Source organism: Vigna umbellata, chromosome 3, assembly GCF_029865625.1.
Source record: "Vigna umbellata cultivar VRB3 chromosome 3, Vumbellata_1.0, whole genome shotgun sequence".
Classification (NCBI taxonomy): domain Eukaryota; kingdom Viridiplantae; phylum Streptophyta; class Magnoliopsida; order Fabales; family Fabaceae; genus Vigna; species Vigna umbellata.
The window spans coordinates 8,053,755-8,197,933 of NC_142167.1; the positions used below are offsets into that span (position 1 = coordinate 8,053,755).

Here is a 144,179-nt window from a genome sequence, read left to right on the forward strand (position 1 = left end):
ATCATGAAAGCAACTTCTCTATACATAAGGGTTTGCATGCATATATTTGAACCTCCTTATACCCAAAACTGGTGGGAGATTCATGCATGAAGTCACCCTTTTATATGCATGCAACTCTGATAGATCTCACAGTCAGTTTACTTTTGACTTGATTTATTTTAAAAACAAAGTAATGAAATCATTGGTGTGCCTAGAAAATTAGGACTAATTAATTGACAATGCCTTTTCCTAAATTTTTTTAATGCTGACTTGTGGTTTCTAGGTTTATCATGGACCTGATCAGTGGGTGAATGAATATGCAACTGAAGGACGACAGCATGATACAACTGATGATCAGTGGGTTAATGAATTTTCAAAGTTGAATGTTAATGATTGGGCAGATGAATTTGGTCAGCAGTTAGGTGAAGCAGCCTTAGGAGACAGCACTTCTGATAGTTGGGCACAAGCATATGATGAGTAAGTCAAACTTTTGAACAGACTGAACTAAAATTGTTTTTTTCAACAAAAATAAATTATTTACTGGATTGAGTGACAAACAACAGATTTTGTTTTAAGTAATAAGAATATATTGAAAGAATCATAACTATGCATCATCTTGTGTACTTTTAGTTGGGGGAACTTTTATGAATAGAATTGGAAGTTGCAATTTGAAAGCTGGTTTTGGCTAATGTGTCTCTACTCTAGTATTCTGAATTGATGTTTTAATCTGGTTTTCTACTTTTCTTTATTAAGAGAAATATGTTAACTACTCTTGATTCCCTTTTCTTTGAAGCAATAGAATGCCATACCTGCCCTTGAAAATTCATATACTAGGCAGGAATGTATTTTCCTTTGCCCTTATTCTAGACTGATGTGGCATTCAGATTTCAGACAACTAAAAAATCAGAAGTGGGAGGAAGTATGTTTTTAGTAACTGTAGTACAGTTGTATGGTATGTTGTAGCAGTTTGTGTATTTCTTAAATAGGATATGTGACATTTCTGATAAACTGTGTTATATTGTTGAAGTTTGTTTGAGGGAGGAGACTCCTTGTTTGAGCTTAGGCTACTATTAGTGTTTTGGATCACATATTATACATAAGTTCCAGAATTCTTTTAATAAACTTGCTATTTTTATGTTCAAACACTTGAGTCTAATTGAGAACTGTGAGACTTTTTTTTTTCTTTTAAATATTTGGAGTGCCCCTAAATATTGAAGATTAAGATTGAGAAAGAAACACCTTCTTTAGAGCCTAAGTAATCTGTTACTTTTCGGTTTTATTTTTATTTGAAGATTTGACTATGAACACTTGGATGGGATCTGGGAAATTATTTTGTAAAAATTATGCACCATTCAATGCTCATTTGAATCAGTGGGAACTGAATGTTGGTTTGACTTTTTGTTTTCAAAATATAGATGCTGACAAACAATATTTGTCAAACTAAATGCCCATTCTTATGGTCCATAATGAACAAAAGAATCTTGGATATTATTTAAGGTTAAGATTATTGATTGGTCTAATTTGGTTACTCAGGAGGATAACAATTCTCCTAAATGTACTTCACTTTTTTCATCAGTTAACTATTCTTTCACTAACATTAAAAAGTGGCTGTTCTTGTTCCTTTCCTATTGTGTTTTTCTCTTTTTGCTTCGGTTATGCCATATGTTTTCTCTTTAGCATAAAAGATATTACATGCCAGCGAGGGAGGTTATTGCTTTATTAATCACTATCTCTTTGGGGTTATATGAAGGTTCCTAAATGAGCAAGTTGCTTCCAAGCAGCAGTTAGACAGTTCGAGGGGTGTGTATGTCTTTTCAGATTTAAACCCTTATGTTGGCCATCCAAATCCCCTAAAAGAAGGCCAAGATCTATTCAGAAAAGGACTTTTAAGTGAAGCAGTTCTAGCATTGGAAGCGGAAGTCATAAAAAATCCTGAAAATGCTGAAGGATGGAGACTGCTTGGAATAGCACATGCAGAGAATGATGATGATCAACAGGTTCGGTTAAGCCTTATTGATGGTATCCCCATGTTTGGGTAGTCTGCAATCCCATGTATTATTGTGTAGTTGCAATTTTCTGGAGGCATACACCTGTGATACAAAACAAACAATTCTATTAATTAATTTGTTTGAATTTATATTTCAACAGTCTATGGCAGAGATGGTATTTCTGTTCAATGTATTATGCCATTCAAATTTGATTTTTTGCTGAAACCATCAGATGATTGTTCTAGATATATAGTTTTTGTGCTTCCAATTTCATTTTGCAAAATATTGTATAGTATATTTGTTGGCCATTTCATATATACAAAAAATAATAAATTACTATCTTCATAAGTTGTAGAATGCATTTAGGTGCAATTGAATACAAATCTTGTTATTCCATTACGTATTCTGAACTCTTTTTTGCTGTTCTGAGGTCTTGTTTTAACATGGAAACTTGCCAAATCTTCAATGTACATTTTATGCAGCCATTTCATGTGATTTTATATTAGACTACATGGTAAAAGACTAATAATTTATTCTCTACCTTGTCCGTTGTTACTCACTGTAATTTCTTTTTGTCAGCACTTATCACAATTTAACCATGTTTTCCTTTGAGCCCATCACTCTTATTTTCAAATGTTTACTTTAAAACTTAACTGTTTTAAAACTATTTAAACTTACACAGGCTATTGCAGCAATGATGCGTGCACAGGAGGCTGACCCGACAAACTTGGAGGTGCTTCTTGCTCTTGGTGTTAGTCATACAAATGGTTAGTAATGGCTTCTGATTTATTGCCTGGATGAATAACAATAATAGCGACCTAGATTAAAGATCATTTGTCACATTAATCCTTGATGCTTGAGTTAATTTTATATGCACATTCCTACGCAGCTTTGGAATCCTTCTTCGGTGAAAATTTTAAAAGTTGGATATTTATTTAAATGCGCAAATATATTTGCTTTATTTTGTAATTGCTTGCTTTGGAGGGATTCTTATACTTCATTGTGTACTTGTCTTCTCTTTTACTGAATTTGTAACTGAAAGCATTGATGCAAATGACTTGTAGGTTTTTCCATTGTATTCCTAGATATAAAATATTGAGCTATCTGCTGATATTTGCAGAACTAGAGCAAACATCTGCACTGAAGTATCTATATGGATGGTTGCGCCATCACCCAAAATATGGAACACTTGCCCCGCCTGAGATGTCTGATTCTTTGTACTATGCTGATGTAAGTGGATTGATTACCTTGTTTGGGAATTGTGTAAGGGATTATTAAATACAGCAGTGGGCTGTAAAAGCCTCATGCATACATTGTTCATGTATTTGAAACGCCTTGTGGGGATGTGTTGTCTTTGCATGTTTTTTGGGTGTTTTGTGTAGTAATAAAAATGCAATCGACTAAACAACAACCACAACAATAATAATATAAGGAACTATTTAAAGCATACCATATAGTATAATAAACTAAACAATAATAGTAATAACAAAATTTTAAAATAGCAGCCATCCCACAATGTGCTTAACCTGTACCACTAGCATTTTTTAAGCCTGCCATTCTAGGCCTCTATCTGGGATTTGAAGTTGTTGTGTCAAAATAAGTCAAAGGGATAAGAATAAATCAAATCTCTAAATTGTGGTGACCGCATCTATCATTTCTAGTGATTGCTATTTCTTTATTTAACATGTATTACCTCTAGACTCATAAGAAAAAATTGCCATGTTAAGTGAACTTAAATATGAGCAAACTCCAACTTCCAAAGTTCTATTTAATGTATTATTTTCGAAAATACCAATATATTAATTCTAGGAACCATCTCCAATAAACATGATCTTAGTGAGTTTATGTCTAATTCAAGCTTACAAAACCGGTTTGTAAGATAAAGATTGAATCTCTTATATATTATAATCTAACCTTACTCTTAGTTAATGTGAGATCTCCAACATAATTCCTCATGCTGAGGAATGAATATCTTAAACGTGAAATTAGATGTTTGTGGGTGGTCTAACAGGAGCCTAATAACAATATCATGGAACTTGATTAGGACAAACTCTATATGGCTCTAATGCCATCTTAGTAAATGTGTTTATGTCTAATTCAACTTTACAAAATCGGCTTATAAAATGAAGATTGCACCCAATTTATATATTATAATTTGAATTTATTCCTAGTTGATGTAGAATTTCCAACATGTGATTAAGGATAATTTAGAAAATGTACTCCCATATTATATGAAAACAAGAATACTGAATGAACCACCATTCTTAATAGGTGTGAAATTAGTTATTTTTGCTTATATATGAGATGAAAGGGAGTATTAAATGATATCTAAGAATAGCAAAGATTGATTTTCCTTTCTGCAGGTTGCTAGGTTATTCAATGAAGCTGCTGAACTGTCTCCGGATGATGCAGATGTCCACATAGTTCTTGGGGTCATGTATAACTTATCCAGAGAATATGACAAAGCTATTGCATCTTTTGAAAGAGCACTGAAACTAAAGCCACAGGATTACTCATTATGGAACAAACTGGGTGCTACACAAGCAAATAGTATTCAAAGTGCTGATGCAATAATGGCTTACCAACAGGTGTTGTGTATAGAATTTAATGCTGCTATTGCTGTAGCCTATAGCTTTAATGTAGTTGGGTCAATCAAATGTAATTTGTGTCAAGATTTTCGGAAATCAAATGTGTGAGCATGACGGGGACGTTTATTCGAACTATAAGTTAGGGAGTTTATTATGTGTCTTTCCAAATCCTTGATTTTGCTTATTTGACGGTATATCACTAGCTCTTTAGTTATTTTCATGTACTGATATTTCCAGCTGCAAATGTATGAGTGAGTATTATGTATTTCCTTTGCATGTAACCAAAAAAAAAAATAGTTGTCGCAATAATATGAAGAAGACAGTCAAATGGTCTTTTATCCATTCTGTGCAAGTTAACTGCCTTTTCTATAATTGTATTGTAAAGTTTTGTTTTTGGAGTGAACGTGCAATCTATTTCTTTTAGTCAAATCTATTCTTTGTCGGGTGCAGTTCTCCCTTTGACTAAAACAATAATCATTTCAGGCACTGGATTTAAAGCCTAACTATGTTCGTGCTTGGGCAAATATGGGTATCAGTTATGCAAATCAGGTCAGTTCCCGGCTGGGCATTTATCTTATATGTATCGTACATATCAAGTTAGAAGTCGAATTTTGCTTGTCATTTCAGTTTTCACTATCTTTATGGTAACTGTATTATGCCATGCAAATGTAAAACTGTAGTATATTTGTTGTATGACAGCTATATCAGTAAAAAAAACTCAACTTTGATATGAATTTTTATTCTGGATTTCAATATTTTCTCCAAAGCATGGGGCAGTACATTGTACTGTTGGTGGGTGTACATTTGGATGCCCATCTATGCAGTATGTTGGAACATGTTAGGGGCGATTCTTTTTATTGTGGAATAATGAAGCATGTCAAATATTTTGGATAAATTTAGTTTCTGTTGTGGAGATATTATGGTGCAGTTGTTTGCCTTAATGGTTGGAGAAAGGCACCATTTCCATTATACTTGTTTGGAGAAAGCGAGAGGAAGATAGGATGAAAATACCTAACTTTTACTGTTTGAGAGGATAAAAAGAGAATGATTTTTGGGTGGGGTCCATATAAAATTTCCCAAAAGTTGAGTTGCTCTCAATTCTATAACAGATGTCAAAGATGGAGGAATGAAAATGACAGTTATTTAACTCTACCAATTTCCACTTTTCTATTTTTTGTCTAATTTGCTAAGTATATGTTGTATCTTAATTGTCATGATAAAACTAATTTACTGTACCTACCTTCCTTTCACACTTCCGACAGGGTATGTATGACGAGTCCATTCGATATTATGTTCGAGCACTTGCCATGAATCCAAAAGCAGAGAATGCATGGCAATATTTGAGAATTTCATTAAGGTAATGATATTATAATACATTATTAACAGAGAGAAGTATTGCAGGATTTTACTGACTAGAATTGTTCTCGTGACTTACCTTCTGTCTCATCCTATTTTCCAGCTGTGCTTCTAGGAATGACATGTTGGAAGCTTGTGATAGTCGTAATTTGGACCTTCTCCAGAAGGAGTTTCCTCTACAGTAAGGGTGCGTTTGAGTAAACAGTTTAATCAAGCTCTTTTGTAGAAGTTATTTTTATAATTGAAAACCTTTTAAATAAAAGCTATTTTTGTGTTTATTGGAGAGCTTATTAAAATAAGTTGAAAACAACTTATGGACATGTAATAAGCTGATTCTATGAGTTTTGACGAACACCACGCAAATTCTATTATCATAAATTTAAATAAGCTTCGAGTTTTTCTGAGTGGGTGAATTACAGGAGGGACTCTTCTACTGTCGAGGTGGTTGCTTGAACATGAATCCCAATTTTCCTTAATACTTTTGGATGAGTAAATGGTACATTTTCTGACATTAAAGCTCGCAGTAGATGTCTGCTTCCGTAGATATTTCTAGAAGAATTGAGAGGCGATCAAGTGACTAAGCCTGCAGGTGAATACGATGCATTATTCTATCAATCTTTGAACATATGGTGTATATTATGAAATAGGCACAGTTACAGACTCCATTTCTTAATGTTAGAAAAGTTACTTGTCAGAGAACAGCTGCATTAAAGTTAAGGAATGCGACGTTCCATAATAAAGTTGAGCTTATCGTGTATGTAGATAAATACAAGTATACAAGATTAATCACATATTATGTATCTAATTTGTCAAAACTATAAATAACTTAATGACCATCCCACTTTTTAATTAGCCTTTTTGAGAATTATACTGTATTAATTATCTCTATGTATTCAGCACTCAAGGTTTAGAATTGTTTGGATAATCTTGTATATCAGTACTTGTACAACAAAAAAAGTTGTGTTCATCTGGTGATGTCAGCATGTGGATTACTCAAATGTCTTTTCGCTTAGTGAAAGACCAAAGCTGCACATACTCGATGTCTTTTGTCTTTGTTAAAGGCTAAATCTTCATACCAAATCTATCATGTAAGGTATGTTGATGTTCTTTAAGTTGGTTGTCACGAGTGTAAGACAACTCTTATTCTTTATTAAGGTTTGGAGGACCAACTACGATAACAATGGCGGAGTTAATGAAGAAGAAAATAATGAGGAATATCTATTAGGGGTCATGGATCATGGATGGGGTCTTAATTCTGTGCACTGTTCCTAAAAGTAATCGATATATGTTTTTAAGGAACCAATATTTGGTGGTTCACAAGACAGAACAATTCTTTGTTTTTTTTAGAACAAATTGATTTCTCTCTCTCTCTCTCTCTAAATATATATATGTGCATGTATGTAGAATACATATCTTTATCTATAAATGAAGCTTAGCATACTTCATCTTTATAAATGAAGCTTTTAACGTAGTCCATGTACTGGTGTTACGTATCTTCATCTTTTTAAAATCATTTAACTCGGAAGTTTTCAAGTAGTTATTTAACGTACTTATCTGTAATGAACTAGTTATTCAAACTGGCTACTTAAAAAATTCTTTATAGAGTTTTCGTCAGTATCATTAAAAAATTGCACTATGAACACAAGGACGGTAATTGCTATCCGATCACGACTTGTCCCGAGTGCTTTGGGAGATCCAATGAAAAAGTACCAACCCTTATAATTGGTCATGAAGTATGGTAGAGATGGAATCAAAGGTTCTAACTGAAGAAAGATATGGTATTTGAGGGTGTCCATATGTTACCGACTTTCTATTTTTTTTTTTTGGAAACTCATTTTTGGATATTGATTCACATGTGTTACTTCTCTAAATGGCCTGATAAAAAAAAACTTCTATATAAATGGTATTGTTGGTAGATAAAAATAAGGAAGAGGCAAATAAGGGAGAAAAAGCGAGGAAGTAACCCTTTCGTTTGAATAAATGCTAGTTTTATATTTCAAAGAATTACAAGCAAAAGTGAGGAATCTAAGATGATCCACCATTGCTTGAAGAACAATTTTGAATTCTCGGCTGTGTTTTTCCCAGTAATTATATCAACAAGTCGATATATGTTTTCATCTTTTATTTCTATCTTACGAAATTCACGTTAAAGGAGCTCATGGTTGGAAGCAGCACAGGCAAGTTGGAGAAGGTAAGATGTTAGATATAACACAACTATGTTTGCCATTTTTATCCAACAAAAAAAAATTGAACTTGTGTTGTCAATCTTTATTTTCCTTGTGCCGTTCCATTAACATTTTTTAATTCAAACATAAAACAATTGTATTTGCGTTGTCAACAGATCAATGGATCTTATGGTTAATAACTTTATTAACTTTCATATACACAATTATCGTAAGTTATACCAGCAATGATTTCTGATTGGTTGACAATGTGAAAAACATTCTAGTAACCCATACACATCTAATGAACTGTAGGGTAGATATGTACAAACAGTGGCATTCTGATTGTAAATTAATTATGTTGGTGGGTGGCTGTGTTGATCCCTGCATGCTGTGAAAGCAGAGTTCCTGCACTTTGTTTCTCTATCTGACGAAGGAGGGGTTCTCTCTCTGATGTCGAAAGACAACTAATAGCTTTGCACATAATTGTGTACTTACTAACTAAATCCTTATACTCACTTAATAGCACGTCCACATCTCCAGCTGTTAGCCCTTTGCTCTTTGCTTCCATGTAAGGATAATTTGATCCATGTTGTAAAACTTGAAACACTGCAAGGTTTTACAGTAAAGGCAACAAGTATTTATAGAAACAGAAAAAATAAATCGACAAAATTAGAGAGTTCAATCAAATAAATCAAACTTCTTCGGTCTTAAATAAGTTAAGTGGCGGGATTTTTCAGAAGTTAAGTTACAGATTTTTTAAAAGAAAACATAAATATTTATTCTTTGTTTGATCTCTTAACATAAGTTAATTTTAACTTAGATATGTATTCATTAAAAGTTTATCAAAAATGACCGTGCCTGATTGGTATGGATTATTTTGATTGATAAAATAATTGTTACTGAAAAGCTCTTTTTCAATCAGTTACACTAACAAACTAATTGTTTTTTTTTTTAAAATAAACTAAACAGTTTCACTTACACATACTAAAAGAGACATAATTAAGAAAACAAGTTATTCTAACCTCCGGTAGCATCAGGTTTGTGGGGCATTTTCTCTGAGCAACTGCACTCGTTGTTCTGTTGCTGGCTCATTTGACATGTAGAGGATGATTCATTTGTGACTTTATTGATCAACTTGGCTGCTTGCATGCTCTCCTCAAATTTGATTTCGTCCATTGAAAGTGATTTGGCATTTAAGTCAACTATAAATGACGTTGCTGACACTAGATTTGTGTAATAATATTCAGCTTCTGATACGAGTTTTGCTTGCCTTCTGAACAACTTTATGAATTTGAGGTTAGAATGCAACTTTGGAGGATTTGCCTGAAAGTGACAAACCAAAAGGAATAAATCAATCACTGTCAAAAAGGGTAGTGTAAAGTGAAGCCTATAGCGACCAAAACTCAATGAAAGGAAAGTTCAAATTTAATCAAAAACACAATTTATAGGATCAAGACAATGTTACCGAAATCATGATGAGGATTTACCAGTCATGGCTGTTACAACATATTCTTATCTTTTTTTATTAAAAAAATCATATGACTAAAGTTCTCTACATAGAACTAGTAAGTTGGACTGAAGCATTATGAGTTCTGTGTCTTCACATCTACTTTGACGTCAAATAATTTGCAAACAATTACTTCACTATTAGTGAAAACTCTTAGAATTTGATTTTTCCTATATCACTAGGTTATGTTGGATTTCCAACATACCATCATCTCACCATGGAAGATGTCAACAAACACCAAAAAAAGATTAAGATGTTATGTTAGAATTAGATACAAAGCATCTTCTACACTCTGTAATACTGTTATAATATAAGCGAAAAACTGTCTCGTTATTTTATCTTCAGGAATAAAATTTAAGTTTAATTCAATCTTAAAAAACCGTCTTGTAAGATAAATTCTACATCTATTTATATGTCAAGAGTTAGGTTTAAAGTCCACCCCTGGTATGAGAGTTTTTTAAAGTTTATTCTAATAAAACTTGTTGTTTGTTCAACCTATCGTACTACAGTTATCAAACCACTTATTAATATTTAGTTCCACATTGAAGATCATGTCTTTGTATGAGACAATATTAGAGATTCCACATCGATTAGAGATAGACAAATTTATAATATATAAATGAGTGTAAATTTCATCTTACAAATCGATTTTGTTGAGTTAGACTTAAATCTACCCTCTTAAGATCCTAAAATTATATTTGACACCCAGCAAAATGTCTTATTACCAAGAGGGCTTGCCTTGATCGTAACATATATGAGCATAGGAAGAAAGTCATCTGCCCCAGCTGGAACATGCTCCGACATTGCAACATTTAATAACACATTGTTGATGACCCTGCAACAATTCAAAATGCTCAAGAGTTTCTCATGGGGAGCTTTGAAGGCATTGATTTTCAGCAATTCTTTCTCTGCAAGCTAAGTGAAAAAGGAAAATGGTGTCAATACTTATAAATAGTTCTAATTTATAAGGCCTTTTATCTAAATTTTGGAATTGGCATTAACTCTTGCAATTTAAACTCCATTTCCTTCCAAAAATCCTCTGCTTGTCCTGTCACAGTTTCACATAATATGTTGCTAAGGATTTCTCAAATCAAGAAACAATTATTCTACAAGTTTAATTTATCAAATGAAAACACATGAACAACTTCATACCATATTTTAACATTCCCCAACTTAATAGTCCTCTAAAACGCAAAGCATACACAATGCACACACTCACTCACCTTGTGTTGAAATTCTATATTTCATTACAATGGGAATTCTACAAATCAGTTGATTCTTAGAACTGTCATACTATTCCAACTTGTTAGTAACATTCATTTACAATAATGATTCTATATGCTTAATGTTTTCAAATTTTACTAAAAATCACATAAAAGACTTTTACATATTTTGGTAGAATGAATTATAGTTCTTTGTAATTTTAGTAGAATAAAGCATACCAGCAATGAGGCTTCAATTTGATGAATTGGCGGTATATCCAAATGTTCAGGCTTCAGAAAGGTTTGGAGCAAGCTTATTTTCTCAGAGATTTCATAGTCAATCTTTGCATCCTCAGGAGTAGCAGAAAATGTTCGAGAGAACAATTTAATCATTATATATTTTTCTAAACCCTGCAGATAAAATACATAGTGTAGTTATATTCATATACTAAATCAAAAACATCCCCTCCATGATGTTACATAATGAATGGAGAAGCAAGTTGTTGTCATATGCAGTGTTTCTGTAAGGAAGGAGAGACGAGAAAAAAGAAGAGAGAATAGCAACTTTGAACAGGAAAAATTATACTTACTTCTTTGAACTTAGTCTGAAATATTCTAAATTCCTCTATCTTTGTAAAAAAAGTAATACTGTGTATCCTTCCATTAACACATTTGTAACATAGAGCTCTGTTGATTTGTTAATATATTAAATTGATGTTGTGTGCTATAAGATTATGATTGTTTGATGAACGAACCTCCATGGCGCAATCAATGTCTTCTTCAGAGGCAGTTGTCCAAAGTGGATGATCTCTCATTGCTGCTTCCATTGACAGAAAAAAATCTTGAGCTCTTTTCCCATCATTTTCAGGTTTCGGTGGGTAAAATGAAAATGATACTATAAAGCTGATAAAATTAATTTGCCATCAGGATTAATAGAAGCATAAATAAGACAAAAACAAAATTTAAACATAAAAGTTCATCACCAAAGCTTATTCAAGTGTACTGAATAATTTTTCTGATCGACCCAAAAGTATCTTACTGTACAACTGGAATATAAGGGATACAGTAACAAATTCCTTTTCATATAAATAAATTAAGTGATCGAACTTAACCACATTGTTAAAATGCAGTTATTTATTTGTGAATCCTAACACAGTCCGCGTGTAAGGTGTAAGGTAAGGTTTGCACTCACTTATATATTATAAATTGGTTTCATCTTTAATTGACGTGAGACTTTCAACACACCCAACAAATAAATATCGTTAGGATAGACTCTAACCATAACTCTAATACCATATTAAAGAAGGAACTTTAAGCCTCACTCAATCCCCAAAAGTGGTTTGGCTTGGCTTGGCTTGAGGTTTGTATCCACTTATATGTTATAAATTAGTCTTCTATCTTATATACGCAGAGTTCCAACAAATAATATTGAATAATTGAACTCATAAAATGGTAAATTGGATGCATTGTGTAAACGTTGTAGTGATGATAAAACTAACAATAAACGCACACTGGTTTCTCTTAAAACTTTTGAATGCATAAACAGAGTAGAAAAAATGTATAGCGAAAGCATTGCAATTGAAGAAAAGAAAATGAAAAAGGGAAAACAGAGTGAAAGGTGGTGATTACCTCTTGATGGATCGAACGAGGTCAAGGGAAGCAGGGTGATGCATGCGATTGAGAAAATCAGTGAAAGGCGTTGTTGATCCTGACTCTATGGTAGTTTCCGTGTTCATGTTGTTGATGTCAATGGAATAATCCAAATTCAAGAGAGATGGAAACTTAAACATAGGAAGAGGGAGCATGTTGCAGAATGAAACAAAGGAAAATAATTAGGTAAAGAGATACACGTGATTCACATTTTATGCAACCACCAGTATCAGATACTTACTCTACTTATTCGTCAACTCATCTATTGGATATTACACCAAGGTATAAATTATGATTTTTTTGTGAAATTAAGGTTTTCTTTTATCTATTTAGGCATCTATATTTTGATATCGAGGATATGTAAACACATATTAAAAATCACATTGTCATTTATATTTGATATCATCAATAAAGATATATGTTAAAAATATCACATTTACTAAATATATAACTTAATTATAATATATATATATATATATAACCTATTCCAGATATTCTATTTGTTCAATATGAGACTTGTCTTGTATTTCTCATTAGAGACAATAATGAGCTTGAGAACTTTAGATAACGCAGATTCTCTTATTTAGATTTTCTTTATAAGAATGTGAGACGGATTCGTATTATTTTTAAAAAGAACTTCTATGTTTGGCTTACCTTCAACGTTTTTTGTATTCTGTCTTTTGATTGATCTTTTTCAGATCTTCATCAATTTGATTTATGTATTTGGATGTTAGAAGGGAAGGACAGTTCAACTACAAGTAGTTCTGACCAAGACATTTGAAACTCATCGAAGGTTTGACTTAAAAGATTATCACAAAAAACAAAAGAAATTTAAAAATTGAAAGAGGGAAGGATGAGAGAATGTGACCTTTATATAAAGTTACTTATAATAAAAAGAAAATTTCAAAGTTAAGCCAACCTAGTCATTCATATGCATATTAATGGGTTTAATCTTACAACCACAATAATTAATGGGTATTCAATACGTTTTGACATATCTAGCAACATTATATTGATTACACCGTATATCTTATTTTTTATTATATTAATCAATCATCATTTAAACTACTAAATGAATTCATTTTTTATTTATATAATGAATTGAAGTGAAATTCTATAAGATAACACCGGATATCTTATTGATAGTGAAATTGTATTTTGAGAATTGTAAGAATCGGAATACTTAAAATTCAAAAATATGACTACTCTATTAAAAAATATATATTTATATCTGAGGCCCTTTTTGTTTAAGAAAAGATAAACATGCAGAGCATCGCAGTATAGCAAATTATTCCTACAAGGTTAACATCCTTTGTTATATCTATAGTATGCATTATGTCAAAACAGCACAAAAAAACAGAAAAAAGATAAATAAATACAAAGGAATGGAAAGACTAAACCAAAACCTAGTCTAGAAACAAACTTATAATAAAATAAACAACACCTTGTCACTAGTACAAAAACAATGTACAAATTTGAATATTTTAGACTTTTAACAATGAACTTGTGACCAACATTGTATCAGGAGATGCAAATTTGACGTCGAGTAGTGTAGGTCGACATTAATTGTTTATAGAAACGTTGAACAATATATTGTTTGATGTCCAATATGTGATTGAATAGTTGTATTTTAAAGGAAGATTTGTCATCTACTGTAAGGGGACGAGACGTAAAGTTGACGTCGAATAGAAAGAGGTTCGACGTAAAGTTGATGTCGAATATATTGTGAAACGACGTTATCCTCGCTGAGCCAGTAAGGAACTCACCCAGCGTTGCATTTCTATATAAACGGTTTGACGTCGAACTTAATTAGTGGCTTACGTTACCCTCGCTGAGTTAGAGAGAACCTCGTCCATCATTGCATTTTTGTGGTTATCCACTGTAAAAGGTTTAACGTTGTTCAATGTATAGATCGGCGTTAACATACATATATTTGTTACCAATAAGGAGTATTGGTAAATCTTGAAGAAATTTGTTTTGATGATGCTACAAGATGTTTAGTTGAAGAAGATATTAAAATTAGTTAAAAGCAATTTGTAGAAATTAAATGTAGTAGGAAATTCTTGTAAACCTTGTAAGCTTGCATTTTTATCTTCAATAATCGATTATAGAATAGCAATAATCGATTATCACAGAGTCATACAGGAATAATCGATTATCACTTCATATAATCGATTATCACTTTTTGAAAACCCTGTAACGGACTTGAATAATCGATTATCACTTACAATAATCGATTATTCATGGCAGTTGGGAGTTGACCTTTGGCATTCAGTGTACTTGGCTATATATTTTGTTTTGGTGAAATTAGAAAGACAACAGTTGAACAAAAAGCTTTTGAGAATACAGTGTGATCTGAGGAAGTTCCAAAAGCTTGTTCATTACATTGCCTGGTCTTGTGAAAAGGAGAAGCTCGCGCTTTGTGGGTCAAAGGTCGGAGCGGTTCTCTTCAAGTTGGCAAAGTTTCTGTTCTTCCGGTTCGTTCGTTCGAAGGAAGGTTTTATCTGTTTTCTGTTTCATTCACTCTATTGTAAAGTTGTGAAACTATTTTTAGTGAAAACGTTAATCACTTTTTATAGTGATTAACAACTGGACGTAGATTCTTTTGAATCGAACCAGGATAAAAATTCTGTGTTGAATTTTCTTGCTCTCTATACTCTTTACTGTTTTATACACATCAACTGTTTGGAAACTTGTCTCTAAGTAAATTAAATTTATAAAACTGACCATCTTATTAAGAGTTTGACTAAACACGCTTTCCGCTTTATAAGTTATTCCGCTGCGCGACTCTATAACGGTACCGATTGTTCCAACAATTGGTATCAGAGCTTGCTTTGATATTTTTTCAAATCTTTTCGAATATGGCCGGTCATCAAACTCAAGTATATGCCGAGGGTGCTTCCATCAACAGACCACCACTCTTTACTGGTGATAACTATGCATTCTGGAAAGTCAGAATGGAAATTTTTATGGGGTCTGTTGACAGAGGCATCTGGGAAGCTGTACTAAATGGTCCCTATATTCCAAAAAGAACTATTGATGGTGTAGAAGTAGAAAAACCATACTTTAACTGGACTCCAGAGGAAAATAGAAGAGCTCAATTTGATATTAAGGCTCGCAACATTATTTCATCTGCTGTTGTACTTGATGAGTTTTATAGAATTTCAGTTTGTAAGACAACACAAGAAATGTGGGAGGTTCTCAGAGTCACACATGAAGGAACAGAGGACGTGAAACGTGCAAGGAAGAACACTCTCATTCAGGAGTATGAGATGTTCAGAATGCAACCTGGAGAAACAATTTCTGATGTCCAAAAGCGATTCATTCACATAGTGAACCACTTGACAGGGTTGGGTAAGACTTTTGATACTGATGAATTAAATGTAAAAATCTTGAAATCATTGGACAGGTCTTGGCAACCAAAAGTGACTGCCATCTCTGAGTCTCAAAATCTTACTCAAATGTCTATGCCAATCTTGTTTGGGAAACTCCGTGAGCATGAACTTGACTTGAGAAGATTGACGGCTGAAGAAGATCAAGGCAAAAGAAAGACACTAGCCTTCAAGTCCGAGATCTCCAAAGGAAAGAACTCTAAAAGGATTGAAGATGATGACTCCGATGATGATGAAGAAAACATGAGTCTTATGATTAAGAAGTTTGCAAAATTTATGAAAGCAAAGGGAAAAGACAAATACCGTGAAGAAAGGAAAGAAAATCATGGATCTTCTTCAAGCATTAAATGTTATGGATGTGGAGAAAGAGGTCATGTGAAGACTGACTGTCCTAAAAATAAGAAAAGTGAAGAAAAGAAAGAAAGAAAGTTTCCAAAGAAGAAGAAAGCTTACATAGCTTGGGAAGAGAATGCTTCTAGTTCTTCAAGCTCAAGCGAATCAGATGAAGAAGCAAATTTGTGCTTAATGGCAGACCTAGAAGATGCAGGAAGCCAAGTAAGTGATTCTAGCTTAGAGTCAAGTAATGAGTTTGACTTACAAAAGGCATTTCTTGATTTGTTAAATGAATCTGAAAAACTTGATGTTGCTCATAAAAAGCTAAAGAAAGAGCATAATGAATTGAAATTGAGATATGAAAAAGTTCTAGATGACGAAGTTGTTTTAAGAAACAAAGTTAGTAATTTGGAAACTAAATTATCTGAATCTGATACTATTGTACATCCTATTGAATGTCTATCATGTAAAAGTCATTTATTTGATATTGACATTCTTGAGCACTTACTTGCAAAGGCAACTAAGTCTAAATCATATGCCAAAACAAACTTTGAGAAAAGCAATGCAAGAAGTGGAAACACACATCTACACAAAAAATCTAAAGTGATAAGAACCCGTAGAGTTTGGGTAGAAAAAGGGACTTTTGTGAAAAATAACGTGTATAAGGCTTGTTGTTTTTACTGCATGAAACTTGGTCACACCTCAAACAAATGCAGCATCAAACATTTTGGTGTTCCAAATGGTAAATATGCATGGGTTAAAACTGTAAAATGATGTATGTTGGCATAAACTAACCCCAAGGACCCATAATAAGATTGGGGACCTAAAGTCTTGCTCAAATTTGTTTTGTAGGAACTTATTAAGTCAAAGAAGTCACTGTGGTATCTTGACAGTGGTTGTTCAAGACACATGACCGGTGACAAGAAAAAGTTTATTTCTTTTGAGAAGAAAAAGCAAGGCTTTGTGACTTATGGAGATAACAACAAAGGTAGAATCATTGGAAATGGAGACATTGGAGGAGGAAACACATTGACTATAAAGGATGTATTATGTGTTGAAGGTCTCAAACATAATCTCCTAAGCATAAGTCAATTATGTGACAAGGGTCTCAAGGTAACTTTTGAACGTGATAGATGCACCGTATATTTTAAAGATTCTACTGAAATTGCTTTGCAAGGTGTTAGGCATAATAACATTTACTTGATTGATATTGAAAATGCATCTAGTCATAATATAACATGTTTAGTTGCTAAAGAGGAAAACCCTTGGCTATGGCATAAAAGAGCTGCACATATACATATGCAACATTTGAATAAATTGATTTCAAAAAATCTTGTGATTGGTTTGCCAAATTTAAAATTTGAGAAAAATAAACTTTGCTCTGCATGTCAAAAGGGAAAGCAAACCAAATCCTCATTCTCATCTAAAACTATGATTTCAACATCAAAACCTTTAGAACTTCTGCATATGGACTTGTTTGGTCCATCTAGAATTAAAAGTTTTGGTGGAAACTACTATGCTCTTGTGATTGTTGATGATTACACTAGATTTACTTGGACATTCTTCTTAACCCTTAAAAATGAAGCTTTTAAAGCATTCAAATCGTTTGCAAAACGTGTTCAAAATGAAAAGGAATTGAAAATCAAAACCTTGAGAAGTGATCACGGTGGTGAGTTTGAAAATGAATCTTTTGAAAAGTTTTGTGAAAAACATGGAATTGCTCATAATTTCTCTGCTCCAAGAACTCCCCAACAAAATGGTGTTGTTGAAAGGAAAAATAGGTCATTAGAAGAACTAGCTAGGACTCTTTTAAATGAATCAAATGTGCCAAAATACTTTTGGGCTGATGCAGTTAGTACTGCTTGTTACGTGTTGAACAGAATGCTAATTAGGCCTATTCTTAAGCTAACTCCCTATGAACTGTTTAACGGTAGAAAACCAAATGTATCTCACTTGAAAATCTTTGGATGTAAATGTTTTGTTTTGAATAATGGTAAAGATAATTTAGGCAAATTTGATGCTAAATCCGATGAGGCAATCTTCTTAGGATATTCTTTAACTAGCAAAGCATATAGGGTGTTTAATAGAAGAACCTTGACAATTGAAGAATCAATGCATGTTGTCTTTGATGAAATTGTGGACCTTGAGGTGAACCCTCTTGAGTCAAATAAATCAATTGCAGGTGATGAGGATTATTTGAGGGAAGCTCTTGAAGAGATGTATCTAAATGAAAACTATCCACCAGAAACTCAAAATGAACATCAAGTAGTTGATCCTAAAAGCTATCAACAACCAAGAGGACTTTCTCTGGACAACATCATCGGAGATATATTAAAAGGGGTAACTCCTAGACACAATCTTAATAATTTCTGCTTAACAGTAGCTTTTGTGTCTCAGGTAGAACCTAAGAACATAAAGGAAGCTCTTCAAGATGATAAATGGTGTGTTGCTATGCAAGAAGAACTTAATCAATTTGAAAGGAATGATGTTTGGCAACTCATTCCTAGACAAGATGATTTTCAAGTCATTGGAACAAAGTGGGTGTTTAGAAACAAGCTTGATGAAGATGGAAACATCACAAAGAACAAAGCCAGGTTAGTTGCAAAGGGCTACTGTCAAGAGGAAGGTATCGACTATGATGAAACTTACGCTCCAGTAGCCAGGTTAGAAGCAATTAGATTATTACTTGCTTATGCCTCTTTGATGAAGTTTAAATTGTACCAAATGGATGTGAAAAGCGCATTTTTGAATGGTTTTATTAAAGAAGAGGTATATGTTAGTCAACCTCCTGGTTTTGAGGATTTTAAACATCCTAATCATGTTTATAAGTTAAAAAAGGCCTTGTATGGTCTTAAACAAGCACCTAGATCTTGGTATGAAAGACTTAGTACCTTCTTGATTGAAAATGATTTCTCTAGAGGAAAGGTTGATTCCACCCTATTTATTAAGAAAGTAGGAAAACATATCTTGATTGTTCAAGTATACGTAGATGACATTATTTTTGGGTCTACAAATAATTCATTATGTGAAGGATTTGCACAAATAATGCAAGGTGAATTTGAGATGTCTATGATGGGTGAGCTTACCTTCTTCTTAGGGCTGCAAATAAAGCAAATAGATGGGGGGACTTTTGTCTCTCAAACTAAATATTGTAGAGAAGTACTTAAGAAGTTTGGTATGGATACTTGTAGAGAAGCCAACACACCTATGGCAACGTCTTGCTATTTAGATAAGGATAAATCTGGTGAAGGGGTAAATGAAACCATGTTTAGAGGAATGATAGGATCCTTACTGTATCTAACTGCTAGTAGACCAGACATTATGCAAAGTGTATGTATGTGTGCTAGGTACCAAGCTAATCCTAAAGAATCTCATCTAATTGCTGTCAAAAGGATTTTGAAATACCTTAAAGGAACCACTTCTTTTGGACTCTGGTATCCATCTGATGCTTCACTTAGTTTAATAGGTTATTCTGATGCAGACTATGGTGGCTGTAAAATTGATAGGAAAAGTACTAGTGGCACTTGTCATTTTCTGGGTTGTTCTTTAGTGTCTTGGCATTCAAAGAAACAGGCTTGTGTAGCTTTATCTACTACTGAAGCTGAATACATTGCTGCTGGCAATTGTTGTGCCCAAATCTTATGGATGAAACAGCAACTGGAGGATTTTGATATCTTCCTTGATCACATTCCTTTGAAATGTGATAATACTAGTGCTATCAACCTAACTAAGAACCCCATAATGCACTCAAGAACTAAGCACATTGAAATTAGACATCATTTCTTGAGAGATCACATTCAAAAGGGAGATTGCCAAATTGAATACATTGACACGATACATCAATTAGCTGATATCTTTACTAAAGCCCTGCCTAAAGATAGATTCTATGAGCTTAGAAGAGAGTTAGGGGTATTAGACATGTCTTAGACTCCACATTTATGGTTCTTTGCAAATTTTTGTAAGATCAGCGTTCATAATCGATTATCATCAGGTCATAATCGATTATTACAAACCTGGGATACATCCTCTACACTAAGATAATCGATTATCTTACTCCATAATCGATTATGAATTTTCAAACTCATACCTGGAAAATCATGAGCAAATAATCGATTATCTTCATGCATAATCGATTATCGTACAATTTCTGGAAAGTGACCAACGAGCAGATAATCGATTATCACTTACGATAATCGATTATCACGCTACCAGTTTCAAAAATAAAGCCGTTGGAGACTCCATAACGGCTCAAAACGGTCATAAACGGCTAGTTCTTCCCTTCTTCTTATAAATAGGCCTCTATAATCGATTGTTAGCCATCTCTTTGCACCTAGAAACTACTGAAATCGAAATCTTGAGCTTCAAATCCCTCCAATTTTACTCACTCTCTCAAACTATCAATCCCTCAACCTTTCTCCATGGCAGATTCAAGGAGACATCGCCGCAGAGCTGTTGGAGCATCCTCTTCCTCTCAACCACGTCCGGCAACGATTGATGGATGGATTTCAGATCAAGAAAGACATGCGGACTATGTTTCTTCCTGGCAAGAGAGACGAATCATGGCAGTAAAGTATATTCGCCTTGATTTTTTCCGTTTCTATGGATTTCAATTTCCAGCGCTGTTTAATGATCAAGGACTCTCAAATCTGGTGGAGCAAAACGGTTGCATTTATCCCGATCTCATCAGAGTGTTCTACTTCAACTTGCGATATCGAGATGGGATTATTTCCACCAAAGTCAAGGGTGTCCCTATAATTTTAGATGATGATGTGTGGACCAACGTTGCCCAACTACCCATCTGGGATGATGCTGTTAAAGTTCATCTCGGACTCCAAGATTTCGATCGATTATCGACCTTCAAATCCTTCCTACGTCACCCTGAACAACAGACTAATCGAAGGCAATTGCTTGTTGGAGGTTTCAAGGTTGAAGCAAGGATGATTCACTACTTACTTGTCTGGATCCTATGTCCTAGAGCAACCAATCATGCTCAATGTTCTGAACAGGATCTACTTCTTCTGTATGGGATCCTGAATCACATCCACATCGATTGGCCTGCTCTCATTGCTGACACTATGGTAAAAGCTAAGAAATCCCATTCTTATCACCTTCCTTATGCTCTTCTTATTTCTAGAATCTTGGAGTACAAAGGGGTCAATATTGAAGGAGAACTTGTCCAAGCCACTCAAGTTGTTGGCTCGGAAATTGGCGATACTACCTTTCGTCAGATGGGATTCATTACTAGAGGCAGGGTCCTTATTCACAAAGATGATGATCATCCTGATGTAGATGAAGATGATGACATGGACACTCATATGGCTGACCCCGTAAGTGCTGCTGCTCCGTCTGATGCTGGACCATCCAACATACCCTCCTCTTCCTCAATTTCTATGGAAGAACATTTTGCAAGATTATCTAAACAATTGGAGGATATGAGTCTTGCACAAAAGACTCACTTTGAGGCGATTTATGATTGGCAACGATCTGTTGATGAGCACATGGTTGATCAATTTCTTGATCTTGATGTTCGCCTATCTAACATCGAGAATCATCTCAACATTCAACCTCCCGCGAGATCTCCTAGTCCTGAGTTTTAGATATAGGTTCTCTGTTAGACTGTTTTGTTGTTTACTTGCCATTTCATCTATGTTAAAATTCAGTCTGTTATGTGTCTTCTTATAATGTACTTTTCTTTTCATAAATAAAATGATCTCTTGATTATATGCATCCTTTGATTAATTGAGGGGGAGATCATATTTAGGGGGAGCCTTTACCATTCGATCTTTTTGCTTCTGATCAAAAAAGGGGGAGAAGAATAATACAAAGGGAAAAGTATAAATTATTACAGGTATTGCTAACCTTGTTGCTGTTTGTTAGCTTATATGTTTTGCAGGTAAGCCAAACTTGCTTTTAAAATTGAATTTTTGATCATCATCAAAAAGGGGGAGATTGTTACCAATAGGGAGTATTGGTAAATCTTGAAGAAATTTGTTTTGATGATGCTACAAGATGTTTAGTTGAAGAAGATATTAAAATTAGTTAAAAGCAATTTGTAGAAATTAAATGTAGTAGGAAATTCTTGTAAACCTTGTAAGCTTGCATTTTTATCTTCAATAATCGATTATAGAATAGCAATAATCGATTATCACAGAGTCATACAGGAATAATCGATTATCACTTCATATAATCGATTATCACTTTTTGAAAACCCTGTAACGGACTTGAATAATCGATTATCACTTACAATAATCGATTATTCATGGCAGTTGGGAGTTGACCTTTGGCATTCAGTGTACTTGGCTATATATTTTGTTTTGGTGAAATTAGAAAGACAACAGTTGAACAAAAAGCTTTTGAGAATACAGTGTGATCTGAGGAAGTTCCAAAAGCTTGTTCATTACATTGCCTGGTCTTGTGAAAAGGAGAAGCTCGCGCTTTGTGGGTCAAAGGTCGGAGCGGTTCTCTTCAAGTTGGCAAAGTTTCTGTTCTTCCGGTTCGTTCGTTCGAAGGAAGGTTTTATCTGTTTTCTGTTTCATTCACTCTATTGTAAACTTGTGAAACTATTTTTAGTGAAAACGTTAATCACTTTTTATAGTGATTAACAACTGGACGTAGATTCTTTTGAATCGAACCAGGATAAAAATTCTGTGTTGAATTTTCTTGCTCTCTATACTCTTTACTGTTTTATACACATCAACTGTTTGGAAACTTGTCTCTAAGTAAATTAAATTTATAAAACTGACCATCTTATTAAGAGTTTGACTAAACACGCTTTCCGCTTTATAAGTTATTCCGCTGCGCGACTCTATAACGGTACCGATTGTTCCAACAATATTAACGTCGAGTGGTGTATAGTTCGACGTCACTTCCAGTGTTTTTGTTTTTAAGTTTGGTTTGTTTTTGTTCATTTAACCAAACCTAAAATACAAAAATCAGTTTTCCAATTCATATATTCACAGAATTCATTAATTCACAGTTTAAAGAGTGCTATCATCAATTCATCAAGTCCAATTCAAAAGTAAAACTAAAAGACTAAAGCAAATGTTATCATCACAACAAAAAGAACCCAGTTTTCCAATTCTATTCACAAAATTTATCAATTCACAATTTAAACCATGCAATCATTAATTCATCCTTTCAAAACATAGTGTTAAAAATGAACACCAAAAAAGAAATAATACATTATAACGAAATAAAGGAACTAAATAGAAAAAAACCCACCAAAACAATGGTAAATGCTTTTGAAATTTATAAGTATTAACATTTTTTTCTGGTTTTCCACCATGACTTCATCGTTAACAAAGAAATGTCTTCATTTAGTGGAGGAATTGATGGAAAACCAATGAAAAAAGTTAACATGAATTTGATTACGGAAGTTATGTAGTGTAGGTTTTCAAAGGGTACTACTTGAAATGAAATCCAATTCTTTTAACTTATTTCTTTGGATTTATATTGCTCCTTCATGCATCACACAAACTTTTGTGACTTTGAAAGAGCTAAGAGGAAACCAAAGACACAATGTTAACAGAGGAACCACTTACGAAAAATTTTATAAGTGGAGGTTTAGATGATTTCAACGATCAGAAACTCTATTTAAAGAAAATGAACTTGTACGTTGATGTCGAATTTGGACACTATCCGACGTCCAATTTAAATGGGAAAAAGGCAGTTTGTTGATCATGATAAATGTTGTTGTTATAAACGAAAATATTCACGTCAAATTTAAACAGTATTCGACGTTATTTGTGCATGGGAAAGACCATTTGGTCAGTCTTGATGAATCTTGTTGTTTCAAACTAAGAGATTCACATCAATTTACAATGGGGTTCGTCGTTGATGACCTATCTATAAATACAATGCTTAATTGTTTCTCTGTCATTCAATTTACACGTTAAAACTATTTTGATGATTCATTTTTTAAGTTTTGCTCTAGATGTTTTTTACATTTAGATTTCAGAGCAAACAGATTCATTATGAAAAACAACTTGAGCAAACTTAAAACAAGAATCATCAAAATATTCCATTGCATAGTTTGATCATTTTTGAATGATTCATTTATTAAGTTTTCCCCTAGTTGGACAGTATTGGACATTACATAACAATGCGACGTTGAATTCTATAAGAATTCGACGTAAATATCTTTAAGGATTTATAAAAGAAATCCATTTTTATAGAACGTAGCTTCATAAATGAAAACAAAACCAAAACAATACGTAATAACATTAAACATAGCGAAAACAGAGTTCAAACATAAAAGGCCTTATAACCATATTACATTAATTTGAGAAAAAGATACTAAAATAAGACTCTTATTCGTAATCTGAGTCAGATGTCTCCATAGACTCATCTTCTTTTAAGTAGTCTTCATCATCAGATTCACTTGCTGAGGGACCATTGTTTTCCAAAGCTTCATCTACTTTCTAGTGAATCCCAATCACAAATTTTTCAACTTTTGAAATTCTTGTTGAAAGCCTTTGAAATTGATCCACAACAAATCTTTCAAACTCAGTGTGTGAAGTGATGGTAGAAGGATTTTCATCAACACTTTCATCCTTGAAAACCTAGCCATCTTATGTTTTCTTTAGACCAATAAAGCTCAATGCGGCTTTACTTATTTCATTCGACTTGGTGCACCTTACTTTGTTTTCACCAATAAGATCAACTTGATGATGCTTCAATACATTGCTGATAAAAACACCATAGGGCATATTATTATCATGAAGTCTTGCAATTTCAATCATGTGATTACTCATAGGAGCAACCCAGTTGGTTGGTATCCCGATTTTTATGGCATGAAGCAAAAATAAATCTTCAGTAGTTACACGATGACGTACAACTGTTCCAGGTAATATTACCTAAGCAGGTACAAAGACACACCTTTTTTCTTCCCTTTTCATTCCATCATGTAGGAACAACTTGTATACCTTTTGCCTTTTGTATTTCTCAAACAATCCTTATAAATCTTCTTCTTGTTGGTCCATTTGTTGAGATCATAATTTCTTTCATAAGACCTGTAGCCTTCTTCTTTGAGACCAGTAAAAGATAGCCACATTTCATCATTAATTTTAATATCAACATCTTTTACCTGAGAGCATATAACACCATTGACAACCTTCAGATTGACGTAGAAGACTTCTACCAGGTCAGGATAACAATCACCTATTGTTTCATCGAATTTTGCAAGACCCTAATGTGCAAGCCATTCTTGAAAGAGAAACCCTTCATTTCTTAATGATTACAGATTCAAGAACTTGTGAGAGACCACCTCCATGAGTTTTCTATAACAAGAAAATTTGTATCATGTTTCTTCATCACCGATCTACCCTTTTGGACTAGCATTTCTTACAACTTGTGCAGCCTTCTTTCCACACTGTGAAGATGAAGAAACCATTTGAGAAAAAAGATTTTACAAAGAGTTAGGGTTTAAGAATATAGTTTCTGACGCAATGATACAGGAACAAATTTACAGCTTCTCTCTCTCTCTCTCTATATATATATATATATATATATATACACACACACACACACACACACACACACACTCAAATCTATTAAGGTCAAAAAGGCCCATTTGAAATCAAACTTTGCATGGGAAATCTAAATGATGTTATTTCAAACGAAGATATTCACGTCAATTTAGACCCTAGTTAACGTTATCTTTGCATGGGAAACAACATTTGGTTATTCTGGTATCCAAACGAAGATATTGACATTGAAGATTACCACTACTCGACGTCTACCTTATATGTTTGTTTGTCATGATAAATCCCATTTTCCTTTTTTCTTTTAAACAACCAATAGTATGTCGAATTCGATTGGGATTTGACGTATTATTTGTCCGTCAAAAGCCAAAGAGTTACTCCCTTTTAATTCTTTTATTCTTTTTTTCTTTTAAACCACCAATACTACATCGATTTCTTTTGGGGATCCGATGTAATATTTGTGAACTTGAAAGAGTTGATAAAAAAACAAAGAAAAAAATTAACAGATTGTTACGAGAAATTTTATGAATGAAAGTTGTAGCATTTTGAAAGGGTGCGGACTCCAAATGTATCAACCCTTTTCTTTGTGTTTCTATCATTCCTTCAAGCTTTTCAACATGACAAATAATCAAACCACAAAGAAATGACTCGTTTTTGTGACCTTGAAGGAGCTATTAGAAACACAGAAAAAAGTTAACACAGAAAAACCTTGAAGGAGTTGTTATGAGAAATTTCATAAATGGAGGTGTAAAGGTTATCCAACGCTCCGAAACTGTATTTATAGAAAATGGAGGTTTTATTGATTGGTTTAAAAGAAAAAATAAAAAAGAATAATTGCTGGCAAATAAAACGTCGAAGCCCCCAAAGGATTAGACATTTTGTGGTTGGTTTAAAAGAAAAAGAAAAATATAATAAAAAAGGATTAACCCTTTGGCTTCTGGCTGGTCAATAAAATGTGACGTTTACTTGGTTGATAAAAGAAAAAAAATTAATTGTTGGCTAGCATATAAAATGTCGAAGCCCCCCAAAGAATTCGACGTTTTGTGGTTGGTTTAAAAGAAAAAAGAAAAATATAATAAAAAAAGGATTGACTCTTTGGCTTTTGGCTAGTCAATAAAACGTCGAAGCCGTGATCAATGCGACATTTTCTTTGTTGATTTAAAAGAAAAAATAAAAAAATAACTGTTGGCTGGCATATAAAACGTCCAATTTATATTATGGTCGACATTAATTCATTTTAGACGTCGAGTTGGATTCCAAAACGACGTAGAGTGATTGAATTTATTTACAACAATTCCACCGGTCATTGTTAATGTTGGTTGTTCTGTTATGGGATGTTGAACGCGTGACATTATACACGATTTTTGTACTAGTGCTGATTACAACGTTCTCTAATATCATAACAAGCAAGTTAAACAACGAAGCATAAACGGTTGAGAATTGTCTTGTTAGTTACATGATTTTAGAAAGATTTCAAATTTGTTTTCAGTTTAAATTACTCAATGGATTTAGTGAATTATTTATTTCTTATTTTTCAGCTAAATCATTAGTATGATTACTAGAATCACAAGACATGATCTTTTAGTTAGTTATTTATGAATGTATTTAAATTAAGTTGCATTTAATAAGAAAACAACACTTCCAACCAATATATTCATCTGTTTTTATTCTCTAAACCAACAATTGGTATTTAGAGCCCTTGACTCTCAAGGGACCAATAGAATGGAAGGAGAGTCAACTTCGTTTCCAATAGCACTTCCGATGTTTAATGGGGAAGACTATGATATGTGGGCTGTAAAAATGCAATCTTATCTAGAGGGACTACTAGATTTATGGGAAGCTATGGAAGATGATTACTCTGTTCAGCCGCTGCCAGAGAATCCTACCATGGCCCAAATCAAAAGTCATAAGGAACGAAAAACAAAGAAGGCAAAGGCAAAGACGTCATTAATTGTTGGTGTTACAACATTGATCTTCACTAGAATTATAACTCTTAAATCACCCAAAAAAAATTGAAATTTTCTGAAGGAAGAATATGAAGGAGATGACAAAGTAAGAAGCATGCAAGTGTTGAACCTAAGGAGGGAATTTGAGTTGCAAAAGATCAAAGAGTCAGAGACAATCAAGGAGTATTCAAAAAGTTATTGGGCATTTCCAACAAAATAAAGTTGTTGGGTAGCAGTTTTGCGGACTCCAGAATTGTCGAGAAAATCGTTGTGACAAGGCCAGAAAGGTAAGAAGCGTCTATTACCTCATTGGAGAACACAAAATCTATCTAATATTACTTTGGCATAGGTGTTACACGCTTTGTAAGCCTAAGAACAACGAAGGCTAATGAGAGAAGATCGTGTGGTTGAAGGTGTATTCCCTATCAAGTATCGGGATATTGGAACCAATAAAAAGAAAGTTTCAAAAGGTTCCAACTAGCAAGCAGTCAAAATGGTGTATTTAATAAAAAACAAGGTAAGGGTGGGTAAAAAGACAAATTATTCACCTTGTCAACATTGTGGAAAAATAGGTCATCACCATTTCACTGCTGGAAAAGACAGGATGCAAAGTGTAGTAAATGCAATTGGATTGGTAATGAAACTGTAATTTGCAAAGCAAATGTCCAACAAGCTTAAGGTGTTGCACAAAACGCGCAAGAAAATGAAGACCAACTCTTTGCTTGATCGAAACCAATTTAGGGCATTCCATTCAAAGGAGTACCAACTTAAGCTAAGGCTAAGAAATGGAAGATGGAGAAGGACTTTTACAAGCTCTTTCTTGATTTTCTTTCTCTAAGTCTTAGAAGGATTCTTTTTAGTACATATATGGTTGTTTTGTAGGGTCTAATAAAGCTTGGAGATCATGGTTGAGCCACCCAAGAAGCATGGGAAGCCAAGGGAAGCAAAGGAGCTAAAAAAGGGAGAAAAAGAAGTCACTTTCGGATTGGAGATTTTTGCTTTCGGATTAGAAATGCAAAGGAAAATAACTTTCGGATTACAGAGATGCCCAGCCAAAAGCCTGCCTGGCCCAGCCACTGCGTATTAGACTTTTAAATTTCACATGTTTTCCTTGTGTGCTTGGAGTGGGAAGCGTGTCCCAGCTAACTTGGCGCCCAAGCTCAACTTGTATTTGATTTTTGGAGGGAAATTAGGCCAGAACTAAGGCCCCTCTTCACCTATAAATAAGAGGGCCTCTCCTTTGTAATTCTTTACTTTTGAGCTTTAGTGAAATGCTGCAGAATTTAATTCCAGCCCTATATACTCTTGAGTCACTCTTTCTCTTCACTTTCTCTACCATTTCCTCTAGCTTCCTTCCATAGTAGGAAGGCTTTCTGAGTTGTAAGGTCTCCACACACACTCCTTCCATTAAAAACACACAAAAACATCACTCATATTCATTCATTCCGCTGCACCATCATTGCTTATTGTTTGGAGTTGCTACTTGTGAGTTCCGACCCTAGGCATGCTTGCATCATTGATGCTACATGTTTCTCTAGCAGTAGTTCAAATGAATCTTGGTTGATTGATAACAACTGCACAAACCAATGACCTGTGACAAAGAATCATTCAAGTATTTGGACATGACTGAAGTCAAATGGGGCAGAATTTGAAACAATGAACAAATTCTAGTAAAAGGCAAGGGATCAATAGCTATAACAACTCACATAGGTACAAAAACCCTCTCTGATGTCTTATATGTACCTAAAATTAACCAAAACTTTCTTAGTGTCAAACAGTTAATAGAAAAAAGGTTCAAAGTTATCTTTGAAGATAAAGTCTACACAATTAAAGATCCAACAGGCCTTGAAATGTTTAAAGTCAAGATGAAGAACAAGAATTTCTCATTTAATCCAATGAAGGAGGAGCAAATTGCATTTCCAATAACAACAAGCTCAGTTAATGTTTGGCAAAAAGGGTTGGGTCATTTCCATAATTTAGGAATGAACTACATGCTAAAAAATCAATTAGTTCATGGAGTTCCTTCCTTGATAGAGAAACCGACTGAATGTGAGGCTTATAGATTCGAGAAGCAAACAAGGAAACTACTTCCTAAAAGTAGTTGGAAGGCTAGTAAAATATTATAGGTAGTTCACACTAATGTTGTTGGACCACAAAGAATTCCATCAATTAAAAGAAGTCTTCATTATATTATTTTTATTGATGACCTAACAAGAATGCGTTGGATTTTCTTTCTTAAATACAAAATAGAAGTAGTCGTAGTGTTCTAGAAATTCAAAGCATTTGTTAAAAATTAAAGCAATTGCTATATTCAGATCTTGAGGTCAAACAATGGAAAAGAGTATATAGCAAATCATTTTCAACAATTTTGTGATGACGTTGGGATTGAGTATCAATTAACAGCTCCTTGCACTCCTCAACAAAATGAAGTGAGTGAAAGGAAAAATAGAGCAATCATGGAGCATGCTTCATCAAAAGGAATTACCAAAGCAGTTTTGGGCCAAAGTTGCAAATATAGTCATGTTCATACAAAATAGGCTTCCGACACGAGTCTTGCAAAATCAAACTCCTTTTCAAGCTTGGTTTGGTTTTAAAACTATTTTGGACTTTCCTAAAATATTTGGTTTCTTGTGTTATTCACATATAACACAAGTTAAACATGATAAGCTTGATAAAAGGGCTAAAGTAGGAATATTTATTGGCCCCACAATTTCTAAAGCTTATAGGATTTTTCAACCTCAAACTGGAAAAATTCTAATGAGTAGAGATGTGTACTTCATGGAAGATGAAAACTGATGTTAGAGTGATTTAAAGAAAAATCGAAACACTGAATTGGAGGTTGAAGACACTAGAGATGATCCGAGGAACAAGATTACTTTCTAATATCTATAAAAAAAACAATCTGTAATATAGATATTTGTGAACCAGCCAATTTTGAAGAAGCTACGGAGGAAAAATGGTTAGCAACAATGCAAGAGGAGTTGTCTATGATTATTGCGAAAAATCTAGTAACTGGACTGAGAAAAATCTAGGAACTAGTTCCGAAACCTTATGACAAAAATGTCATTAGGATGAGATGTTTAGAACAAAATTCAACCCTGATGGTTCCATAAACAAGCACAAAGCAAGGCTTGATTGAAGTGAAATTGTATAAGATAACACCGGAGATCTTATTGATACTGAAATTGTATTTTGAGAATTGTAAGAATGGGAATACTTTATTTCAAAAATATGACTATTCTAATAAAAAATATATATTTATTTGAGGCCCTTTTTGTTTAAAAAAAGATAAACTTGCTGAGCATCGCAGTATAGCAAATGATTCCTACAAGGTTAACATCCTTTGTTATTTCTATAGTATGCATTATGTCAAACCAGCACAAAAAAACAGAAAAAATAAATAAATACAAAGGAATAGAAAGACTAAACCAAAACCAACTCAATAAAATAAATAACACCTTCAGAAAATTTAGAATACTCTCCCGCCACTGATTACAACGTTCTCTAATACCATAGCAAACAAGTTCAACAACGAAGCATAAGAAACATGTAACATCATATTAGGATATTTGTGAGGCTTAGAATCAATGGCAGACATTTTATAAGGACAATATACTCTTTACCGTTAATTTCTTTCATATTCCCTTTTAATTCATTTCTTATCTCTTAATGAGTTTATGATAGCTGTTAAAGCTACACAGTAGCGTTAATTATAAAAAAGGCCTGCTGTTCAACCTGTGTTTAGATGTAAGTGCATATGTAATTGACACTTGAAATTGTGCCTTACGTCAAAACTGGATCCTCTCACTTTACTTTTTTCATATGATAGGGTCGTGTAAAAAAAGATATTGAGACACCAAAAAAAATTGACACCATAGTTTGAATGGTACAACTGTTTGCTGTGTCGCTGAGGAAAATATGCTGAGTACTAGCTAGTTGATTCAGTCCTATTTCCTAAAAATCACTACAAATGGACCTCCATAGGATATTCCTCAACCAGCTTCATTTCATTACAAAGACATGAAATATCAGGCACTATCCCTCCATCATGATACCTGTATATTCCATCTCCCATTAGATCATTCAACAATGCATCTGGTTCTCTGGCACCTCCATGCTGTAAGAACTTTGTTCTTAAAGCAAATCCTGTAGTTGATGAAAGTGGATCCTCCTCGCACAGTTTTTTCCATATGGTTGCAGCAAAACACTTAGCATACAAATAGCTATAATAACCTGCCAATAAATATATTAAGTATCGACCGAAACTTCAAAATGTCAATAAATGAAGAGATTCAAGTTGAAGGCAAACACTTTTTGGTGGCATCCATTGGATAAATGTAACTTCTACCATCATGAGTATCAGGTTATTTAAAAATATAACATTGGATAATTATTCAAAATATACGAAGTGCAACAATAAAAACAATTCACCCAAAGGAAATCAGGCACCTGCTAATTCAAAACTAACGAGTTCTGTCATTCTCACACGACTGTTTATTGAGATTTTAGTATGCTAAACATCACTAATACAAGGAATTTTAAGAAAATTAAGACTTTGGACACACCTGCACCATAATTAAGCAGATGACTGAATCGGGTCTCCCAATGCGTGCCTTCCACATGTCCATAATTGGTGTGCTCTCTTTTTAGTTCGGCGACAACAGAACTAATGTCACCATGAGGGAGTGGCTGCTCTCCAAAAAGTGTCTGGTCAACAAGAGCATAGAAGATCTGACAAAATAAGGCAATTAAAGTGTTAAAACAATGTAAACTATTTGTTGTAATTAGAGAAAATATCATAAGAGGAATTAGATATATAATCTTTTATTTTATTTTGTTTTTCTAGTTTTCCTATTTCCTTTTTTAAGAGAATTAGATTATTACAAATACGGATATGAGAATGTATTTTTCATGATTGAGAATAATAAATCAGTCTTATTTTCAACTTGGTGTAAGAGCTCCCAATCTTGGGGCTCCATTCCGCTTCAACGCTGCTGTCCGACCACTGCCGCTGCCGCCGTCGCCGATTGGGGTCGTTGATAGGGAAGAAAGGTGCCCCCAACACCGGCAATCACAATGCCGAAAATCGCTCCGTGAGAGGAGCCATCTCGCGCCGCCACAGACAGGGTCGCCGACACCTCCTGAGTCTGTTCCTGGGGTCGGTGATCACTCGTTTGGCCTATATTTGAGCAGATCTGAGTTTGAAGGTTTTGCTCCTCTTCTCGGTGTGACCCACACGCTGTCGTCGTCTTGGAAAAGGTCATCGGAGACTCCTAGTTTCGTTCTACGGGATGTCTGAAGTAAAAATGATTCCTTTGGGAGTACCTAATGACCTACCAAATATAGGAGGTACTGATCGGTTGGATGGTCAAATTTTGATCACATAGATGGAGGAGAAATTATATGTTTCATTCTTCTGCAAAAGAAATATGGGATGATTTACAGAGTATTTTTTCTTTAAAAAAGGATCTTACTGCTTACTATGACATTGCGAACAGGATATTTAATACAAAACAGGGCTCCCTTTTCGTATCAGATATCACGGAATCTTGAGTGGTCTTTGGATAGAATTCGATCAGAACCAAACAATAAAGATGTGTAAAGCAGATGTCGCCACTCTTGCTGAATTCATTGAAAGGGGAAGAATCTTTAAATTTCTCCAGGGCCTCAATCATGAGTACGACCCAATCTGGGTTCAGATTTTTGGAAGAGAAAAATTACCATCCCTGTCAAAAGTTTTTTTTATGGTAAGAGGAGAAGAAACTCAGAGAACTGTCATGCTAAATGAAGGGATCTCCAACACAGGATCTGCCATGACAACTGGAAAGGAAGTCCAGAAGGGAACAAATGCTGGGGGAAAGACGTTTGAAAAAGGTACTCGTGAGGACTATTGTTCATACTGTAAAAGATCTGGACATACCAAGGAAACATGCTTCAAACTCTATGGAAGAAAGAATGTTCTCAAGCGCATGGGAAACAACAAAGGGTCTACTCAAAGATGGGTAATCATACCACCTTAGAATAGGAAGCCACCAATCAATTTAGTATTTCTCAGGCTAATCCACCACCACCACCACCATCACCAGATCTTGATATGAAGGAGAAACTCGAGCGCTTGGAAGCAATGGTTGAATCAATGAGTAAACCCTCTGGATCATGTACTCTATCCATAAAAGGTAAGATTTTTCTCAATACTGTTGGTCAAGTGTCTCAAGGTATTTGGATCCTTTATTCGGGTGCAACTGATCATATGACACCTTTTAGTGGGTCTTTCGACTCATATGGTAAAAGCAATAAAGCACAACTTATTACAATTGTGAATGGTCAGGATATACCTATATGCGGCTCTGGGAATATAATTTTGGACTCATCTATTATATTGAAGGATGTTTTACATGTTCCTCAATTAGCTAATAGTTTTATCTCTGTGAAAAAACTCAAAAAGGATTTAAATTGTTCAGTAACATTTTTTTCAACTTATTGTGTTTTTTAGGACCTTGTCACGGGGAAGACGATTTTAACTACTAAGGAGCAAAGTGGGTTGTATTTTTTAGAGTTTGATGACCAAAGCAACACATAAATTATGAGTCAACAAGCTACATGTGAGACGTGGGCAAATTCCCAAATATGGCTACATCATCAAAGGCTTGGGCATCATTCATTTAGTCTTATCAAGTCTTTGTTTCCCCATTTGTTTACAAAGTTTGTTGAGTCTTTTAGTTGTGATATTTGTCAATTGTCAAAACACCATCGTGCATCTTATCCTATTAGTAATAAAAAGAGTATTTCTCCATTTGATTTAATTCACTCTGATATTTGGAGTCCTATCATAGATTCTATTTTCGGAGCCAAATGGTTTGTTACCTTTATTTATGATTGTACCCATGTCACATGGACATACCTTATGAAAAATAAATCTAAAGTTTTTCAAATTTTTGTTAATTTTTTCCGTCTTGTCCAAAATCAATTTGGAAAAAATATCAAAAGAATTAGGTCTGATAATGGTTCTGAATATGTGAATCATGAATTTCTCTATTTTTTTCTCATAATGGTATTGTTCATGAACTAACTTGTGTTAACACCCCTCAACAAAATAGGGTTGCTGAAAGAAAGAATCGTCATCTTCTTGAAGTAACTAGAGCTCTTCTTTTTCAAATGTTTGTTCCAAAAAATTACTAGGGAGAAATTGTGTTAATTGTCACATATCTCATCAACAAGTTACCCACTCGTATCTTAAATGGCATTAGTCCTATAGAGTCTCTATTGTCTTTTGTTCATTCTTCTTCCCTAATAACGAGTCTACCTAGTCGAGTCTTTGGATGTGTTCTTTTTGTTCACTCTCATCATCCTAACCGTGGTAAATTAGATCCCAAAGCTCTTAAATTTGTCTTTATTGGGTATCCTTCTAATAAAAAAGGGTACAAATATTATCATCCTCAGAGTCGTCGCGTCTTTATCACCATGGATGTCACCTTTAATGAAACACAATCCTTTTATGTCAATCCACCACTTCAGGGGTAGAAAGCACTTGAAGTGGATGAACTCTCCTTGTCATTACCATGTTTGTCTTTGTAGGATGCCCAAGACCTGAGCAATGAAGCTACCATAGTCCACAGTGAGGAAGAAGACGGAATTTTTGGGAACAAATATGAAAGAAGAAAACAACCCACTTTGACTATCGAGCAAGAAAAATTAACTAATTCGGAGGTAAGGATCCCTGAAGATATCAATGAGGAGGAGGTAAGTATTACTAAGGATTTATCCATTGCATTGAGAAAGGGAAAAAGATCATGTGCTAAATATCCTAGTTCTCAGTATGTTTGCATTAACAATCTCTCTGATAAGCACCAAAGTTTTATTGTTGCCATTGATGCCATAAAAATTCCTACCTCAATCCAGGAGGCCATGAAAATTGAACATTGGAATCAAGCCATGAAAGAAGAGATGAATGCATTAGAAAGAAATTCAACTTGGGAGATTGTTGATAAGCCAAGAGTCAAGAAGGTAGTAGGGTGTAGATGGATATTCATAGTGAAACATAAGGTAGATGGGACAATAGAATGATATAAAGCTAGATTAGTGGCAAAAGGATATACCCAAACATATGAGATTGACTATGAGGAGACATTTGCCCCAGTGGCAAAGATGAATATAGTTTGAGTTATTCTCTCTTTGGCTGGCCATTTTGGATGGGACTTACACTAGCTAGATGTGAAGAATGCCTTTCTTCATGGAAATCTAGATGAGAAAGTCTACATGGAGATTCCCCCAGGTTTTGAAGTGAAAAATGAAAGAAACAAGGTATGCCTCCTATAGAGAGCATTGTATGGTCTTAAGCAATTCCCTAAAGCATGGTTTGGAAGATTTACAAAAGCAACAGTTTCCTAGGGATACAGACAAAGCCAAGGAGATCATACTCTATTCATAAAGCACTCTTCTACAGGTAAACTCATTCTATTACTTGTCTATGGGGATGATATGATTATTGCAGGAGATGATGAAAAAGAAAAATTAGCATTAAAAGATAAATTGACAGCTCAGTTTGAAATGAAAGACTTAGAAAAACTCAAATATTTTCTTGGAATAGAGGTTGCCTACTCCAAGAACGGAATTTTTATCTTCCAAAGGAAATATGTACTTGATCTCCTCAAAGAAACAGGAAAGTTGGGATGTAGAACCTCAACAGTTCCTTTAGAACAGAATCACAGAATTGGAAGTGAAGAAAGTGCTCTTATAGAGAAGGTCCAATATCAGAGATTGGTAGGAAAATTGATTTATCTATCACACACAAGACCAGACATTGCTTATGCTGTGAGTGTAGTGAGCCAATTTGTGCATGATCCAAGAGAGAGACACATGCAAGTAGTTGACCAAATTCTCCAATACTTGAAGTCAAGTCCAGGAAAGGGGTTATTATTCAAAAGGGAAGTTGAAAAATAAGACTGATTTATTATTATCAATCATAAAAAATACATTTGGATACACTCTATTTGTAATAATCTACTTCTCCTAAAACAGAAAATAAGAAAACTAGGAAAGTAAAATAAAATAACAAATTATATATCTATTTCCTCTAATTAGAAAGATTCTAAAGATATTATCTCAAATTGCAATACTCCCCTCAAGCTGGATCATACAAGATTGTATGAACCAAGCTTGGAATAGTCAAACTCAATTGTAGAGAATGTCAATAAACCAAATTTGACAGCAATGGACAAAAGCGAACTAGCACAATGAAACTTCAACTTCAACAGCAATGGACGAGGGCGAACTAGCACCATGAAACTTCAACTTAGACAACAATGGACGAGGGTGAACTAGCACCATGAAACTTCAACTTGGACAACAATGGACGGAGAGATTTCCATAAAAAATGGATGATGACTTGCAGTAGCAAACAACAACAAACTAGAAGAACAGTTGAAGGGCCTCCAGTGGCGAACAACAACAAACTGCAGGGACTGGATTGCCGTCAATAGTGGCGAACAACAACAAAACTTCAAGAACATAATTTCCATGAGTAACATATGGGAGGCCTTCAAAGGCTGCAAACCTGTAGGGACTTAACCACCTTGAACAACAATGAACCTTTAGGGACTTAATTGCCCTAACAACATCGAACCTTTAGGGACTTAACTGCCCTAACAACAACAAACCTTCAAGAACTTCATTGTCCTAACCTTTAGGGACTTAACTGCCCTAACAACAACAAACCTTCAAGGACTTCATTGTCCTAACCTTTAGGGACTTAACTGCCTTAACAACAACAAACCTTCAAGGACTTCACTGTCCTAACCTTTAGGGACTTAACTGCCCTAATAACAACGAGCCTTCAAGGACTTTACTGTCCTGAACAGCAACAAACCTGCAGGAACTGAACTACCTTGCAACGGCTAACAACAACAAACCTTTAGGGACTTAACCACCCTATAGCGGCTGAAACTTTTCTTCCCCTCACGACTGAACATTTGCACGTCAATGACAGAACGTGAAGGTGGAAGAACTAGTGAGAAACGATCCGTACTTGGGGACAAATCTGAAACCCCTAACATCGAACGAGCCAAATCAGCGGGCGGTCTCATAGAACAACTCTCAGTGAGCTGTTACAACAAGGCATTAGAACAACTCTCAGTGAGCTGTTACAACAAGGCATTAGAACAACTCTCAGTGAGCTGTTACAACAAGGCATTGGCGGTGACAAGATCCTTTCACATGGCAGAAACCAAAACACCAAATATTGGGACTTATGATGGTATCAAAAGACCCAAAGAAGTGACGCACTAAACTTGAGCCCAAGAAGAAAGTCAGCAATCCAAGAAAGAGGTGATGCAATGGCGTCGAGAAAAGGGTGGAGACAGGTCAGTGGCTCACAAGTTGAATCAACGGAGCAACAAGGAAAGGAAGAGCGCTCGTTTGGTCCCAAGAAGATGCGTGCATGGATTCCAACTCCTCCAAGTTGGATTGGAGGTAGAACACCCGAAGATAAAAAGAAAGACTGTTCAAGGGTTGTAGAGAGATTGACAGTAGCTCGCAAAGCGGCGAGACTCCTGTATGTGGCAGCAGCGACTAACTGTAGCGGCATCAAAGCAGCAGAGACGACAGCAAGAAGCATCAATCAGTGTTGTACAAGAAAGGGGAGAAAAGGCAAGAACAACACAGCACGAGGCGAGAGAGCCTTTCACAATGGAGAAGAAAGAAGTGATGTAGTGGCGTCGAAAGGGGTCTCCCTGAAATGTGAGGCGAACAGTAGCTCCCAAAGCGGAAGTTGCGGAGAGAACACGAAGATGCTGTGAAGACAACGAAGATGGCAGCCATGGTTGCTATGGACGGTCAGAACAGAGATATGGAGGTCCGACGACACGACCGGAAGCGACGCGATGTGATTCCAACACAAGGACGGCGGCGCGTGATAAACACGCGTCCGAGATCTACCGGAGAGAGGAGGCACGTGACGGCGCATGCGGACGAGACAGAGACGTCGACCACCAGGGTTAGGTCGTGCTTAAAGAGACGATCCAGATCCGATGGTCACTGGTCGAAACTATGACGGTGGTCGGCGACGATCGGAACCGACGTGGTTGGTCGTCGCTTAAGGATGCGGTCCAGATCCGCTGGTCACCCGAAGAAAGTGCAACGGTGGCCGGCGGTGGACAGTGGCCAGCGGCATACGGAGCACGATGGTGGTCGATGGCAAAGAGCACGGTGCATGGCAGAATAAACAGTGAAGGCAGAGTGGCCTTTCATGGGTTCTTCGAAGAAGAGACTTTTAGTCTCATTGATTCAACTGGCAATCAATAAGAATGCCAAAAAGAGCCAAGATTGATTGGGCATCAACAAATCTAAAGCACCAGTTTCAGCTCAGAAAAGGAATGGGTTCGAATCCCATTCTGATCATACTCAAATAAACTATGTATTTGGTAATACTGGAAAAAAGGCCAGAATTCTAAGGCAGAACTTGACTAGGGCAATTGGAACCCATTAAAAACACATGTTAAAGAAGAGACTTTTAAGAGCCGCAAACAACCGTGGTGATCGGCCGCCGGCAGACAGCAAAGACAACTAAAGCGGATCAGAAAAACTCTGATACCAAGTTGAAAAATAAGACTGATTTATTATTCTCAATCATAAAAAATACATTCGGATACTCTCTATTTGTAATAATCTAATTCTTGTAAAAAGGGAAATAGGAAAGCTAAGAAAGTAAAATAAAATAAAACATTATATATCTATTTCCTCTAATTAAGAAGATTCTAAAGATATTATCTCAAATTACAACAGGAAGACACATTGACTATGAAGATATATATTGATGCTGACTATGCAGGTTCTATTACTAACAGAAAATACATTCGGATACTCTCTATTTGTAATAATCTAATTCTTGTAAAAAGGGAAATAGGAAAGCTAAGAAAGTAAAATAAAATAAAACATTATATATCTATTTCCTCTAATTAAGAAGATTATAAAGATATTATCTCAAATTACAACAGGAAGACACATGGACTATGAAGATATATATTGATGCTGACTATGCAGGTTATATTACTAACAGAAAATCTACTTCTGGGTATTGTATATTTCTTGGAGATAGTCCAATAACATGGAGAAGCAAAAAGCAAGATAGAGTATCTCGTTCTAGTGCAGAAGCTAAATTTCGAGCCCTTGCTCAAGGAATGTGTGAAGTATTCTAGATGATTTTAAAGTCAAAGTGGAAAACCCGGTGCAACTACACTGTAACAATAAGTCTGCTATGAGCATAGCCCATAATCCAGAGAACCAAACATATTGAAATTGACAGACATTTCATCAAAGATAATCTTAACAGAGGATTTGTGATTACAACTCATGTTCCTACAGAACTTCAAATAGCAGATATTTTTACAAAAGGGCGTCCTCCGAGTAGATTTCAAGATCTTGTAGACAAGTTGGGAATGATTGATATTCATTTACCAACTTGAGGGGGAGTGTTGTAATTAGAGAAAATATCTTTAGAATCTTCCTAATTAGAGGAAATAGATATATAATCTTTTATTTTATTTTGTTTTCCTAGTTTCTCTATTTTCCTTTTTAGAAGAATTAGATTATTACAAATAGAGGATATGAGAATGTATTTTTCATGATTGAGAATAATAAATCAGTCTTATTTCCAACTCTATTTATCCTTCATAGACAGAAGAATTAAAGTTATGCTTAAGCAGTGACAACCAACGTGTCTCTTAAGATTGAAACTGTAAAATAATTCTAAAGGGCTTAATTGATCCCTCTCACAATCTTCTATTTATAAGAATAAATTGATACACAAGTACATGATAAATAGGGTAACCCTAGACACAATATAATATAATCATGATAAATAGGGTAACTCTTGACACACTATAATGATGATAAAATAGGATAAATATCCTAACATTCCCTTCAAGCTGGAGCATACAAATTGTATGTACCAAGCTTGGAACAAATAAACTCAATCCGAGGACCCCTTAATGACTTGGTCAATACATCTGCGAGTTGATCGTTTGACCCAATAAAATCAGTACATATTTCTTTGGTCAACAACTTTTCACGAACAAAATGACAATCAATTTCTATATGTTTAGTCCTCTCGTGAAACACTTGATTTGATGCAATGTGGAGAGTGGCTTGATTGTCGCAATACATCTTCATAGTATGGATGTCACAAAATTTAACCTCTTGAAGGAATTGTTTCACCCATATAAGTTCACATGTTAGTGATGCCATTGCCCTATACTCGGCTTCCGCGGTTGATCGAGCTACTACATTTTGTTTCTTACTTTTCCATGAAATAATGTTTCCTCCCAGAAAAACACAATATCCTGTAGTAGACCGTCTATCAATAGGTGAACCTGCCCAATCTGCATCACAATACCCAGAGACCTGAATGCTTCCTTTATCTTCATATAACAATCCTTGCCCGGGAGCCTTCTTTACATACCTTAGAATGCGAATGAGAGCATTCCAATGGTCAACACATGGAGCCTACATGAACTGACTAACCACTCCAACTGCAAAGGATAGATCTGGCCTTGTAACAATGAGATAAATCAGTTTTCCAACCAGCCTCCTATACCTCTCTGGATCGAAGAATAATTCACCTTCTTCTGTCCTTAATTTCAGGTTTGGGTCCATGGGACTGTCTACCGGTCTTCAATCAATCATGCCTGTTTCTTGTAATATATCAAGAGCATACTTCCTTTGGGAGATTACAACTCCATCTTTCGATTGCGCTACTTCAATGCCTAAGAAGTATTTAAGACTACCAAGATCCTTGGTTTGAAAATGTCTACACAAGTACTCTTTTAGTTGAGATATTCCAACAGCATCATTTCCTATAATAACAATATCATCAACATATACTATTAAGTAAACACATTTCCCGAGAGAAGAATGACAATAAAAAACTGAATGGTCTGCTTCAATACGTTTTAGCCCAAATTTTTGAACAATGGAGCTAAACTTTCCAAACCAAGCACGTGGGGATTGCTTGAGGCCATATAGAGATCAATGCAATTTGCATACCATACCAGACTCCCCCTGAGCAACAAACCCAAGAGGTTCCATATCAACTTCTTCCTCAAGATCACCATGTAGGAAGGCATTCTTGATATCCAATTGATGAAATGGCCAATGACGAATGGCTGCCATGGCAAAGAAGAGACGAATAGTAGTCATCTTGGCTACAGGAGAGAGTGTCACAATAATCAATACCATAAACCTGAGTGTAACCTTTTGCAACAAGTCGAGCTTTGAGCCAATCAATTTCACCATCAGGGCCAACTTTAACTGCATACACCCATCGACAGCCAACCGTCTTTTTTCCTGGGGAAGGGGCATCAGCTCCCAAGTATTACTGTGGTCAAGAGCCTACATTTTTGCAATCATAGCTTGTCGCCATCCAGGATGATCAAGTGCTTCTTTCACATTCTTGGGTATAACAACAGAGGACACTGAGGATAAAAGAGAAAAATAAGAAGGCGATAATCGATGATAGCTTAGAAAATTATATATGGGATGAGGGTTTCGAGTGGAACGAGTACTTTATCTGAGGGCAATAGGCCATGCTGAATCATTTGCACCAAAAGGAGTGGGAGGACGTGACGAGGGAGAAGAATCTGAAGTAGGAGATTCACTGTCTTGGGGAGGTGGACTATCCATTGGGGCCCTGTGTGGGATGATCTCAGTATGTGTAGAAACATGTGTAGAAGGATTGTGATCAAGACTTGGAATCACAGAGACAGTGGAGCTATTTGACTCAGCCATTGGAATAGGAAGGACCTACTGGAGGATAGAAACATCCTGAACAGATGGAGAGAAGTAAGGAGTCTGTTCAAAGAATGTGACATTGGTAGACATGTAATACTTCTTAGTTTCAGGAGAGTGACACCGATATCCTTTTTAAAGTCGAGAATAACCTAAGAAGACACATTTGAGAGCGCGAGCGGAGAGTTTGTGTAGACCTGGAGACATGTCATGAACAAAACATACACAACCAAACACTCGGGGAGATGTATGAAAGAGAGGATCATTAGGAAACAAAATGGAGAAAGGGACTTTATTATCAAGAGAGGAGGAGGGCATCCTATTAATAAGATAACATGCAGTTAAGATGGCATCCCCGAGTCATGTACAAGAATATGGGCACCAAGCAAAAGGGTACGAGCAGTTTCAACCAAGTGTCTATTTTTTCGTTCTGCTATGCCATTTTGTTTTGGTGTATGAGGACAAGTAGACTGATGTAAGATACCATGGGAACTCAAGATGGCAGAAAAGGAAGATGAGAAATACTCTTTTGCATTATCACTTCTTAATATTTTGATTACTTGACCAAATTGATTCTTGATTTCATTCAAAAAGGATGTAAAGATAGCTAACAATTCAGAACGATTTTTCATAAGATAAACCCAAGTACATCTTGAATATTCATCAATAAAGGTAACAAAATATCTAAAACCAAAGGAGGGGATACGACTAGATCCCCATATATCAGAATGGATGATGGAAAAAACTAGAATTACATATTGATTGAGACCTTTTAGGAAAGAAAGATCTAACATGTTTTTCTAATTGACATGACTCACATTCTAAGGTTTGGAGACCACTAAGTTCAGGACACATCTTTTTTAATTTGGACAAATGAGGATGTCCAAGTCGATCATGTAGCACTTTTGGATTAGGAGCAGCAATACAGGACACCCTTGGACGAGATCCAAAATGGTATAATCCGCCCGCTTCATATCCTTCTCCAATTTGTCTCCCCGAACCACGCTCCTGTATAACAAAAGATTTATGATAAAAGGTTATTGAACAATTTAACATTTTAGTCAACTGGCTTAAGGAAATTAAATTAAAAGGATAATTAGGGACAAAAAGGACTGAGTTGAGATTGAGGGAGGGAGACAAAGAAAAATGACCGACTCCTTTGGAAGAAGTTTTAGGTCCATTTGCAAGGGTTATGAAATGAGATTTTTCTCGAAAGGAAATAGATGAACAAAGAGGTATTACCAGAAATGTGATCAGAAGCACCTGAGTCAATTACCCATGAATTTTGACCTTCGTAGGCTGTTGATGTATTGGGAGATTGAAATGGTTGTGCCAAGCTGTTAGACTTTAACCTTAAATACTTTTGATATTCATCCTTAGAAAACATAGAAGTGGAATTTTCAGTCTTCGAAGTGAAAGTTTTAGTCTTCGAAATATCGGCGGCTTTGGAAGGAAAACCATGTAAGGAGTAGCAATTCTCTTGAGTATGACCCATCCTTTTACAGTATATGCATTGAGAACGTCCCCGACCTCCTCGTCCTCCTCCTTTAATGTCACGTCCTCCTCTTCCTCGTGTGGCAACCATGACAGATGGTTCCACTAGTTCATGCGCTTCTTGAGTTTGAGGTATTGGGACACGCAGAAGGCGAGTGGTCAATGTTTCCATAGAGGGGACCTCATGACTAGTTAGAAGTTGATCTCTGAGATGATCAAAATCGGGATGTAGGACATGAAGGATCAACACCATGTAAAATTTGTCTAGTTTCTTTTTGATATCCTCTAATGAATCTACTTCCAAAAACATCCTAAGTTCTTCGACAACAGATTGGGCTTCAGCCATGAAGGACACCATATCATGGTCTTCCATTTTAAGAGATGCAAGCTTGTTCGTAGTGTCATAGAGACGTTGAATATCGTTGGCATAAATGCTTTGGGCTTTCTTCCAAAAGGAGTGACAAGTTTTGAAAGCCCTCAAAGATACAAGAAGTTTGGGTTCCACTAATTGCCATAACAGGGCCCACAACTGGAAATCTGCTTGTTTCCACTGATCAGCTTTTTCAGTAGGCACATGGCTTCCATCTCGCTCAAGGTGGTCATAATGCCCTTGGCCAAGGAACCACATTTCAACGGCAGCAGACCATGATAGATAATTTTTTCCATTTAGCTTCTCGAAGGTAATTGATGGACTTTCGGAGAAGGAAAGAGTACTAGCAGACGCCATTTCTGAAGAAAACGAATAGTACTAGTGAGGAACAAGAAAACCATAAGGGTTTAGACGAAGGAAACTGTGACAGTGATGGACGACGGTGGCCGACGGCGGGCAGTGACGGACGGTGGCGGGCGATGAAGAACTGTGGCGTTGGACAGATATATATTACGAGACAGAAACCAGAGCGGGATCGACCCGCTCTGATACCAACTTAAGATTGAAACTGTAAAATAATTCTAGGGAGCTTAATTGATCGCTCTCACAATCTTCTATTTATAAAAATAAATTGATACACAAGTACATGATAAATAGGGTAACCCTAGACACAGTATAATCATGATAAATAGGGTAACCCTTGACACACTATAATGATGATAAAATAGGATAAATATCCTAACAGTGTCCTCTACACAGGCATGAAAAGAAAAAGAAAATATAAAAAACCTGACGTTGCAGTTCAGTTGCAGCAAACATATCTCTGGCACCCTGCATTGACTCAACCAACTTCTGAGGAATTTCTTCGCCAGTTGAATAGTGTCTAGCAAATTTTCTCAAAACTCGATAATCCCATGCATAGTACCTGTCATGAAAAGTAATACCTATATCAGCAGTGACAAGTAACCAAATTTGTTTAGAAGCAACTCTCGCCTTCTAAATTGTCAAATGATGATACCCCAAATATCTGCAATATCAACATTACCCTCAAGTTAGTAAATGTATATCAATCATTCCTAACTTGCCAATACATTCTTGAAGTCTAGCAATGGGGAGCTGATGAAGACATGGATGAAGAGGAGATCACTCAAGAGCTTGAAGAGAGTCATTACCAGAAACAGGAGCTAAAGAATGAAAAAAAGAAAGACTCCCAAAAGTAAACAACAATTATCAAGGAAGAATCATCACTAGGGGATGACAACAGACCTTGGAGAGAACATCAAACTCTATGCCCCATCGAACTTATCTTTAGTGAAGTGCCCATCAAACTCTATGCTTTGTTTTGTCCCAAAAAGGGTCTCATAAGTCCCTCATTTTTTTGTTGGACATCAAGAATCATCTTCATCTATAATCCTTCACATTGTCATGCATCACAGATTGAAATTATGCTTCTGCACTAAACCAAACTAAATTTTTCTTTTTTCTCCTCCATTACTATATTCATTCAGAGAAACACTCGGTATTTGGAGGTGAATCTCCTACAATCTACAGCTCACTTGCCATAATCCACGGACAATTTACCTTCTCTCCAGAATACCATTCCTTCACTTGTACTTACCTTCAAATATTGGTAAATCTTATCACGTGCCTAAAGGCACCTTCACATGGGACCATGACAAATTGATTGACCACACTAACATCAAGGCCATGCAGTCATAGAATAATACCATGAACCATCACTCATGGAATTTAAACTTTCGACAACTAAATCGCACAAAACCAAATTATATGATAAGAATTAACCAAGCTTTGTATCTAAACCCTATCTCTAGACAATGTAGAACTAAACCACCAACTAAGGTTGCCATTAAGGCATCCTCAAAAGACGTTGAAGCTAAGGTGGGTTAGGAGGACCACAATTAAGGTCATTTTCCAACGTTAAAAACAACTTATTTAAGTTTGTCTATGTGTTTAGCTACAAACAAAATTATAGCAAATTTCAATGTCAGTTGAGAGTTAGAAACGTAGAGTTGACACTTGTAAGTGAAAAATATTCACCATTACCCCAGTGCCCTGCAGGGTATAATATGCCACATGACGTTTCTAAAGACATCTTTCTCATCTTGTACAGGTGAGTATCTTGTACAGGTGAATGTTGACATTCCAATTGCAGATCCCAATTGAAGATCAAAGAGTATCTGAATGTCATGGTTAAACTTGGACAATCGAACTTTCAGGGGCACACTTGAAGATGATGGTGAATGCCAACGACAAAATCAGGGTTTTATTAAAAAATTCAAGAGGCCAACGTAATATAGCTTTACAAGGCTGAGATTATATTAGCTTAATTCTGAAAAATCAAACCAAAGTACATGTATCATAGAAAATTAGGCACCCACACAGCGAGTATCATTCAATTAAACAATTCATCCAAAACTTTTATATTTTATTTACCACCCGTATTTAAGGGTTAAGACTTAAAGAATATAGTTCTTGATGCATTCTACTCACTCAAACAGGTTGGATGGTATTTCAGCAAAATCCAAAACCGCTCTGGTGCCTGAAAAGTGCTGGTAGTCCTACAATGAGAACATGGAATCATCTCATTACAAAAATGACAGCAGTAACCACTTTTCAAAGATTTTTATTATGACTAAATGCTTGCTAAGGTATTTTAGCTCAGTAAACAAGATGGTAAGAGAGTTCATATAATTCAAACTTCAAAATGATTTTAAAACAAATGTTACGTTAGTCAAGATTAACTCAATTTGCTAAATTCATGTTCACACTCAACCCCACAAAACTAGCTTGTAAGGTGAGGTTTACACCCACTTATATATTGTAAATTGATTTTATCTCTAGTCGAGGTAGGACTTCCAACACACTTTCCTCAGGTTGAAGTATATACATCTCAAACATGAGACTAGACATTAATGAGTGGTCCGATAGGGGCCAATAACAGGTGGAACTATATGTCCAACAAACACAAATCTGGTTAGGATATGCTTTAAACTATGCCTCTGATACCATGTTAAAAAGTGGACTTTAAACCTAACTCAGTCCCACAAAACCAACTTGAAGGAGAGGTTTGCATCCACTTATATATTGTAAATTGGTCTTATTTCTAGTCGATGTGGAACTTCCAACAAAATAAATGACTTCAAATATTAGTACTAAATTTTGAGAGGGAGAAAAATATTTTTATATTATTGATCTAACTGAAATGAAATGATACAAAGATGATGATTCTTTGTTACACAAGTTCTATATAAAGGTCAAAGAATCATCAAGGCCTACAGTATGTCAGTTAAAAATGCCTATTACTGCAATATGTCAGCTTGTGAATGAAGGGTAGGGGTAGATCTTATATATTACGTATATTTCTGTTATTTACATGATAAGATGAAATTTCTCATATATTGTAATTATTTATAATAGTGTTAAAAAGTGGATTTTAAGTCAAACTCAACTCTACAAAATCGACTTGTACGGTAAGGTTTGTATCCACTTATATACTGTAAATTAGCCTTATCATTAATCAATGTGAGACTTCCAACAAATAGTAACCAAATAGGTAATATCTTATATAAGTTATGTAAACACAGTATTACTCCCAATGGTTTTGCAAATCCCTAAAATTGGGGGATTGGTTTTACAACATTATCACATGTTGAAGGGATTGGACATCCTTACAGCTTAACTATAACACAATTATCGTTGAGATATACAAAAGTAAAAGTAGTTAACTTTGAAAACTGATAATTTATTTATATTATCAACAATTGATTTGTATGGTGAATCAAACTTGCACAAATGTTTATCTTTGATTCTAACACATCATACAGCTTTGTCCTTATCGTGTAATGCTGCTATTTTTTCACAAGTTCAAGAAGATACCGTTCTTGAAAGCAAAGAATGAAGAGCATGTCCAAACTCATGAAATAGTGTTTCTACTTCCCAATGATTGAGTCTTACGGCTGATGGATTTTGAGATCCCGGAAAGTTACAAACGAGAGCTACAATCTGCAAAATCATCATAATCAAGCATAAATAAGAAGAATAAGAAGTCTGCCTCCTCCAAGGAGAATACAGCAAAATTGTGTTTAAAATGACCACTGTGCATTGATATTTGTCTAAAAAAGGAAAATGTCTTTACGCAAAAACTGATTGAATACAGTGACTTAGTCAGAAAAATATGTTTAAAATGAGCATTGCACATTTATATTTGTCTAAAAGAGGAAAATTTCTTCCTGAAAAAAACTCATTGAACAATAACACAAAGGTCTAGGAAAACCTATACAGTTCATTCTTAAATTTACTACCTAAGTACCCTTAAACACTTTAGTGACGCTAGGTGACAAGATAAAAATATGGTAGCTTTTTCTTGAAATTCAAAATAACTGTTATGTCCAACTCTAGAAAAGTACAGTTCGAAAATATTATAAATACACCACAAATTTGGTAAATAAAAGTTTATGGTGCATAGATAGGCAAGAATTGCTGAAAGGGCACTGAGATTCAATTACTCACGTAGAAAATGAAAATGATGCCAATAAAGAATGGCATTTATGTTCACTTAAACATGAGTTTATTGGTAACAAAAGCTTACATTTGTTTTCACCATCATTTCTACAAATATACACTTGAGAACAAAATTTAATAAACATAAGGAGAGTTTTCTATGAATTACATGAGTTGTTTTTGACATGCCACGCCGATATTGGGTCATATAGCAAAACACAATTTGTCACAAGAATTATAAAGAATTGAACTATAACCTAAAACATTCTAATGTTTCCTATGTTTCATAAATTCCTATTGTTTCTCATAGAATGGGATAAAAAAATGATAGGAACATCTGCCTCAACCTGTATGTTTGTGATACAATAACAGAGATAAGAAAAGAAAGAGACCAGGGCTCTCACTCCTAATTCAATCCAAAATCAAAAATTCCTTTTATTCTCTGTTCTCCAGGTTATAACCTCATCCTTTCAGTTACATCTCAAACACATAAAGTTGATAGTGTCAGATAAATGAACTGCAGATGTCTAATCATAGCAGGCTACCAAGTTATGCTTTTAAATAATTGAAGTCCACTTAAGTATCTAACAGTTTGCAATAAAATAATAACTATATTGTGATCATTTCAAATATATGCCAATAACAAGGCTAAATAGTAACATTCCTTTAAATTTCATTCCAAACGGAACCTAAATGATAAGAAAAATAAGATTCAGTTCTGTTATGATTTAGGCTGACTTCTTCATATTTTTATTTCAATCAAGGCAGGAAAATTTAGATCATTTAGTCTTTTTCAGAGTGTTTTCTTACAACTCAAGTGTTAGGCCCCTTATAAGTAAATATTATAAGGGCAGAGCCAGGATTCAGGCTTTTTAGTAGGAGTGAATTGTTTTAGCAGTTACTAGTAAGGGCAGGCGTAACTGCAGGCAGTTATCATCAGAATAAAAAATAGGAGCAGAAGGAGGGGGGAAACAGTTTTAGGTAAGTGGTTTTCGGGAAGGGAGAGGCCAAGCTCTCAACATCTTGTGAGGAATAAAAAATTCAGTCCTTATTCTTATACCTGTTGGTGTCTATAATCATATTTCTAGTTTCTTAACTCGCTTATTCAGTGGTTTTCTTGTAAAGTCATCAAAACATTTAATGGTCAATGTTCTTTTTGGAGGCCAGTAAACAATAAAGATAATAGATGACACGTTATAGGTCCACCTGCCTTACTAAATTTCAGCAGTAAGAGAGTGGTCACTGAGTTTGTATATGAGATGATTATGCTAGTTTAATAACTTGAATGTGGGTTTAAATGTGCATTCAGGGCAACAGTCCTTGGAGATTGTTCATGTTTTGTAATTCAGGAAAACAACTACTGCCTCAGTTCTTTGGTTGAAATGATTTTTATCTAATCCGTTTTCATTGTTTTTGTTGACAGGTTTGCTAGGACCATTCAAGCATATAGTATAGTATTAGGTAATTCATATTGGCAATGGGATACATCATTAGTTAACTTATGCATCCCAAGTAAAGGGTATTTTTGCCTTCAATTAGTAACAACAGAAACTAAACAAGTTTTGCAAAATCTTTACATATACCAAGTCACCTCATCTTTGACGACTATGTGTAGTTTCCTCTCCACTTAAACGGCAGTTATATTTTCTTTATTTATTATTATTTAATGTATTTTTGTGCAGCCTATATAAAGACATTATCATGCCTTCTATAATGACAACAATAATGACTTATTGAATAAAAGCTTTAAAGAAATTTTCTTCTATGCTCCAAGCTTCTTTGAGCATGAATTTTATTTAGTTGCTATAATATCCCATTGATATTGATGAAACATTATAACAACTAAACGATCCTTATGCTCATAAAAGCATGGAATAAGAGAATTTCTTAAAACTTTCATTCAATAATTCATCCAAGTTATTAAAAAATGCATACATTAAATAACAACAATAAATAAATAAAATATAATTACCACTTAAATGGTGAGCAAACCCACAAACAATAGAAAATAACAAGGTTAGTTGACAGCCACTCTTAATCAAGCTTAAATTCTTATTCAATTTATAAAATAACTTAACTTTTAGAGGTTTAACCAATATATCTACATTTTGTTCTTCAGTTGGACAATATTAAATTCCAATCTCTTCTATTCTCAGATATTGTGAAATAAAATATTGATGTGTTTAGACCATCCATGAAATACAAGATTTTTGCATATTGCAATTGTAGACTTGTTCCAAAATATCTCCAAATGAGAATCTTGCTTCTAATGTGTTACATCCAAAATTCCTCTCAATCACACTATTTGAGTAGCACAAATAGCTGCTATGATGTATTGTGCTTTGACTAATGGGATGACAACAATTGGTTTTTTATTCAAGACCATTGCCAAGGTGATTTTCATATCCTGCTATGCTCTCCTCGTTTCTACATGTCTTGCCCAATCACTATTGATATAGCCAACAAGTTTTACTTCACAATTACTAGCAGGCAAAACTCCCACAGTTGTATATAGTGGAATTCTTTTAGCTCCTTTCAAATGACACATACATGGATCTTTCATAAATCTGCTAAGCAGTCCATAAAATACCATATCCAGCCTAGTTGCGAACAAATATGAGTCTTCCAATCAAACTCTTGTCATAACTCTCTTCACCTGGAATGAAGACTAACTTTGAATTCTCCATCTTAAACTTCTTTAGAATATCAACAACATATTTCTTTTAAGATATGAAAATCCCATTGTCCTGATGAATGACCTCAATGCCTAGAATATAGGTCATTAGGCCCAAATTTGTCATTTCAAAATGCCTTGCCATAGCTACCCTAGCCTTTTTCAGTACCCACAACATATGGGTTGTTGTCAGTACCCACAACATAATCCTCCAATTTGCCACATTATCTTTGCTGCCTCTGCGATCTTCTAGATATCTCTGGCTTGTCAAGAGTTGATTTTGTTTGCTCTTTTTGATCTACATTAACATTTGGAAACACCAGCAGCTGTTTTGGGACACAGAGTCCAATCCCATATTCCTTCTTCGTCAAATGTCCCATATCAACTAATTATCACTCTCTTGTCTTTAGATAGTGTAGTTTGTATGCCTTTGAATTTTTTCAATATCCAACGAACACTTCTTGTTCTGACAGTGCAAACAGGTCCTTGCTTTGATTTTCTTCATTAGTTCTGTCAGGTAACTCAGGTAAATGAAGCTCCAAATATTGTGAGCTTTTTAAATGGTTAGTCATCAACAACTCCAAATCATTATAATTAAGGTTTCTATCTAGCTCACTTTCTTAATATATATACTCTCTCTCTCACACACACACACACGCACTGTATTTTTGTTCATTTTCTTATATTTACACACCCGTTGTCTCAAGTTCACAATAGCGATGTTGGATTTAACCTTTGATACTATTTAATTTGACATTGGGGCATTATAAAAACTAAATAAAGCTCACACTCACATAAGCATGGAACAAGGAAGATAATTTCTTAAAACTTTCATTCAGTAGCTCATCATTGTCATTCCAGAATGCATGGCAATGCCTTTTATATATATAGAGTTTGCAAACATAGAATAAATAACTAACAAATAAAGAAAACATAACCACCACATAAATAGAGAGGAAACCTACAAACAGTGGAGGGAAAATGTGGCGTCAAAACAGTGGAGAAAAAATGAGGTTACTTTGTATGCAAAACTTGACTAATTTCTATCATGTAGCATAAATATAGGGCTATGAAAGTCCTAGGTGTTGAACAGTTCCTGTTAATTGGTGAAATAGTGTTCCCTTAGTCTCACGTCACATCACCAAGCATCACATTTTTCCACCAGAAGATGACGCATCTCTTCTCTTTTCACTAATATTAGACCTCGTTAAAAATGGAATAGAAAACCTTCACATAAAAGGAACTACACGTGTGACATAAAGAGAAAACTATATTTCTAGCTAGCTACCTTAATTAGAGTAAGAAACTGGGTATAAGAAAATTTTCACATACTGGAAGTTGGTATTCTGTCTGAGAAATTCTGCGACCCCCTTTTATTGCAAAGTGAGCACAACCAGGATATTTTCCCTTTCTCGAGTATAAATCGAGGTATAAATATCCCAAGTCACCCTGAAATGAGTTTGAGTATCAGTGTCTTTGGCAATACATAAATTTAGTAAAGTCCAAAAAATATAATATCTTGGTAGAAAAAAAAAATAATAGGACAGCAGAAATATTTCATTAGGAAAGCAAGAAAACTAAAGGAGCTCAAAGAGAGAATGGGTGAAAGTAATAAAAAATGACATTATGAATTACCACTCCTCCCAACTATACTTTGATGCAGAAGGCCAAACATCAATTTACTTTAGAGTGTGACAAAATTGAGTTTTGACTGAGAAAGAAGAAATGAAAGAAAAGGTTTAATCATTTTCGAGGTCTTTATTTATACAGAAACGTCTCAAATAAGTCTTTCAATTATTTTTTAACTCAATTAGGGTCCCTATTCATGTAAAATTGATTCAATTGCATCATTGCCGTTAATTTAAGTAAACGGTGTTAAGAATGCACTCATGTGGCATGCTGACTTTGCAAATTTGAACCATGTGGCACATTGAGGGTGTTAGAGACGTGGGTTTTGTGATTTTTAAATGAAAAAAATTTGGGATTTTATTAAATCCCTAATTTGAGAAAATCCCTAATTAAAGGGTGTTTGTAAAAACTACGAAGAATGGAAACAATTTTGGGGTTGGGATCTCTGCATCGAATCTCTTCAAACAAAGTTTTGGCCTCTTCCATTTTATGTTGTTTACAAAACCAATTAATCATAGTGGTCCTCGCCACATCATTCTTTTGCAGCATTCTCCCGAACACTTCTCGTGCTTCTTCATACAACCCATTCTCCAGCAACCCCCCATTGATCATCACATTCCACAATACCACGTTTCTATGAGGCGTAGCTTTGAATAACGCCCTCGCGCGCCAAATCGCACCCTCTACCCTGGCGTACGCATCCACCATGGCAATTTACGCACGACATTCGGATGCGGCATCTCTTCGAAGAGCCTTTGCGCGTTCCTCACACATCTGAACCTTGCTAGTCCCGAGATCACGGCGTTGTACGAGGCATTCTTCCCCGACGCCACTGCGAAGTAGCGAAATGCGTCATCGAGGTCATCATTTTGGACGCACGCGACAATGATGGAGTTCCAGGAAACGACATTTCGCAACGGCATGGAGTGAAAAACTGATTTTGTAAACAACTTCGAAAAACTCAAGCACCTTTAATTAGGGATTTTGGCAAATTAGGGATTTGGATTTTGACAAATTAGGGATTGAATGAAATTCAAAATTTTTTAAACTTAAAAATTACAAAATCCACGTCACTATCATTCTCAATGTGCCACATGTTCAGATTTGCAAAGTCAGCATGCTACTAGAGTGCATTCTTAACGCCGTTCACTCAAATTAACGACAAAGGTGTAATTGAATCAATTTTATACAAATAGAACCTAATTGAGTTAAAAAATAATTGAAGGATCTAATTGAGACTTTTCTGCATAAATAGGGACCTAAAAAATGATTAAACCTAAAAGAAAATGATGGAAAGTGTAAGAAGCATGAGAGTATTTCTGTAATTTGTGAAAGTCCTGTTTTTGCTAAATTAATAAATAGATTTCTCCTTTTATATTTTCAGATGAGAAATAGAAGCTAGGGTATATGATCCTATGTCAGTAGTAACAATTCTGATAACACAATTGACTATTGTTAGTTGTCTGATTGTGCACTTAAACATGAGATATGCTCTCCCATTTAGTATAAGCAAAAAGAAGGTAATGGCAATGGTCGGAGAGCTGACATTCTTTTTTCAAACAAAGGTAGAGAATGTGATAACTGAACCCTTGATTTTTAAGATTATAGACAAACATTACTGAAATTTGGCCCAAAAATCAATATAGAATTCATATTCAAAAGTACAAATTAATACAAAAGTTAAAACTCCAGCAATATAATGTATGACATAAAAATTTCTTTGCACAAAATACCTCTTCGGGATGATGTAGAGATAGTTTAAGCACATGTGGATCCCAAGACTCATTAGGTGCTAGAGGTATGCTATGAAAGGTTGCACCAAACAATGACTGCACTAGCATCTTCAAACCCTCAATACAGTTTGAGAGAGAAAAATATGAACCTACAACCTGCATACATGATTTTTGGATTTATATGAAAAATACTAACATGGATATGTAGAAGTATTGATGACAAACAAAACATGTCACATTTTACCGAAGCATCCAATTTATAAGCAGAGGACTTCATCATTGTCATGTAATAGGTCTCATCCCATGGCCTTAAATCTCCATCACTTTGACCACATTTTTCTCTCTTGAATTTCGTGAGTAACCTATGCTCCTAAGATCATAAGATAAGTAAAAGAGAATAATTCTCAGTTACAGGCACAAGCAACTTTAGCTATTACACCCTCAAGCCCAAGAAAGTATGCCTTGAAGGAATCTATACCTCTCTAGTCTTAGGCTTGACCATCTTGCTCATTTCGAGTAAAAATGACATTACAACTTTTGGTGATAAAGCCATGTTAGGCTTAATAGAAAATTCAGTATAAGAACTACACCCCATTATCTACATCAAATGATCACACAGAAAAATCATTCTTATAAAGTCAAAATAGAAAAAAAAAATAGCTGTCATTAAATACCTACAAAAATCATCAAGCAAAGTAAAGACAAATAAACATCCTACAGTTTTTTATTGAAAAATAAAATTTTGACCTAAGAGAGTTCAAACCTTTCTCAATTGTTGGAGCATACCATAGATTTCATTATTTCAGTTTCCATTAGTGCAGATTTATTACCCTATAATTTATTTTTCTTTTTTAATAGTAATTATGACATGTAGCATTTAAATAATATGATTTGTAACCAAATATAATTATATCCACCAAGCACTCACTATCAGAAAGTAATATTCAGCTCTTAACCTCCTTTTTCCAAGTATAATTCATAAAACAGAAATACAACATTCTATTAGCAGTGGGCAAAAGTCTTGTACGCTTTTACTATAATCTGTTCATTTTGCTTCTGATATTGATAAAGAATGTGGATGCTTGTCTCCTCAGGTGTATTTATTTGTAAATCCAATTTTCAGCTCATTGCCCATTATCCTATTAGAGATACCTTTGAATTGTTCAACTCTAGAGAAGACAGAAACACTCAGGTGAGTGTGTTTCTTAATCAGCACAAGTGCTTTATTTATATTAAGAAAAAGGAATCATACTATTGAAAATCTCACATCGATTAGTGATAAGACCAGTTTAAAATATATAAGGGAGAGCAAACTTCACCTTAAAAGTCAATTTTGTGAGCGCAAGAATAGACACCTTATTGAAACAACTCGTATCCTTCTCATTCATGGTCAAGTACCCTCACGTTTTTGGGGTGATGCTGTTCTCACGGCATGTTATCTTATCAACCGCATGCCATCTTCCGTCCTAGATAACAAAATCCCTCATTCTATCTTATTTCCTCAAGACCTTCTACATCCATTACCTCTTAGAGTTTTTGGGTCTACATGTTTTGTTCATGATTTTAGTCCTGGTCTTGATAAGTTATCTCCTAGGTCTCACAAATGTGTCTTCTTAGGATTTCCACGGTCACAAAAGGGCTATAAGTGTTTTTCCCCTTCCCTCAATCGTCATTTTATCTCTGCTGATGTCACTTTTGATGAATCTTCTTTTTACTTTACACATCTGTCTTCTAATTCTGTACCTCTCCCTGTTACTGTTGATATTCCTCTTATCTGTGATCCTCCTGGTGATGCTCCACCCATTTTGTCTCCTCCTTCTTTAGACTCTCATTCACCACAGGATCGTCCTTCACCACCACCCCTTCAGGTTTATAGTAGCCGCAATTGTCTCCCTCATGACTCACTTCCAGTGTCGCCTCCTGTGTCTCCTCCGGCTCCAGCAAATGAGTCTGACTTGCCTATTGCCCTCCGTAAAGGTATACACTCTACCCGTAACCCTTCCCCCCATTATACTGTTCATAATTACCACAGATTATCTCCATCTTTTTACACTTGTCTCTCATCCATTTCTTCTGTGTCACTTCCTAAATCTGTGGGTGATGCCTTAACTCATCCTGGCTGGCGTCAAGCTATGCTGGATGAATTAAGTACTTTACAGAAAAGTGGAACTTGGGAGCTTGTCCAATTACCATCTGAAAAGTCTATTGTTGGTTGCAGGTGGGTGTATGCTGTCAAGGTTGGCCTTGATGGCACAATTGATCGTCTGAAAGCTCGACTGGTTGCCAAAGGCTACACACAGATTTTTGGTTTGGATTATGATGATACTTTTTCTCCAGTGGCAAAAATGACCTGTGTTCGCCTATTCATTGCCATGGCCGCTCTTCGACAATGGCCTCTTTACCAACTTGATGTCAAAAATGCTTTCCTTAATGGTGATTTGAATGAAGAAATTTATATGGAGCAACCGCCTGGCTTTGTTGCTCAGGGGGAGTCATGTGGATTGGTATGTCGTCTTCGCAAATCCTTATATGGCTTAAAACAGTCTCCTCGGGCCTGGTTTGGTAAATTCAGTTGTGTTGTTCAACAATTTGGTATGTCTCGCAATGAAGCGGATCATTCAGTGTTCTATCGTCACTCAAGTGCTGGATGTATCTACTTAATGGAGTATGTCGATGATATTGTTCTCACAGGAAGTGACTATCTCGAAATCTCTAAGATGAAACAACACCTTTGTCATCATTTTCAAACCACAGATCTTGGCAAACTCCGGTACTTTTTGGGTATTGAAGTAGCACAATCCAATGATGGTATTGTCATATCTCAGAGGAAGTATGCATTAGACATCTTGGAGGAAACAGGGTTAATGAACTGTAAATCTGTTGAGACACCTATGGATCCTAACATCAAACTCCTACCAAATCAGGGGGAGCCTTTCTCAGATCCTGAACGATACAGAAGATTAGTTGGTAAATTAAACTATCTTACTGTTACGCGTACTGAAGTATATTAAAGGATCACCTGGAAGACCTGGAAAAGGTTTGCTATATGGCCCTAACAACGATACAAAAATTGTTTGCTATTCAGATGCTGATTGGGCTGGTTCCCCTTCTGATAGGAGGTCTACTTTTGGATATTGTGTCTCTATTGGTGGCAACCTGATATCTTGGAAAAGTATGAAGCAAAGTGTTGTGGCAAGGTCCAGCGCAGAAGCAGAATATAGAGCTATGGCATCTGCTACTTGCGAGCTTGTGTGGCTTAAACAATTACTTAGTGAATTGAATTTTGGAAATGTCACTCGCATGACACTTATATGTGATAATCAAGCTGCTCTCCATATTAGCTCTAACCCTGTCTTCCATGAGAGAACCAAGCACATTGAAGTTGATTGTCATTTTATTAGAGAAAAAATCATATCCGGAGATATCAAGACTGAGTTCATTAACTCAAGCAACCAGTTGGCAGACATATTCACCAAATCCTTACGAGGACCTAGAATTGACTATCTTTGTAACAAGCTTGGAACATATGATTTATATGCTCCAACTTGAGGGGGAGTGTTAAATGTTAAGTTGTGTGTTTATGTTAATTGGGCTCAGCCCATTCTGTATTTAGGGTTTAACCCTTATCTTACATTATAAATAAACTACCCTATGTGTATGCTAAACACATAAGGGAGATTTCTCCTAATCTTCTCTACTATTTCATAAAACCTAACACAATGTTACACATTCCAAATTCCAATCTCTTATGTTTTAGTCTCCCAATTTGTATTCTTTTCTTGAGATTCTCTTTCTACAAACTATTCTCTTCCTCCTAAATAAAATTCATCTCTACCCAAAAACAGAAAGTAACAGCTGATTCAAATATTTACAGAAGCATACAAATGCATGATGGGGATCCAGAAAACATGTTGCATCAAACAGTAACATAGAATAAGAGAGAGAAAACTTATGCTATGGCACAAATCAAAACTGCTTAAAATGAGTCGGTGTGCCTCATGATGATAAAGACCTGAGCTAGCTCATGTCGTGCAGATATAAGCCTTTTGAGGACATCAACATTTGCCTGTGGAACAGAATTTCCTCGTATATATACCATTTTCCTAACCTTAAAATACAAAGATAAATTGACAGATGTCCATTAGTTAATTACAGTATTAAGCAAGTTAGCTTGAAGAAATAAAGCACGTTGCCGATAAATAAGAGGGGAAGTTGAGAACAATATTTTTAAAATTGAATTTATTATTGAACAGGTTAAAGTACTACTTAAAGGTTCAATGGTCAAACTACTAGAAATAAAATAATGGTTTTACAAAAACTATAATGTGGGAATAAAAAATATATAACAACTCCATATTAAGCATTCCAAGTCTTAATGTTTCACACTAGTTAAGGCCTCAAATGTTTGAAAATGCAATAATGTTAAGTCTATTCAACTATCACGTTTTTTAAGTTGAGACTATTAAAATAAAATAATTTTTATTGACTTGGCTTTTTGACTAGATTTGCCAGTTTTTGACAGGTCATTTCTGAGGTTCAAATGGATTAACATGACCAGTTCCCTGATTATTTTATTTATTTGGCCAATCTAGTCCAATTTTAAAACGTAGGTTAAGAGAGACATTATCCTCTCAATTGAGAGGAAACGAGAGCCTTTGGGCATTAAAAGGCCAGCCCCTTTGAGTTCTGCAGAATTTTATCTGTGCAATTGAGTTTTATACCCATTAACTTTTTTTTATAAAAAGTGGGTGAGAATACCAACAGATCGCGAGTACACTAGAGTATTAATACTAGATTGCTTAGAAGATGAGATGTGATTACAAATGCTTTATGTTCAAATGAATTTATTGCACAGTCCTTAATAGGACTTGTGAGTAATTCTTACTACTAGTACCAATATACTAAACGTAACTTAAAAATCACCGAATAGAAACTACCTCATCATCAGATGAAAATTGTAGTACAGAAGAAACAGTTTGTGGGTCTGTTGTAATCCGAAATCCTTTCTCTTTGAGGATGCCCCTAGACCCTGATAAATCCTTGGTTATTAATGATACCGACCGATGTATAGGCTTTACAAGATAATGCAAATTCCTGGGGATGCGAGAAGAAGGATATATATCAACAGTTCCTGGGTCCATGACAATATTCTCATTGTACCTAACCAAACCAATAAATTGTGGAGAATATTAATTGCAGCATAAAATAAGTAAGCCTGATGATTTAAACATGCAACAGATTACCTTTGAGGAGAATATTAATTGCAGCATAAATCTAGGGATTCTGACATCATGGCACAAGTTTACCAAAATAAAAAAAAAATAAGGGGAAAAGACAGTAGAAATATAAATTCATGTCCAGGGAACAAACTGCTTTCACTATAAAAGAAAATTATTCAGTTTTCATAACAAGCAACAGAATACTCAGTTATAAACATACTCTCTGCATAGCTGAGAAATTTCAATATTTAGCGTGTTCACTTGATCTAATTTCCCTGCAAAGAAAGTGCAACGCATAAGAAACAATTTAGAGATAAAAGGTTCCCTACATCTTTATTGTGAGTAAAAGATGAAATTCAGACTAAAATAATTACCGGAGCAGAGATTAATTCCACCCCTTTCAAAGTCAGCACGTAAGTTTCTAACTCCCCTCTTAGCTTCCTCAGAAAGCATGTGACATTCTTGCTCAGCTTTCTTAATTGCGTCATATAGATCATGATTCGTGTTCAGATACTACATAGCAAAAAGAGAAAATAATGAGCACAGGTGTTGGAGTTATAGCTGTGTAAGCTGAGTTTTCTCATTTGTTGATATAATGTCTGCATCTTATTTATAGAACTACAGTGAAGACCAGATCTTCAAAGATTAAGTTTCCCACATTATTTTTTTCTCAAATCGTGATTGATTAGCAAGTTTAATCAAATACTATACTTTTTGGTTTAGTGGGTTGTGTGATGTCAAATTGGTTGCTAATCAACTCTGAAGTCTACACTCATTTCTGTCTTGATTAAAGATTTACATGCACTCATCTTCAATTTAAAGTGCTTCTTCAGGCTTTAAGGCCAGACATAACAAATCTGTATTACTTCAGCATTTCCAACCAGCTATAATTTTGTCCTTAATGCCATTATATTGCTTACATATAGTGTTAGGATCTAGGATGTTAGGATAAATTGGGTTGAGGACTGAGCAGTTAAGGGTGTGAGGGTGTTGGTTGTAAAGGGGGAGCGGGTCAAAGCTGCTATAAATAGAGCTCTTGTAATGTAGAGGGCATCGAGTATATTTTGTAAAGTCAGGTCTTTAGCCTGTAGAGGGAGGTTATACTCTCAACCAGGAGGTTATGCTCCCAACCCATCCTTTGTAGAGTGACGATTCTACAGTGTGAATAAGAGAATTCTTTCTTTCATCTCTTTTATCTGCATCAAGTGAGTGTTATTGTTAGGTTCCAAACCCAAGTACCTAACATATAGACTTCACAGCAAATAAGCATTTGATCCAATTCAATTCAGATAATAATCCCTCCAACAACCTAACCAAATGCCATAGAGATCATATTTCCTTCCTCTATTAAATCAAACTTGTTGTCCACAACAATAAAAACATGGACAATGATAGATAAATTAAAAAGTAATATCATAGTTACCCCGTACTGTTATTCTATTTCCTCAATAATGCTACTTAACGTCAACAACAAAAAATAATTAAAATGTGATCTTTGCCTTCAGAATTGTGGGACTATAAAAAGTTCAAGAGATGTTTCTTTCCCATTCTGGCAAATATAAAGAAAATATCTTACAGAGAAAAGATAGCAATACACTTTCAAACATATCCTTTAGAACACAATCCCATTGATTGAAATTCACTCGAAATCACAAAATTGTGAGTCCACTCCTGTCATCTGACTAGGTTCACTAATTATCTGCAGTTTTGAGTAAATTTTCACTAATAGTAGAGTGAGTTTCTGAACATAGAAGGAACATGTAACCAAAGTACATGGCTATGCTCATGCACACACTCAAACTTTAAACACTTTATGCAACAGAACAACCACAGCACATAATTTTTCATTTTTCTTAGGCTACGCTTTTGTTAAGTTAATTAACAACAAATATAAGGAAAAACAAGCAGTGAGCATCACCGGTCACCTCACATGTAGATATTCATTAATTCTCATCGATGCCTTGCTGGCCTCCTCAACAAACTCTCTGATTTACCCAAAAAAAAACAGAAACATAACTTCAATCATGATAGAAGCATTACAAAATACGATGTCCAAAGATTTCATCAGTCATTTACAATAGAAAAAACAACAATGTGCATTAATTAGAAACAGAAGCCAATTACTACAACCACTAATAATAATAATAATAACAAAAATTTACTCTATTTTATAAATTGGAGTTCACAACTTTTAGTGTAGGACTCTCATTCTCTATAACAGAGTTTCTCAATATATTTTGCTCTCTTTCAGAGGTGCATTAACCAAAAAGTTTCTTTCTCAAACTATTATCCTTGTATAGTCAATTCTATTTGCCTGTCTCTTTTAATCTATCTTCCTTTATCTCCATCTTTGAATTCAATAATATTTTTTAAAGAAACTGACAATAGTTAAAAGAAACTTATATCAGAGTTTCAATTGTTTATTGTAAATCTAAAATATAATTTAAATAACAAACATATCTTATTTATAACGAATTATAAATGTTAAGTATCAACACTATCCTGACAGGGAAGAAGCTAAAATAATAATAATAATAATGGTAATGAGAAGAGAACCTGTCAGGGTGGGTATGCCTACACAATTCAGCAGAGTCAACAACAGAGCATACCTGCGAAATGAAGCATGCAAATTGCAATACATGCATACGATAGAGTAAAAGAGTGAATAAAACAAGTAAAGTACTTATTCTCAAGATAGTTGAATCAGGATACCAGGTGTGAAATAAAAAGCCTAGTTTTGAATCACAAAACCATATTGTGAATATTAAGATTCATGATCAATAATAAAAATAGCACACATATACATGCAAGAATGTGTTTGTATAAAACCAGAAATTCATCAAATAAAGAAAGCACAAACCCATGACCAATAACTTAAAAAACATAACTATATAGCATCACTCTAACAAAAAGAAACACAAGAGATGAAAAAAATAAGCATGCATATTAACAAAACTCCATGCCTAACTGTTGGGATTTCTTGCGTAAAATTGCAGACCAGTGTACATAGCCTAAACAAAATAAAAAATAACAAACAGAGGAGTAGTTTTAAAATCTCCCATGACACCACTTAATCATCTAAACATGAGTTTTAAAAAAAGGCAATGTAAATTTTGAAAACATCCAATTCATAGCACCAAGCTTCCAAATCTACAAAATTGGTGGGAGTTTATCAACCACCATGCTCGGTTATTCTCATTAGAATAACTTACAGTGTCAGAAATCTCATCCATTGCCCGCATTACTTCACCAGCGGGCTGTTTCTTGCAAATGTAACTGATGAGTTCTCCAGACCTAGCAATCCACAAAAATAAAAATCAACCATGTGGTTATGGCACCATTAATAGTAACAGTCATCATGAGCAAGTGCAACTGTTTAACACTTTGGTTGTTAACCAACAAAACAATTGTGCATTTATCATTACAACCAGATAGAAATGTGTGCAGCAATTGACCGTTACAGAAAATTATCAACAATTTCACAGACGTCAGTGCATAATGAGAGAAATTGTTTCAATACACTCGCTCTGTATCAAATCTAGGAAAGTTTTTTTTTTTTTATATTCACTTGTCATTTTCAAAAGTCAAGACACAGTTAATTACTCTTATGACAATTACATCCTTCCTCTTCACCTAATTTTTAACTAATTTACATACATAATAAAAAAAATTTCAATTCTTCGTTTGTACAACATAACCTTAAACAACATATACAAAAGAACGGAGTGATCGTATATCAAATTTATAGCAGTAGCAATAGTAATTAAGTGTAGACTACTTTACCTTATATAGATTAAACAATGAAACAAATGCCCATTTATAAAGTACATACGCTCGACAATTAGGCGGTACAATGAATTATAACAATTTAACACAGTTACATGCATAATAAACTTATATCAAACCTGGCACAATACAAACGCTGAAACACACACATGCATAAGTATCAGTTTAAACAGTAGCAATACATTAATTGCGTGAGGAAGATAGATACCTTTGAATGGCTTCATCGACGAAGGATTGAAAGCCTTTTGCGGTCTTCAAATGAGGCAAGCCATAGAGACCGGTGGGAGCGGAAAACGCACGAGCAGTGACGGAGAGAGCATTCCGTTTTTTCGAATGGAAAATCAACGAACTGCCTCTGCTCACCACCCTCCACATCGCACCGTTCATGCTGCTTGCTCACTGAACTCGTTCAAAGCGCTGCGCACGCACCTGCTTAAATATGCCGACTGTAACCCACGCACTAAACCCAAAACATTTGACCCGAACCGAACCCGGACCCGGACCGAAAGTCTGCCAAACTAAAAGAATAAATTATAAATATTATCTTACTTAACATTGGATTGGATCCCATACTGCTACCAACTTGAAAATTCTGAGCACAAAATACGGTAACTACTCCATTTAATTTGGTTTATTCCTTTAACCTTCTGTTGTCATAATTAGTGATATGTTAATTTTTTTTATTAATTTTAAATTACTATATTAATAAAATTGATGATAATGAAATTTGAAATTATATATTTGAAAATAAAAATTTGTGCTATTATTTGTTGTCATCTTATCCACTTTGAAACTTTGATTTCCGTGATGGTTTTGTTTTTAAAAATTACTGGAGTATTTAAATTATCATCAAATTGACATATTTACTTAATCATCATTCATCAGAAGCATTGTCTATTTTAAAGCATGAAATTTGGTTTTATTTTTAAAAGACATATTAGTAATCTCTATAAATTTCACACTTTGACTTCATTATGTTTTATCACACTAAATTGATTATTATTAGATATGATTATCTAACCCTATAGTAAGAAATGCTCTTTTGGTTCATAATTTTATCTATTATTTTAAGTATTTAGTTAAGTTTGGGTCATTCAATTAATATGGTGTAACGGTATATTGCAACTTTAAACTATACTGAAATTTATGTTCAATATAAACATAAAAATATGGCATAAAGAATAGAATTAGACATTAAATTATGCAGGAATCTAGACTTAGAAGCAAAAAAACTTTTTCTATACTTTAAGAGAGAGATTTTTAAGATATATTTTCTTTTCATAGAGCAATATTTTATAGTAATTCATATTTGGTAATAAAAAAACTATCACATTGAAAGAACAAAATCTCAGATAAAATTTAAACAAATAAAAATAATTCAATTTAATTTTTAAACTTAAGTACAACATCAAAGCTGAATGTTTCCCCTTCTACAAAAGTACTTTCAAGATCTTCAAAGCTTTGCTCAACTCTTAGGTCCTTGCTAACTGTCAAACGCTCCTGCAATTATTTTTTCAAGAAAATTTGGTATTAACAGATAAATAAAAAGGTTTGAAGTTCCTATCTAACAAAAAAGATATTAGAAAGAGAACAAGGTATATAGTTTACAAATTATAAATTTTAAAATCAAGGTGGTGTAAATTTGACATTGGTAGTTTTCATAAACCAAAAATTGTTTTGATGTTATACACTATGGCATCAACTCCTCCTTAATTAAAGAAAAAAGGAATTAAACCATGAAGAATATGTTTTGGCAAATTTCTAAGTAAGAACTTCTAAAAACACAAACAAGAAAAAAATTAAATAAGTTTTTTTCGTACGTTAAATTAACTCATCTACAAACTAAATAAAAATGTTAAAAAAATACAACTTTTACAAATTATTTATGTATAAACTAATTTTGGTTTAAGAGGAAAATCATTTAATCGTTTTTTCTTTTCTTTTGGAGTGCGTAGGAAGAAACTTGTCCAAAGCTAACATAGTAAAACAATAAGAAAATTGTGAATGTGTAAACACCTACATTATCAACTACAAAATTGAATCCATTAGAACTACTTAGATTACATATATTGTTTTGGAGTTTTGGGGTTTTAGGATTTTGGGGTTTCAAGATTTCAGGGTTTAAAGTTTAAAGTTTCGAGGTTTCTGTGTTTCAGGGTTTCAAGGTTTTAGGATTGTAGGATTTCGGGGTTTCTGAGTTTCATAGTATAACGGTTTCAGGGTCTCAATGTCTCAGGATTTCAGGGTTTTAGGAATTTAGGGTTGTAAGGTTTCAAGGTTTCAGGATTTCAGAGTCTCAAGTTTTCAAGATTATGTGGTTTCAGGGTTTCGAAGTTTCAAGGTTCTAGGGTTTAGGGGTTTCAGGGTTTCGAGGTTTCAGGGTCATAGGGTTTTAGCTTTTCAGGGTTTTAGGGTTTTAGGGATGTAGGGTTTCACGGTCTCAAGTTTTTAGGATTCCAAGGTTTTAGGGTTTCGGGGTTTCAAAGTTTCAAGGTTTCAAGGTTTCAAGGTTTCAAAATTTCAGGGTGTCGGGGTTTAGGGGTTTTCCAGGTTTCACGATTTCAATGTTTTAGGGTCTCAAGGTCTCATGGTATCAGGACTTCGCGGTTTTGGGGTTTAAGATTTAAGGGTTTGAAGGTTTCGGGGTTTCTCAGTTTCGGAGTTTATAGGTTTTAGAATTTCAAGATTTTAAGGTCTTAGAGTTTCGATATTATGGCTTTTAGTGTTTCGGTGCTTCAAGGTTTCAAGGTTTCAAGGTTTTACGGTTTCAAGATTTTTGGATTTCAGGATTTCAAGATTTAAAGATTTCAAGGTTTGAATGATTCGAGGTTCCAAGGTTTCGTGGTTTCATGGTTTAATGGTTTCTAGGGTTTTGGATTTTAGGGTTGTAGGGTTTGGATGGTTCAAGGGATCGAGGTTTAAGGGTTCAAGATTTCAGAATTACAAGGTCTCAAGGTGTCAAGGTTTCAATTTTTCAAGGTTTCAGGGTTTAAGAGTTTCAAGGTTTAAGAGTTTCAAAATTTCTGGTTTCAGGATTTCAGGATTTCGGGTTTTCAGGGTTTTAGTGTTTCAAGGTCTCAAGCTTTCAGGCTTTTAGAGTTTCAGGGTTTCATGGTTTCAATGTTTCAGAGTTTAAGAATATCAAAATTTCTAGGTTTTAGAGCTTCAAGATTTCAAGGTTCCAAGATTTTAGGGTTTCAGAGTTTCACTAGTTGAAGCTTTCAGAATTTTGGAGTTTCTATGTTTCAGAGTTTCAAGGTTTTCAGATTTCATGGTTTCAAGGTTTCAAAGTTTCGGGATTTCACAGTTTCAGGATTTTAAGGTTTCAAGATTTCAAGATTTCACGGTTTTAGGGTTTCAAGGTATCAGGATTAAGGGTTTCACGGTTTCAGTGTTTCAGGATATCAAGGTCTCAGAATCTCAAGGTTTCAAGTTTTAAGAGTTTCAGACTTTCAAGGTTATAGGGTTCAAAGTTTCAGAGTTTCAAGATTTGAAGGTTTCAAGGTTTCAAGGTTTCAAGGTTTTAGGGTTTCAAAGTTTTTGGGTTTTAGAGTCTTGAAGTTTCTGGATTTCAAGGTCTCAAGGTTTCGAAATTTCATGGTTTCTGGGTTTTTGAGCTTCAAAAATTTTGGGGTTTCAGGGATTTAATGTTTCAGGATTTCAAGGTTTCAGAGTTTCAGGATTTTAGAATCCTAGATTTTAAGGATTCCAGGGTTTCAAGTATTTAGAATTTCGAGGGTTTTAAGGTTTTAGAGTTTTAGGGTTTCGAGGTTTCATGGTTTCAAGATTTCAATATTTCAGGTTTGTTGGGTTTCAGAGTTTATAGGTTTCAGGGTTTTAGGGTAATAGGGTCTTAGTGTTTGAAGGTTTCAAGGTTTCAACTTTTATGGCTTTTCGTGTTTCGATGTTTCATGGTTTCAAGATTTCATCATTTCTGGGTTTCGTGGTTTGAGTGTTTTAGTTTTTCAAGGTTTCAGAGTTTCAGGGTTTTAGGGTTTCAAACTTTAAGGGTTTCAGGGTTTCAAAGTTTCTGGGTTTCAGAGTCTCAGAGTTTTGAAGTTTCATGGTTTCATAGTTTTAGGGTTTCACAGTTTTAGGGTTTCACAATTCCAGGGACTAAGGATTTAAGGATTTTGGGGTTTCAGAGATGCTGTGTTTTGTGGTTTTGAAGTTTTAGAGTTTTGGGCTTTCAGGGTTTCAGGTTTCATGGTTCTAGAGCTTCAGAGTTTCAGGCTTTCAGGATTTCAAGATTTCGGGTTCTAGGGTTTCAAAGTTTCAGTGTTTCAGGATTTTAGGTTTACAGGATTTTAGGATTTCAGGGTTTCGGAGATTCGGGGTTTAGTTGTTTCTGGGTTCAACGTTTCTTGGTTTTAGGGTTTAAGGGTTTGAAGGTTTTAGGGGTTTAGGGTTTCGATGGTCCAAGGTCTCGAGGATTATAGGTTTAAGGGTTTCAAGGCCTTAGGATTTCCGTTTTCCAAGGATTTTAGGGTTTAAGGGCTTCAATGTTTCAAAGTTTTAGGGTTTTGAGCTTTCACGGTTTCATGGTTTTGGGGTTTCAGGGTTTCAGTGTTTCAAAGTCTCAAGGTCTCAAGGTTTCAAGGTTATAGAGTTTCACGGTTTCGTGATTTCAGGGTTTCAATGTTTTAAGGTTTCAAATTTTTAGGATTTCACGATTTTTAGGTTTCAAGGTCTGAAAGTTTGAGGGTTTTGGGTTTCGGGGTCTCCTGGTTTCAGACTGTCGGGGTTTCGTGGTTTCGGAGTTTCCTGGTTTCCAAGTTCCGGGGTTTCAGGATTTTATGGTTTCAAAATTTCGGGGTTTTAGGGTTTTAAGATCTCAAATTTTAAGGATTCTAGGGTTTCGGGTATTTAGGATTTCAAGGTTTCAGGGTTTTAGGTTTTCAGGATTTTAGGATTTTGGGGTTTCGAGGTTTAAGGTTTTCAAGGTTCAAAATTTCGAGATCTCAGGGTTTTTGGGTTCTGGAGTTTAGAAGTTTCAAGGTTTCAGAGTCATAGGATCTCAATGTTTGAAGGTTTCAAGTTGTATGGCTTTTAGTGTTTCGGTGTTTCATTGTTTTAGGGTTTCAAGATTTCGGGGTTTCATGGTTTGAGTGTTTCACTGTTTCAGGATTTTAGGGTTTCAGGGTTTTAGGATTTCAGGGTTTTATGGTTACAGTGTTTCAGGGTTTAAGGGTTTAATGGTTTCGGGGTTAATGGTTTTGGGGTTAATGATTTCGGGGTTTCAGAGAATCAAGGTCTCAAGGTTTTGGGGTTTCTGGATTTCAAGGTTTCGGGTTTCAGATTTCTGGGTTTCAAGGTTTATGGGTTTCAGGGTTTCATGGTTTCAGGGTGTAGGTTTCTGGGTATGAAACCTAACTGTCTCACAACACACACTCACACAATAGCACCCAAATGGTAAGAAAAGAATGAAAATATGTATTCACATCAACCAATGTCATGTACAACCAGTAACTGGGAGCATAATCCCCCTCCCCAGGATCAAGGTTCCTGTCTATACAATTGATATCAAAAACTCCCCCCTCTACCAGACCCCCCTTGCCTTCTTATAAAGGCAACCCACTTCTAACTACCCAACAACAATTAATTCCTAAACTGAACAATTAATTCTTCAACTGTTTTCTCTCTCCTGCACACCTATTACCCATTATAACCTATCATATTATATCCTATCATTACACCTTGCTGCAAAACAACCTTGTCCTCAAGGTTGGTACAGTAGTGCTTGTTCCCATGGCTAATCATCATAGGAAGGGAACCCACTGGCTGCTGCCTCCAATTCAGGTCTGGAGGTTTGGGTGGTGGTCTATATGAAAAAATTGTTGACTCCTTTAACAGTTGCTTTTTTTCCAGAATTCCCATGGACCCTATGATTGTTCTATATTGCCTTCTGACCTGGTGACCACTTACATGGGCCTGGATTTTAACTCTTTTCTGATGAATGATCAAGAATTCTTTTCTCTTCTTCCACCCCCAAAACCTTTTTTGTATTTTTATAGCAGCAGTACTGGCGAAGCCCTCTCCTTGCCCAAATTTGTTCATCCTAGAAGCTAAAAAGGAAAGAACTGGTTGATCTGACCATCCAATTCCTTCATCATCATCATGTTGAGCTAACTGTTTCCTCTGAATGTTAAATTGCAGCCCTGCAAAGAAATATCTCTGCCATTGGTCTTCTAGTGTTTTGTATGTTTGTGACAACCATATTTTTTCCCCACTCAAGACAGCTGCATCTTCTACTTTATTTCCAGCCATCATAGTCACCCTGTTCCCACCATATTCTGCTTTCTTTCCTCTGTCTTCACCCTTCTTCTCTGTTTTATCATACACATCACAACCTACCCCACTATCTCTCCTAGAAACGGCAGCTTCTGCCACTTCCTGGGCAGCAACACAAACAATGCCTCCATCACATTTTTTGTCTTCTGCACTGATATCTCTTTCTCTTTCCTTCCCAGAAACAGCAGCTTTTGCCACTTCCTGAGCAGCAACACAAACAATGCCTCCATCACATTTTTTGTCTTCTACACTGATATCTCTTTCTCTTTCCTTCCCAGAAACAGCAGCTTCTGCCACTTCCTGGGCAGCAACACCAACAACTTTTGCTACTTTCCCAATAGTAGTAAAAACAACAGCTTTTGCAACTTTTCCAGCAGCAGTCACACCAATGTTTCCATCACAGTTTTCATCATTGCCTTCCTCTCCACATATATTTTCTTCTCTCCTATTATGTCCTCTAATTCTTGCAAAACCATCAACACTCAAAACTGCAGCTTCCGTTTCTCTTTTCTTCTCAAAAACAGAACCTCTAACTCTTCCTCCGAACCCCCTTATCAATGCCTCTTTCAGCCCTTTCCAAGAATGGTTCTTGGTTTTATTTTCCCAGGCCCTGAACCAATAGATTGCACCTCCCTCCATGCTAGCATAGGCCAATCTTAATTTTTCCCCCGCTGCCACGTTTTGGATCTCAAAAACTTTCTCTGCTCTGGATATCCATCCCTCTGGATCAATCCCCTCAAAAGTAGGCAATTCTATCTGCTTCCTCCACTTCTGCTGCCCTTTGCCCTCGTCTTCCTCTAGCTCTTCCTCTGAACCATCTTTCTTTCCTTTCATGGCAGATTCATCACTTCTTGTTGAGCCCTTTATCTGAATCTTGATATTCTGCATCATTTCTTTTATTTCTTGGATATTTCTTCTCCATTCTGCTAGCACTATTTTCTGTCCGCTGGCCCACCTTTCCACATTATCGATTCTTCCTTCCATCACGTTCTCCTCTCCAAAGGATCCAGCAGCTTCTTGATCCGTCACCCCCACTTTGATCCGGCAGGTCGGACCAAATTGTTAGGTTTCTGGGTATGAAACCAAACTGTCTCACAACACACACTCACACAATAGCACCCAAATGGTAAGAAAAGAATGAAAATATGTATTCACATCAACCAATGTCATGTACAACCAGTAACTGGGAGCATAATCCCCCTCCCCAGGATCAAGGTTCCTGTCTATACAATTGATATCAAAAACTCCCCCCTTTACCAGACCCCCCTTGCCTTCTTATAAAGGCAACCCACTTCTAACTACCCAACAACAATTAATTCCTAAACTGAACAATTAATTCTTCAACTGTTTTCTCTCTCCTGCACACCTATTACCCATTATAACCTATCATATTATATCCTATCACAGGGTTTCAAGGTTTAAGGGTTTCAGGGTCTCAAGGTCTTAGGGTCTCAGAGTTTTAAGGTTTCAGGGTTTCAAGCTTTTACGATTTCAAGGTTTAAGGGTTTCTTGGTTTCGGGGTTTCAGGCTTTTAGGGTTTCAGGTTTCAGAGTTCTAGGGTTTTAGAGTTCTAGGGTTTCAAGGTTTTGGGGTTTCAATGTTTTAGGATTTCAGGGTTTCAAAGTTTTAGGGTTTTGAATATTCGAGGTTTCAGTGTTTCTGGGTTTCAAGGTTTTGAGGTTTTGAGGTTTTAGGGTTTTAAGGTTTCAGGGTTTTAGGATTTCATGGTTTTAAGATTTCAGGGTTTTAGGGTTTCACAATTTTAGGGTTTTAGGGTTTCACAGTTTTAGGGTTTCACAGTTCTAGGGTTTCAGGGTTTTGGGGTTTCAGTGGTCCAGAGTCTCGAGGGTTTAAGGGGTTATGGGTTCTAGGGATTATGGGTTTCAAGGTCTAAGGGTTTCAGTTTTTCAGGGTTTCAAGGTTTTGGGGTTTCAGGGTTTTCGAGTTTCAGGGTTTCGTTCGGGGTTTAAGGTTTTCAGGGTTTATAGGTTTCAGGATTTTAGGATTTAGTGTCTCAGGTTTTGAGTTTTTCAGGGTTTCAAGGTCTAAGGGTTTCAAGGTTTCGGGGTTTCAAGGTCTCATGGTCTCAGATTTGAAGGTTTCAGGGTTTCAGTTTCAGGATTCCAGAGTTTCAAGATCTCAAGGTTTTAGGGTTAGGGGTTTGAGACATGAATTATTAAATTTGCACAATCACAATCACTCCCAAACAAACTATTCCCTTGTGTACATTGTCTCCTTTGGAAGAATGTGAACAAGTTTATTCGAAGTGGCTGAGGATTCCATAGATGGATCTTCCCACTAGCTATCATACTAAATTATACTTAATTTTCCCCTTTTGTATTTTAGTAGCTATATAATATCCTTGAAAGACAAAATTAAGAAAAACTAGATTTCACATATGACAAAATACCTTCTCTACATATTCAGCTACATATATAATATCCTTGAATGACAAAATTAAGAAAAACTTGATTTCACATATGACAAAATACCTTCTGTACATATTCAGCTACATATATAATATCCTTGAAAGACAAAATTAAGAAAAACTAGATTTCACATATGACAAAATACCTTCTCTACATATCCAGCTACAGTTGAGTTGATTATCTTCTTGATAACTTCCTTGAAAACTTTGGAAGGTCCAAGCACCTCTAATAAAATGTGTTTTGGTATCTGTTAAACAGAAAACATAATACAACCATACATTGAATTGATATCCTTTATATCAAAGACTTCAGCATTTCAATTTGCATATATGTAGTTGAACTAAATTTGCATACATGTATGATCCTTTACACGATGCTACCGGATAATAAATAATCACAGGAGCAAACTTTTCACCCTTTGAGCAATCACAATGAGAGAATAAAATAATAACATCCATTAAAAATATAATAGGAATACACTAATAACAAATAATCTCAAAAATATTGTGGTTAATGATGTAAATTGTCTTGTCTTTGTGTAGAGAATATATGTGACGATTTGAATTGTTCTTTTAATATATCAAAATTTAACTTTCTCTACTTTGCTTAGTGATTGTTTCTGAACCTCCCATGATCGTATTTTGACATGAGAGCAGATGACTATATTGTTATAGAGGTTCTAGAAGACTCTAGTGGTACAGAGGTTCGGGAAGGAAAGCTTAGGAATGTCCTTGAACCATTTATACTTTGATGTTTGTAAATATAATAAAATATATTTTGGGGATGTTACAACTTCAGAAAAAAAAAAAAAAAGACATAATATAAGTCTCATTTGTTTCAACCTACCTATATACAGACCTAGAGTGGCACTATATATACCTCTAGTGGTAAAGGAGACAGGAAAAACTAGAGTATTTATGAGTATCAAAAAATTACATGACAAAAGATTGTGAATAAGATAGATATCAGAAACTTACATCTGGTGTTTTCCCTGGTAGTCATCAAGTTGTTAGTGCAGCAGTTGGCCATCAAAAAAGCACAGGAAAATGTCAATTTATTGAAATAGAAGTTACATACAAAGTACTCTCATCTCAGTACAAATAAATACTCTACCTCCTTTTACTCTTCGAAATCCTGGGATTGGTTGTGCAGCTGCAACCATTCTCTTAAAAACATCATCAAATATCCTTTGAGTTTTGTTTCCAGATACCTCTACGCTTAGCTGGACAGAAAAGTTAAAAGAGGGTTCAAATTTTATAAGAAAATCTCAACCATGAGTGTTCCAAAAATTTTGAAAAGAAATCAACAGAAAAATTATACATGCTCCATCTTTGTCAAAACACTTGGCTCCAAATGAAAACATATTTATGTTTCAGAAAATTCAAGATACTGTCCACATTTATTGTTGATGTATATACCATATGTACACAACTAAACTATAATTTTACCACAACTGTATTCTCTGTGCAAGTAGAGCCAATAAAGCTGTTCAACTCACTTATGTATTCCAGTTCTAGAAGTTTTCTCTCATATCATTCATTTAATGCATCCTCCGGCATTTTTGGTTAAGCATGTTTTCAACATCACAAGATAAACCCAGCCAGTTTATTGTTCTCTCAACTTTCAAAAAAAGGCACCTATCTTTTTCACCAGACACCAATCAACAGTTTTCATTTCAATTCTGAAAATGCTACTTTCATTGACATTATCCTATTTTACACTACTACTGCAAACTGTTTTTATCTGCTGATGACCTCCTATTCCTCAATATGAAATTATTACTACTGGGTTAGGATCAGGATGATATCATTCTGCCCCCCTCTAGTTTCTACAAGCGTTCCTGCTGACTGACCCTTCTGCTTTAGTGCCTCTACCTACCCACTTTGAATCTATTCCAATCCTATAATACAATAGCTCCCAGCAAAGGTATTGATTTGATCCATAATACCACCCCATCATCATTTTCTGAGCTATCATTGTGTATCTCCTCCATGTTACACCTTTGCCTCTCCTTTTTTTCTATTCTCTATGGATGTTTTCACTTTTTTTTTTTATTATTTCAATTAAATATTTTGTGATACCTTTAGTTCTCTGGTATCATCCTTCTCGGCAACAGAGACAGAAAAGTCCTCAAACTGATTGGAAGAAATTTCGGCACCTACAAAAATGAAATCAAATTCCTAGACAAATTACTTATTTATAAACCATGATTTATGATTGAAATAATCATGCAGCCAGAAAAGAAAAAACAGCACCTGATAATACACCAGCAGCTGGAAGGCATTTAATATCTTGCCTGTAAAAAGCAGATGATGTTTTGAAATCAATTTGAGTCATTTAAATAAATTCAGTCAAAAAATCATAAGGACAACTGCTAGAAAACTAGCAGCACTGAGGCAATAGACAATAACAACTACCGAAGCCTTATCCCACTGGGTAAGGTCAGCCACAAGAATTGCATGACACCATTGAACATGGTTAAAGACCAAATTTTCAGGAACATTATTCACTATGAGACCCTTTTCAACTATTCACCAAGACTGGACCATAATCGTTGAACAAATTCTACACCAAACTCTATCAAGTAAACAGAGCAACAGATACTATAATTAAGGAAAAATGTCATGATGCCCCCAAGCTTTGCAGTGTAATCATCATTTAAGGAATTTAAATGCTTGTTGTATAATAAAGTATAGACTCAAATAACCTATGCAATTTGAAATATAATTCAGAAAGCAGAAGTGCCTTTTTAAAATATTTCTTGCACCAACTTTGAGTTTCCATGAAAGACCAAAATGTTCATAATTCAGGATAGGCACAACATACTGGCCTACTCTCTGCTTGCACCTGATCACCTGAAAACAAAAATTTGTGTTACCAAAGAACAGGCAACAAACTACCATTACTGACTTAGCTTCTTTCAAAAAAGAAAAAAACAAGACAAAGGGAAAAAACCAAAAAAATCAAATGAAAATGGGAAATGGATTAACCTGTGGAGTGAGATTTAAGATGAAAGTTTGAGATGCGGCATGCATTCTTTCTTTCAATTGAGACCACAGTACTCTGATTAGAATCCAGTCTTTTTCTTTGTCCAAGTGGGAAGCCTCTTTTGGTTTCTACATACGACAACCACTCCCAAAAGAGAGGGTGTACCGGAAAGAATAATAAATATGCCCCACAGTTCTTGGAACCTGTAAGATTTATTTTCCCTCTCCAAGGATAAAAAATGCACACAGTAAGAATAAAATGTCAGGTACTCATACTGATACTGCTCCTACAAAATCATCCATTAAAAAATCTGACAACTCTATATTCACATAATGATCCCTTTTAAAACATCAGGAAACCTGAAACCTGATGGAACCATTATCTTCTACTTGAAACATCAAAATAAACTAAACGAAAAAAAAAATGTTTATAGTCCCCATACATTTTGTCAAACAAAGTCATAGTTTTTGTACTTTCAAATGATGAATTAGTTTTTAAAACTTCAAAAAAAATACGTTAATTTAGTCTTTTCTTCAACTTTGTGACAATCAAGATTTACAACAAAATCTTAAGTGTAAGCATGAAATATGACTAAAGTCTCTTATTTTCAAAAGCCGGAGGACTAATTAATCAATTCAAAAGTACACGAACCAAACCCATGTTTAACAAAGGAAGCATACATAAGATTACATAAGGAAGCTTTAACTATTACTAGATTATCTTTTGAACACATTTCTCTTCTTGTTGGGCAAAATTTTTTCAGAATTCTCACTAATAAAAAGTGAACCCAAATGATGATTTAGTGAAGCCCGTAAAAAGTTTAACCAAACAACAACAATTGTTGAAACAATGTCTTGTCTCTCTTCCTTAAAACATAATTTAAATCTCAATACAGAGTATGCAAAGATAAAATCCATGAACAGAACCCATGATAGTTCTTTGTTTGTTCTTTGAAACCAAATTGAAATTTCACACCGACGTGTTGTAACAGTGAAACCCATTAACATAGTTTCGGTTTCATTAAATGTGAAAGACAGAAGTTATCACCTGCGAAGGGTTGCGAGACTCTGCTGATGCAGCTATAGCACTGCCTTATCTCTTTTTAGCTTTCGGAAGTTCCAATTTTAAATTTTTTTTTTATAACTTAACTGCAGAAAGAAAGAAAACGTACTTTTGTTAGAATAGTTTTCTTTAAAAAAAAATATTATATCTTTTGAATTTTTTATTAAAACACTTTAAATATTTTTTAATATACTCGTTATATAATTAATTTTAATTTATATTAAATAATATATACAGCATAAACAGATAATTTTAGTTTATATTATACAATACTAGCATAAATACACGCGTATAAATTTTTTATGATAATAAAAAAATATAATGAAATAATTAAATATTATAATAACTATTAAAATAAAAATAATAGTAAAATTAATATTGAAATAAATAAGAATTTAAAAGATTAAAATGTGTATGAAAACGGTTAAAAAGTTGTTATTACTAATAGTTAGGTGAATATTTTATAAATAATAAAATAGATAAAATTGGTTGTATTTATAAGAGTAGTGTGTAAAACAAAATAATGGTGACAACAATTTTGATTAATAGTTATAGAACTGGCCTAATAAATGTGTCCGCATTTGTGCTCACTGTCCACACTTTTTTCACTAAATCTAATGTATTTTAAACTTGTCTTATTATATTTAAAAGGTATTTACTTTTTAAAAAAAACTGAGTGAATATTTAATAATTAAACATATTGATAAAAATATCGTTCAGCATTGTTACTTCACATTAATACCTAGTTTAAGCATTAGCTATTTTAAATAAATTATATATATATATATATATATATATATATATATAATTATTAAGTATGAACTCTATTCATTATTTTGAAAGGCAAAAAAAGTTAAACTCTGCATTTAAACAGGACAATATTTAAATAATAGCATTCGATTTGAACGTGAAAACTAGTTTGAATATGAAATTACAATTTTAAAGCATTCAATTGTCATATACAAATACAAATATTATACATTATAATCATATCACAGTAAAACTTATAATAAATTAATATTTCAAATTAGATAAAAATAGAGAGAAACTGGTTGTTTAACAATCATGGACTTAAAGGTGGTGAAAATTAATGGGAAATGAGAATAAGTTAATAACTATAGTTTGAAGAAAAACAAATGCAAGAACACTACAAGGTCAAATTTAAATAGAATCTCTAGTTACTTCAGTTTTGTCTCCATTTTTTTTCCTCTCTATCAGTGTAACTCTCTGATGTATGGAAGTTGAAAAATAATTAAAGGCTAAACACATAAAAAGAAAAATGAGTACACTCCTTATGTAGTGATAGGCAAAATGAGTGTGTAGAGATTATTAACAAAGAGATGAAGAAGCATTCTTGGAAGGATTTTTAACTTATTGGCAGCCGTAAATCATGGCTTAGCATACGAACAATTCAAGTAAATGAACCTCAAAGGTAAAAAAGATGATACTTCCTCATAATTCTACACTTACCTAACAACTTTCACATTGTGAGACCAGTCACTGTTTTATACAGCAAGTTTGTTATAATTTTATAATTCTGAACACTGGTGAAATAAAAAAGATATTGTCCTTAATTATTTGAAAGTTTATTAGCATGTTTTAAGGAGAAAATGTTTCAATTCATTGTTTCACTCCCCTTCTCTCTCCTACACCTTTCACTCTGTTCATCTTTTCTTCCCACTCATCAGAGAACACACATGGTGTGACGGTTTACTAACCTAACCTAAGTGGGTTGTTTTCTAAAACCACATTCCTGGCTTACACACACATCCTTTATCTGATGACTACAACCTGCAATCGAATGTTAACCATATATATAAAATAATAGTCTATAGGAAGTGTTCAGCTAAACCTTTTTTTGCAAATTACAGCATCCACCAGTTGACTGAATTTCTCAAATATTGAGTAAAATACCCTTATGATTTGTTTGAGGGGCAAGATTTAATTGCACCCAATTTGATTTGCATATGGGGTTAAATGTATGGATGAATAAAAAAGCTACAAGGAATCAATAACAATAATAATATCCCACTAGGAGAGTATGCTACATGAAGTCATTGTCCCTAATTCCCAAGGAAGATTTCAACTTGTTGGCAAGATGTGGCAGAGTCTCGATACTCTCCTGGATTGCTTTATCAGCACAGGAAAGCAAATCATGCTTAGCTTCAGTACGCTGGAGCTTAGCTGCCTCATACTTATCTTGGCACACCATCAGAGATCTATTCAACCTTTCCTGCACCATGTTGAAAACACTGTCAGGCCAAAGAGAAAGGTACTATATGTCAAAATGCTTTCAGGAAATAGAACATGGTGCGGATATCAGATAATGAATTCATATAAACAATTCGGAGCAACGACTAGCACAGCAGATAACCTAATCGGGTGTGTGGATAACACCAGAATCCATTCTACCGCACAAAAATCACAGTAATACCATGAAAAAGTAGAAGCAAATATTTTTTGCACTACCTTTACCATGAAAGAACAATCGATTATTTGTCATCATGAAGATACTCAATAACACTATAAGCAGCTTGAATTCACAACTAGTTAAGGATAAAGCCTACATGTTGATGCAATGGACAATTTTGAAATGAAATAAGGATAAGAGAGTCCTTATTCAATAAAAAAATGTGTAAATGCCACTGGCAGGAAGTCTTGTCTTTCCTATGCATATGGCCCAAGATCTTGAGGCTATCATTCTCCAATTTCATAAGACATTCCTCAACAATTTTATACATACTAAGGAAGTTTAAATAATAAATTACAGATAATAAAACCCACATACATAGAGTAAGATAACAAAAATATGGGGTAGCTCACCTGAAACCTTCCCATCTCAGCATCAAATGTCTGTTGAGCATTATTAAGAGGTATGTTGCAATTTTCGACACAATTGCTTATCTCCTCCTGCCTTTTGCTTCTATCAAAGCACTCGTGCGCACATTTAAAATAGGCTTTCTACAACAATTCAACCAAACAATGAACTACATGGAATTGAAAGTATGCTTTATCACAGAAACCAATTACCACATACACCGATTGTCTGCAAAACTATATCAATCTGGTAGAAAGAAAAATATAGGACTCAAGGTACAAAAAGTCAAATTCTGTTACCAAAAATCCATGTCAATTAATGTTTTGCATTTATGACTCATTAGACCAGAAGAATATCATGGCATAATAATTTGAACTAAAACCAGAAATGAAGATACAATGTGAAACAAAAACCAGCTAATAATACAATTTGTGTTATCAAGACATAAAACCTTTTTCAAATCTTCTGATGAAATATTCAGTAATGCCATCAAATAGTAAAAATAAATACTGAATTACTTGTTACAGAAAAGGAACAGAAAGAACCTGAAGACTAAAATTGACATGGTCTTGCACAGGGGCGAGATTAGTTTGAGCAGCCACATTTACTTCTTCAAGCTTTTGCCTCATTCTCTGGGAAGCAAGTTGCTCTTCGTGTGCTGCAAAGGGATCCATCTGCTATTCACTGTCAAGGTCAGCACCCTTAGTTTGGGGATGACAAACTACTAAATTTGGTTTGATTTGCATTTTAAAAGGGATGTCTACCATAGGTAAACAGAAATTCCTAAAGCTAGGCTTCGTAATACGGAATGTAGAATCATGTCATACACCACAGTTTTGCACAACGTAAAGACATACTTACTCCGATAAACTTCTCTGTAAGCTCTATACAATAAGAAAAATAATTAAATTAAAAACAAAAAGAAAAACTTTTTTCTTCTTATTTTCTCTAAAAGTCCAATTCTGTTTGGTCCTATTTTCTCGTAATGATATTATCCAACTGTGTATACTCTAAGAAAAGAAACAGTATTTTAAGACCTACAAATATAGTTACACGAATCTCAAACGTCCCTGTAATCTGTCTTCTCTGTGCATTTACTTTTTTCCAATCACCTAGTCAGTAACAACATGCAATTATAGAAAAAAAAAACACAAAGCATGATTGCAAGAACATGGTCTCACTTTCAGCAAACAAGGTTTCAGTAAATGATCGGACGAGGAAAAAAACGAGAGAGGATGAAAAAATTAGGGGCAAGGAAGAAATCAACAAATCCAGCATCACAGACCATGGATATAATTGAAGCTCTTGCAATCATCAAAAAAATTTAAAAAAAAAATGAAATGGAGAAAAGAAAATGGTTTTAGTGTAATGAAGAAGAGAATAGAAGAACGAAACAGGGAGCGATGATAGTCACCTGAAAACGTGGATGGCGTTGGTTGTTGCAAATGCTTGAAATCAATGTTATTTATTTATTTTGGCGAAATCTCTGAATCTATCTATGGTGACTATCGAAACTGTTTTACAATTCCATTTGACAGGGTAGGGCTATTTAGGGTTTATGGTTCTTTAGGGTTTATCCTCACGAAAATACCCTTAAAATATAACAAAAAATAATAGTAAAATTATTAAATAATAGTAAATTATGAAATTAATGATAAAATATAATGCAATATTTAATTAAATTTATTTATATTAATAAAGATAATTTAATCATTTTATAAATATTTTTTTATATTTTTAAAATTTATTATATTAATAAAATGCTTACAATTTTTTATATTTCTAGTTACCTTTTAGTCTATTCCTCTTCCTTTAAAACATCTCCATTAAAGTAATAACGGGAAATGTAAACTTTTGTATTTCTTTTTTCCAAATAGGACACGGGACTTTTTTGCTTTAATTTTAAAAATTTATTAAAATTATTTTTGTCTTTGGTGAAGTAAAATTTATGAAAAGAAACACATTATTTTAGTATAAATTGCACCGAATTTTATAATATTAATAATTTTATATAGGGTTAAATATATTTTTAGTTCTTAAACTATCAAGCGAATTTGGTTTTAGTCTCTCTTTCAAAGTAAGGTACATTTTAGTCCTCCTCTTAAAAGTTGATGTGGCTAATGATGGCCACGTGTGTTCACAATTTTCCTTCCTAACTTTTGCCACGTGTGTGTGATTGACGCTTGTTGCCGCCGCGGGGAAGCCACCAGAGTTTCCCTTCCTTTCTCAATCTCTGCAACGCTCATCAAGAATGATAGAGGCACCATCACGGTCCACTCCAACCAGATTCACCGGGGGTGGCATATGGAGCCAGCGGGGGTGTCGCCAATGTCAGCGTCTCCTTGGTTTCCAAAACCTAATCCTCTTGTTCCAGTCCGACCGTTGCATCTCCTCCTCCTCGAACCTAATCCTCTTGTTCCTTTCCTCAATTTCCTTGGTTTCCAGAACTCCAATCTTCCTCTCCAAATCCTTAATCCTAACCTCACCCTCTACCTTCACCTTTTTTAAAGACGTCAGTTCCTTCTCCAAAGACTCAACCAACGACTCTTCTCCCCTAAATTCTTCATCAATTCAGAAGCATTCGCCCTCGCCTCCTCCGCCGCAGCCATCTTTGATATCAAATCGTGTAATAGCCTCGCCACATCCGTCTCCAGGTCCGTTGCCCTCGCCGCGATAACCTCGGCCGCCTTCGCCGCGTCGCGCGACTGCGCCACCTCTCGCTGCATCTCCTCGATCTTCTCATTATTCGTCGCGTCTTCTCTTTGCAAAATGTCGAGCTCTGCCGTCAGCTTCTTGATCTCCTCCTTCCTTGTGGCGTTCTCGTTCACCAATTCATCGCGTTCGCGTTGCAACACTTCGATCTTCGTCGTCGATTCCTCACCGTACTGATCATCTACGCCGTCGTTGGCAACACCGTCATCCGCCATGACTGATTCTGCAAAGCAAACAAAAATAACACGCGATTAGTTCATCAACTAAGAAAACAGTAATCAAAATCGTTCACCAATTCATCGCCAGGCCGAACGGCGCCTCCGGTGAGTTCCCTTCCTTCCTCCGCCACCAAGGCAGCTTCTGTCTCTGCCACTAACATCTTCTTTATCGAGATCGACGATCATCCCAAACGTGTCCTTAATCCTCCCCAAAACACAACCACTTTGCCCAATGCCCTTGTTCCCAAAGATGTTGTCTTCACCAATTACTTATGCACCTATTTTGGATTTAATAGGTTTTGGAGGATCAGTTGATGCTGCAGCAATTTTGGATTTTGTTGATTTAGGTCATGATTTGATTTTTTCTGTTGATAAGGAAGGGAATCCAAAATGAAATTAAGAAGAAATTTTCTAAGTTTATGGGTTTGATTTGGGGTTTTTTTGGGTTGTTGTGTTTTCTGGTTTGAGGATCTGGGTTTTCTAGGTTTTGAACTGCTGCGTTTTCTTGGAGGATGATGGCGGCCTCGTGATGATGAAGGGAGAGTGGTGGCAGAGAGATTGAACTTGTAATGGCACTGCTCGCGTTGGGTGGTGGCGTGATGAGGTTGCTCGCGTGATGAGCACTAGTGCAAAAACAACGTATTACGTCATTTATTTTTTGCTTTTAACGACAAATTCGAGACCGACGTCATAGTGGGCGACGTAACTTTTACGTCGAAGATTACGAAGTGACATTAATAGGACAATTTCACGTCAATTATATTGATATTTGACGTAAACCTAACGTCGACATTGTGCAATGACGTCAGGTTACGTTCTTTAGCAAAGAGATTGACGTTCAATATTTAAATAAATATTTATATTTATAGTAAGATTTGTCATTTAATGTAGTAGGGAATATACGTAAACTTAACATCCATGCGGCTGATAAAGGACATAATTTTTACGTCGAAGTTTAGGGAAGACGTCAATTTTTGAGTAATATTTGAATAAATATATATATTTAAAGGAATATTTGACGTCAAGCATAAGGGGATGGACGTAAGGTTAACGTCGAAGTTTTCTATATATGACGTTACTGTTGATGTTTGAAGGTCAAATAGTGTATACTCGACGCTACCTTCGGTGTTTTTTTTTTGGATTTGATTCGGTTTAGCTCATTCAACCAATCCTGAAATACAGAAACCAGTTTTCCAATTCATATATATTCACAGAATTAATTAATTTAAACCATGTTATCATCAATTCATCAATTCCAATTAAATAGTAAAACTAAAAGACGTTGATGCTAACATCAAAACTTTAAAGAACCCAGTTTTTCATTCATTCATTCGCAGTATTCATCTATTCACAATAATCTATTAACATTTTAAAAGCTGCACAAGTAAGCAAATGCTACTATCATGAAAGGAAAAACCTAAAGCTATATAGGTATTTAAAATGTTTATTCAAATATCGTGCCCAATCCTCTCTTATCGTCGTTATTACTGAAGTGGACAATGGAGAGGTAGTGTTGAACTGCTGCATAATCAAGGAAACTTTACTATATTATATTCATATTAATGTCAAAAGTTTATTGATATTTCTAAATTTTCAAATGTAAACTTTTACCTCAGTCCATTCTCCTCTGATTTATGTTCGAATGATTGCCTTCATCCATGACATGATATAGTAGCCACATGCCCAGGAAAATGTTTATTACACTAAACATGTGAAAGAACTTAGTCAAATGTAATGGTTTAAATTTGACTACGAAAATTAAAGGTTAAAGATAAACGAATTCCAACCTTAGGATATATAATTTCAAGTTGTTGTCCTCTGGTCCTAGTCACAACTCTAAACAAATTTGAAACATTAGAAACATAAGTTAATATATTAATATCATAATGAATTGATAAGAATGAATGTAATACTTACGTTTGTATCAAGGACTTCAACTCCTCTTTAATCTTCTTATGAAGAGAACAAAACCATACAACGTGTGCTTTTTTTGGAATGATCACCATGAGTTGCCAATGGCCCCTGTCATGTACCAACAACTAGTGAGTTAATTTATCGATTAAAATTCGATAAAAGTTGACAATATTGGGAAACACATACGCATCAATGTATGACACGATATATATCTCTCTGTTAGACTCAGTTATCCATGTTTGAATATATGATTTTCTGGAATCTAATGTGTTTCCTGATGGTTGAATGGTTTGAGGTTCAAAAAAACCATAAACTGACGCCCGACCTGATTCAACTACGACGGTGTCCATGTACCTGTAAGAATAAAGTTAAGTATATTTATTAAAAATTAATAATACTAATATACAAATTGGAAAATAACCAATAAAAAAATTACATGCACCATAGTTGTATGCATGAAATGTTGAGCATTTTTTCTCCACCAATGATCTCATATGCATCATCGAAATTAATATACAATGGAACATGGCACTCGAGGCCAAATGTTCTTAACTCCCACAACATCTCTACCGGTCATTTTCTCAACGTATTTAATCTAGAGGTCAATATGGATATAACATCATGGTCTTCTGATTCCTCGGGAGCCTCGTTCACAGGTTGAGCAATTGGTTGTTTCTTAGGACGGTAGACCTACAACTCACATTTACAAAAGTTAGGAATTGTTTAATTATAACTTGAAGATTTAAGATAATAAAAAGAAGAATATAATACCGCTAGTGGGCCAAAATATGGCATGATCATAGCCTTAGGCCAAGCTATAAATGTGCCTAAGGCCTCCCCCACGAATTGGATTTCAGATGTAGGCACCGACACTCGAGCCTGGGGGTCTCTTGGATCATCAATCATTACCCGCGCGTGAGTGGGCAATAAAGGAGCACCATGAATGTTCTGGCCTCCTGCAATCTATCGTCCCACGACCACTACGCGCGAAAGATCCTCATCAACCAAAAACTCATACTGAATACTGTAATCAATACAATCTGTAGTAGAGCATGAGCCTTTGGTGCTTGCACGAGGTGTAGTAGGATCATCTATAGGGGCCTCCTCCTGTTGTGACTGTTGTTCTTGCTCTTGTTGTTGTTGCTGTTGATATTGTTGGGTGATTATCGCAAGTTTTTCTTTGAGCATTCTGAAGCGTTCACCCATGCTTTCCTCTAATTCGACTTGAACCTGTTGCTTGATGCTACTAACCATTTCTTGAGTCACAGCTTCTGTGCTTCTTGGTTTAGGGTCAAAGTAGTCCCTCAATCCAATAGCTCCTCCAACAGCACGCACACGACCTGAACGGTTTAGCCGACCTGTGGCTGGTACTAGGAGGTCCTCCCTACCTTGTGCCACAAATGTGCCTTGACTCTGTTGTTCAACCAAGTCATCCTCCAGACACATTAAAAAGTTTGTTACATAATTATTTTATGAACTATGGTAATTAATGCTGCATAATTCAAGTTTTGTGTAAAAACAGGTTACCATTTTTTCTGTTATTGTACTGTGTGCATGTATACAAACCTTACGTCTCTGTGAATAAAGTTAGTGATGTTATGTTTTTTCATTTTCAGTCTTCGTTATTCTGCTAAGAATAAACTCTTCCTTAAACTTCATTGCTTCCAGTTTCAATAGTGGTATCCAGAGCCAGGTTACAGAAACCCAGGGTGTGTGCGTTTTTGTATCAATACCAATTGTTACCAAAAGCCTCCAACCCGGTCCGTTGATGATTGATTCCACCTGTTCACAATGACAAACATGAAAGCAATGGATCAAACAAGAACAATTAAAAGTAAAACAAATTGAGGACTTTCATAATTTGTTGATTTGTATTTCAATTTTATCGTTGTTGTCATTTTCGAATATTGTGCGTGGTTACACGGCTTTGTTATGTAGTACAATTAGTGAAGTACTAAAGTTAGCTTCATGAATGTGTTGTTGCATTAAGTGGTAATGTAATGTATGTTATGTTCTGAGTTTTATATGATGTTGTGATATAAAAAAAATGAGAAATTGTTACAGTAACTGGTTAAAGTGGTTATATATTAAAGTGGTTTTGTACAACTGATGAAATGATTATTAACGAAATAAATTGTCACCCAATGTTGCAGTTGAATAACTCTTAAACCATAGCACAACGAAGTACAATGATTAAAGCTAATAATTATGAACACCCTGCAAAAATTAAAGATAGATGGCATAAGTGAGTGAAAAACTGATTTCACAAGCATTGGTCCAGTAAGTGGTTATGTCATAAGTGTTATGTGGTTATTTGTTAAGATAGTTATGTACAAATAAAAATAATGGCGTTCAACAATAAAAGTGGTGAACTTTAATACCAATTATCACATTCATTGGTGTAGTAAGTACTTATGTACTCATGCTTAAGTGGTATTTTACTTAATTGCTTACGAATAACATATGTTTGTGTTTTTTAGGATACATTTTATCAAATTTATTGGTGCAATAACAATGAAAGTGGTTAAATTCAATAACAATAATCACATTTCTTTGGTGCAGTAAATTGTTATATATTAGGTCTTATGTAGTTTTATACTCAATTGCTTATGAACAACAAATGTTATGGTTTAAGGTTAGATTTCATCAAATATATTGGTGCAGTATATGGTTATCTACTCAATTCTATGTGGTTATTTTTGAAAGAGGTAAGTGGTTATATAGTGGGTGTTATGTGGTTTTATACTCAATTTCTTATGAACAACAAATGTTGTGGTTTTTGAGGTTAGATTTCATCAAATATATTGGTGCAGTAAGTAGTTATCTACTTCGTCCTATGTGAATATTTCTGAAAGAGGTTATGTACAACAATATAAGTGATTAAATTCAATATCAATGATCACATTTCTTTGGTGCAAACATTCTCCCACCATCCTTATTTCATCATATCTGTCGAATATGACCAAGATGAAATTCATTACCATGAATCATCACCTTCTCTTGTAAATGTAAGGACTACTATATGGTTGACATCCAAACTTTTATATATAACCAAACTTATATTTTAAACCATAAAACATTTTATATTGAATCATTAGATTCACAAACATTAAACAATACAACATATTCTTCATTACACAAACTAAACAACCTGAAAACCAATAACATAAATTGTATCCTAATAAATCATATTTCATGGACATTGTGTTGAATATGTATATCAATCAAGTCATGTTGAACTTCTATTACAACTTCTTCCCCTTCTTTAGTGTATTCAACTTGTTCATGTTTTCTTACTTCATGACTTCATCATTGCCTATAACATCCCACATTTCTTCATTACCCTACTTCGAATAACATTTTCTTCGTGTCTGACAAACCATCTGTTGTCGCAAAAGTCGTAATTGTTCCTGCAATAACATTACTCTCGTTAAATATTACAGTTAAAAGCCTCTTATCATAAATCATACTCAAATAAACATATATATAAATAATACAAATCGTTGTGTAATCAAATAAAAATTATTAATTAACATACCGTGTAATGTTCCTATATTTGGATGTTACCAAATTGCGGCAAAAATTAAAAAGTTTGCATCAATATGTAAAATCTGTCATGTCTCAAATATGTAAATCAATTAATATTTTAAGCAATATGATCATTTTGACTATTTTAGCATAACATTTAAAGTTTGTCAGTAATTCTATTATACACTAATCAACATAGAACATCACAATTATACCATATAACTCCGTAAAACCATAGTAGCATAGCATATAATAACATCATGATCTATTCTCACATAATAACCTTTAATTTCTAGCATTTCATTTAATAGATGCATTCTTTTGGTGCTGCTATGTTGGTCTTATTTATTATGGTCGTTACTAATGGAGCTAGTGCTAGTTTGTAGGTCCGCTAGTTTGGATGGAGATGCTAATCGGTTAGTTTATTTTATTGTGCCACCTGAAAGCAGTGGTAGGATTGATCTTGTTGATGGGGACAACATGCTATCCCTGTTTACCGTATTTATTAGGGAGCAACTGAGCTTTCTTAATGAGAATGAAGGCATAAAAAATTCCCACCAGGCCCGTCTTGGTGTTGTACAAACTGCCTATGCAAATGGGGCATCTACTAATCATCTAAAACACTTAGGACTAGAAGTTAAGTTTACTCCAACTGGCGTTAAATACCTACATGAAAAAGCTGCTGAATTTGATATTGGTATCTAATTTGATATTGGTAAAATAGTTGAATTATCAACATTATTAAAAAAACCTATACCAACATATGTCACTTATTACTACTGTTGTTGGGTTGCGATGTCATTATATTATATAAAGAACGACACAAATTCATACTTATGAGGCTATACAAAGAGTCTACTTTCAGGCATACCAACATAGGTTCTAGGGAATTACCAAAAATATAACGTTGGACCCACTAAAGTAAAACCGAGAAAAGTGAAGACAAATGTCCTCTTCAAGTCCAGTGACTGCACCTGATATATTGCAAGCTGTAGAAAATAAGATTAAATTTATTAAAAAAAATTAACATATATGAATGAAAGCATAGGCACGCAATGCTACAAAAGTAAATTAAGGATTGACCCAAAAAGTAATCCTTTTAGAATCCATATAAAGGTAATGAAAAATAAAGCTTGATACCATTAGCAATGAGAATAGACCCAAAATGCCTCGAAAGGCAAGAGATAAATTTCAGAAACAAAATTGAAAATAATCTTCCTGCAAGAGATAAAAATATAATCTAATTGTCCTGCAAGGTCATTCCATCTTCAGAAACCGACAAATAATCTGGGATTCTAGCAAGCATACCTAGTATCTATACAACACACAACACTTGTTGCTTATTTGAAGGGAGAAGCTCAAATTCAATTTGTACAGAAGCATATATAAATTACTTTTTCCACACATCCAACATTTATATATCAACTATTTTCATTTTCATAATGGATTTGATTCATCGTTACTTGAAGTGCCTTTTCTCTAACCAATTTGTTGAAAGGCCAATGAGTAAGAAGTGGTTCGGCCAATACATACAAACCATCCCATATTAAATCTTGTATCAGAGGACGAGGAAAATAAAGATCTTCCTGTAGTGTGTAATATGAACAATTATCTTCTATACGCACAATATAATGAAATTATGTATATAAATATATAGATCTAAGAACATTTGTGATATTTTACCTTTGCACATTTGTGTCGTGCTTTCTTCCAATTGTTTTGTCATAAGGTTGAATAAAGAGTTATTCTCTCAAACATATCACGGCCAGATGTGGATGCATGGTCCAGCTTGTATTACCTTTCAATCTGCAAGAGCCTTTTAATTGCCAAAGTTCTAATCAATTCTTAAGTTTTTTTTATTATAAATGGCATCATTGTATTTTAACATCTTAGTTAGGTCGGCACCTTAAAATACATCTATCATTTGTCATCACATGACAAATATTATTAAAAGAAAATGAGAAAAAAAAATAAAAAACATTGGCGGTCAAACCAAACCCATGACAAAAAATACAAGATTAAAGTTGAGATATATGAACTAATTTTAATTTTTTTCAAAATTTTTCTTTATTTTACTTTCTTTATAGAGCTTGGTAAGAAGTTTAGTCAAATTAACCTATCTGCAACATATAAACATTAGTTTAATACGAACCTGGTGTAGCACATTGGAGGAGAATTCACAAGCTCCCTTCCAAGAATGATTCCAGAAGAAACATCTGCTGCAAATTTAAGTTTCTTCTCCAAAAGAAATGAAGGCATAATTAATAGACCACAATAGCTTTTGCCAGCCTTAGCAAAACCTTACCATGGATCTTCGTGTAGAAGAAAAGATAAAACATGGTTGGTAGGAGGACACAGTCTATAAAAAATAGTCAAATCTTACAAACCAAGTAAAATCATTAACAATAACTGTTATGCTTATAATCATATTAACAAAAACCCAATTACAGTACCAATATTCTCCAAAACTTTAATGATGACATTTGAAATTCTAGATCCCATAAACTACACTAAAACCCAGAAAAAAGGGCAACGTAGGCTTGCAATTCTAATGAGCACATCCACTACAAGCAACTAATCAGACTCATTATATAATAGAGACCAACAAAGTAATTTTTTTTTCATGGCCATGTGTCAACATTTTGCTTTTGTAACATAAAAAGACAATCGTGGAATATTTCAAGACATGAAGAATGAAAGAACCATATAACAGTGGAGCTTTCTCAGTCATTCTATCCGCATCCAAAACTTTATTCAAATTCACAGTACATTACAACAACAATAAACTGAAGAACTCGATTAAATACGTGTGCAACTAATAATCAAAGTAAATATTAAGCACGATGAAACTGGGGCGAAAAAAAAAAACTAACCTTTTCCTCCAGAAGAGTGTTGACCCTCGCACGCGGGGCTATCATCGAAATTCTTCGATGGATACTTCGCCGTGACCATGCCGACCTCGAAGACGATATCGTCGCCGGAGGAGCGGATTCCGGTGATCGACCACCACTTGAAGAATGTGCGAACCCTAATTCCGTCAAGTTCCGCAATTTACCCCTGCACGATTTTCCAAGAGATGGTGTCGGAGTAGGTGGCAACGTAGTTGTCCGGAGGGAGCTTGATTTTGCACGCGCCACCGAGCTTGACGGTAAACTCACCGCTGGTCCGGTTCACGGCATATCACAGGACGGTGGTGGCGGGAAGAAGACCGGAGGGTAAGCCGTAGCTGACGAGCTCCACGTGAGCCTGCGAAAGCGTTGATTTTTGGCGTTTTAGGGTTAGGTTTTTGGAACGAATTGGCCACGAGATTAAGAAGCAGAGCGAGTACACACAAGATTTTGGGAGCGGCACAATGATGCTAAATCTTCACACCTATCAAAAACCTTCACAATCGCCGATTGAACAAGCTTTTTAAATGGAAATCGAAGGCGCCAATGAAAAATGATGGAAAACAGTACGCCAGAGAAAGCAAACCTAAATGGCCTAAATGGATGTTCGAACGAACCCCTAATGAAAACTTACCCAAATTTTGGTCTTTTCCCTTTTACCCTCACTCAGTCTGCATGTTTTTTTCAAAAACGCTGACGTGGAGCGTGTCCAATGAATGTAAGCTCCACGTCCTCTTGTAATGTCTTATTGTAATCGGAATCTTCCAACTTTTTGTGTAACCAATCCCTCGAAGATGCTCCTAGTTCCTTTTCAATATTATACAAACAAAAGCATATGTTGAACTGATAAGCAACGCTGCTCTCGTCATTCTTTTTATATATTATTTTAAGGAACCATATATGGGTTGCTACTTCTTGGTCTTCCTTCATAGCAAGCCATTGTTTGGAGAAAAGAGTAACAAAAAAATAAAAGAGATGTTGAATCTGTTGATGAGAGAAGAGGTACTATTGGTAGTGCAGAACTGTTACCACATAATCTTGGTCGCATTATTCACTATAGGAGTAACATATTTCGCTTCAAAAGCATGGAAGAGAGCTACAACAAACCACAGAGAAGAGATTCCTGGAAGATTGGGACTGCCTTTTCTCGGGGAAACTCTTGCTTTTCTTTCAGCCACTAATAGCACAAGGGGATGCTATGATTTTGTCAGACTTAGGCGATTATGGTATGTCACTACTTACTTTTCTCTTCCTATATATACTTGTAAATTCTAAGTGCTTTTCTTTCCAACCAGAATCTGGTCTTATAACATCTCTTTTATTTTTTTGTTACTCTTTTCTCCAAACAATACATAGACTCAAGTTTAATTTTTGGAAAACAATACAAAGACACGTGAATGGAAGTTTTTAAGTTTCGAGGAACTTGATAAAGCATACTGTAAGCTATATTAAAGGCGGAAAATGTTTTTTTCATATAATCCACTTTTAAGGATAAAATAGATATTAAAAAAAGTAAATTTTGGTACTTGTAAAGAAAAAGAGAGATTGAAGGATAAAAAATGTAAATGTCAAGTGCTTAAAAAATTTTTAGGTATCAAAATAAGATGTTGCATTAAAGTTGGTATGTATTGAAATAGGAATGGGAGATGGTTTAAGACAAGGCTGTTTGGGAAGATCCACGTATTTGTTCCTAATCCTGAAGGAGCAAGGACCATATTTGCCAATGACTTTGTACTGTTCAACAAGGGTTACGTGAAATCAATGGCAGATGCCGTGGGAGAGAAAAGCTTATTATGTGTACCCGTTGAGAGTCACAAAAGAATAAGGCGTCTTCTATCAGAACCATTTTCCATGACTTCCCTATCCGCATTTGTCACCAAATTTGACAAACTATTGTGTGGAAGGCTACAAAAGCTAGAAGAAAGCGGGAAAAGTTTCAAAGTGTTGAACTTTTGTATGAAGGTAAAAACAATTTTTACGACTTTATCTTCAATACCTAATATAGATTTTATATTGTAAGCTTATCAGAAATAATGATAGATATTTACAATAATGACAATTTATTATTAAACGATAACGTATTTCTTTTTTATATTATCAACATATAATGTGCTCCGAGTCCTAACTCCCATGAACTGTTTGCATATAAAGATGACATTCGATGCAATGTGTGATATGCTGATGAGCATCACGGAGGATTCATTACTACGACAGATCGAAGAAGACTGCAACGCCGCCTCTGACGCCATGTTATCCATTCCCATCATGATTCCTGGTACCAGATACTATAAAGGCATCACGGTTAGTGATATCTTTTAAAAAGTATATAAATATATACACACACATACATTACAACTTCTTCAATATAAATATTTGTTCTTTTAAAAAAAATTACCATAATAGACGTACCTAAATTTCCATGGTCTACTTGTTAATTTGAGTAAAAAAATAATAATCAAACTTCTTACTTTTTTTTTCTTTTATTGTTTTTTTTCGTCTGAAGTTTAATGGGTAAAATAATTAAGTTTAGTGGTTGATGAAAAAAATCAACTGTTGATATCACGGCACAACTTCGTAATAAAAGAAATTGTTGAAATATCAATTTTTTTTCTCATAAAAAATTAAAATCAATTTCTTTATTTATTCAATCTTGAACCAGTGAAATCCAAAAAATTGAATAAAATATCAATTCAGTCTTTAAAGTAATCACCCTCTCTCCTAAGCAATCTGTAACCTAATTAAATTATACAAATAATTACGAGGTTTAATCTGTTTAAGGACTCCTCAGGAGAGAAGATGATACTTAAAAACTAAATTGAAAAATGATTCCTAAGGTTTTATTATGGTTAAGCAGGCTCGTAAAAGGCTCATGGAGACCTTCAGAGAGATCATTGCCAGACGTAGGAGGGGAGAAGAAACTCGAGAGGACTTTCTTCAGTCCATGTTGCAGCGAGACTCACTCCCACCCAGTGAAAAACTTGATGACTCGGAGATAATGGATAACCTGCTGACATTGATAATTGCTGGACAAACGACCACGGCAGCGGGAATGATGTGGAGTGTAAAGTTTCTACATGACAACAGAGAAGCACAGGACATACTCAGGATGAGATGCTGCACATATTCTAGTCAACTAAGATTAATTACCAACCATAAGTATTAGCATTATATTTAACCGAATCAACAGTTGAATTTTCTGTCATATCCGGTATTGTTGTAAGTGTCATTTTGATGCTATTTGGAAGGGATAACCCCGTTTTTCTTTCTCAAGGTGGTATTAGGTACGAGAAGGAAGTTCATTGTAGAAAACTATGTGCTCACTTGCACAAGAAAAAATGACCAGAGTTTCATCTTGACTTATAGGAAGAACAGTTATCTATAACCAATATGAAACCAGACGGAGCTTCACTTAACCATGAAGATCTAAACAACATACGTTATGGTTTGAAGGTTAGAATTATACTTTAGAAATGATGCACATGCTATGAAATGATTGCTTGTCTATCTAAACTGGAAGCTCATACGATAAAAGTTCAAAGTTAAGAATCAATTCGTGTTCTATCCAGGTAGTCAAGGAAACATTGAGAATGTCCAATGTCCTGCGATGGTTTCCTCGTGTCGCACTTCAAGACTGCACGATCGAAGGTGAGTTTACTCAACTCCTTTGAAGATATCAAGACAATTATGTTCATTATGGTTTGCTTAATTATAGGAGGGCGTCATTAGTTTTTCTGGCCTTCTATGACTATGTTACTAACCATACAGGGTATGACATAAAGAAAGGTTGGCATGTTAACATCGATGCAACTCACATACATCACGACTCTGATTTGTACAATGATCCGTTGAAATTCAACCCACAAAGATTTGATGTAATTAGCTTTCTCTCTACTTATTTTGGCTCTTTCTCTGATTGCTTTTTGCCACGTCCTTGTGTCAAGAAATTACTTTTCGTCTCATATCTGCAGGAACATCAAAAGCCATACAGTTTCATACCTTTCGGATCAGGGCCTAGGACATGCCTTGGGATCAATATGGCAAAAGTGACAATGTTAGTCTTTTTACACAGGCTTGCTGGTGGTTATACGTGAGTATTTTATGTCATACCACGATTCCTATTTTTCTTTTTTGCTTCTATAAACGACAATTAAAAGATACTCCTTCGTAGGTGGACCCTTGATGATTTAGACACTTGCTTAGAAAAGAAGGCACACATACCCAGGCTAAGGAGCGGTTGCCCAATAACTTTGAAGTCCTTGAGCAAAACTATGCTAGAGTCATAAAAGAAGGTCATGGAGAATCACAAGAAAGGGAAGGCTTGATAAGAACAAAGCAGCAGAGAGTAGTCTATATCTGCAGATTTAACATCACATGAAATAAATCCGTGGAAGAATTATATATGCGTATCAATTCAATTACCACACTACTTCTAAGAAATGGTAATCCGAATCTATTATCTGCATACTATTAATGAATAGAGTTACGAATTGCATGTAAGATTACCTGGTGGTAGATGATGTGTGTCCTGTTCAAACTTTGGGAGAAATCACAAGAATAACTAGCAGCTGCTTGTTGGAACAATGCGTGGGAAGAAACCAACCGCTTTACCTCTAACAAATTTCGCGTATGGTTTTATATGAAACAACCACAGTATATATAGGTGGAGGGTAGGTAGTCTTGTGTCTTTTTTAGTGGCCCACTACAATTATCGTGCAGAGCATCCAAACACTTTGAAAATTAAAACACATCTAAACTTCGAGTCCAATCTTTCTTTGCTTACAGATCAAAGCCTTTTCCATTCCTTTTTACTGAAACCCTCCTTGACCGTACCATTTTTTCTTTTCTTTTCTTTTGGTTTAACTTTGTCACTCTTTTGGGTTGACCATACACAAATTAAGCCAAATAGAAGTTTTTCAATATGAACAGGAAACATGAAAAGATTCAATACATGGCTCCAACATAAGATATAGGAAGATGCTTTTCAGTTATCTGTTAATAAGCATTCTACACTTCTGGTCTAGGCCCAAATAATAATAATTGACCAGTGAACACTTAATTTAATATTTAATCTTCAAATAGTGCATCCATAAAACTTCAAATATACATTCATAAAACTTTTGAGGTGACTTGCATACCTCCATGGCACAACACGATGACATTGGGATTGATGCTGTGTGCTGCTTCTGCAATAGCTTGTACACGAATTACACTTTCGTCAAGTGAAACAGCTGTTTTTGCACCTATGGAGCCTGTTGTAGTTAGACCCATATGGGCAACTATAATATCAGCACCGACTTTAGCCATTTCAATTGCTTCATGTTGATTGAATGCATATGGAGTTGTCAAGGGACCCATTTTATGGGCTTTCTGGATCATCTGAACTTCCAAGCTGATAATTTAATAGGAAAATGAAATAAAGTTGGGAGAGATGTAACACTCTAACTAATATGATATGAGAAATTGTTTTCCAAATACCCACCTATATCCCATTCCCGTTTCTTCAAGATTTTGTCGAAAATTCCCATCAAATAACCCTACTGTAGGAAAGTTTTGTACCCCAGAGAATCCAGTGGACTCCACCTGTCTAAGAAAGTAATCCATTCTGCGGAAGGGATCAGTTGCACATACACCAGCAAGAACTGGAACCTTCTTTACCACCTGAAAACAAAATATAAGTCAAACATAATGGAAAAGAAAGAGATATAGTACTAGCATGGCAAGGGGATTTCATAATTACATTAAGTTACCAATTTTTATTCAAGATGGGTATAGAGGGTTAATACTTTATTGCTAGTTAATCTGACCTCAAGAATTAGTATTTTCAGTTTCTTTAGGCCATGTTCTTTTGAGTGGATTTGAGAGGATGGATTTGAGGGGATTTGAGAGGATTTGAAGATAATTTTTTTTATCGTTTATTTGAGTTAATTTGGAGGTAAATGATAGTGAATTTGAAAATAAATTTTGTGAGAATTAGTATAGAATTGTATTGACATGACAAATTAAAAAAAATTATTTCCAAATTCACTCTCATTTACCTTCAAATTCACTCAAATAAACGACAAAAAAAATTATCTTCAAATCCTCTCAAATCCCCTCAAATCCATCCTCTCAAATCCACTCAAAAGAACAGGGCCTTAATGTCGAAAAGCTTAAGTTATTAGTTGAAAGTGCATGACCAACCTTTTTACTCTCGTAATCGATTACAAGATAAAAAATGTCATTTGTACAGAAACTTCAACTGTACTCTCTAGTTATATGAACAACACTCCCCAGGGTCATTTTTTTGTCCCGGGTGATTTATTTATATTTTTTTCTATTTCTGTCCCTGTAATCGATTACCAGAGACTGATTGCTGCTTTGTACGAAAAGTTACATGTTACTCTCCAGCTCGAAGAACTTGACTCCCAAGGTCATTTTTGTGTCCTATCGATGATTTTTTCTATTTTTTTGCATGGATGTCTCACGTTGCTCATCATTGATGGTGTCAAGTGTATCAAAACACAGTTTGTCCCACTCAACTGTGGAGGAAAAAGCTTTTATAGGTGTTTGAACCAAGGTGGTTCAACTGGACTCCCCAGGATGGTTTTGCCTGTGGCTTTAGTGACTTTTTTTCAATTTTTGAGATGGATGAGTGAGTTTAATGGTCATGTGTATCAAATCCATTAACATTCCATGATGAAAACATATTTTGGTTCAATCCATGAATATTAACATTGAAAAAACATGTTGTTAATTGGAAATGTTCGATAAATCCATTACAATAATTTTTTAAAATATTAACGTCAGCATGATTGGAAAGTGGACATTCCATAATTTTATCAAGTAGACATTCCATAATTTTATCATGTAGACATTCCTCTCCTCATGAGTCAATCTTCCATACAAAACATCAACAAACTTGGTTTTGAAAGAATGTTGCACACACAACTGCATAAAAAAAAATTCACGTTAGAACAATCCAAAAAATAATTAACACAACAAGAAACACAAATTGGCAAAGAGGAAAGGGGAAAGGCTAAATGGAAAATGGGAAAGAGGAAGTCGAAAAGGGGAAAGGGAAAGCGCGAAAGGGGAAAGGGAATAATGGAGATATCTTGCTCTCATCGCCGAAATCAATGTAAAGGAGAACATGTTTCTCACCGGGTTGCTTCGCCGAAGAAGATGAAGCTAAAATAAAGAGAAACGAGAGATAAAAGAGAAAGCTTGAAGGGAGAAAGGAGCGAGCTTGAAGAGAGAAAGGAGAAGGCTTGAAGAGAGAAATGAGTGAGCTTTAAGAAAGAAAGGAGAAAGCTTGAAGAGAGAAAGGAGAGAGCTTGGAGAGAGAAAGGAGAGAGAACGATGAAAGAGGTTAGAGAGAGGACGATAATGGAGTAAGGGAAAAGGGAAAAAGGGGAAAGGGGAAATGGGAAATGAGAAACGGAAAATGAAAAAGGAAAAGAAAATATCTTGTTACCGGAGCTTTCCATTGCTTCACCGGAGTCTCGCCGGAGAAGATGAACCTTGCTTCGTGAGAGAGAAAGAGAGAAAGGAGAGAAAACACACACAAAATGAAAACCAAAATGCACAGTGGAGAGAGAATGAAAACAAAAATGAGAGGGACATTTTCGGAAGCCAAATTCATTGTCAACTTTAACGAAAAAAAATATATTTTAAATGACCTAATAGCCTTTTGACACGTAGGGTTGTCAAATTTGCGTTGTTAAAATATCGCGATCCTTTGAGAAACCCTAGATGTGAACTTCTTGCTTATGCTTTCCTAGTCATCAATATCGTAATGTTGCTGAACTCAGTTGTACACTTAGTCATATGATCAGTCAGAATTTTCTGGCTTTTGCACCAAACTAGGCATATTTGCCTATAATATTACGTAAATGGGCAATTTTTGACCAAATATGAAGTCGTGGGGGGCCAAAACGACTTCAAATGAAGAAGTCGTGCCCCCTGCACGACTTCACACTGTTCATTTGACTAGTGATGAAGTCGTGCACCCCAAAAACGACTTCTGGGTCCTGTAATCGATTACAAGATCCTGTAATCGATTACACAATGTTGAAATCGTGACCCCCCTGCACGACTTCAGTGTAGTAGGCAAAAATGATACTGGTAATCGATTACGACACTTCTGTAATCGATTACCAGTGTTTTAAGTGTGCAAGAACCACCCTGGTAAGCGATTGCAAGCTTGTTGTAATCGATTACCAGTGTGTTGTGGTTGGTTTATGAAAATTTCTATTGTGTTGTAAAACATTATTTGAAGTTAATTATGTGTAATGATTTGAATATTTGTAAGCACACACTATTGTTGATGACATTGTGATGTATTGTTATGTATAGGAAGAATAATTAATTTAATGTAAATAGAACAAAGAAAGTAAAATATAAGACAAAATCATAAATGAAATTTGTAGTCTTTTATTGAATTCAAAATGCATTACAAAAGGAAGAAGCTTAAATTAAAAAAGAAACGACAGTACACATTGAAAGGTATCTAGGAAGATGATCCACCATGTGGACCAAAATGACGACGCAGATAGTCAATATCGTGCTCCACATGCTCAACTCGAGCATCAATAGTATCAAAGTGGTCACCCATGTTCAGCTCCAATTGTTCAAATCTTGCATTCATGCTTTCATTCAGTGTATTGAAGTTGTCCCCAACAAATGTTCGGAGATCGTTGATCCCCCTCATGACATCATCAAATGAAGTAGTTTGTTGTTGAACAAGTGGTGGTGGTGGTTGTAGTTGAGGAGGTGCTTGATTTTGACGTTGAGGTGGAGGAGGAGAATTTCTGTGAACCCATCTGTTGTCAGCGTTTCTGGTCAATCCAAATGATTGTATCACTCCTCCTGATATTGTGGTATGCCTACTAGGTGGGACAGATATTTCATCCTCCAATTGAATTTGAAAATGTTATAGGATCCGGGTGACCAAAATTGGATATGGTAAAGGAGCACTTGGCCTCAAAGCCTTCTTCATCCTATGTCGGATGAGATGGGTCCAGTTTATCTGTTTTGTCATCATTATTATCCACATTAACAGAATATCTTCCTCGGTTACCTGTGCAAAGTTAGAAACACGTGGAAACAAAACACGACATATAACATAATGTAATATTCTAGCCTCAGCTGTTATATTACCAGCTAGAATTCTACTCGTAGGAGGATTGTGTGGCAAACAAATCAATTGTCTTGCTACGTCGATATTGTATTGATCGGCCCAATCCTCCAATAATTTACCTTCAAAGTTCAACCCAACAAAGGAGAGGTTGGCTATGGAAGCAAAAATGCTGGGTTTGATAATCATTTTGACATTGTTGACCTCAGTTTTCATTGTTCCATTATCAGAAAATTTGAGGTTACTATAAAAGACACGTACCAAATTAGGATAATAAGGCGCAACATCGCAGACAAAATCATCCAATCCCATATTTTTTAGCATGCCAAAAAATTCAAAACTGTGATCTTCGAAATATTGGTCATCTAGGTGTTTTGGGTCAATGATTTGACGGTCATTAAAAAGTGAGAAATACCTTTCAGCTAGTGCAGGAGTGGAAAATTGAAGATTTTGGTGTGCTGGAGTCGGTGACGGTGGTGGTGAGGGTGAGGGTGAGCTTTCAGGGGGTGAAGGTTGACGGCAGCGACGTCCCGCAGCTGTAGAAGATGAGCCCCTAACTCTTTGCCTCTTTGAAGATTCCGCCATTTGACATTTCAATCGGTGCAAATTGAAGAGAATTGAAAGGAGAGTGGAAAAATGTTGTTTAGAAGTGAAACTAGTGAAAGAGGAAGTGATTTTTGAGGTTGGAGAGCTGCTGAAACCGTGGGGAGGAGCTGCAGATCGAGTGGGAATGGGTGTGTGTTCGTGAGGAGAGAGAAAAAGTTGAATTTATAAGGTAGGGTTTGGCTGGTAATCGATTACAGAAACCCTGTAATCGATTACAAGCCACTCTGGTAATGGATTACAGCAAAACCTGTAATCGTTTACAGGGTGTATCTATAAACTGTAATCGATTACCAGTGTCTTTTGGTTGAAAATTTGATTTATTTGTTGCTTTAGTTTTATTCAATGCATTATATATTAAAATTGATTTATATATATATATATATATATATATATATATATATATATATATATTTTTTTTTTTTTACATGATGTGCAATAAGAAATGAAAAGGATAAAAGTTGTTAATGACATAAATATTTGTGATTAATTAAGAAAATATAGACAAAGTACATAATAATAAATAAATTGAATTGGAATCTATCTATGTCCTCCAGTCCCACATGTTGGTCTTCGTCGTTGTCGTTGGCCTCGCCTTTGTTGTTGTGTTGGTGTGGGACTATGCGTGTGTTGGTCTTCATCACTGGGATGACTTTCAATGGATTGTTGAAGGTATTGGAAATCAAGGGTCGGTCGATACACGTTTTGTGACGAAGAAGCGTGTTGGTATGAAGATGGTGGAGTGATTGTCGAGGTTCCAAAATAATTGGAAGCACCTCCACTAAAAGATGATGCACAAAGTAACCTTCACACTTGAAATTTCATTATATATATGAATCTTTCAGCAATCCATCTTCTCATCCAAATTCCACTACCAACAAATATCATTCTACTCCAATCTTATTTTTTCTCCCACACATCTATTTCCTAATGGCATCGGGGAACTTTGCACCATCTTCATCATCGCAAATCATTGACGAACAACCTTTGATATTAGATAATGTTGATGAATTCAGCACCGATGATGAATTAGATAACATACTTCAAGATGACAACAATGACGACGACCACATCACACAATCATCTAAACATGTCATTCCAGAGTTGAATGAACGTATGAAGTTCCAGTCAAATGAGGAAACTATTGCTGCAATCAAACATTATCACATCACCAACGGTTACAAATACACCGTTTTTGAATCGAAGCCCAACATTTATGTTATTCGTTGTGTGGAATACCACAACGGTTGTCAATGACGTTTGAGGGTAGCTTATAGCAAAGTCCGTAAATATTGGGAAATCAAGAATATCGACAGACAACATTCGTGTTTCTCAACCATACTATCTCAAGATCATACAAATCTTGATAGTAGTCACATTGCCGCAATCATATCAAATTCAGTCCGGACAAAATCATCCATTCCAATCAAGAGTTTGATTGCAGATATTAAAGCTCGATTCGGATATTCTGTGTCATACAGAAAAGCTTGGATTGCTAAACAAAAGGCTCTTGCTATGGAGTTTGGAGACTGGGAAGACTCTTATAACCATATGCCGAGGTGGTTGCATGCCGTGAAGGATGCAAATCCAGGTACAATTTTACAATGCACTGGTTCTCCAGTGCAGATTGATGGACAAACCGACAATAATTGCTATATTATGGAAAGAGTTTTCTGGTCTCAGGCTTTTGATGGAGGGAGAAGATATGGACATATGACCACTAATCTTGCTGAGTGCACCAACTCCATTTTAAAGGGAGCACATTCATTACCAATATGTGCTCTCATCAGAACAACATTTGAGAGGACACAATCATGGTTTGTTGAACGAGGATTAAAGGCGAACTATATGCTACAAGCATGCCACCAATTTCCTAAACAAATCGCCGACATCATTAGGAAAAATCAACAACAATCCGCATTTTGTCATGTTCATCGCTACAACCGTGAAAATTCTGAATTTGATGTTCAAGAAATTTCAACACCTCACCAATACCGCCCTGTTCCACTTTCCTGTAAGGTCAGCCTAAATGAATGGTGGTGTGATTGTGGTCACTTCCAGGCTACTCGTCTCCCATGTCATCATGTCATTGTTGTTTGTGCATTTTCGCATATCCCACTAACCCAAGTAATTGATCCAGTGTACAGTCTTAACAACATTTTCAAGGCATATGAAGTACAATTTCACCCAATCCAAAATCAAGATTATTATTGGTCTGCGTATACAGGTCCAAACTTCATACCAGATCCTAAAATACGACGCAAGGCATCCGGAAGACCATCTACAAATAGGATTCATAATGAAATGGATCAATCCAATCCAGATAAGCCAAAAAATGCTCTTATTGCCGCAACGAAGGTCATCATAGGGGAAATTGTCCATTTCGTCATTAGTTATTTCTTAATGTTACCCAATTATAATCAAATTGATTATTAATATATTACTGTTAATATTTCTTATTAATATTTTTTTTCTTTTTTCTTCAAATTTGTCTCCATTCATTAAATAATAACCCCAATTTCTTTTTTCGTATAACACAAACAATACATAAAATATGTAAACTGCCAAATAATTTTCATAAACCAACCAAAACACATTGGTAATCGATTACAACAAGCTTGTAATCGCTTACCAGGGTGGTTCTTGCACACTTAAAACACTGGTAATCGATTACAGAAGTGTCGTAATCGATTACCAGTATCATTTTTGCCTACTACACTGAAGTCGGGCAGGGGGGTCACGATTTCAACATTGTGTAATCGATTACCAGTACCTTGTAATCGATTAGAGGACCCAGAAGTCGTTTTTGGGGTGCACGACTTCACCATTGGTCAAATGCACAGTGTGAAGTCGTGCAGGGGGGTACGATTTCTTCATTTGAAGTCGTTTTGACCCCCCACGACTTCCTCATTTTGGTATTTTGAATTGAATTTGCCTATTCTTGTAATATATGATCTATTTTTGCCTATTTTGGTAACAAAGCCAAATTTTGATGTTCTTTGGAACGAAAAACATCGGGACTCAAAATGTGCTTGATACAGATACAATAATGTTCGAAAGGTTTCCGTAATTGGATGATCTGTGTCACTAGTGGAAGATAAGGCAGTGTTTCCTTTGTCTTATAAGTTTCCTTCTTCTTGGTGGCTCTGGGAAGAGATGTACCTGGCTTTCTGACATGCATGATTTTTCTTCCTATGATTGGTGACTGTGGCTGTAAGAGATACCAACTTCAAAAAGTTAATGTGCTTGCAATTTTCGGCATTGGAGTATTTCTTTCGTAACCTTGAGTATGATAAAAATGGGGTGATCTTGCAGTATTTGTTGTTGGTCACTCCGGAACCTTATTTTCACTAACAAACTCGATAAAGATCAAAATTTTGGAAACGTTTGTCAACACTCAATTTTGTCCGGGTTGAAAAAATGTGTTTTTATTAGTTTTTTTTATTTTTATTTTTTTATTTTACTTTATTCTACCTTTTTGTTTTATTCTATTTTTATGTATTTAGATTTTTGCTTTTAATTCAATTTCTATTTTTCTTATCTTCAATTTGTTTTAATAGAGTTAATTAATCAAAATAATTAAAAAAATTGAAAAATAAAATTAAAAAATAATAATAATAAAATTTAAAAATAAAATAAAAATTAAAAAAAAGGGAAATAAAAAACGTGGAAAAGGGGGAGAGGATGTATGGGATGCGTGTCTGGAGTGAGGGGGACAAGGTGGTTAGCAGAGAAGATTTTCCAAAGATTTTTGGGCAGGATTTTGTTGGGTCAGAGAGAGAAAAAGGAGAAAAGAGGGCACACGAGGAACGATCTTTTGGAATCATCATCCAGAGTCAGCATTGGCATCGGCACCGGCGAGAAGAGATCACCGGCTATACAGCTAGCAATAGCAGCAGCCATAGCAGCAGGTAAGTCTTTTATTCACCTGTGCATCCAGATTCATCATGTATGCTTACTGCTTAAATTCCATTCACCCCTATCTCGCCAACCCATACACCATTATCACAGAATCATCTATCCCACTCATGCTCATATGCACACTACACACTCATCGTTTCCAGTACCGAATAGGCAGGAATCAATCAAAAAAATCAATCAATAAACGATAAAATTAGGGGAAGCAGAGAGGGAAAAGTGGGGTTGCGGGATCATTTGGCATTCGAGAAAATCCTCGAATGGGGAAGGAGAAGAGTGGCGCCAGTGGCACCGGTGAGGTTAATGGCGCGATGGCGTTGAGTCCCGGTGGCCTGGGGCTGTTGAGAGGGAATCCGGTGGCCGTGGAGGTGACCGAGGAGGTAGACGAGGATAGGCACGGGGAGCATTATCGTAGCAGTGGTCGGGTTCGTCGTGAAGGTTTTAGCAATGGTGAAGTTGATGTTGATGGGTGATGATGACGCGAACGGATCGGAGATGAAGGCGGAGGAAAATCCTCCCTGAGAATCGCTGGTTTTCGAAGAGAGAAGAGTGGAGATGGTGGTGTCTTGGCTGACGGTGGTTCTGGTGGCGCGAGGTGCCGCCGGCGAGGCCAAGGCGTGTTCTGGTTGAGGCGACGGTGGCCGGTTATGGCAGAGGCGACGGTGAGTACGTGGTGCAGAGTAGAAGACCTTAGGTCTCTATAGAAGGCGCGAGGTGGAGAGTGAGGAATGGGATGAACCTCCTGAACCCCTAGGAAATTCTAGGTTAGAAATCATTCCATTGGGCCAGGCCCAGAATTAAGCGTACGTCCAGGAACCTTGGGCCTTTTTTGGTGCGTTCGTTATTTAGCCTCTTATCCAAACGTCCGTTCGGACATTTCTTGGACGGACTGTTTGACAGCCATCTCCCCAACGAACGTCCGTTCGTCATTTTCGATAACGAGCGTTCGTCATTGAGCTTCATTGTCCAAACTTCCGCTTGTCATTTCAACAACGAGCGTTCGTTATTAGGCTTCCCTGTTTAAACGTCCGTTCGTCATTCCAATAACGAACGTTCGTCATTAGGTTTCCCTGTCTAAACGTTCGTTCGTCATTTCAATAGTGAGCGTTCGTCCTTGGGCTTTCCTGTCTACATGATCGTTCGTTTTCAATAACGAACGTTCGTCATTTAAGCTTACCTGTCTAAACGTCCGTTTGTCATTCCAATAACGAACGTTCGTCATTAGGTTTCCCTGTCTAAACGTCCGTTCGTCATTTCAATAACGAACGTTCGTTCTTTGGCTTACATTTATGAACGTCCGTTCGTCGTGTCAATAACGAACGTTCGTCCTTTAGCTTACATTTTTGAACGTCCGTTCGTCGTGTCAATAACGAACGTTCGTCCTTTAGCTTACATTTTTGAACATCCGTTCGTCGTGTCAATAACGAACGTTCGTCCTTAAGCTTACTTTTTTGAACGTTCGTCCTTAAGCTTACATTTTTGAACGTCCGTTCATTGTTTCAATAACGAACGTTCGTCCTTTAGCATACATTTTTGAACGTATATTCGTCGTGTCAATAACGAACGTTCGTCCTTAAGCTTACATTTTTGAACGTCCGTTCGTCATTTCAATAAGGAACATTCGTCCTTAAGCTTCCATTTTTGAACGTCCGTTCGTTATTTCAATAACGAACGTTCGTCATTAAGTCACTGTTTAAACGTCCGTTCAATAAACGAGTGTTCGTCATTCGGCTTCCATTTATGAATGTCCATTCGTCATCTCCCCAACGAACGCTCGTCTCTCAGCCTCAATTTCTCAACGTCATGTATTCAATGAGCGTTCGTCATTCAGCCTTCGTTCCCAACGTCCGTTCGTTATCTCGCGACGAACGCTCGTCATTCATCTCACATTTTTAAACGTCCGTCCGTTATATCCCCCTATGCACGTTCGTTATTCTTAACGTTCGTTCAGCCATGTTCATTTCTTTTGTTTATTTATTTTATTTTTATTTTTATTTATTTATTTATCTTTTTCTCTTACCTTATTTTGTTCTATTTATTTATTTTAAACATCTATTTATCCTTAAATATATATGTAATAATACAATATTTTGAATAAAAGAATTTGCAAAAAAAAATATTTTAAAGGTTTCAGCGCACGTGTGACCGCTCGCGTCGTCCTTGTGCTAAAAAACCTCTTTTTCTTTCTTATAAAATTTATTACAAAAATATTTTAAAGGTTTAAGCGCACGTGTGACCGCTCGCGTCGTCCTTGCGCTAAAAACCTTTTCCTCTTTTCTTAAATAAAATTTACAAAAATATTTTAAAGGTTTAAGCGCACGTGTGACCGCTCGCGTCGTCCTTGCGCTAAAAACCTTGTCCTCTTTTCTTAAATAAAATTTACAAAAATATTTTAAAGGTTTAAGCGCACGTGTGACCGCTCGCGTCGTCCTTGCGCTAAAAACCTTTTCCTCTTTTCTTAAATAAAATTTACAAAAAAATACGTTTTGAAGGTTAAGCACACGTGTGACCGCTCGCGTCATCCTTGTGCTAAAAACCTTTTTCTTCTTTTCTTAAATAAAATTTCAAAAATACGTTTAAAGGTTGAACACTCGTGTGATCGTCCGCATCGTCCTAGTGTTCAATACTTTTCTCTCTTATTTACGTAATATTAAACGAGGGTATGAGTGCTCGTGCGATCGTCCGCATCAGCCTAGCACTCAATACTCTCAAGTCTTCCTAAATAAGTAAATAACGGTACGAGTGCTCGTGTGATCGTCCGCATCGTCCTAGTGCTTAATATCGTTATTTCTCTTTTTAAAGAAAATAATTAAACATATTTAAATACCATTCTAAAGGTATGAGTACTCGTATGACCGTTCGCGTCGGCCTAGTACTCATTACCTTCTTTTTCTCGAAAATGTCAAAAAACAAATATATAAAATCTTCAAAAACTAAAAACATCAACACTTTCAAACGAACAAACAATCTTTCAACTAGAACTACGTAACCCTGATTTCTCATTTTGAATGAGAATACGTAGGAGCAAGGTCAATCCTTGTCGGGCCCAAAAAACTAAAAAATATGTTTTGTTTATTTAGAATTTTATTTTAGGGGATAATTAAACATTTTGAAAACCACATCATATTCGTGCATTTAGTTAAAGGTACTTCCTTAGGGCAGGCGTCGTGGGGTGCTAACACCTTCCCCACGCGTAACCGACTCCCGAACCCAATCTTTGGTTTTCGTGGACCGTGCTTTATCGTTTTGAGGTTTTTCCGTAATTTTCCATAATAAACTATGGTGGCGACTCCAAATCTCTTTTCAAAACCCGTTTCTTTTTGGATCGTCGTCCCGTCGCGATTCCGGTTGCGACAGATGGCGACTCCACTGGGGACCTTTAGAGAGTCGAGCCATTTAATTAGATGCGCGAATTTGGTGTGGTTTTGCTTTGTGTTTTTCTTTCCCTTTTCTCTATCTATGCTTGATGTTTGGAATAACTGCAATAACTGTGGAATATTGAACCCTAGGGTAGACAATATGTTTATATCTGCCTGGGAATTTTTCTGGTTGTTTTGCAGGTGAGGGTTTGGGTGTGCATAATTTTCTCCCTTCACACACACACTTTCGGCATATCATGAGTGGGGCCCTATACCCGGGTCTGAGCGTAGCTTAGAATTAGAGGAGTTGTGTAGCGGTGTCACTCTGGGATGTACTTCCTGTTTGGCTATCGTGAGAACTCCAGCTAGAGTCTGTTCTCTTCATATGTGTTTCCACACCTAGTTGATTACTCGACTGTTGTGGAAATGCTATGAAGGGGGTCATAGCTCTAGTAACCTTTGACCTTTAGGTTCAGGGAACCATCCTTGTGAGATTGCATATACTTGACCTTGAACTCAAAGCAGTGAACCTTTGTTAGGGCACGATGGGAGAAATATGTACTTCTGTAACCCTCACGCTGTTCATGTTTTTTATGATATTACATTTCATACCATGCATGTGCTTTGTTTCGTCATGTTGTTTTATTATCATGCATCATATTCATACATCATTTAGTAACATGTTAATTTTAAGGGAAATCACAGGTACCTACTTGACTTCATACGAGATGGATGTTAACACAAGATCTGATGCTACACGGCACACCGACTCTTCCGATTTAAGAAAGAAGTATAGTCTAAGGACCCATGTTGGAAATTTGACCGGGCTGATAAACTTGGGCAAAAGGCTTAAGACTATAAAGAGAGAAACCTTTCAGAGAAGATATGGAAATTTGTTGAATTTAATGGAGGTTGAAGTACAAATACCCGCTATCACAGTCTTGGCACAATATTATGATTCTCCGCTTCGATGTTTCACATTTCAAGACTTTCAGTTGGCACCAACCATAGAGGAGTTCGAGCATATCTTGGGTTTGCCATTGGAGGGCACCACTCCCTATCAACATTTAGAGCATCATGCCTCTATACCCACTGTCGCGACCGGAATCGCGACGGGACGACGATCCAAAAAAGAAACGGGTTTTGAAAAGAGATTTGGAGTCGCCACCATAGTTTATTATGGAAAACTATGGAAAAACCTCAAAACGATAAAGCACGGTCCACGAAAACCAGATTCTGGGTTCGGGAGTCGGTTACGTGTAGGGAAGGTATTAGCACCCTACAACGCCAGCCCTAAGGCAGTACCTTTAACTAAATACGCGAATTTGATATGGGTTTCAAAATGTTTAACTATCCCTAAAATAAAAATAAAAATAAACAAAACATATTTTTTTTAGTTTTTTGGGCCCGACAAGGATTGACCTTGCTCCTACGTATTCTCATTCAAAATGAGAAATCAGGGTTACGTAGTTCTAGCTGAAAGACTGTTTGTTTGTTTGAAAAAGCAGATGTTTTTAATTTTTGGAGATTTTTATGTTTTTAATATTTTCGAGAAAAAGAAGGTAATGAGTACTAGGCCGACGCGAACGGTCGCACGAGTACTCACCTTTAAAATGATATTTAAATATTTTTAATTATTTTTGAAAAGAAAGATAACGATATTAAGCACTAGGCCGATGCGAACGCATACTTTTTGTAAATTTATTTAAGGAAGAAGAAGAGGTTTTTAGCACAAGGACGACGCGAGCGGTCACACGTGCACTCATACTGTTATCTGCTTATTTAGGAAGACTTGAGAGTATTGAGTGCTAGGCTGATGCGGACGATCGCACGAGCACTCATACCCTCGTTTAATATTACATAAATAAGAGAGAAAGGTATTGAACACTAGGACGATGCGAGCGATCACACGAGTGTTCAACCTTCAAAACATATTTTTGAAATTTTAAGAAGAAAAGAAAAGGTTTTTAGCACAAGGACGACGCGAGCGGTCACACGTGTGCTTAAACCTTTAAAACGCATACTTTTTGTAAATTTATTTAAGGAAGAAGAAGAGGTTTTTAGCACAAGGACGACGCGAGCGGTCACACGTGTGCTTAAACCTTTAAAACATATTTTTGTAAATTTTATTTAAAGAAGAAGAAAAAGGTTTTTAGCACAAGGAAGACGCGAGCGGTCACACGTGTGCTTAAACCTTTAAAACATATTTTTGTAAATTTTATTTAAGGAACAAGAAGAGGTTTTTAGCACAAGGACGACGCGAGCGGTCACACGTGTGCTTAAACCTTTAAAACGTATTTTTTGAAATTTTATTTAAGAAAAGAAGAAGAGGTTTTTAGCACAAGGACGACGCGAGCGGTCACACGTGCGCTTAAACCTTTAAAACTTTTCTTGTAAATTTATTTATTTAAAATATTGTATTATTAGATGTTTAAAATAAATACAACAAAATAAGAGAAAAAGATAAATAAATAAATAGAAATAAAAAAATAAATAAAAAAATAAAATAAATAAACAAAAGAAATGAAAATGACTGAACGGATGTTAAGGACAGATTCAGAATAATGAGCGTTCGTTAAGTAAAGAACGAACGTTCATTGGAGGGAGAGGACGAACGTCCACTGGGGAACATAACGAACGGACGTTTAGAAATGTGAGCTGAATGATGAGCGTTCGTCGAGAGATATGACGAACGGACGTTGAGAACGAAGGCTCAATAACGAACGCTCGTTGAAGGCATGGCGAACAGACGTTGAGAAATTGAGGCTGAGTAACGAGCGTTCATTGGTTCGGAAACGAACGCTCGTTCGTTTGGATAACGAGCGTTCGCTCGTTTGGATAACGAACGTTCGTTCGTTTAGATAACGAGCGTTCACTCGCTTGGATAACGAGCGTTCGCTCGTTTGGATAACGAGCGTTCGTTCGTTTGGATAACGAGCGTTCATTCGTTTGGATAACGAGCGTTCGCTCGTTTGGATAACGAGCGTTCGCTCATTTGGATAACGAGCGCTCGTTGGTGAGAAAGTTGAACGAACGGTCAAAAAAAAAAGTCTTAAGATAACGAGCGTTCGCTCGTTAGGATAATGAGCGCTCGTTGGTTAGGTTGTTGAACGAACGGTCAAAATGCTTAAAGATAGCGAGCGTTCGCTCGTTTGGACGAACGGTCAAGAAGTCCTTAGGTTAACGAGCGTTCGCTCATTTGCATAACGAACGCTCGTTCATTTAGGGTAACAAACGCGCGTTCGTTCATTCCTGGGCTTGGCCCGCAGGAGCAGTTTCTAACCTAGAATTTCCCTAGGGGTCCCGTCTTCCCATTCTCATTTGCTCACGCGCCGTTATTCCCAGATGATACCAATGCCTCCTTCTCTCTGATCAAAAGGGTTCACTCTGTCACTCAACGGCCACGTCTCCGATTGACCACCACAGACCTGACTAGCCACTGCAACGAAGATGGCCACCGTATCACCGCCTTCACAAACCAGCTACCACGCCATTATCTCTCTCGATCTAGCCACTGCACCACGCCACGCCACACCGCGCCGCTGCTTCTTTATTCTTATCTACTCTCTCCGACACCGGCAACCCAGTGAGGGGTTCGTCTCCGCCAGTTCAAACACACGGTCCGCCACTTCTTCGTTGAGCTATTCGTCTTTCACCGCCGAGACCATCGTTGGCCGTCGCTCCAGCTCATTCCCTCCTTCTTCGATTGTGCAATGGATTTTGGATTTGGTTTATTGATATTGACCGTGAGCGTGAGAGTTAGGAAGGAGAAAGGGAGCAGGGTGAAACAGAGAATGAATGGAAGGGGAGGTTGGTGAAGAGGGAACTCATGGTGCTCAGAGGAAAATCATTCATGATGGAGAAAAAAAAAAAAAAAAAAAAAAAAAAAGAGCAGCAGAAGCAGTTATGCAGTAAGCGTTCATGATGAGTTTGGGTGCACAGATGAACCAGAAATTTACCTGCTGCTATGGTTGCCGCTATCGCTCTGTATAGCCAGTGACCTCTTCTTGCCGGTGCCGGTGCCAAACTCTGGATGATGATCCCAGATGATGATTCCCTACGTGCTCTTTCTCCTTTTTTTTTTCTCTGATCCCCCCCAAAATCCTCCCAACAATCTTGGAATTATCCTATTCTAACCACCTGGTCTCCCCGCTTTCTCCTTCCCCAAAATCTTAGAAAAAATCCCTCTAACAAACTGGTTCCCCCTTCCTCAGACATGCTTCCCATACGTGCCCTTTTCCACGTTTTCCTTTTTTCTATTTTTTACTTTTTCCAATTTTATTTTACTTATTTTCATTATTCTTAATTTTAATTTTACTTTTCAATTTTTTTTAACTATTTTGATTAATTAACTTTATTAAAACAAATTGAAAATAAGAAATAAAATAGAAATTGAATTAAAAGCAAATATCTAGATACATAAAAAAAATAAAATAAAATAAAATAAAAAGGTAAAATAAAAGAAAAATAATAAAAACACATTTTTTCAACCCGGACAAAATTGGGTGTTGACAGCTGCCCCTCTTTACTTAGATATTACTAAATAATATGAAAATTTAATCTTTTCGTATTATTTAAGTAAAGCTAAGTAAAGATAAAGACACTAATTTTGTCCGGGTTTCAATCATGAAAGAAAACGAACAAAATAATTCAAGTCACGATGCCAAATGACCAATGTCAAGTAAAGTATCAGTAACAAAAAACTAAAACCTGGATTTGACCATTGCTTCGCAGAGGGCCAAACTCACAGAACAAAAATTTAAATCCGACCATTGCCATGCAGAGGGTCGATAACAGAACACTAAAACCTGGATTTGACCATTGCCTCGCAGAGGGCCAAACTCACAGAACAGAAATTTAAATCCGACCATTGCCATGCAGAGGGCCGATAACAGAAAACTAAAACCTGGATTTGACCATTGCCTCGCAGAGGGCCAAACTCACAGAACAGAAATTTAAATCTGACCATTGCAGTGCAGAGGGTCGATAACAGAAAATTAAAACCTGGATTTGACCATTGCCTCGCGGAGGGCCAAACTCACAGAACAAAAATTTAAATCCGACCATTGCCATGCAGAGGGTCGATAACAGAAAACTAAAACCTGGATTTGACCATTGCCTCGCAGAGGGCCAAACTCACAGAACAGAAATTTAAAATCCGACCATTGCCATGCAGAGGGTCGATAACAGAAAATTAAAACCTGGATTTGACCATTGCCTCGCAGAGGGCCAAACTCACAGAACAGAAATTTAAATCCGACCATTGCCATGCAGAGGGTCGATAACAGAAAATTAAAACCTGGATTTGACCATTGCCTCGCAGAGGGCCAAACTCACAGAACAGAAATTTAAATCCGACCATTGCCATGCAGAGGGTCGATAACAGAAAACTAAAACCTGGATTTGACCATTGCCTCGCAGAGGGCCAAACTCACAGAACAGAAATTTAAAATCCGACCATTGCCATGCAGAGGGTCGATAACAGAAAATTAAAACCTGGATTTGACCATTGCCTCGCAGAGGGCCAAACTCACAGAACAGAAATTTAAATCCGACCATTGCCATGCAGAGGGTCGATAACAGAAAATTAAAACCTTGATTTGTAGCTTTGAAAAGTTGATTAATGCCAAGTTAAACACGAAGATTTTGCAAACAATTCTCTTCGCTTACTCTGAGATGATGTTATGTCATGATGATGCATGAATGCATAGACACATGAGACTTTCATTTTATTTTTTCTTTTGTTCTCGCTTTTCATCATTTTTTTTTTTTTTTTTTTTTTTTTTTTTTTGAAATTCCATGCTTGGAATCCATTGTTAATATTGTCATCAAACACAATGTACGTTCAAAACGCATTCCTAAAAACAACGTTGATAGGTATAGAACCCTTTGACGAGCAGAAAGTGTAACCCTGAGTTAAAATTCTTTTTATCGCTTTTTGCAATCCAAATTAACTTGAACCCTGTAGAAAGTGGAAGAATGGTTATGAAAAGCAAATGAATAATGATTAACGCATGTGTGTCCCTCCTTTGGGGAAAAGTGCTATTAACATGTTGTGCTCCCATACTGCCCCAGTTTTGCACAATGGAAAAGTAAAAAGATTTGGGTATGAAGGATTCCCCCAAATTGGATGATCTTCGATTGACAGGGAGACGGTTTTTTTTTTTTTTTTTTTTTTTTTTTTTTTTTTTTTTTTTTTGAAAATAACACTGAATTATGTCGTTCACCACATCATTTTGTTTCAAAGTCAAATTCATGAGAAAGATTAGGACCAACAGTCCTCAGTCAGTGTGGACTTTTATGGGCTTGTACCGTGGCTAGAGGACAAAGGGTTTTGAAAGAAAGGATAATAAAGGCCCAAATAATTTGTTTGACGGTTAAAATCTTCAGACAAGAATCATTTGCAAGGTGTCCCGTCAACTGTCTTTAGGGATTTGAACTTCAAGTATGTTTATCGTCTTTCCTCTTTTTTTCTTTTGGATCATTCTTTTCGTTGCCCCTGTTGTGGTCTTTTATGATACTTCCCTTTTCATTCATTTTTCTCCACGTTGAATGCTTATGATGTACCCTTTCAAATTGACGTCGTCATGCTAATGACTCTTGTCTAGGGTGATGAAAACAATTACGAATTTTGGCTCAAAAGGGGTGCAATTGAATGAACTGCTTTTGACGATTGGATAATGAAAAATGGCCACACGTCACTCCGAATCTTGTTTGTCTGACTTTCTCTTGAATTTAACCCTGAAACTAAACTATGCAGTGCTTGACACCTCAACTTCATTTTTCCTTTTTTTTTTTATCTCCCTAATCAATGGATTATCGGTGGTATGTAACATGATGAAAACTGCCCCAATATTAGACATATGGCGAAATCCTTCGTCTTATGAGAAACGAAAAAGTTAGGGTTCAAGTAATGTGAATGCAGATGCTTTATCGAGAAAAGAACACCGGTTACACCCAAAACCTTGAATCAGGGAAGTATTCACCAACGGTATTTTTCAAAACTGTTTTCGAACATACTATGTCTTTGACAACTTTATTAACAACAAACTCAACATGTAACTCCTTTTTTTTTCGTTTTTCCTTTCCGACATCCTCCAGGACCGAGCTCGCCAACCTGATATACCTGTGATGCTTTTATCAACGCGCGTTTACTTATTTTCATTTTCATTTTCACTTGACTACTTAACAGCTCAGCGTGACATGCAATATTTCAGATGGAATGCGAACAACCAAAATATGAATGAAATCACGTGAAATTTATTTATTGAATAAAACACAGAGTACAATAAGTGTTGAAGATAATATCAACATCCCTTTAATAGCATCCACTATCACGGAATCATCATGCGTAAAACTTTTTTACTGCATCAGAATTAACTGGCAATGGTAACTCCTCTCCGTCCATTCTCGTGAGAATTAGTGCCCCACCAGAAAATGCCTTCTTCACTACAAATGGCCCTTCATAATTTGGAGTCCATTTGCCTCTATGATCCTTTTGTATAGGTAGGATCTTCTTCAACACCAGCTCACCTTCATGAAATTCTCTTGGATGTACCTTTTTGTCAAATGCCTTCTTCATTCTTCTTTGATACAATTGTCCATGGCATACTGCTGTTAGTCTCTTTTCATCAATGAGATTGAGCTGGTCGAAACGAGCTTGAACCCACTCCGCCTCTTCTAATTGGGTTTCCATTAAAACTCGTAAGGACGGAATTTCCACTTCAAATGGAAGTACTGCTTCCATTCCATATACAAGCGAGAAAGGCGTTGCCCCAGTCGATGTTCGTACCGAAGTGCGATAACCATGTAAAGCAAAAGGAAGCATTTCATGCCAATCCTTATATGTGACCACCATTTTCTGCACAATCTTCTTGATATTCTTGTTAGCAGCCTCTACTGCCCCATTCATCTTTGGACGATAAGGAGAAGAATTAAGATGATGAATTTTGAACTCCTCACATAACTCTGTCATCATCTGGTTATTCAAGTTAGTGGCATTATCAGTGATGATCCTATTAGGGAGCCCGTATCTGCAAATCAACTCCCTTTTTATGAACTTGGTCACCACCTTTCTAGTCACATTAGCATAAGAAGCAGCCTCAACCCATTTGGTGAAGTAATCGATTGCAACTAATATGAAACGGTGTCCATTTGACGCCTTTGGCTCTATAGCTCCGATGACATCTATTCCCCACATCGAAAAGGGCCATGGTGCAGACAACACGTTCAAGGTCATGGGTGGAACATTGATATTACTTGCGTATACCTGGCATTTCTCACACTTTCTCACATGTGTACAGCAATCATTTTCCATAGTCAACCAAAAATACCCCGCTCTCAGTATCTTCCTGGCCATTGAGTGCCCATTCATGTGCGTGCCAAATGTACCCTCGTGTACTTCTTTTAGTATCAGCTCGGCTTCTTTTGCATCTACGCATCTAAGGAGAACCATGTCATGGTTCCTCTTATATAGAATATCCCCACTCAAAATGAAACTGCCAACCAATCTCCTTAACGCCCTTTTATCGTTTTCGGATGCCTTCTCTGGATATTCTCGAGTCTTAAGATAATGTTTAATGTCAAAGTACCAAGGTTTACCATCTACTTCCTCCTCGATGAAATGACAATATGCTGGCTCCGTATGACTCTTCATTTCAATCATTGGCAATTCTGCATCTTGATCAACTTCAAACATCGACGACAAGGTAGCCAATGCGTCTGCTAATTGATTATCTTCTCTCGGTATATGATTAAACGTGATGGAATCGAAATACTCAATTAATCCCCTGATGTAAGCTTGGTATGGAATTAATTTAGTATCCCTAGTCTCCCATTCTCCCTTCAATTGATGGATGACCAAAGCTGAATCTCCATATACATCCAGAATTTTTGCTTTAGACTCTATAGCTGCTCGAATTCCCATGGCACAGGCTTCATATTCTGCGATATTATTCGTGCAATTAAAACACAACCTTGCCGTCATTGGAATGTATTGATTCTTAGGAGAGATAAGCACTGCCCCTATTCCATGCCCCATTACATTCGAAGCCCCATCGAATAATACCGTCCATGCTTTTTCATCTTTGTCATCTTCGCTCTCAGCAAATAAAGCCATGATATCTTCATCAGGAAATTCAGGTTGCATTGGCTGATAATCACTAATGGGTTGATGGGCTAAATATTCCGCTAAAGCGCTACCCTTGATAGATTTCTGAGTAACATATACAATGTCGTACTCTGACAATAGCATCTGCCATCGAGCTATCCTTCCAGTGAGAGCGGGCTTTTCAAAAATATACTTGATAGGATCCATTTTAGATATCAACCAAGTAGAGTGGCTCAACATGTATTGCCTTAGACGATGAGTAGCCCACGCCAGTGCACAACAAGTTCGCTCTAACGACGAATATCGTTGTTCGCAATCTGTGAATCTCTTGCTCAAGTAATATATAGCATGCTCTCTTTTCCCATCTTCATCATGCTGACCCAATACACAACCCATTGAATTATCCAATACGGTCAAATACAAAATGAGCGGTCTTCCTGGCATAGGTGGACGCAATACAGGAGGGTCTTGCAGGTATTGTTTGACCTTTTCAAAAGCAACTTGACAATCTTCGTTCCAGACTACGGCCTGGTTTTTCCGTAGTAACTTGAACATTGGTTCACAAGTATCAGTTAATTGGGAGATGAACCTAGCAATGTAGTTCAATCTTCCCAAAAAACCTCGAACCTCCTTTTCTGTTCTGGGCGCAGGCATTTCCGTTATCGCTCTTACTTTGTCCGGATCAACTTCTATCCCTCTTTGACTGACAATGAAACCCAACAATTTTCCAGACTTTACTCCAAACGTGCATTTGGCAGGATTTAACCTGAGTTTGTACTTTCTCAGTCTCTCCAATAATTTCTTTAGATTGAAAATATGCTCCTCTTCTGATTCCGATTTTGCAATCATGTCATCCACATAAACTTCAATTTCTTTATGCATCATATCATGAAAGAGTGTCACCATTGCCCTTTGGTATGTTGCCCCAGCATTCTTGAGTCCGAAAGACATCACCTTATAACAGAATGTTCCCCACAACGTGATAAAGGTTGTTTTTTCCATATCTTCCGGTGCCATTTTAATTTGATTATATCCCGAGAATCCATCCATGAACGAAAATAACGAAAATTTGGCCGTATTATCAACCAGAGTATCGATGTGTGGTAACGGGAAATTATCCTTCGGACTTGCACGATTCAAATCACGATAGTCAACACACATTCGAACCTTCCCATCCTTCTTAGGCACTGGTACAACATTCGCTACCCATTGTGGGTATCTTGCCACGGCCAAAAATCCTGCGTCAAATTGCTTTTGGACCTCCTCTTTAATTTTTAGTGACATTTCCGGCTTCATTCTTCTTAGTTTTTGCTTGACTGGAGGGCATTCTGGCTTGAGTGGGAGCTTATGCTGCACAATATCTGTATCCAGACCCGGCATGTCATTGTAAGACCACGCGAATACATCTTTAAACTCCTTCAATAAGGCACGCAACCTTTCCCTCACTTCCGTTTTCATACTAGTACCGATTTTCACCTCCTTTATCTCATCATTCTCCCCCAAGTTGAGTATTTCAATCTCCTCCTGATGGGGTTTTATCTCCTTAGATTCTTGTTCCACTAATCTCAACAGTTCTGGAGAGGGTTCCACATCATCTTCGAAATCATCTTCCGTATTATTGATAGGGTGCTCAAAATTAGGAACATTGATATCATTATTTTCAAAACAATCATTGTCACATCTGCATCATTTAAATTTATGAAAAAGTATAAATAAATAAGATAAACAAAAAATGCCAAATGATGATGAAATGCAACTTTATTGTCACGCTGAGTGAAAAGTAAAAAGAATCAATCCACAAAACTTCAGTTCTAAAGCCCCAATCGAAACTATAAGCTTAATTAAAACTATTACATTTTGTTCACATTAAGCATCACAGGTAAATCCAGTGTTTCCCAATTGTTGAGTTGAGTATCAGGGGAGCAAGCCCACACAAAGCTCGAACTTTGAGGCCTTTCTTCATCCTCCACGGCTGCTATCTGGCCAATGTTGATCCACCCAGCACTGCGGAAGCTTTCCTTGATGTCAACAATGTGAATTTTGCTCTCTCTGGGCCCTCGTCTTTCTGCACGGGCCAAACTGCGCTCTTTTCTTTCTTCAATCATCCTTTTCCTGTCTTCCCGGGTAGGTTTGTACCCCAAGCCATATCTGTTCTTGTTTTCAACGATCTCCAGAGGGAATGCTCGCCCTTGCCGATATTTGCCCAAACCTTCCCCATATACATAGCCCTCTTTTATCATAATCTTAGCCATCATAATAGAAGCACATGATAAACGAGGATTAACTGGAAACTGTTCCACACAAGCATTTCCCACAATCTCCAACGATTGAAAGGCTATCTCGAGAGCTTCTTCAGCCGCTTCGATGTATCGTGTGGATGATGGCCCACTCACCAGAAGATCCTCTTCTCCTGATACTATCACTAGTTTATCTCCCATCACGTACTTCAACTTCTGGTGTAATGAAGAAGGCACAACTCCAGCCGAATGGATCCATGGGCGTCCCAACAAACAACTGTAAGCTGGCAGGATATCCATAACCTGGAATGTTATTTGAAATACACAAGGGCCAACTTGTATTGGCAATTCCACCTCTCCCATCACTTCTCGCTTACTGCCATCAAACGCCCTCACAATCATTGAACTTGGCCTCATATGCATTCCTTCGCAAGGTAACTTTTCCAAGGTTGCTTTCGGCATAACATTCAAGGAGGACCCATTGTCCACTAAAACACGCGCAATAACATGGTCCAGGCATTTCACAGAGACATGAAGAGCCTTATTATGCCCTCTTCCCTCAGCAGGTATCTCTTCATCCGTAAAGGTGAGATAATTATTAGCAACAATATTGCCAACAATACCCTCGAATTTATTCAATGAAATACCTTGCTCCACATGAGCCTCACTGAGTATCTTCATTAGCAACTTTCTGTGTGATGCCGAATGCATGAGCAAATCTAACAAGGATATGCGAGCAGGCATACGGTTTAACTGTTCCACCACCTTATATTCGCTTTGTTGTATGAATTTTAAAAATTCAATAGCCTCCTCTTCAGAAACCTCTCTCTTCTCTTCCTTGTCGGGGATTTCCTCTGTCTGTGCCCCCTTCCCCTTTAAGAATTCTTTTGCTTTCGCGGCTATCGTTGCTTCATTATCATTAACCCTTTCTCGTGCCAACTCAGGTGATGTGAAAATTCGACCACTCCTAGTCATTCCCCCTATCCCTGATATGTTTTTGACGACAGGGTCAACGCTTTGCGTTTCGCCTGACGCATACGTCCCATATCTCCATGGGACGGCTTTTTCGTTCTTGTAAGGAAAAGGGGCTGGTACATGGATAACCACAGGCGACCTTCCTTGAGTTGGTGGAATAGAGGTAGTCTTAGTGAAACGAATCACCAATGGTTCTGGTACAATCATGTCGGATTCATCACCAGTTTGTGCAAATACATCACCCTCTTCCCTCTTGTAGCATACCTGCATCAGACCACGATCTAGCAGGTCTTGCAGAATTTCTTCAAATTCAACACACTCCTCAATAGAGTGCTCAACCTCTGGGTGGAGCGCGCATGCCATACTCTCATCATAATCACCCTTCAAGATACCCACTTTCAGCAACGCCTCCAAGATAAACCTCCTAGAGCTCTTAACTTCTTTCACATTTCTCACCAGCTCATGTTCTTTCACTTCGACAGCATTCGTCGAAGCACTTCCATGCCCAGATAAAGGATTGGACTCGACACTAGGTTTATCCTCTTGGAACTTTAACCACCCAGAATCAATTAGAGTCTGCACTTTATGCTTGAAAGCCAGACACCTCTCAGTAGAATGACCAGCGGCCCCTCCATGATAACTACACTTTGCCTCTGCATCATAGCCTCTTGGGTACGGAGGCTGCAAAGGCTTCAAGGGACAAACGACAACTAGCCCTTGTTTGATAAGCTGAGGCAATAAATCCGTATAAGTTGTAGGAATTGGAGTAAAATTAACATAATTTCTTTCTTGGTTCCTTCTTGGATAAGTATTGGGACCCGCACTCATATTGGAACCTACATTTGCCTCTCCCCTCCAATTATTCATCGGGATGTATTGTGGTTGATAGTACCCCGGTTGTTGTTGAGGCCTAATTTGATGACCAAATGACGCGTTAGCTGCATGTGGATGTTGACCCCAGTATGGTCGATAGTTATGGGTGGGAGCTTGACCTCTCCACACGGGGGTTGCAGATGTTGCATGCACATCTCCCTCCTTTCTTTTCCCTGAGTTGAAATTGGGTTTTTTGGAGTTTGCACTCACCGACGAGCCATATGCAATCTTCCCATTCTTCAACCCGATCTCTATCCGCTCGCCTATCACGATGATATCGGCAAAATTTGAAGATACATTTCCCACCATATGTTCATAGAATGGTGGTTGGAGCGTATTTACAAACATTGCCACCATTTCTCTATCGTACAAAGGTGGCTCAACTTGTGCAGCCAATTCCCTCCACCGCTGAGCATACTCCTTAAAACTTTCGTTGTCTTTCTTAGACATGTTTTGCAGCTGTAAACGATCAGGCGCCACATGTGTATTGTATATATACTGCTTCACAAAAGCATCAGCCAAGTCCGCCCAACAACGAATTCGAGCCGGCTCCAAATGGGTATACCAATTTAATGCCACTCCAGCCAAACTATCTTGAAAAACATGAATGAGCAGCTGCTCATCATAAGCATATGCAGCCATCTTTCTGCAAAACATGGTTAGATGGCTCTTTGGGCATGTATTTCCCTTATACTTCTCAAAGTCTGGCGCCTTGAACTTATGTGGAATTTTGACGCCAGGAACCAAGCTCAATCTGGAAACATCCCCAAATCCATAACTTTCATACCCCTCAACAGCCCTCAACCTTGCCTCTAGGCTCTCCAGTTTATCCTTTGCCCCATCAACATTACTAGTTACCCCCTGAAAAGAAGTATATGGCGCAGCCCTTGTAGAAAAGCCCTCTCCGGTAATCACAGGTGGCACCGGAGTTACTCGTATTCCATCAGACATGTTTGCATGCATTCCCTCGTTTACCATAGGTGCGGACATTATGACAGGTCCCTGAGTACTGATTGGCGGTACGTTAGCAGTGGTAGGGAAAGAGAATGAAGTCTGCTCCCCTTCTGCGTATTCTCCCACAGGTGGGGTGTAACCTGGAGGCAATCCATACATTGGGAACGGAACAGATTGGCTCCCAGAACTGAACACCGGAGGGTAATATTGAGCACTTCCCTCGACTTGCGCAGGCGTCGCCCCTCCCGTAGTCTTTAGGGCTTCGAGAGCCGCCAAAATCTGGGCCATTTGATCCTTCAACTGGCTAACATCGGCCTTAATAGATTCGTGTGACTGCTCCCAATTCTCCATGACCTTCGAGTTAGCTCTGGTCCTGTACGGATGTCGTGGAAAATTTGCCGTTGTTTTCTCACTTGTACTGCTGCTTATTTTTTATTAAATTAAATTAAATAAGGATGAAAAATGCAAAACAAAAGAAAACATGATGCATGCTAGTGATAAGTGGAAATCACAGGATAACGATGACAATACTGATGGAAAATTAACACAAGCCGATACCAACAAACATCCCTTATCTTTCATTTAAAGAAAATTTGATCCATTACATCGTCTAAGTAACAAAACATATAATTCCGATGTACATCAATCCCGCGCCCGGGCAATGAAAGATTTCATCTCTCCCACCAACCATTTACAATGATTAATAAACAATTCTATTTCCGCTGGTGAGTTACAAAAATGAGTGCTTGCTTCAGCATTCGACACCATCCTGGGGATGTCTTCAATTGCCCCGTTTGCCAAAGCAGCCAACTGAGAGAATCTTTCCTTCCAGTGCTTTACAGCCATTTCTTGCTCGGCGATGTGCTCTTCCATTCGCTTTATCAAGGCCGGATGCCTTTCTTCAAAATCTATCGACCTCCATCGCTCCTCCTGTTCCTCGATATATTCCTCCATTTGTTTTATCAGAGTTCGATGCTCTTCCTCTGCTTCTGTTAACTTCCAACGCTCCCTATTCATATCCGCCTCGAACGACATAGCCATCTCTTTCATCTCATGCCCCGCTTTTTCTATCTGAATCTGCGCTTCTCTTAATCTCTTTAGGGCTTCTCGTTTATCTCTTTTGGCTTCTTCGTAGAGGTGCTTCCACTCCTTTCCCTCTTCTAAAGCCACCTTCTTCTCATTTACCCTCATGGATAATTCCTTACTCGCGGCAGCTAGATCCTGTTTTACTCGAAATGTGTAATCCCTCTCAGCCTTCTGGCTTTTGACAAGGTTTTCATAAGCCCGCGACTTTTCTTCATTATCATTTTTCATATCCACAAGATCATTACGCGCCCTTTGTAATTCGTTTTCCAACCTAGCATTCCTTATTTTCAATTTCTCCATCTCAGCTTTTAGTTGTTGCACCTCTTCACTTTCAGGAGCTTGGGATGGTCCTTCACTAGCTGATTGATCCTTGATTGGCTTGAAGGGCAACTTGACTACTTTCACTCTCTCCAGAATCCAGGTGTGATAACTAACCCTGCTATCCACTACTCCATCCCTTAAGTCCTTCTCTGCTCGAACAACATTTTCCCAGGCGCTTTTAACCTTTCTTAACAATTCGATGAAATGCCCGTCTTCGTAATAAATGAATAGAGTAGCAAGGTAATCTGATGAAGGTGCCCCTTTTATAGGATGCCCAAATTGTCTTTGCACCAAAAGAGGGTTGTAATTGATACAGTACCGGGCACCTATAAGAGGTACATTAGGAAAACTACCACAATGTTGTATAGCCAGTTTATTTCCGAGCCAAGGAAGGCGCCATTTTATACTTCTTTCGCTCAAGCCAGCAAGGAATCGGGCCCAATCGTTTCCTCCTTTACCTTTAAGCCCTTGGTGTGACAAATTCTCTGATAGACTCTTAACGTCGACCATTTCCTTAAACACGCGCGTTGTCATCCATGTATACAACGCCGGTAAGCAACAAAGAATCTTCTTTCCCTTTCTCTCATGGCAAAAACTTAAAGTCCCATAAACATCTGCAAGAACTGCTGTTACAGGATTCTCTGATCTAGTTTTACTCGCCACGAAGACGTCTATCGCGGAATAATCCACAAATTCTTCTATTTTGGGAAACAAGACAATGCCATATATGGTGAGGGCTAATACATCCATGAAAGTTTCCCAATCTTCTTTATCAGCCAGATGATGTAAATACTGCTCTAGATATCCCTGTGATAACCCATGCACTTGATTCCTCATCATCATCCTGTCTTCAAGCTCCTTGGGATGTAATTTCATGATGGCAGCAATGGTGGGTATAGAGGCATGATGCTCTAAATGTTGATAGGGAGTGGTGCCCTCCAATGGCAAACCCAAGATATGCTCGAACTCCTCTATGGTTGGCGCCAACTGAAAGTCTTGAAATGTGAAACATCGAAGCGGAGAATCATAATATTGTGCCAAGGCTGTGATAGCGGGTATTTGTACTTCAACCTCCATTAAATTCAACAAATTTCCATATCTTCTCTGAAAGGTTTCTCTCTTTATAGTCTTAAGCCTTTTGCCCAAGTTTATCAGCCCGGTCAAATTTCCAACATGAGTCCTTAGACTATACTTCTTTCTTAAATCGGAAGAGTTGGTATGCTGTGTAGCATTAGATCTTGTGTTAACATCCATCTCGTATGAAGTCAAGTAGGTACCTGTGATTTCCCTTAAAATTAACATGTTACTAAATGATGTATGAATATGATGCATGATAATAAAATAACATGACAAAACAAAACACATGCATGGTATGAAATGTAATATCATAAAAAAACGAACAGCGTGAGGGTTACAGAAGCATATATTCCTCCCATCGTGCCCTACCAAAGGTTCACTGCTTTGAGTTCAAGGTCAAGTATATGCAATCTCACAAGGATGATTTCCTGAACCTAAAGGTCAAAGGTCACTAGAGCTATGGCCCCCTTCATAGCATCTCCACAACAGTCGAGTAATCAACTAGGTGTGAAAACACATATGAAGAGAACAGACTCTAGCTGGAGTTCTCACGATAGCCAAACAGGAAGTACATCCCAGAGTGACACCGCTACACAACTCCTCTAATTCTAAGCTACGCTCAGACCCGGGTATAGGGCCCCACTCATGATATGCCAAAAGTGTGTGTGTGAAGGGAGGAAATTATGCACACCCAAACCCTCACCTGCAAAACAACCAGAAAAATTCCCAGGCAGATATAAACATATTGTCTACCCTAGGGTTCAATATTCCACAGTTATTGCAGTTATTCCGAATATCAAGCATAGATAGAGAAAAGGGAAAGAAAAACACAAAGCAAAACCACACCCAATTCGCGCATCTAATTAAATGGCTCGACTCTCTAAACGTCCCCAGCGGAGTCGCCATCTGTCGCGACCGGAATCGCGACGGGACGACGATCCAAAAAAGAAACGGGTTTTGAAAAGAGATTTGGAGTCGCCACCATAGTTTATTATGGAAAACTATGGAAAAACCTCAAAACGATAAAGCACGGTCCACGAAAACCAGATTCTGGGTTCGGGAGTCGGTTACGTGTAGGGAAGGTATTAGCACCCTACAACGCCAGCCCTAAGGTAGTACCTTTAACTAAATACGCGAATTTGATATGGGTTTCAAAATGTTTAACTATCCCTAAAATAAAAATAAAAATAAACAAAACATATTTTTTTTAGTTTTTTGGGCCCGACAAGGATTGACCTTGCTCCTACGTATTCTCATTCAAAATGAGAAATCAGGGTTACGTAGTTCTAGCTGAAAGACTGTTTGTTTGTTTGAAAAAGCAGATGTTTTTAATTTTTGGAGATTTTTATGTTTTTAATATTTTCGAGAAAAAGAAGGTAATGAGTACTAGGCCGACGCGAACGGTCGCACGAGTACTCACCTTTAAAATGATATTTAAATATTTTTAATTATTTTTGAAAAGAAAGATAACGATATTAAGCACTAGGCCGATGCGAACGCATACTTTTTGTAAATTTATTTAAGGAAGAAGAAGAGGTTTTTAGCACAAGGACGACGCGAGCGGTCACACGTGCACTCATACTGTTATCTGCTTATTTAGGAAGACTTGAGAGTATTGAGTGCTAGGCTGATGCGGACGATCGCACGAGCACTCATACCCTCGTTTAATATTACATAAATAAGAGAGAAAGGTATTGAACACTAGGACGATGCGAGCGATCACACGAGTGTTCAACCTTCAAAACATATTTTTGAAATTTTAAGAAGAAAAGAAAAGGTTTTTAGCACAAGGACGACGCGAGCGGTCACACGTGTGCTTAAACCTTTAAAACGCATACTTTTTGTAAATTTATTTAAGGAAGAAGAAGAGGTTTTTAGCACCAGGACGACGCGAGCGGTCACACGTGTGCTTAAACCTTTAAAACATATTTTTGTAAATTTTATTTAAAGAAGAAGAAAAAGGTTTTTAGCACAAGGAAGACGCGAGCGGTCACACGTGTGCTTAAACCTTTAAAACATATTTTTGTAAATTTTATTTAAGGAACAAGAAGAGGTTTTTAGCACAAGGACGACGCGAGCGGTCACACGTGTGCTTAAACCTTTAAAACGTATTTTTTGAAATTTTATTTAAGAAAAGAAGAAGAGGTTTTTAGCACAAGGACGACGCGAGCGGTCACACGTGCGCTTAAACCTTTAAAACTTTTCTTGTAAATTTATTTATTTAAAATATTGTATTATTAGATGTTTAAAATAAATACAACAAAATAAGAGAAAAAGATAAATAAATAAATAGAAATAAAAAAATAAATAAAAAAATAAAATAAATAAACAAAAGAAATGAAAATGACTGAACGGATGTTAAGGACAGATTCAGAATAATGAGCGTTCGTTAAGTAAAGAACGAACGTTCATTGGAGGGAGAGGACGAACGTCCACTGGGGAACATAACGAACGGACGTTTAGAAATGTGAGCTGAATGACGAGCGTTCGTCGAGAGATATGACGAACGGACGTTGAGAACGAAGGCTCAATAACGAACGCTCGTTGAAGGCATGGCGAACAGACGTTGAGAAATTGAGGCTGAGTAACGAGCGTTCATTGGTTCGGAAACGAACGCTCGTTCGTTTGGATAACGAGCGTTCGCTCGTTTGGATAACGAACGTTCGTTCGTTTAGATAACGAGCGTTCACTCGCTTGGATAACGAGCGTTCGCTCGTTTGGATAACGAGCGTTCGTTCGTTTGGATAACGAGCGTTCATTCGTTTGGATAACGAGCGTTCGCTCGTTTGGATAACGAGCGTTCGCTCGTTTGGATAACGAGCGCTCGTTGGTGAGAAAGTTGAACGAACGGTCAAAAAAAAAAGTCTTAAGATAACGAGCGTTCGCTCGTTAGGATAATGAGCGCTCGTTGGTTAGGTTGTTGAACGAACGGTCAAAATGCTTAAAGATAGCGAGCGTTCGCTCGTTTGGACGAACGGTCAAGAAGTCCTTAGGTTAACGAGCGTTCGCTCATTTGCATAACGAACGCTCGTTCATTTAGGGTAACAAACGCGCGTTCGTTCATTCCTGGGCTTGGCCCGCAGGGGCAGTTTCTAACCTAGAATTTCCCTAGGGGTCCCGTCTTCCCATTCTCATTTGCTCACGCGCCGTTATTCCCAGATGATACCAATGCCTCCTTCTCTCTGATCAAAAGGGTTCACTCTGTCACTCAACGGCCACGTCTCCGATTGACCACCACAGACCTGACTAGCCACTGCAACGAAGATGGCCACCGTATCACCGCCTTCACAAACCAGCTACCACGCCATTATCTCTCTCGATCTAGCCACTGCACCACGCCACGCCACACCGCGCCGCTGCTTCTTTATTGTTATCTACTCTCTCCGACACCGGCAACCCAGTGAGGGGTTCGTCTCCGCCAGTTCAAACACACGGTCCGCCACTTCTTCGTTGAGCTATTCGTCTTTCACCGCCGAGACCATCGTTGGCCGTCGCTCCAGCTCATTCCCTCCTTCTTCGATTGTGCAATGGATTTTGGATTTGGTTTATTGATATTGACCGTGAGCGTGAGAGTTAGGAAGGAGAAAGGGAGCAGGGTGAAACAGAGAATGAATGGAAGGGGAGGTTGGTGAAGAGGGAACTCATGGTGCTCAGAGGAAAATCATTCATGATGGAGAAAAAAAAAAAAAAAAAAAAAAAAGAGCAGCAGAAGCAGTTATGCAGTAAGCGTTCATGATGAGTTTGGGTGCACAGATGAACCAGAAATTTACCTGCTGCTATGGTTGCCGCTATCGCTCTGTATAGCCAGTGACCTCTTCTTGCCGGTGCCGGTGCCAAACTCTGGATGATGATCCCAGATGATGATTCCCTACGTGCTCTTTCTCCTTTTTTTTTTCTCTGATCCCCCCCAAAATCCTCCCAACAATCTTGGAATTATCCTATTCTAACCACCTGGTCTCCCCGCTTTCTCCTTCCCCAAAATCTTAGAAAAAATCCCTCTAACAAACTGGTTCCCCCTTCCTCAGACATGCTTCCCATACGTGCCCTTTTCCACGTTTTCCTTTTTTCTATTTTTTACTTTTTCCAATTTTATTTTACTTATTTTCATTATTCTTAATTTTAATTTTACTTTTCAATTTTTTTTAACTATTTTGATTAATTAACTTTATTAAAACAAATTGAAAATAAGAAATAAAATAGAAATTGAATTAAAAGCAAATATCTAGATACATAAAAAAAATAAAATAAAATAAAATAAAAAGGTAAAATAAAAGAAAAATAATAAAAACACATTTTTTCAACCCGGACAAAATTGGGTGTTGACACCCACCATTGCTGCCATCATGAAATTACATCCTAAGGAGCTTGAAGACAGGATGATGATGAGGAATCAAGTGCATGGGTTATCACAGGGATATCTAGAGCAGTATTTACATCACTTGGCTGATAAAGAGGATTGGGAAACTTTCATGGATGTATTAGCCCTCACCATATATGGCATTGTCTTGTTTCCCAAAATAGAAGAATTTGTGGATTATACCGCGATAGACGTCTTCGTGGCAAGTAAAACCAGATCAGAGAATCCTGTAACAGCAGTTCTTGCGGATGTTTATGGGACCTTAAGTTTTTGCCATGAGAGAAAGGGAAAGAAGATTCTTTGTTGCTTACCGACGTTGTATACATGGATGAAAACGCGCGTGTTTAAGGAGATGGTCGACGTCAAGAGTCTATCGGAGACTTTGTCACATCAAGGGCTTAAAGGTAAAGGAGGAAACGATTGGGCCCGATTCCTTGCCAGCTTGAGCGAAAGAAGTATAAAATGGCGCCTTCCTTGGCTCGGAAATAAACTGGCTATACAGCATTGTGGTAGTTTTCCTAATGTGCCTCTCATAGGTGCCCGGTACTGTATCAATTACAACCCCCTTTTGGTGCAAAGACAATTTGGGCATCCCATAAAAGGGGCACCTTCATCAGATTACCTTGCTATCCTATTCATTTATTACGAAGACGGGCATTTCATCGAATTGTTAAGAAAGGTTAAAAGCGCCTGGGAAAATGTTGTTCGAGCAGAGAAGGACTTGAGGGATGGAGTAGTGGATAGCAGGGTTAGTTATCATACCTGGATTCTGGAGAGAGTGAAAGTAGTCAAATTGCCTTTCAAGCCAATCAAAGATCAATCAGCTAGTGAAGGACCATCCCAAGCCCCAGAAAGTGAAGAGGTGCAACAATTGAAGGCTGAGATGGAGAAATTGAAGGTGAGGAATGCTAGGTTGGGAAACGAATTACAAAGGGCGCGTAATGATCTTGTGGATATGAGAAGTGATAATGAAGAAAAGTCGCGAGCTTATGAAAACATTGTCAAAAGCCAGAAGGCTGAGAGGGATTACACATTTCGAGTGAAACAGGATCTAGCGGCTGCAAGTAAGGAATTATCCATGAGGGTAAATGAGAAGAAGGTGGCTTTAGAAGAGGGAAAGCAGTGGAAGCACCTCTATAAAGAAGCCAAAAGAGATAAACGAGAAGCCTTGAAGAGACTAAGAGAAGCGCAGGTGCAGGTAGAAAAAGCAGGGCATGAGATGAAAGAGATGGCCATGTCGTTTGAGGCGGATATGAACCGGGAGCGTTGGAAGTTAGCAGAAGCAGAAGAAGAGCATCGAACTCTGATAAAACAAATGGAGGAATATATTGAGGAACAGGAGGAGCGATGGAGGTCGATAGAATTTGAAGAAAGGCATCAGGCCTTGATAAAGCAAATGAAAGAGCACATCGCAGAGCAAGAAATGGCTGTAAAGCATTGGAAGGAAAGCTTCGCTCAGTTGGCTGCTTTGGCAAATGGGGCAATCGAAGACATCCCCAGGATGGTGTCGAATGCTGAAGCTAGTACTCATTTTCGTAATTCACCAGCGGAAATAGAATTGTTTATTAATCATTGTAAATGGTTGGTGGGAGAGATGAAATCTTTCATTGCCCGGGCGCGGGATTGATGTACATCATAATTGTGTTTTGTTCCTTAGACGATGTATTGGATCAAATTTTCTTTAAATGAAAGATCGGGGATGTTGTTTGGTATCGGCTTGTGTTAATTTTCCATCAGTATTGTCATTGTTATCCTGTGATTTCCACTTATCACTAGCATGCATCATGTTTTCTTTTGTTTTGCATTTTTCATCCTTATCTAATTTAATTTAATAAAAAAATAAGCAGCAGTACAAGTGAGAAAACAACGGCAAATTTTCCACGACATCCGTACAGGACCAGAGCTAACTCGAAGGTCATGGAGAATTGGGAGCAATCACACGAGTCTATTAAGGCTGATGTCAGCCAGTTGAAGGATCAGATGGCCCAGATTTTGGCGGCTCTCGAAGCCCTAAAGACTACGGGAGGGGCGACGCCTGCGCAAGTTGAGGGAAGTGCTCAATATTACCCTCCGGTGTTCAGTTCTGGGAGCCAATCTGTTCCGTTCCCAATGTATGGATTGCCTCCAGGTTACACCCCACCGTTGGGAGAATACACAGAAGGGGAGCAGACTTCATTCTCTTTCCCTACCACTGCCAATGTGCCGCCAATCAGTACACAAGGACCTGTTGTAATGTCCGCACCTATGGTAAATGAAGGAATGCATGCAAACATGTCTGATGGAATACGAGTAACTCCGGTGCCACCGGTATTACCGGAGAGGGCTTTTCTACAGGGGCTGCACCACATACCTCGTTTCAGGGGGTAATTGGTAATGTCGACGGAGCAAAGGATAAACTTGAGAGCCTAGAGGCAAGATTGAGGGCTGTTGATGGGTATGAAAGTTATGGATTCGGAGATGTTGCCAGATTGAGTTTGGTTCCTGGCGTCAAAATACCACATAAGTTCAAAGCGCCAGATTTTGAGAAGTATAAGGGAAATACATGCCCTGAGAGCCATCTGACCATGTTTTGCAGAAAGATGGCTGCATATGCTTATGATGAGTAGCTGCTCATTCATGTTTTTCAAGATAGTTTGGTTGGAGTGGCGTTAAACTGGTATACCCATTTGGAGCCGACTCGAATTCGTTGTTGGGCGGACTTGGCTGATGCTTTTGTGAAACAGTACATATACAATACACATGTGGCGCCAGATCGTTTACAGCTGCAAAACATGTCGAAGAAAGATAACGAAAGTTTTAAGGAGTATGCTCAACGGTGGAGGGAATTGGCTGCACAAGTTGAGCCACCTTTGTATGATAGAGAAATGGTGGCAATGTTTGTAAATACGCTCCAACCACCATTTTATGAACATATGGTGGGGAATGTATCTTCAAATTTTGCCGATATCATCGTGATAGGTGAGCGGATAGAGATCGGATTGAAAAATGGGAAGATTGCATATGGCTCGTCGGCGGGTGCAAATTCCAAACAACCCAATTTCAACTCAGGGAAAAGAAAGGAAGGAGATGTGCATGCAACATCTGCAACCCCCGTGTGGAGAGGTCAGGCTCCCACCCATAACTATCGACCGTACTAGGGTCAACATCCACATGCAGCTAACGCGTCATTCGGTCATCAAATTAGGCCTCAACAACAACCGGGGTACTATCAACCACAATACATCCCGACGAATAATTGGAGGGGAGGGGAAAATGTAGGTTCCAATATGAATGTGGGTCCCAATACTTATCCAAGAAGGAACCAAGAAAGAAATTATGTTAATTTTACCCCAATTCCTACAAATTATACGGAATTATTGTCTCATCTTATCAAACAAGGGTTAGTTGTTGTTTGTCCCCTGAAGCCTTTGCAGCCTCCGTACCCAAGAGGTTATGATGCAGATGCAAAGTGTAGTTATCATGGAGGGGCCGCTGGTCATTCCACTAAGAGGTGTCTGGCTTTCAAGCATAAAGTGCAGACTCTAATTGATTCTGGGTGGTTAAAGTTCCAAGAGGATAAGCCTAATGTTGAGGCCAATCCTTTATCTGGGCATGGAAGTGCTTCGACGAATGCTGTCGAAGTGAAAGAACATGAGCTGGTGAGAAATGTGAAAGAAGTCAAGAGCTCTAGGAGGTTTATTTTGGAGGCGTTGCTGAAAGTGGGTATCTTGAAGGGTGATTATGATGAGAGTATGGCATGCGCGCTCCACCCAGAGGCTGAGCACTCTATTGAGGAGTGTGTTGAGTTTGAAGAAATTCTGCAAGACCTGCTAGATCGTGGCCTGATGCAGGTATGCTACAAGAATGAGGAGGGAGATGTATTTGCACAAATTGGTGATGAATCCGACATGATTTTACCAGAACCATTGGTGATTCGTTTCACTAAGACTACCTCTATCCCACCAACTCAAGGAAGGTCGCCTGTAGTTATCCATGTACCAGCCCCTTTTCCTTACAAGAACGAAAAAGCCGTCCCATGGAGATATGGGACGCATGCGTCAGGCGAAACGCAAAGCATTGACCCTGTCGTCAAAACCATATCAGGGATAGGGGGAATGACTAGGAGTGGTCGAATTTTCACATCACCAGAGTTGGCTCGAGAAAGGGTTAATGATAAGGAAGCAACGATGGCCGCGAAGGCAAAAGAATTCTTAAAGGGGAAGGGTGCACAGACAGAGGAAATCCCCGACAAGGAAGAGAGGAGAGAAGTTTCTGAAGAGGAGGCTTGCGAATTTTTAAAATTCATACAACAAAGTGAATATAAGGTGGTGGAACAGTTAAACCGTATGCCTGCTCGTATATCCTTGTTAGACTTGCTCATGCATTCGGCATCACATAAAAAGTTGCTAATGAAGATACTCAGTGAGGCTCACGTGGAGCAAGGTATTTCGTTGATTAAATTCGAAGGTATTGTTGGCAATATTGTTGCTAATAATTATCTCACTTTTACGGATGATGAGATACCAGCTGAGGGAAGAGGGCATAACAAGGCTCTTCACATCTCTGTGAAATGCCTGGATCATGTTATTGCGCGTGTTTTAGTGGACAATGGGTCCTCCTTGAATGTCATGCCGAAAGCAACTCTGGAAAAGCTACCTTGCGAAGGAATGCATATGAGGCCTAGTTCAATGATTGTGAGGGCGTTTGATGGTAGTAAACGAGAAGTGATGGGAGAGGTGGAATTACCAATGCAAGTTGGCCCATGTGTTTTTCAAATAACGTTCCAGGTTATGGATATCCTGCCAGCTTATAGTTGTCTGTTGGGGCGCCCATGGATTCATTCGGCGGGAGTTGTGCCTTCTACACTACACCAGAAGTTGAAGTATGTGATGGGAGATAAGCTGGTGATAGTATCAGGAGAAGAAGATCTTCTTGTGAGTGGGCCATCATCCACGCGCTACATCGAGGTGGCTGAAGAAGCTCTCGAGACAGCCTTCCAATCGTTGGAGATTGTGGGAAATGCTTGTGTGGAACCGTTTCCAGTAAATCCTCATCTATCATGTGCTTCTATTATGATGGCCAAGATTATGATAAAAGAGGACTATATATATGGGGAAGGTTTGGGCAAATATCGGCAGGGGCGAGCATTCCCTCTAGAAATCGTTGAAAATAAGAACAGATATGGCTTGGGGTACAAACCTACCAAGGAAGACAGGAAAAGGATGATTGAAGAAAGAAAAGAACGCAGTTTGGCCCGTGCAGAAAGTAGAGGGCCCAGAGAGAGCAAAATTCACATTGTTGACATCAAGGAAAGTTTCCGCAGTGCTGGGTGGATCAATACTGGTCAGGTAGCGGCTGTGGAAGATGAAGAAAGGCCTCAAAGTTTGAGCTTTGTGTGGGCTTGCTCCCCTGATACTCAACTCGACAATTGGGAAACACTGGATTTACCTGTGATGCTTAATGTGAACAAAATGTAATAGTTTTAATTAAGCTTATAGTTTCTATTGGGGCTTTAGAACTGAAGTTTTGCGGATTGATTCTTTTTACTTTTCACTCAGCGTGATAATAAAGTTGCATTTCATCATCATTTGGCATTTTTCTTTGTTTATCTTATTTATTTATACGTTTTCATAAATTTAAATGATGCAGATGTGACAATGATTGTTTTGAAAATAACGATATCAATGTTCCTAATTTTGAGCACCCTATCAATAATACGGAAGATGATTTCGAAGATGATGTGGAACCCTCTCCAGAATTGTTGAGATTAGTGGAACAAGAATCTAAGGAGATAAAACCCCATCAGGAGGAGATTGAAATACTCAACTTGGGAGAGAAGGATGAGATAAAGGAAGTGAAAATCGGTACTAGTATGAAAACGGAAGTGAGGGAAAGATTGCGTGCCCTATTGAAGGAGTTTAAAGATGTGTTCGCATGGTCTTACAATGACATGCCGGGTCTGGATACCGATATTGTGCAGCATAAGCTCCCACTCAAGCCAGAATGCCCTCCAGTCAAGCAAAAACTAAGAAGAATGAAGCCGGAAATGTCACTAAAAATTAAAGAGGAGGTCCAAAAGCAATTTGACGCAGGATTTTTGGCTGTGGCAAGATACCCACAATGGGTAGCGAATGTGGTACCAGTGCCTAAGAAGGATGGGAAAGTTCGGATGTGTGTTGACTACCGTGATTTGAATCGTGCAAGTCCGAAGGATAATTTCCCGTTACCACACATCGATACTCTGGTTGATAATACGACCAAATTTTCGTTATTTTCGTTCATGGATGGATTCTCGGGATATAATCAAATTAAAATGGCACCGGAAGATATGGAAAAAACGACCTTTATCACGTTATGGGGAACATTCTGTTATAAGGTGATGTCTTTCGGACTCAAGAATGCTAGAGCAACATACCAAAGGGCAATGGTGACACTCTTTCATGATATGATGCATAAGGAAATTGAAGTTTATGTGGATGACATGATTGCAAAATCGGAATCAGAAGAGGAGCATATTTTCAATCTAAGGAAATTATTTGAGAGACTGAGAAAGTACAAACTCAGGTTAAATCCTGCCAAATGCACGTTTGGAGTAAAGTCTGGAAAATTGTTGGGCTTTATTGTCAGCCAAAGAGAGATAGAAGTTGATCCTGACAAAGTAAGAGCGATAACGGAAATGCCTGCGCCCAGAACAGAAAAGGAGGTTCGAGGTTTTTTGGGAAGATTGAACTACATTGCTAGGTTCATCTCCCAATTAACTGCTACTTGTGAACCAATGTTCAAGTTACTACGGAAAAATCAGGTCGTAGTCTGGAATGAAGATTGTCAAGTTGCTTTTGAAAAGGTCAAACAATACCTGCAAGACCCTCCTGTATTGCGTCCACCTATGCCAGGAAGACCGCTCATTTTGTATTTGACCGTATTGGATAATTCAATGGGTTGTGTATTGGGTCAGCATGATGAAGATGGGAAAAGAGAGCATGCTATATATTACTTGAGCAAAAGATTCACAGATTGCGAACAACGATATTCGTCGTTAGAGCGAACTTGTTGTGCACTGGCGTGGGCTACTCATCGTCTAAGGCAATACATGTTGAGCCACTCTACTTGGTTGATATCCAAGATGGATCCTATCAAGTATATTTTTGAAAAGCCTGCTCTCACTGGAAGGATAGCTCGATGGCAGATGCTATTGTCAGAGTACGACATTGTATATGTTACTCAGAAATCTATCAAGGGTAGCGCTTTAGCGGAATATTTAGCCCATCAGCCCATTAATGATTATCAGCCAATGCAACCTGAATTTCCTGATGAAGATATCATGGCTTTATTTGCTGAGAATAAAGAGGACAAAAATGAAAAAGCTTGGACGGTATTATTCGATGGGGCCTCGAATGTAATGGGGCATGGAATAGGGGCAGTGCTTATCTCTCCTAAGAATCAATACATTCCAATGACGGCAAGGTTGTGTTTTAATTGCACGAATAATATCGCAGAATATGAAGTATGTGCCATGGGTATTCGAGCAGCAATAGAGTCTAAAGCAAAAATTCTGGATGTATATGGAGATTCAGCTTTGGTCATCCATCAATTGAAGGGAGAATGGGAGACTAGGGATACTAAATTAATTCCATACCAAGCTTACATCAGGGGATTAATTGAGTATTTCGATTCCATCACGTTTAATCATATACCACGAGAAGATAATCAATTAGCAGACGCATTGGCTACCTTGTCATCGATGTTTGAAGTTGATCAAGATGCAGAATTGCCAATGATTGAAATGAAGAGTCATGCGAGGCCAGCGTATTGTCATTTCATCGAAGAGGAGGTAGATGGTAAACCTTGGTACTTTGATATCAAGCATTATCTTAGGACCCGAGAATATCCAGAAAAGGCATCAGAAAACGACAAAAGGGCGTTAAGGAGCTTGGTTGGCAGTTTCATTTTGAGTGGGGATATTCTATATAAGAGGAATCATGACATGGTTCTCCTTAGATGCGTAGATACAAAAGAAGCCGAGCTGATACTAAAAGAAGTACACGAGGGTACATTTGGCACGCACATGAATGGGCACTCAATGGCCAGGAAGATACTGAGAGCGGGGTATTTTTGGTTGACTATGGAAAATGATTGTTGTACACATGTGAGAAAGTGTGAGAAATGCCAGGTATACGCAACTAAAATCAATGTTCCACCCACGACCTTGAACGTGTTGTCTGCACCATGGCCCTTTTCGATGTGGGGAATAGATGTCATCGGAGCTATAGAGCCAAAGGCATCAAATGGACACCGTTTCATATTAGTTGCAATCGATTATTTCACCAAATGGGTTGAGGCTGCTTCTTATGCTAATGTGACTAGAAAGGTGGTGACCAAGTTCATAAAAAGGGAGTTGATTTGCAGATACGGGCTCCCTAACAGGATCATCACTGATAATGCCACTAACTTGAACAACCAGATGATGACAGAGTTATGTGAGGAGTTCAAAATTCATCATCTTAATTCTTCTCCTTATCGTCCAAAGATGAATGGGGCAGTGGAGGCTGCTAACAAAAATATCAAGAAGATTGTGCAGAAGATGGTGGTCACATATAAGGATTGGCATGAAATGCTTCCTTTTGCTTTGCATGGTTATCGCACTTCAGTACGAACATCGATTGGGGCAACGCCTTTCTCGCTTGTATATGGAATGGAGGCAGTACTTCCGTTTGAAGTGAAAATTCCGTCCTTACGAGTTTTAATGGAAACCTAGTTAGAAGAAGCTGAGTGGGTTCAAGCTCGTTTCGACCAGCTCAATCTCATCGATGAAAAAAGACTAACAGTAGTATGCCATGGACAATTGTACCAAAGAAGAATGAAGAAGGCATTTGACAAAAAGGTACACCCAAGAGAATTTCATGAAGGTGAGCTGGTGTTGAAGAAGATTCTACCCATACAAAAGGATCATAGAGGCAAATGGACTCCAAATTATGAAGGGCCATTTGTAGTGAAGAAAGCATTTTCTGGTGGGGCACTAATTCTCACGAGAATGGACGGAGAGGAGTTACCATTGCCAGTTAACTCTGATGCAGTAAAAAAGTTTTACGCATGATGATTCCGTGATAGTGGTTGCCATTAAGGGGATGTTGATATTATCGTTAAAGATTATTGTACTCTGTGTTTTTTTTTTAATAAGTGAAGTTCACGCGAATTCATTCATATTTTGGTTGTTTGCATTCCACCTGAAATATTGCATGTCACGCTGAGCTGTTAAGTAGTCAAGGAAAAATGAAAATGAAAATAAGTAAACACATGTTGATAAAAGCATCACAGGTATATCAGGTTAGTGAGCTCGGTCCTGGAGGATGTCGATAAAGGAAAACGGAAAAAAAGGTCACATGTTGAGTTTGTTGTTAATAAAGTTGTCAAGGACATAGTATTTTCAAAAAAAAAAGGTTTTGAAAAAATACCGTTGGTGAGTCCTTTCCTGATTCAAGGTTTTGGGTGTAACCGGTGTTCCTTTCTTGATAAAGCATCTGCATTCACATTACTTGAACCCTATTTTTTCGTGTCCCTTAAGACAAAGGATTGCCATACGTCTAATATTGGGGCAATTTTCATTATGTTACATATCACCGATAATCCGTTGATCAAGGAGATATATATATATATATATATATATATATATATATATATATATATATATATATATATATAAAAGGAAAGGAGAAAACAAAGGAAACAAAGCAAAGGAAAAATGAAGTGGATGTGTCAAACACTACATAGTTTTGTTTCAGGTTTAAATTCAAGAGAAAGTCAGACAAACAAGATTCAGAGTGACGTGTGGCCATTTTTCCTTATCCAATCGTCAAAAGCAGTTCATCCAATTGCACCCCTTTTGAGCCAAAATTCATAATTGTTTTCATCACCCTATACAAGAATCATTAGCATATCGACGTCAACTTAAAAACATACATCATAAGCATCCAAAGTTGAGGAGGAAATCTCTAAAAGGAAGAAAGAAAAACAAAACAAAAATGAAAAGGAAAGTATCGTAAAGGACCACAGCAGGGGCAACAAAAAGAATGATCCAAAGGGAAAGAAAGAAAAAAAACAACAATAAAGGATGCCTGAAGTTCAAATCTCTAAAGACAGTTGACTGGGCACCTTGCAAATGATTCTTGTTTAAAAACTTTAACCGTCAAACACTTATTTGGGCCTTCATTATCCTTTCTTTCAAAACCTTTTGACCTTTAACCAAGGTACAAGCTAATAAAAGTCCACGCTGACTGAAAACTGTTTGTCCTAATCTTTCTCACGAATTTAACTTGGAAACAGAATGATGTGGTGAACGACGCATTCAGTTTAAAAAAAAAACAAAGGGTCTCCCTGTCAATCGAAGATCATCCAATTTGGGGGGAATCCTTCATACCCAAATCTTTTCACTTTTCCAAAGCATACTTATTGTGCAAAATTGGGGCAATATGGGAGCCCAACATGTTAATAGCACTTTCCCCCAAATAAGGGACACGCATACGTTAATATTTGCTCACAGAAAATCATTATTCATCTGCTTTTCATAACCATTCTTCCACATCCTACAGGGTTCAAGTTAATTTGGATTGCAAAAAGCGATAAAAAGAATTTTAACTCAGGGTTACACTTTCTTCCTGCTCATCAAAGGGTTTTATACATATCAACGTTGTTTTTAAGGAATGCGTTTTGAACGTACATCGTGTTTGTTGACAATATTAACAATGGATTCCAAGCATGGAACTTTCAAAAAAAAAATGATGATGATGAAAAGCGAGAGTAAAAGAAAAGAACAAAATGAAAGTCTCATGTGTCTATGCATTCATGCATCATCATGACATAACATCATCTCAGAGGAAGCAAGGAGAATTGTTTGCAAAATCTTCATGTTTAACTCGGCATTTATCAACTTTTCAAAGCTACAAATCAAGGTTTTAATTTTCTGTTATCGGCCCTCTGCATGGCAAGGGTCGGATTTAAATTTCTGTTCTGTGAGTTTGGCCCTCTGCGAGGCAATGGTCAAATCCAGGTTTTAGTTTTCTGTTATCGACCCTCTGCATGGCAATGGTCGGATTTAAATTTCTGTTCTGTGAGTTTGGCCCTCTGCGAGGCAATGGTCAAATCCAGGTTTTAGTTTTCTGTTATCGGCCCTCTGCATGGCAATGGTCGGATTTAAATTTCTGTTCTGTGAGTTTGGCCCTCTGCGAAGCAATGGTCAAATCCAGGTTTTAATTTTCTGTTATCGACCCTCTGCATGGCAATGGTCGGATTTAAATTTTTGTTCTGTGAGTTTGGCCCTCTGCGAGGCAATGGTCAAATCTAGGTTTTAATTTTCTGTTATCGACCCTCTGCATGGCAATGGTCGGATTTAAATTTTCGTTCTGTGAGTTTGGCCCTCTGCGAGGCAATGGTCAAATCCAGGTTTTAATTTTCTGTTATCGACCCTCTGCATGGCAATGGTCGGATTTAAATTTATGTTCTGCGAGTTTGGCCCTTTGCGAGGCAATGGTCAAATCCAGGTTTTAGTTTTTTGTTACTGATACTTTACTTGACATTGGTCGTTTGGCATCGTGACTTGAACCATTTTGTTTGTTTTCTTTCATGATTGAAACCCGGACAAAATTAGTGTCTTTATCTTTACTTAGCCTTACTTAAATAATACGAAAAGATTAAATTTTCATATTATTTAGTAATATCTAAGTAAAGAGGGGCAGTTGTCAACACTCAATTTTGTCCGGGTTGAAAAAATGTGTTTTTATTGGTTTTTTTTATTTTTATTTTTTTATTTTACTTTATTCTACCTTTTTGTTTTATTCTATTTTTATGTATTTAGATTTTTGCTTTTAATTCAATTTCTATTTTTCTTATCTTCAATTTGTTTTAATAGAGTTAATTAATCAAAATAATTAAAAAAATTGAAAAATAAAATTAAAAAAAAATAATAAAATTTAAAAATAAAATAAAAATTAAAAAAAAAGGGAAATAAAAAACGTGGAAAAGGGGGAGAGGATGTATGGGATGCGTGTCTGGAGTGAGGGGGACAAGGTGGTTAGCAGAGAAGATTTTCCAAAGATTTTTGGGCAGGATTTTGTTGGGTCAGAGAGAGAAAAAGGAGAAAAGAGGGCACACGAGGAACGATCTTTTGGAATCATCATCCAGAGTCAGCATTGGCATCGGCACCGGCGAGAAGAGATCACCGGCTATACAGCTAGCAATAGCAGCAGCCATAGCAGCAGGTAAGTCTTTTATTCACCTGTGCATCCAGATTCATCATGTATGCTTACTGCTTAAATTCCATTCACCCCTATCTCGCCAACCCATACACCATTATCACAGAATCATCTATCCCACTCATGCTCATATGCACACTACACACTCATCGTTTCCAGTACCGAATAGGCAGGAATCAATCAAAAAAATCAATCAATAAACGATAAAATTAGGGGAAGCAGAGAGGGAAAAGTGGGGTTGCGGGATCATTTGGCATTCGAGAAAATCCTCGAATGGGGAAGGAGAAGAGTGGCGCCAGTGGCACCGGTGAGGTTAATGGCGCGATGGCGTTGAGTCCCGGTGGCCTGGGGCTGTTGAGAGGGAATCCGGTGGCCGTGGAGGTGACCGAGGAGGTAGACGAGGATAGGCACGGGGAGCATTATCGTAGCAGTGGTCGGGTTCGTCGTGAAGGTTTTAGCAATGGTGAAGTTGATGTTGATGGGTGATGATGACGCGAACGGATCGGAGATGAAGGTGGAGGAAAATCCTCCCTGAGAATCGCTGGTTTTCGAAGAGAGAAGAGTGGAGATGGTGGTGTCTTGGCTGACGGTGGTTCTGGTGGCGCGAGGTGCCGCCGGCGAGGCCAAGGCGTGTTCTGGTTGAGGCGACGGTGGCCAGTTATGGCATAGGCGACGGTGAGTATGTGGTGCAGAGTAGAAGACCTTAGGTCTCTATAGAAGGCGCGAGTTGGAGAGTGAGGAATGGGGATGAACCTCCTGAACCCCTAGGAAATTCTAGGTTAGAAATAATTTGATAACACTCTAGATTTACATATTTTTCTTTGTTAAAAATCATTTCTTAAATTTCTTTAGTTTTTAATTTCTTAGAATTAGGCTAGTTTTATGTTTTTCTCTTAATTCTTTAGTTTTATAAAATTTTAGTTAAAAATAGGTTTTTAGATGTAATTTTTAGCTTTTGTTAATTAGTAGGAAAATAATAATTTTTTTTTAGAAAATCTTTAATAAAAATCTTTCTTTTTAATTGTTAGATTTTTTTTCTTTAATTTGGTACTGTTTTTTTTTTGCAGAAAGGGGCTGGTGCTGTTTGAGCCAAATTAGAAAGTCCAGTGCTGATTAAAATGGAGTGCAGTGTGTGCAAGGAGTTGGGCTGAAGCCCTTTTGGATGGTTTAATGAAACACAACGTTTCATGCTGCGAGAAGGGGCAAAGGCTGGGAGTTCCCTATACTTCGTGCTTCATTTGTGCAAGAGGGAGCTTCTTTCCCCAAATTCTCTCAACCCCGCACCTAGGTTTCGTGTTCCAGCAAAAGAGAAGAACCATAGTAGTGATTAAGAACACAAGCTACAAGGCCCAAAAGGAAGCCGGCCCAGAAGCTAATCGGACCGGAGAAGCAGAATCGTGATCGGAGGTATGCTGAGCTGGAACGGTTGACGAGAAAAGCCTTTGGAGACCGTTGGATCAAGGAGAAGCTCGAAGCGTTAAAGCAAGGTTTCCCCTCTCCCATTTTTTCTTTTCCCCCTTTCTTTTCTCTTTTCGTTTTTCGACCCTATATAAAGGGGCTTTCACCATGTAAATATAGAGAGAACACACTTCTTCATACACTTTCTACCTTTTCATTTTACAGTTCTCCGTTCTAGAGTTTAGGGTTTTATTCGCTTTTCTTAGAATAGGATACTGTTCTTGATTCTGGATTTCGCTGATGAGTTCCTCATTCTTTGATTTCTGGTAAAGTGTTTGTAATTTTCATTTTTCATATTAATAAAGTTCAAATTCGTATTCTCGTTTGTGTTGATTTTGTTCTGTGATTTTGATTTCTGCCATTGTTATATTCTGAGAAAATGAATTGGATTCTGTATCTCTGCATTCTATAATTCCTTTTGGAATTAAATGACTCTGTATTGAGCATTTTTTTTCCGAGAAGTCTTCTCGAGTTAGAGTTGAATCCAATGCATAAAGATTCATTCGGTTTTCTGTTTCTATTATGTTTCTTTCTATTTTCCAGTATGTGTGATTTCAATTTCAGTGTTGTATTCCTGTTCTTGTGGAAGTGTGTATTGATTGAATAATTGAGTGACAATTTCCATTTGAAGTTCTGAAATACGAACTCAAAAGACCCCAAGGAGGGCTTAACTTTCTCGGAATGTCTTTCTGAAGAGGAATTGATACTCTTTCATTCGATTTATTGCACATTTGCCTCTGTTGTTTGCTTTCTATCCAATATCTTTAGTTTGCTTCTTCATTTTCATTATTTCTGTTGACTTGATGTTAGAATAGTCTTAGTTTTGATTATGATTTTATTTTCCTTCCATTTAAGTTTTGTTATATGTTCCACTGTTCTTAGCATTCTTAGTTAGGTTTATTTTCTTGTTTTCTTGCATCATTTACCTATTGCAGTGATAATATTTAGATTTTGTTATTAGACAGTAATAATGCTCATTAGTTTAGGATCATCTTAGTTGCATTTAAGTTCTCAGAGTAGTTTCATTTCTGTTTCTGTTTAGGTAGTTTAGAGTTCTATTCTCATTGCTTTTCTTTTATTTCAAATTACATTTTCTTTCTTCATTTTTTTTCTTTTATACAGATTTGATTCCTTCATTCTTTTCTCTTTAATTTCATTGTTCATATTTTTTTCCCCACTTTGCTTTAGTAGTTAGTAAATAGTAAATAAATACAAGATTTAATTCTACACTTTAGGCTTAATTTTAGCCAAGTCTTTGGATTGATACCTAGGTTGTCCCTTTACTACATTAGTGGGGAAACTTAGTTTGTTCTGTTTTTGCGCGACGAAAAACAGTTTAACATCATTCCATTGGGCCAGGCCCAGAATTAAGCGTACGTCCAGGAACCTTGGGCCTTTTTTGGTGCGTTCGTTATTTAGCCTCTTATCCAAACATCCGTTCGGACATTTCTTGGACGAACTGTTTGACAGCCATCTCCCCAACGAACGTCCTTTCGTCATTTTCGATAACGAGCGTTCGTCATTGAGCTTCATTGTCCAAACTTCCGCTTGTCATTTCAACAACGAGCGTTCGTTATTAGGCTTCCCTGTTTAAACGTCCGTTCGTCATTCCAATAACGAACGTTCGTCATTAGGTTTCCCTGTCTAAACGTTCGTTCGTCATTTCAATAGTGAGCGTTCGTCCTTGGGCTTTCCTGTCTACACGATCGTTCGTTTTCAATAACGAACGTTCGTCATTTAAGCTTACCTGTCTAAACGTCCGTTCTTCATTCCAATAACGAACGTTCGTCATTAGGTTTCCCTGTCTAAACGTCCGTTCGTCATTTCAATAACGAACGTTCGTTCTTTGGCTTACATTTATGAACGTCCGTTC

General features: G+C 36.7%; 9 protein-coding genes and 2 pseudogenes across 22 annotated transcripts in view; 3 read left to right on the plus strand and 8 right to left on the minus strand.

Moving 5' to 3' along the window:
- PEX5 (peroxin 5) overlaps window positions 1-6,763 on the plus strand; it is a 13,067-nt gene extending 6,304 nt beyond the window's left edge. Inside the window, exons 8-16 of the mRNA XM_047327118.2 lie at window positions 263-456; window positions 1,730-1,976; window positions 2,650-2,734; window positions 3,088-3,197; window positions 4,331-4,555; window positions 5,039-5,104; window positions 5,818-5,912; window positions 6,015-6,098; window positions 6,331-6,763. Of these exons, the coding sequence (XP_047183074.1) occupies window positions 263-456; window positions 1,730-1,976; window positions 2,650-2,734; window positions 3,088-3,197; window positions 4,331-4,555; window positions 5,039-5,104; window positions 5,818-5,912; window positions 6,015-6,096 (1,104 nt within the window). The 3' untranslated portion in view covers window positions 6,097-6,098; window positions 6,331-6,763. The remainder of the gene's footprint in view (window positions 1-262; window positions 457-1,729; window positions 1,977-2,649; window positions 2,735-3,087; window positions 3,198-4,330; window positions 4,556-5,038; window positions 5,105-5,817; window positions 5,913-6,014; window positions 6,099-6,330) is intronic.
- Window positions 6,764-8,269: 1,506 nt separating this feature from the next.
- Window positions 8,270-12,654, minus strand: LOC124849218 (vacuolar protein sorting-associated protein 9A-like). Its single transcript, XM_088108757.1, has 6 exons — window positions 12,415-12,654; window positions 11,541-11,688; window positions 11,026-11,196; window positions 10,322-10,498; window positions 9,099-9,399; window positions 8,270-8,682 (listed from the first exon to the last, which is right to left on the minus strand). Exons 1-6 carry the CDS (start codon window positions 12,588-12,590, stop codon window positions 8,426-8,428), a joined length of 1,230 nt encoding a protein of 409 aa, XP_087964883.1. The 5' UTR covers window positions 12,591-12,654; the 3' UTR covers window positions 8,270-8,425.
- An 18,782-nt stretch (window positions 12,655-31,436) lies between these two features.
- On the minus strand, window positions 31,437-64,207 carry LOC124839603 (mitochondrial intermediate peptidase, mitochondrial-like). Of its 6 annotated transcripts, XM_088110564.1 has the most exons (17): window positions 64,001-64,205; window positions 63,219-63,300; window positions 62,563-62,615; window positions 61,937-61,991; window positions 60,381-60,519; window positions 60,227-60,281; window positions 59,725-59,947; window positions 58,800-58,895; window positions 55,266-55,385; window positions 55,032-55,157; window positions 54,788-54,943; window positions 52,758-52,874; window positions 48,128-48,253; window positions 46,742-46,809; window positions 45,020-45,155; window positions 32,154-32,319; window positions 31,437-31,821 (listed from the first exon to the last, which is right to left on the minus strand). In XM_088110564.1, exons 1-17 carry the CDS (start codon window positions 64,177-64,179, stop codon window positions 31,553-31,555), a joined length of 2,166 nt encoding a protein of 721 aa, XP_087966690.1. In that variant the 5' UTR covers window positions 64,180-64,205; the 3' UTR covers window positions 31,437-31,552. The 6 variants fall into 6 exon arrangements, with proteins under 6 accessions (XP_087966690.1, XP_087966691.1, XP_087966693.1 ...); XM_088110565.1 differs by lacking the exon at window positions 55,266-55,385; XM_088110567.1 differs by lacking the exon at window positions 64,001-64,205 and having other exon boundaries at window positions 61,932-61,991; window positions 63,219-63,247.
- An 807-nt stretch (window positions 64,208-65,014) lies between these two features.
- Window positions 65,015-76,666, minus strand: LOC148201544 (uncharacterized). 6 transcript variants are annotated; one of them, XM_088109314.1, is made up of 9 exons: window positions 76,548-76,666; window positions 75,503-75,723; window positions 75,258-75,367; window positions 74,768-74,808; window positions 74,594-74,670; window positions 73,626-73,734; window positions 73,490-73,503; window positions 72,658-72,759; window positions 65,015-65,292 (listed from the first exon to the last, which is right to left on the minus strand). In XM_088109314.1, the coding sequence occupies exons 2-9, from the start codon at window positions 75,545-75,547 to the stop codon at window positions 65,176-65,178; spliced, it is 615 nt and encodes a 204-aa protein (XP_087965440.1). In that variant the 5' UTR covers window positions 75,548-75,723; window positions 76,548-76,666; the 3' UTR covers window positions 65,015-65,175. The 6 variants fall into 6 exon arrangements, with proteins under 6 accessions (XP_087965440.1, XP_087965441.1, XP_087965442.1 ...); XM_088109315.1 differs by having other exon boundaries at window positions 75,220-75,367; XM_088109316.1 differs by having other exon boundaries at window positions 72,658-72,737; window positions 74,594-74,692; window positions 75,220-75,367.
- Window positions 76,667-78,403: 1,737 nt separating this feature from the next.
- Window positions 78,404-80,934, minus strand: LOC124831068 (uncharacterized). 3 transcript variants are annotated; one of them, XM_047304957.2, is made up of 4 exons: window positions 80,795-80,934; window positions 79,926-80,054; window positions 79,386-79,523; window positions 78,404-78,795 (listed from the first exon to the last, which is right to left on the minus strand). In XM_047304957.2, exons 2-4 carry the CDS (start codon window positions 80,052-80,054, stop codon window positions 78,607-78,609), a joined length of 456 nt encoding a protein of 151 aa, XP_047160913.1. In that variant the 5' UTR covers window positions 80,795-80,934; the 3' UTR covers window positions 78,404-78,606. The 3 variants fall into 3 exon arrangements, with proteins under 3 accessions (XP_047160913.1, XP_047160912.1, XP_047160911.1); XM_047304956.2 differs by having other exon boundaries at window positions 79,926-80,057; XM_047304955.2 differs by having other exon boundaries at window positions 79,926-80,064.
- Window positions 80,935-81,711: 777 nt separating this feature from the next.
- LOC124831072 (peroxisomal and mitochondrial division factor 2-like) lies at window positions 81,712-82,322 on the minus strand (annotated as a pseudogene).
- A 4,959-nt stretch (window positions 82,323-87,281) lies between these two features.
- LOC148201545 (uncharacterized) lies at window positions 87,282-91,509 on the minus strand (annotated as a pseudogene). Its single transcript, XR_015784957.1, has 6 exons — window positions 91,468-91,509; window positions 90,626-91,110; window positions 89,905-90,064; window positions 89,436-89,568; window positions 88,647-88,741; window positions 87,282-87,634 (listed from the first exon to the last, which is right to left on the minus strand). The product of XR_015784957.1 is annotated as an uncharacterized LOC148201545 (transcript).
- LOC148201546 (abscisic acid 8'-hydroxylase 3-like) lies at window positions 91,098-95,134 on the plus strand. The gene is made up of 9 exons (XM_088109826.1): window positions 91,098-91,866; window positions 92,278-92,602; window positions 92,792-92,941; window positions 93,495-93,745; window positions 94,003-94,090; window positions 94,207-94,285; window positions 94,406-94,512; window positions 94,609-94,727; window positions 94,809-95,134. The coding sequence occupies exons 1-9, from the start codon at window positions 91,541-91,543 to the stop codon at window positions 94,921-94,923; spliced, it is 1,560 nt and encodes a 519-aa protein (XP_087965952.1). The 5' UTR covers window positions 91,098-91,540; the 3' UTR covers window positions 94,924-95,134.
- A 442-nt stretch (window positions 95,135-95,576) lies between these two features.
- LOC148201547 (toMV susceptible protein tm-1(GCR26)-like) lies at window positions 95,577-96,332 on the minus strand. Its single transcript, XM_088108558.1, has 2 exons — window positions 96,120-96,332; window positions 95,577-96,029 (listed from the first exon to the last, which is right to left on the minus strand). The coding sequence occupies exons 1-2, from the start codon at window positions 96,239-96,241 to the stop codon at window positions 95,747-95,749; spliced, it is 405 nt and encodes a 134-aa protein (XP_087964684.1). The 5' UTR covers window positions 96,242-96,332; the 3' UTR covers window positions 95,577-95,746.
- An 18,648-nt stretch (window positions 96,333-114,980) lies between these two features.
- Window positions 114,981-121,807, minus strand: LOC148201548 (uncharacterized). The gene is made up of 6 exons (XM_088109427.1): window positions 121,763-121,807; window positions 121,609-121,690; window positions 120,608-121,092; window positions 118,679-120,505; window positions 116,237-118,373; window positions 114,981-116,182 (listed from the first exon to the last, which is right to left on the minus strand). Exons 1-6 carry the CDS (start codon window positions 121,805-121,807, stop codon window positions 114,981-114,983), a joined length of 5,778 nt encoding a protein of 1,925 aa, XP_087965553.1.
- A 5,724-nt stretch (window positions 121,808-127,531) lies between these two features.
- LOC148201549 (uncharacterized) lies at window positions 127,532-134,080 on the plus strand. The gene is made up of 5 exons (XM_088109428.1): window positions 127,532-127,810; window positions 132,170-132,871; window positions 132,929-133,046; window positions 133,206-133,418; window positions 133,515-134,080. Exons 1-5 carry the CDS (start codon window positions 127,532-127,534, stop codon window positions 134,078-134,080), a joined length of 1,878 nt encoding a protein of 625 aa, XP_087965554.1.
- Window positions 134,081-144,179: the final 10,099 nt, after the last annotated feature.

Bases quoted from the DNA above. Each gene is read 5' to 3' on its own strand.
- LOC124849218 (XM_088108757.1), bottom strand. From the start codon at position 12,590: ATGCTCCCTCTTCCTATGTTTAAGTTTCCATCTCTCTTGAATTTGGAT. The intron at 11,689-12,414 runs GTAATCACCACC...TAATTTTATCAG, and splicing joins CTCGTTCGATCCATCAAGAG to CTTTATAGTATCATTTTCAT. The intron at 11,197-11,540 runs GTTCGTTCATCA...TTTTATCTGCAG, and splicing joins ACATTGATTGCGCCATGGAG to GGTTTAGAAAAATATATAAT.
- LOC124839603 (XM_088110564.1), bottom strand. From the start codon at position 64,179: ATGAACGGTGCGATGTGGAGGGTGGTGAGCAGAGGCAGTTCGTTGATT. The intron at 60,282-60,380 runs GTAATTATTTTA...CTTTCTTTGCAG, and splicing joins TGGAATTAATCTCTGCTCCG to GGAAATTAGATCAAGTGAAC. The intron at 52,875-54,787 runs GTATTTTGTGCA...AACTCATTTCAG, and splicing joins CTCTACATCATCCCGAAGAG to GGTGACTTGGGATATTTATA.
- LOC148201544 (XM_088109311.1), bottom strand. From the start codon at position 75,547: ATGCATGCCGCATCTCAAACTTTCATCTTAAATCTCACTCCACAG. The intron at 75,368-75,502 runs GTTAATCCATTT...TTTTGTTTTCAG, and splicing joins TCTTAAATCTCACTCCACAG to GTGATCAGGTGCAAGCAGAG. The intron at 74,809-75,219 runs GTTATTTGAGTC...TGCTTTTTACAG, and splicing joins TTATATTTCAAATTGCATAG to GCAAGATATTAAATGCCTTC.
- LOC124831068 (XM_047304957.2), bottom strand. From the start codon at position 80,054: ATGGATCCCTTTGCAGCACACGAAGAGCAACTTGCTTCCCAGAGAATG. The intron at 79,524-79,925 runs GTTCTTTCTGTT...GAATTGTTGTAG, and splicing joins ATGTCAATTTTAGTCTTCAG to AAAGCCTATTTTAAATGTGC. The intron at 78,796-79,385 runs GTGAGCTACCCC...AACATGGTGCAG, and splicing joins CTGAGATGGGAAGGTTTCAG to GAAAGGTTGAATAGATCTCT.
- LOC148201546 (XM_088109826.1), top strand. From the start codon at position 91,541: ATGGGTTGCTACTTCTTGGTCTTCCTTCATAGCAAGCCATTGTTTGGA. The intron at 94,513-94,608 runs GTAATTAGCTTT...TCATATCTGCAG, and splicing joins TCAACCCACAAAGATTTGAT to GAACATCAAAAGCCATACAG. The intron at 94,728-94,808 runs GTGAGTATTTTA...ACTCCTTCGTAG, and splicing joins AGGCTTGCTGGTGGTTATAC to GTGGACCCTTGATGATTTAG.
- LOC148201547 (XM_088108558.1), bottom strand. From the start codon at position 96,241: ATGGATTACTTTCTTAGACAGGTGGAGTCCACTGGATTCTCTGGGGTA. The intron at 96,030-96,119 runs GTGGGTATTTGG...TTAAATTATCAG, and splicing joins GAAACGGGAATGGGATATAG to CTTGGAAGTTCAGATGATCC.
- LOC148201548 (XM_088109427.1), bottom strand. From the start codon at position 121,807: ATGGTAAACGAGGGAATGCATGCAAACATGTCTGATGGAATACGA. The intron at 121,093-121,608 runs GTTATGGATTTG...TCATCGTGATAG, and splicing joins GGCTGTTGAGGGGTATGAAA to GCGAGCGGATAGAGATCGGG. The intron at 120,506-120,607 runs GCAAAGTGTAGT...GGGTGGTTAAAG, and splicing joins CAAGAGGCTATGATGCAGAG to TTCCAAGAGGATAAACCTAG.
- LOC148201549 (XM_088109428.1), top strand. From the start codon at position 127,532: ATGGCCACCGTATCACCGCCTTCACAAACCAGCTACCACGCCATTATC. The intron at 127,811-132,169 runs GTTTATTGATAT...GGGTGGTTAAAG, and splicing joins TGCAATGGATTTTGGATTTG to TTCCAAGAGGATAAGCCTAA. The intron at 133,047-133,205 runs GTATTTCGTTGA...CGCGTGTTTTAG, and splicing joins TGAGGCTCACGTGGAGCAAG to TGGACAATGGGTCCTCCTTG.